The following is a 144,179-nucleotide window of genomic DNA, read 5'->3' on the forward strand; positions in this document are numbered from 1 at the left end:
ACACAAATGTAGGATAGACTCCACACGCTTAGATACACATATCTAGGCACATTAGCTCCGATCCCATTACACATATTTTTTATAGATTTTCCACATAGTTTCTCTCTCACACACTTTATCTCTCTCACTCTAGCACACGTAATTCCCACACAATTGACACTAAAATCTTTCAGAGGCACACTGTATCTCCCCAATCTTTCAAACACCATTATGCACGGGTAAAACAGAACTAATGTGACATTGAGCGAGAATATGGAGCACGCACTGCGAGCATGAAACCCGGCCGGTGCTCTAATAGACGGCATTGACTTGAAGCACTGAGCACAGTAGGAAGCATCATGCATTCCACCAGCTGTCTGGCTGGGCGGAGCATGAGTTCCAAGGCCAGGAAGTAACTCTGGCAGCTGTGTGATAGCCAGAGCCTGGGACATGTGACCTAGCAGTGGGAGGCTCCTAAGTCTAATTGGCAATCATTGTGTGCATATAAACCCGGGACAGGGCGGCTTCCCAGTAGGTCTCTGTGTGCTGTGGCAGAAGGACCTCAGGATTGCTGGGGTTTTTTCACTTTCTTGCTGATATTGCCCCTGGTGACTTCCCCTTGATAAAGATCCCGGATTGGGATCGAAACGTCGGGACAGTTTGTAAAACTGACAGCTTCATTTGGTATGTTTAAAACTTTTTTTCTGAAAAAAAAATTTTGTTTGCAATAAATGTAAAAGTTTTTTAGACAAAAACTTTTAGGTGAGTGCTCATTTCCTTCAGTGGATACTTGGACCATAATTGGCACACTGCGGTGTGACCATTTGGGCACCCCTTAGGCTGACTACCAGTAAGTGCGAGTGCGGGTATTACTTTGTATATATATATATATATATATATATATATATATATATGGTGCTCAGAATCCTGACTACCATTTCAAAGGAGGGAATCCCAACAATGGCCAGGTAACTATGCTTATCTTCTCCCTGTCCACCTTAACCTCCCTCCCTGAAGCCTAACTCTAACCATCCCTCCCCACTAGTACATAACTCTAACCCCCGTACTGTACTACCTAACTCTAACCCCCCTACCACTGAGTAGTGTAACAATCGCTCAGCAGACCCCGCAGCTGCTTGGGGGGAGCCAGCGGGGGTCTGCAGGGCACACTGAAAATACGAAGTGCCAAACAAGGATGAGCAGAGGGTCCGGGGTCTGATGGAAATGTGAGGCAGAGTGCCCTGCATGGAGAGCTACCCCCCACACGCATCCTACCCAGAGGCACACTTCCTGCCCCACTGGCACACACACTGCCTCTACTTCTTCCTCCCTAATGGGCAGCATGAATGCAGAGGCATCAGCCGCTCCCCGCCACACACACGGGCAGGGCAGCTGCCTGCATCTCCACTCACCCCCGCCAGCAGCAGCTCCAAGCAGGCAGGAGGCAGGAAAAGGATGCTGCCTCTCCTTCTAATTTCTCTCCAGTGGACGGCGCAAAAGCAGAGACAGCAGCCGCTCCCCACTGTATGCAACAGGCAGCTGCCTGCCTCTTCTCCTACAGTCCACCCCTGCCGACAGCAGTTTCAGTCTAAAAGTTGGCAACAACGGAACACTGCCTTTGTTTCCTCCCCAGCAGGAAGCGGGTAAGCCGGGACAGCAGCCACTCTCCGCCGGCCGCAATGGCAGCTGACTCTCCTCCCACTCCAGCAGGCAGCAGCTCAGAGGGATACTGTTTCTCCTAATCCTCAGTGGGCAGCATCGCCAGCAACAGCACATCATCCCCACACGCCAACAGCATCACTACCCTGGCCAGCAGCAATGGGGCCCATTGGTAAGAAGTAGCTACCTTTAGCCACTGCCTGGGGGAAGGTGATAATGGTCTCAATGTGCCATGCTGCAGGGGTGGGATGATGTGGGTTGAGATGTACAGGATTTATGTATGGAATCGGTGTCTAAATGAAAGGAGCAGTGTATGTATGTATATGTATGTATGTATGAATGTACAGTATATCAGTTAAGTATACTTAACCTGCCCCACTCTATTCACCGCTGTTCGCAGCCTAAGCCTACCAACATCCTGACCTAACTCCTAACTCTAACCACCTTGCACCTAATTCTCTCAGCCTAACCCCCCTAATAGGTGCCTAACACTCACTCCCTCCTCCCCACAACCTAACCCCCCTTAGCCCAACCCTAAGTGCCTCAGTAGTCCCTAAACCCAACCCCACCCCCATTCCCCAGCCGCACGCTAGCACTCCCCACATTCTTACCAATTAGGATCCTGTCTGTCAGGATTCCAATTTCCGCATCCTGATCAATTTTGAGGTTCCAGAACTAGTCATGATGCCAGTGTTAGTAAAGTGAACACCAGCATTCTGACTGCCCGGATGCTGACTGCATCCCATGTGTATATGTATGAATGTATATATGCATTGTGGACCAGCATTTAAAGTTGTGGGGGACCCCTTAAAAATGTTGCTATGAGGCCCACAAAGTTCTAGTTACGCCCCTGTGTGTCCGTCTCCCTTCCACGTAGCTGCAGCTGCTGCCAGACTGAGATCTCCCGGACTAGCGCTGCCTTCTGCTGCTGCTGCTCCCGAACCGAGTGACTGCGAGAGAAGCCACTGGCTGCAGGGAGAAGGGCACAGCTGGGGGTGCCCCACCATGTCCGCTTATAGCCTTCTTTGACCGCTGGCTGGTAGCGACTTCCCGCCAATCTGCCCGGAAGCCACCAAAAATTCACTGTGCTCAAAAGAACCAAAATCTCCAAAAATTGTATGAAAAACAAAATCAAAATCCATTGAGGGTGGGAGGGCTTCCAAACAAGGCAAGAGGCTAAGGCTCACCTGACTCAACTATTTATACCCCTAGAACAGGTAGCCCCCTGCTCACCTGATTGGCCCACCAAGCCTGTCAACAGGACATCACAGAGCCTGAAACTTGCCCTAGGTTTAACCTTTGCCTGAACTTTTACTGAACCCAAAAGCTATGGCTCTTATGTGGCTTCAGGCTTAGGCAGCCCTCAGCCATTTTTAGATAGCTTTAGTAGCTGCATTTTTAGAATGTTTGCTTTTCTTATATGAAATAAAATTATTTGTATATTTTATACTTTAAGCGCTCTCTGTGTTTAATATATTGTTTTTGTATATTGTTTCTTGGCCATGCTAAAACTGATTAGTGTTCCAGTTAACAAATTGGGAGCTGCTGGATGTATATTCATTATTAAGATTGAGTATTTTTGAACTCAGCATATTTGTACATATAAAATATGTCATGAACGCTTCAGATTAGCATACTTATTAATACGTCAGTGGGAGTAGTTCAAAAACAGCTGGAGTGTCACTGCTCAATACCCTGCTGTGACTGTTCCAGAGGATGTTTTTGTGTGTGTGTGTTTTTTTTATTTATCACGTTGTTTTAATATGTATGGGTAGGGATGGGGGGGCGGCGTCAGAAACTTTTTTGCAGGGGGGGGTTAAATTTCTAGTTATGCCATTTCTCCTGCACCATAATCCTAAGTGCCTAACCCTTGCCTTCCCCCAAGATCATAGACAGTGGGAGAGAGTAAAGCTAGGGCATAATTACAGATGGAGCCAGGCTCCCTCTTGCTGGCGAATCGCCAGAACGTCACCGCTGACGATCCGCCAGCAGCCCGGCGTCTATCTGACTGAGACACGTGTGCGTCTCACGCGCACGCGCGTCTCAGTTTCTGGGCAGCGGGGCAACGGGAACCCTGTCCATCTCCGCTTCAGGGAGACGGACAGGGTTAGGGGAGGCGGTGGGGGGGAGCTGGGAGGTGCGGGGAGGCGGTGGAGACCCCGGGTGACCGCCGGCAAGCCGGCGGGGACCCGGGGGAAGCTGTCGGAAGGGGACGCGCGCGCATCTCGTGCGCTCGCGTCCCCTTACGCATATACAGATGGCGGGTGGCGGGGGATGGCGGCTGGCGTCGATATCGCCATCCCCTGCAAAGAAGAGACCCGCTCCATCTGTAGGTTCCTAGCTGTAGAAATGTAAAAAAAAGGGGTACAAATGAACAAAAAGTATACAGGATATCCTGTTTGAAGGAGGCACATGTGGGACCACTGTCTGTCGTGTATCTCTCTGGAAAAAGCCCCTCCTAACGGGAAAAAAATTTCTGTGGAGCATTTGCTTATTATTTTTATCGTTTCATCAATGTGTTTTTTTTCCAGATTTTTATCAATGAAGAACCTTTTGAAAAGGAATCGTTGAATCTAATAAAATGATTTGCATTGAACTTCCCCTGATGAAGTCGTTAAGACGAAACACGTAGGGTTATCAAGCATTCGTTTTATGGGAAAATCATATGTACTGTGTATGTTTTAATATTAATAGAAATGCTACTGGTGCTCTGCAGCGGACTCAAAGGTACTCTTCTCGCAATATATATATTAAAAAAGTGTATATGCTATAAATTTGAAATATATATATACACACCTATTCCCTTATATATATTTTACAGGGTTATTTTTGCTCAAAGACCCTCTCATCTTGTTCTGTACATTCATTATACTCATAGCTTTTTACCTGTCAGTGTAAAACAGACACTGAGAAGGTGCTGGCATTCATGCAGCTCTAAGGACCACCCAGCCCAGTATATACAGAGGGAGGAAGGGGGCCACATCTGAGAACACCCAGGCTTGAAATGACTCTACTGCAGGGACAAGTATGTCTCTGAAACAATATTTTGGCCATCAAGGGGGTTTCTGGGTACTCAAAATCCCCCCTTCATGTGCTAGTGCTCATATATTCCAAAGAGCTTTATAGACAATATGTGCCTATTCACATCAGTCTCTGCCCAAGTGGAGCTTACAAACTGTTTCCACTACCACTGGTGCAGTACACACCAACGTTCATTTTTATAAGTGGCCATTTAATGTACCAGCATATTTTTGGGGTGTGTGAGGAAACCGGAGTACATGGAGCATAGTAGAACAAACACTTGGGACAACATACAAAACTTCACACAGTTAAGGCCATGATGGCAATTAAACTCATTAAGCCTAACCAGTACACAAATAATGCACTTGATCGCTTTTACAGAAAATAACTATATACATAAAGGTTGTTGTATTATTACTATTAATATAGAGATTCCCCTTTAAATTCATTTTCACAGTTACTGCACATACTGTATGTATCTCAGTTCATAACACGCCTGACTTACCTCATATAGCACTTTCACATCTTCCTAATTACAGATTAGTTTAGAAGTTTCTCATACAGCGAATTAATCTGAAACAATTGTATATGTTGAGTGTTCCGCCAGGAATTAAATCATCCCATGTTCTTAAATTGGCTGAGGCATTTAACATAAACAATAGACAGATAAGACGGTTTTGTCACAGTTCAGTCACAAGAATTTCTGGAGGAGCAATTGTCATATTTAATCATTCTGATTTACTTACACTCAAGTGAGTTTTTTATGTTTGTATAACAATACTTTCTTATAATAATACAAAATCTTGCTTGAGTTCCTATCTTAACTACTGAAATTATCATGGCTGCCATATCTATCACGAAACGCCATTATAGTGTTAGATTAACTATCATTAATATGACATATCTATATAGTCGTTCCAGAGACCGGCACTCCCAGAAATGAAATAACCTGCACTGGTGCCCTCACAGCTTGGAAAGAGCCGTCACTCACTGATGACATCACCAGCTTTGCTGTGATTACGTGCCCCATCACCATGTCTTGTCTTGGAATGCAATCATGCAATGACAAGTCTACGTTACCGCATGATTGATTATGTTCCTAAATCTGAAAGAGGAGGGGACCTCAATCATTTGCTCCTTAAAAGATAAGCGCAGTGGATTGTTAAATTGGCTGTTATAGCGCCCAGGGGCTTAAACAAGCATTTAGTGCTCGCAGCGTTTTAGAACATTTAAGAACTGCTTTATGTATCACCGACTCTCATGCACACAATTCAGATAGTTAATATACAATTAGAGTGCAGATATAATTAAACTGTATAACTCTCTTGGTATCTCATTATGGATTTGAGATTTAATATTTGAGGTTGATATATTGTATTGAATGTGATTTCTTTTTCCATTTTTCTTATAGTTTAGTTGTTTAATGTTGTTGACATGGTGATGGGGTACTTAATCACAGCAAAGATTGTGACGTCATCAGTGAGCATCATCAGTCTACAGTACTGGCGTACTCAATCTCTACCTGAACGCCGGCAAAACTAAGGAGCTAATAGTGGACTTCAGCACAAAGCAGGAGAGGAACTACCAGTCCCTGACCATCAACGGGACCCCAGTGGAGAGAGTAGGCAGTTTCAGGTACCTAGGTGTCTACATCAAGCAGGACCTGACCTGGTCGTTTCATGTTAACTCCCTGGCGAAGAAGGCCCGGCAGCATCTTTATCACCTTAGACGACTTTAGACTATCTTCAAGAGTACTACAGAATTTATATTCCTGCACCATTGAGAGTATCCTGACAGGAAATATCATGGCCTGGTTTGGCAACAGCACCAAAAAGGACAGACAAGCTCTCCAGAGGGTTCTTTGATCAGCAGAGCGTACCATCCGTATCAAGATTCCTGACCTGGACACTATATACAGCAAGTGATGCTGGACCAAAGCCAGGAAGATAATGAAGGACCTCAGCCACCCCAACAATGGACTATTCTCTCCGTTGCGGTCAGGGAAACGCTACCGCTCATTGAAGGCAAACACAGAGCGATTGAGAAGGAGCTTCTTCCCACAGGCCATTACAGCCCTCAACCAGACCTTCTAATACCGGGACTTTCTTTCTTTCTTTCCCTACCTGACACATTCTTTCTACACTCTTCCTCAGCCGATCCACTTATCGTAATGTAGGACAGTTGTATAATAAGCATTTCACTACATATTGTACTATGTATGAATAAAATTTGATTTGATTTATTTTGAGGTGCCATTTGATTTGAGCATATGGGTGAAGTTATTTAAGGTAAGACACATTGCTTGTACTGATGATGGTGTATTTAAAAGCACCGAAACGTTGATGTAAAGACACAGAATTGTTGTGCTTCCGCAACCTATATTTATTTATTTATTTATTTATTGACAGTTTCTTATATAGCGCAGCATATTCCGTTGCACTTTACAATAGATAGATAGATAGATAGATAGATACAGATGGAGCCGGCATTGCCTTTGCAGGGGATGGCAGCAGAATCGCCAGCCGCCATCCCCCGCCAGCCGCCATCTGCTCTGCGAAAGGGGACGCTTGCGCACGAGATGCGCGCGCATCCCCTTCCGATGGCGCTTCTCCCGGGTCCCCTCCGGCTCGCCGGCGGTCACCCGGGGTCCCCAACACCTCCCAACTCCCCCCCACCGCCTCCCCTAACCCTGTCCATCTCCCTGAAACTGAGACGCGCGTGAGACGCACGCGCGTCTCAGTCAGATGGAGCGCTGAGCTGCTGGCGGATCACCAGCGGAGACAGTCTGGCGATTCGCCAGCAAGAGGGAGCCTGGCTCCATCTGTAGATAGATAGAGACAATTCCCCCTAGGGGGAAAAACAGCACTCACCGGACTTCTTGATAATATTTTTTACAATATTTTTTGACACAAAGAGCCTGGGGCTGGTTATGCATTAGGAATAGGGACCCCAAAATATATATTTTTTAAATGTAACTCTTTTTTTAACTTTAACACATAGAAACACTGTGTGGATCTCACTGATCCATGCATGCTTCTGCAAACTAGGCTGCCAAAAGGTGGTTTATTTAAGATACAAATTTTGAGCTAAATAATTGCCCGACTTTGCTGATACAAATTATAGTAAATGTCTGTGATGTCCTGGTGCCTGGGAAGCAGATCCACATGGCACTCCAGTTTCACTTTTCCTCCCTTGAAAAACAGTTGCAAAGGTCATTCAATTAATACTAGGGGTATGCATTGTGCACTTTTCATACTTTGTGTTTTAGGTCTGTATCAACAGACGTGTTTTGGGTCTGAATCTGTTAAGAAACCATTAAAAAAAACAAAAGGTTGCACCAAGGTAGCTAGATGACTACGCTAAGCGACACAAGTGGGACAGAGAAACATGGCTCATTTATGGGTGGAACTGGAGCTGCAGACAGGATGGCAGTTTAAAAACCTGTGCTAAAAAATGCTCCAAAGAGCACATAATGCAAAGAAAACAGGTGCACAATCAGTGACGTAGATACTGTAAGGCAGCCCCGCGGCTGCTTGGAGGAGCGGGTGAGGCGTGGGCACCGGGTGCCGGCACACTGAGTGAGTGTGACCGACATTCATCAGTGAGTCTGTCACACTACACTACATAAAGATGCGGCTGCCTGCTGCTGCCCATGCGCTTGCAGTGTGTATGTCAGTCAAAAAAAAACCCTTCTCCCCCACTCACGATCGTGGCTGTTGCCTGTACTTAGGCAGAGGCTGGTCCTGCTTCTCCTGTAGCTGCTGTAGCCGGAGCTAACAATAATGGGCTACAAAAGATGGCCGCCGTCCTCCAATCAGCAGTCAAAGTTTCCGTTCATAGAAACACTAGAGCCGGGTAGAGAGAGGAAAAGGGTGCGGGGCCTAACGGAGGAGTGCCATGTGCTGGCCAGAGGAGCTGAAGGATGAAGTTTTGATGAACCCCAGGAGCCTGAGGCTGGGATGAGAGACACAGAGGTCAGGGGTGAAGATACTCCAGAGAGCAGGAGACCCTGCTGCATGCCTACTCCACCTTTTCATTAATCAGGTAAGTGTCTTGGGGGAGGGGGGGCTTATCTATCTATCTATCTATCACACAATATATGTGTCAGTGTGACATATAAAAGCTTTGCGGGTGTGGGGTGTCATTCTGCTTAGAATATGTGTAGACTATGGGCGGAATTCAGGATACAGACAGATGGCCGGCAGTTGGGATGCCAGCAGTCAGAATACCAACAACAGCATCCCAAAGGAGGGAATCCTGTCCCCACAGTCTAACCCTTCCCCTAACCCCTGTACCTACCGCCTTAACCTAACCCCCCAACCCCACCCGGGCATCCTAAACCTAAGTGCCCCCTTCTTTGTGTCTAGTCCTAACCCTCCCATATTCTCTCATGTCCCATGTTACATATCATATAAGCAAAGAGGGAGAGAAAGTTATGTTGTATGTTGCAGTAGCTATGCCCCCCATGATGCTAACCCCCTATCACGGCACAGACCAAATCCCCAAAATTGTAGCTACACACCATCATGCTGGCCACACCCCCTGTGGCAGCACATAATAAGCTCTTCATACATTTTAGCTCCAGGCCCATATGGGCCTTTATCTGGCACTGCCTGCATTGAGGGAGTAGCAGAGAGAAAGTGTCCCAGTGTAGATGTGTCAGGTGCCCAGCATCTGTCACCCTTTCTCTGCCCATCATCTCTCCCCCTTTCTCTGCCCATCATCTTCCCCCCTTTCTTTGCCATTCATCTCCCCCCCCCTTTATCTGCCCAGCATATCTCCTCCTCTCCCTGCCCAGCATCTGTGCCCATCTCACTGCCCATTATCTGTCCCCCATCCCTCTCTGCCCAGGATCTGTCCCCCTTTTCCTGCCCATTATCTGTCCCCCAATCCCTCTCTGTCCAGCACCTGTCCCCACCTTCCCAACATTTGTCTCCTCCCCACCCTCTGCCCCCTCTCCCCACATCTGCACCACTCTCTCTCTCCACACATATGTACCACCCTCTCCCTGCCCAGCATCTATCCCCCTCTCCCTGTCCACCATCTGTTCCCCTATCCTTGCCCTTGATCTCTCCACCCCCCCCCCCTCCGATCATATTTCCCCAACTTCCTCTCTGTCAGGGGAGCTCAGTGCGTACAGTGCCTGCAACCCATGGCAATGAACATGGAAACCCCCAGATAAAATAAAGATGTGCAAAATTAAATTGTCAGTACCATTGGACTTTAATGACAGTACCAATAGACTTTAATGGCAGTACCCCTGGACTGGACTTATGCAACAGTATCACTGGACTGGACTGTGACTGCAGTACCACTGGACTGAATTTATGCAGCAGTATCACTGGAATGGAATTTAACGGCAGTACCACTGGACATTAACGACAGTACCAATGGACTTTAATGGCACTATCACTGTACTTAAATGGCTGTAGAATTGAACTTTAATGGCAGTACCACCAGACTGAATTTATGCAGCAGTATCACTGGACTGGAATTTAATGGCAGTACCACTGGACATTAACGACATTACCGCTGGACTTTAAAGGCAGTACTACTGGACTTTAATGGCAGTACCACTGGACATTAATGACAGTACCACAGGACTTTAATGGCACTATCACTGGACTTAAATGGCAGTACCATTGAACTTTAATGGCAGGACCACCAGACTGTATTTATGCAGCAGTATCACTGGACTGGAATTTAATGGCAGTACCACTGGACAATAATGCCATTTCCACTGGACAATAATGCCATTTCCACTGGACTTTAAAGGCAGTACCACTGGACATTAATGACAGTACCTCTGGACTTTAAAGGCAATACCGATGGACTTTAATGGCAGTACCACCAGACTGAATTTATGCAGCAGTATCACTGGACTGGAATTGAATGGCAGTACCACTGGACATTAATGACATTAATACTGGACTTAAATGGCACTATCACAGGACATTAATGACAGTACCAATGGACTTTAATGGCTCTATCACTGGACTTAAATGGCAGTACCATTGAACTTTAATGGCAGTACCACCAGACTGAATTTATGCAGTAGTATCACTGAACTGGAATATAATGGCAGTACCACTGGACTTTAATGGCAGTACCACCAGACTGAATTTATGCACTAGACCTCTGCAGCAGTATCACTGGACTGGACTTTAATTGCAGTAGTATTATTCAGCACCATTGGAGTAAAACAGGACACCAGCAGCACCAGGCAGCACAGGACACCATCAGCAGGACTAGCACTAGGCAGCACAGGACACCAGCAGCACAGGACTGGACTTATATAGCAGGTTCCCTTCACCACAAACCAACACAGATCACCACAGACCACCACAGCTCCAGAGCACGTCCTCACCCTACCCTCTCCAATGCTGGAGTGAGGATGTCTGCACCAGCGTGGTATTTACAGTATATAGAGTCTGGATCTTGCAAGATCTAACAGTGGGATGATGACATTTTGGCACGGCCTGAGCACTGAGTCTGGCGGGAATCTCCAAATAGTGTTTGGGTCTGTAATCAGATTAAGGATGTTCAGATGTGTTTGGATTCCCAACCTCTTGGAATTAGTAATACAGAGGACAGCTCTTATGATTAGAGGTGTCCTTTTGCAATGGGCGCTGGTCACTGGACCTCTGGGTTTGTGACTTAAGAGTCCATCTACACAAGATCAAAATACTTGGAGGGATCCAATCGATTACCAGTTGTATCCTTGATGTCACCTGGACTCTTACTCATCCCATCTCTCGCCCCAGAACCTCACTCTAACCTTCCACCTCTCCTCTCTCTTATTCATCTCTCTCGCTCACTCTTTAACCTGTAGTATTACAGCTAGGGGGTGGGGACCAGGCGAACTTAACCCAGGGCTGACCCCAGCAGAGCCGGCTGTGGAGTCTCCAATAATCCATGCCTCAGCAGCAGCAAGTGATTCCAGCTCAGGACACAGATTACACCTGCTGCCAATGTAAGCAACAGCATCCTCCTTCCCTTGATGCTGTCAGGCTCACATCTCCACTGCAGAGATTGGGATTATTCTGATCCATTCGGTCCTCCGCGTGCACGCATGGAGGACTGATGTTTTGGTTGTGCGCATGAGCATTTCTGCTAATATGTATGTATCGGGTGCATGCCGCCATGGCGAACAGATTGTTCTCCAAGTGCACACACCCAGGACTCCAGGCGGCGGGGCATGGGGTGGTAGGCCAGGGGATTCGCCCATGGGAATGCCTACCATTTCATGGGCATTCCCGTGAAAACACTGGGCGTTTCCATGGAAATTACCCTGTACGTGGGGATGGGCATCACCAGATGTCAGCTACCCGCCCAGTTCCTGTAAAGTGTGCACGCAAATGTAAGTGAACTGAGAGTCACTTAGATATGCGTGCACCTTTCACATCATTCGATGGTCAGCGTTCTTATGTAAGCATCCATTCGCAGCCGTGTGTTGGAATTCACACTGCAAATGGGGGGGTGGCATATGCGAATGGCGGGCAGACAAAAAATGACACGCAGCCCCCCCCCCCCTTGCACATGTGACCCCCTGCATGCCTGTGAATGGATGAGTTACATAATCATCCATTCGCAGACATGGACATATCATTTGATGGTCGCGTCCATCAAATGATTTCTCCAGCATTCACAGGTCAGAGACATCTATATGGTGTCTCTAAACTGTGGGTGCCCTGTGCGATGACAGGGCGGACAGCTGACATCCGGTGATGTCAGCTGCCCACCCCCTGCACCCGCATCACAGCCTCATAAGCATGAGAAAGCCCTGCGTTCTCATGGGAGCGCCCATGAAACACTGGGCACTCCCATATGCTAATGAGCTGCCCAGCTCCCTCTCCCTGTTCCTCCCCCTGCCGGCTGTGTTGGGTGCACGCACCCCGTGTCTGCACATTTGCAGAAATGCGTCAGTGCATGCATAAATGCACACCATCGTACTCCGTACAAATGCACAGAGGACCGAATCCATTAGAATAAGGTCCTTCATTTTCTTGCTATTTTTCAATAAATTTCTGGGTACTCTTTACCTAGAACGGCGCCCACGATGTCCATCGCGGTCATCGCATGCACTAAAAAAACGGGTGCGACGCGATGCCCGCGATGCCCACGATTTTCCCATAGGGATCAATGTTAAAAGTGTGATTGGACGCGATTTTAGTGTTAAATGCCTATAAATAGAATAGTGTGGCAAGCGCAGCGTGGCGAGCCCCGCGAGGGGACGCGGATACCTGTGAAGCCCGCGAAGGGACGCGTTTACCTGACGCGTTTTCGCTGCGCTCGCCACACTATTCTATTCTTAACTCCACGCCGACGTGGATAGTGGGGGTATGAAAAGGTCGGAGGACGCGTACCGCCGCCCCTCGCGGGCTCGCTGCGCTCGCCACGCTCGCCACGCTTCGGGTTGACGTTGATCGTGGGGTGGCGTTAACAATTGTGGGGGCCATTTCTGACTTTAGGGTGACTATTTGGGCTCTGTGGCCCATTTAACATTGTTTCCTATGGAAAAATCGCGGCCATTGAGCCATTGAACACTAAAATCGCGTCCAATCACACTTTTAACATTGATCCCTATGGGAAATCACGGCCATCGCGGGCATCGCATCGCTCCCGTTTTTTAGTGCATGCGATGGTCGCGATGGTCGCGATGGTCGCGATGGGCGCCGTTCTAGGTAAAGAGTACCAATTTCTGATGTTGCTAAGAAGTCCAAACTAAAGTTTAAAAGGTACTAAATATAAACAAAGATGATGTCTGTTATAATCACTTTTACTAATGTCATTTAATAAAAAAATAAGTATGTCAAGTGCTGATGACCTTGACACGCAGTTTATTTTAGCAGCTTAATTAGCAAAACATAAAGCAACAGGTCCCAGGTGAATTGTCTAAGCTTTCCAGTACCCACACATTTGGGAATAAGGTTTAGATTAGACTATCATGCATATTTAACCAGGTACCAACGCCTTCCAAATCTTTGTCCTCATAATGCTGCAAAATATCCTCAGCTATACTAATACTTTCACAAAAGGAAATGCATTTATAGATTATATAAAACTTAGAGCAAGATTATTTTCCTATTCAGCTCACTGTATTATATATTGATTAGCACGTGGAAACTGAAAATTAATAATGTACTAAATCTATTTTTTTTTTGTTAAATATCCTTCTGGTTATTTTAAATGATTGAATATCCCCTGGGGACCTGGTTCTGTTCTGCTCCTTGGCAGAGATCAGAAACAAAAAGCTTCTTCCTATATTATTCCTGTCTTGTGCAAAGAGGATTTGTAGAAATAAGTCTCTGGTGTAAACCGTATTGAAAACTTGTTGTAAAGGATTAAAGCTTGTCTAATGATTTGACCTAGGAAGACTGTCTCCCAACAGTCAAAACAGATGCAACTAATGCAAGTCATTTTTAATAGGACTACATTAAAACAAGATGCACTGCGAAGTGCAAATCTAAAATACTGTGTACTGGTTTTCCAATGGTCAGCATCAGCCTTGCTAAGTTGTCATAGAAATTAAACAAAGAAGAAATACAGTATATGGCGACTGATGGAATTGGAGGATAAAATACACAAAGCAAAATACTGAATTATTTAGAATCCAACATCCCAAGCTCTTCTTAATTTGTAAATACTTCACAAAAGTTCCAAGGGTGCTGCATGCCTTATTCAGTGTTGCACGCAAATGCCATCACAGCTGCCGGGGGCTATGTAGCAACTTTGTGAAAAAGAGCAAACACAGCAGTTGCCTGGATCAGTATGGAGACTCGCACCAGTAGCTTCAAAAATCCCATTGGCTGCATACAAAGAAGCAGGATCAGTCAAATCACAGTCATCCAAGTTCTGAGTAGCTCTATGTTCATGGACTGGTGTGGTATAGCTACCAAACAATGTATAGGTAGATAATCAAAGGATCGAAACTGTACCAAAATATTGACTCGCAAAAGGTTGATTTTGACAAAAGGTCGACACACGAAAAGGTCGAGTTTTTTTGTGTCAATTTGTGAATGTACCCTAGCACTTCTCTTGCCATACTTTGGGCAGGGCCGTAACTAGGGGGGGGCTGGGGGGTCACGCGCACCGGGCGCTGGAGGGGGGGGGGCGCTGTCAGGTCCGGGAGAGTGACAGCCAGCGGGGTTTCGGGGACTGATGTAGCCCGAGTCCCGCTGCTGTTAGCTAACCCGTCGCTTTTTCACTGCTGCTGCCGACGCCGTTAGTGCCCATCTGTGCCTGTCGCGCACAGCATTACTGGGAGCTTGGGAGGGGGCGTGATGACGCGGCAGCCGCCTCCTAGCCATTGGTTGGCGCAGCCGCGTCCCCTCCCACGCTCCCAGAGAAATGCTGTGCGCGGCAAACACAGACGGGCATCAACGGCGGCGGCGGCAGCAGTGAAAAAGTAAGCCTAATGCAAAGCTTATGTTATGATGTCTAGACCTCATCAATAGAGTGGCAGGGGGAGGCTGGATGTTTTACACGATGAGGGAACATTAAATCTCCCACCACCCGTCTCCACTCTGATTCTCCCTACTTGTTGCCTTTATACAGTGCAGCACAACGTCCTTTGGTAAAACATCTCCACCCATGATCCACCCACTCCACCCACTCATTAATAAGGAGCATCAAGGTGTGTGGCATATGTATAATGGGCATCATGTGTGTGACATATATGTTTAATGGAGCATCACGCTGTGGGGCATATGTATAATAGGCATCATGTGTGTGGCATAAGTTTAATGGAGCATCACGGTGTGTGTCATGTATAATGGGCATCACAGTGTGCGTCATATGTATAATGGGCATCACGGTGTGTGGCATATGTATAATGGAGCATCACGGTGTGTGTCATGTATAATGGGCATCACAGTGTGCGGCATATGTATAATGGGCATCACAGTGTGCGGCATATGTATAATGGGCATCACGGTGTGCGGCATATGTATAATGGGCATCACTGTGTGCGGCATATGTATAATGGGCATCACGGTGTGCGGCATATGTATAATGGGCATCACGGTGTGCGGCATATGTATAATGGCGCATCACGGTGTGCGGCATATGTATAATGGAGCATCACGGTGTGCGGCATGTGTATAATGGAGCATCACGGTGCAGATCATATTTATAATGGGCATCACAGTATGCGGCATAGGTATATTGGGCATCACGGACTGCACTTTTGGGGTCATGTGTATCTGGCACTGCACTATTGTGGGCATATGTGTATCACACCTCCATTTTCTATGGCCGCACCCCATGTGGCTACAGCTCTTAGAGAGCTGACCATGCCCTCATAGCGGAAAAAATGGGGGATGTAGTCTCGCAGGAGTACCACGGTAGTAGGTGAACGCTCTAATTTTAGACGCGTGCCTTCGGCTTGCGCAGATGTCTCCTCTACTCTGCCTCCTCTCCTCTGCCTCCAGTGTTGGGAGGTATGTTTGTGACATATTGGACATTGCAGTGTGTGGCACATTGTGTATCATTCAGGGACAGTGTTCTATCCAGTGGCAGCAGCAATTAACCATTGCTTATAATGTGTACTGGGGGGGCATTACGGTTTGTGGTGTAATGTGCTCTGGGCATTACGGTGTGTGCTGGAATGTGTACTGGGCATTACGGTGTGTGCTGGAATGTGTACTGGGCATAACGGTGTGTGCTGTAATGTGTACTGGGCATTACGGTGTGTGCTATAATGTGAATTGATACTACTATGTGACCACACCACTTCTCCCCCCCCCCCCAAAAAAAAAACATGCCCTAAATTTTTAGCGCGCACTGTCCCTGTTTTCAGGTTCATATAGTTTCTAGAGGGATCATTTATAAATATAGATTTCATTTCAGAATACAGTGTAAAATAAAAAAATAAAAAATTTTTTTTGGGGGGGGCACTAAATGAATGTCTTGCCCCGGGCACCAGAAACCCTAGTTTCGGCCCTGCTTTGGGCCAGGTGTCTCATTTTGCTGCAGCACACTTCCCCATTCCCATTCGGAGTCAACACAGAAATTAAAGCATTAAAAGTCCCAATAAAAATCAATTGAATTGTGAGAAACTCATATAAAGATTTTCATGTGTGGACCTTTTGTCGCTGTCTGCTATTTGTCACTGTCGACCTTTTGGCAATGTTGACCTTTTGGCTATAGACCTTTTGGTGTTGACCTTTTGACTGTCTACCTAAAAATTTTCTGTGAGTCACCCAGATCCCATACTGAAGCATGGCCTCAGGATTCATATTTACCATGCATACTGTAGTACTGTATTAAGGTTTATTCATTTAAATTTTTTCTTAAGATATTTTTGTAACAAAAGTAAAGTTTAAAAAAAAAACCTGTTTCCATCCCCCCAGAATATGTCATAGTTTGATACAGCACATTTTTGGAATCCATATACAATTAAACATTTGTGGGATTAATCTGATTCATCTGACTATACAAAAGTAACTCAATGAAAAATGTCAAGTATATTTTTTGTGATTCTATAAATACCAGCTGAATTCTTATGTTATTATTTATTATTTATTACCAGTTATTTATATAATGCAAAGATATTCCGCAGTGCTTTACAGCACTTACAATCCATATTCCCTACCACATGTAAACGCACACACATTTGCACGAGTCATTTTTGGTTGGAAGCCATTTTACCTACTACTGTGCCAGTATATTTTTGTTTGTGGGAGGAGTACTCAGCTGAAACCCATGCAAGTGCTGGAGAGTATATGAACCCCACACAGTAAGGACCACAGTGGTAATTTATCCCATGACCTCAGTGCTTTCAGGCAGTAATGCTAACAATTGCACTGCCATGCTGCCCTTGAAAAGTTTTTTTTTTTTTTTAAAGTAATGTTTTTATTAAAACACCATTCAATACATCAAACTATCGAAACACATTTTGAAATTTCAGACATCAAATATTCAAACAGTACAAGAATAAACTGAGAGAGATCCACTCTGTATTTTTTCAAACACATACTGGAGTCCATGTTTATGGGGTACTAACAGAGGCGGATTGGCCCACCGGGCCCCTGGGTACTAACCCAACTTCCAGGAAGTATTCCAGTACCTGAAAGATACCTTTATAGGAGTTATTTGAGTGTATTTTATGTGAGTACGGTACGGTACGTTCATCTGTAATAATCCGGTGGAGGGAACAACTGCTGATATCACGGAATGTGATCCATGTTAAAGATACCTTTATGCACAGGTTCTCACTTCTCTCTATGGAGGTTTTTCTGGTTGGTGCATAAATTTCCGAATTCTTTCGGAGCGGACCACACGCCACGCTGTGCGGACATCGTACGAAGAAACGCCCACCGGTCCTCTGCATTTGGACGAACTCACTCTTTAAGAAGAGGGCGTGTTTACGGATGACATCCAAACCTTGCGTGTGCGGTGGACACACACATAATCTGCACGGTCTTACAGCGTCTGTATGGTCTTACAGCGTCTGCACGGTCTTACAGCGTCAGTATGGACGGGAACCTGCCCGTACGCACCGATGCGGTGTATTAACGCAAAACTCACGACTATTATCTGAACTCATAATTCGGTCACATGACACACTTATGCAATTAGGCAACCTCATTAAAAAGTGTTTGTTTGTAAAATTCCTATTATGGTACCTTTAATTTCTGGCATGTGCCAAATAACATGCTCTTTACATTTTATGTTTTCCCTAACTATAATAAATTTTTCATTTGATCCCCAAATGTGTGCTGTTATTGGTGAATGTAAAAGTGACATGGATATTTATATTAGTGATAGCAAGTTCTGTCCATTGCTTGCAGTCTAAATGTGTGCAAAAAATGCAGCCGTGCTTTCAGCATATATTTGTGTGTTTTGTAATGGTCCATTTAAGCTGCAATGGTTCCAATTGAAGCAATGACAAGAGTGTAATTAATGAGTAATGAGTAGAGGAGTGGATTGTATTGTGTTCAGCTGACATTGGTTCAGGTGCGGCCGTACTAATTGGGCGTTCTGAATGCCTAGCGCATGACCGAGTGGTGTCCGCAAAGCAATACTTGCTTATGGAGACCGCATATTTCATGCGTGTTGGTTCGTTTGCAGTCGGTGTTCTGTCCGAATGCACGCCTACCAGAATTAGTGCACTCCCTCGTGTACGCCCACGTTTACGCCCAGTTTAGCCCACTTTGAAACTACGCCCCTGTGTACTTCCGAATGACGCCCATATTATGCCCATATTTCCCGAGTGAATGCGGTGCACTTTTCTGTACGGTATTAGTGAGAACGAGTACGGAGACCTTGCGTGGCACATGCGCATAGCGTTGCCCACGCATGCGCAGACGACTAAAAAACGCCATCCGAAAGAATTCGGAAAATTACGCATCGACCAGAATAAGGTCCTATGTGAGTAAGGGTACGCATTCTTGGGCCCTCCTTATTATTCTTTATTTTAAATTGATCTAGACGTACTAGATATTGTATTTTTCTTTTCTCCTTGACATATATATCTGGTTACGAGAGAACGAGATCTCTATCAATAAGAGAACATTGGTGTAGGAACAAGCATCATCGCCGTGTGCCTGATTTCTTGGGGGGGGGAAAAGTACAAGAATATTATATGTGAGAATAAACAGTATATGTAAATTCAATAAAGGATATTATATAAAGAATCCCATTTGTGGTTATTTATGTTCAGACAAATAGGTCTCGCAAAGTGTCCAGATTCCCAGATATCGCAGGGATCACATACAGGTTTGACGGTTCCCTTGGTCGAACCCCCACTGTTTCACAGAGTGGGGTCAGAAACCAACAAAAGGGTCCCCTCTCCCTGTAGCACGGTTATTAGACAATATCAATGGGTGGATCCCCAGCAATTATTCTCATGATGTACAATTGAGTGCGTTTAAAGGAGTTGTGTAGCTTCACTCTTATCTCGAGAGACAATATTGTAATATAGCTCTCCCATGTATTAAAGAATTTTTAATACAATATTTTTTTTTTTGCAAAAGGCACTCAATCCAGTCTATATTGATTACATGGTACAGTTTTTCTTGAAAAAGCTTCAGGGTAGGGGGTGTGGTGTTGATCCATGCCTCCAGTACAGCTTTCCATGCTACAGCACTAATAATTAATAGTAGTCTCTTGCATCCCTTAGCTATTCTCTGTCCTTCTGGCAATACTCCAAAAATGGCCCAGTGGTCTGTGAAAGGAATGTAGTTTACCAAGTGGTCAAGAGAAAATCTCCTGACCTTGAGCTAGAAAATTTTTATTAGAGGGCAGCTCCAAAAATAGTGATAGTGGCCCACTTTCTCGTCATGGCAACGTGGGCAGGATGCTGACCCCAAATCCCAGCTAGGAATTGACAGTGAGGGGGAAAATAGGCTTTATGAAAGATAATCAGAAACATCTCTTTGTATTACATGGCTGGTATTAAGTTTCTAGATGTTTGCAAGGGTTTAACCAACTGACTGCATGTTAAGGAGGGCATTACTAAGGTCCATGCTTTCATACCAGAGCATATGTGATCATAATCTAAAATTTGAAGTAAATAAATGGATAGATATAGCTTTGCTCTCTGCAATACATGTGAAGACCATGGTGTCGAGCTTCCGAGAAGACTCGAATGACCATGGCCACATAGTGTTAACCTGCATATAGGCAAAAGGAAATTTTTTAAAAGTCAGGAACATTTTTGCTGCTTGCATATATGATACTGGTTTCCTCGAGCCTATGTCAATCGGGGCATGAATCGTTATTAAGCCTTCTTTTTTGAGTTCGAGAAAAGGCTGAGAGACTGGGGCCAGTCTCCTCCCAGTCTCCTGACACGGACAGTCTGTTCCATGTACCCGCCGGGTCATCTCTCTCTTTAGTGCACCAATCCCTACTCTAGTGTCTTGGAGGCAGCAGCAGCAATATAAGCAGTGCCGTCATTGTGTGTCTGGCAGTGGCAGGGAGTGAGGTATTTCCGGGACATTCAGCGTCCGTATAAACGGCAACCAACTCAGAAAGCCGAGCCGAACATGATGCAGTGAGAGTGACGATATGTCACTTCCGGGCCGGAGTCCGGAAGTAAACGGCCGGACAGCATAGAAATAGTACCATATAAAAGGAGAGTGGACACCAGAGCAGGACATATCTTCAAAACCTTGAAAAAGACTCCAGTAGGAGTCGAAACGCGTCGGATAGGACTGGGGAAACGACCTGTCTGACTCAGGAGAGGAGTGCCGGAAAGTGAAGGACCTGAAACCTGTGATTTGCCCCGGGACAATTTCACATGTGCTGCATGTGCGATCAGTTTCAACACACCCGGTAATTTCTCTACCTTTGAGCTAATCAGTGCCCCCCCCCAACTTGGATTTTATAAGAAATCACTGTTACATTGCTGTTAAACACCTTTTATTGTATTGGGATTTTATACTGTCATTAACCTACCTGGTTGACCCATATGTGATCTACCAGATAACAACTTTTGTGTATTAAAGTATTGTTTACCAAAACTGTATTTCACTATATTTGATATTCCCTCCAACATGGTACCATCGACCTACTAATGGGGAGAAGCACTACACGTATCTTGAACACATCAGCGCCTGGTCAAGTTATGTATACTTTTTTTCTGCACTAAATTCCATGAAGGGTTAAAAAGGAAAAACCCTCCATACATAACTAGATAGGCTGTTGTGCGCACGGTTGGGGAGCACCAAAATGTACTGTTTACTTGCCAGATTAATAACAGCAATGCACTGTAGAGAATATACCATAGTCTTGAGCAGTATAAAGTAACATGTATAATCTATCATTCAGTAGGTAGGTGGGACCCCTAGGCAGATGGGCCCACTGCCTGCCTGGTACAACCCTGTGTACTGTATGCTCCTGCAAATCGGTCACATGGCTAGTCACAATCACGATGCGTGCAACCCTATTGCTGTGTACACATGGTAAGATTTGACATGAGATTTTCACTATATAGTCAAAATCGCATGCAGATCGCACAGCTTTTTTACCTTGCGATCCCAAAGCGCACTCCCGTGACAGCACAAATCGAAACCCAGATAGACAGGGCAGCAATGACTATATAGTGCAAATCTAATGCTGATTGTATGAATTGTATGTAAAAAGAACACATAGAAAAAATTGTATAGCACTCGAATCTTAAGAATAGCAAGGGAATCTCCCCGTGTGTACACACCATATCACCGGTGAGCTGAGATATTTGTACAGTTGTTTATATATTATTTACTTTCCTTGCTTATACTGTAATTAAGATGGTAGGTTGGCTGAAACAAACCGCTGTTGTGTAGAATCCCAGTGAATCCATGCAAGCACTTATAGCTGTGCTTTTATTTTCTATAAGAATAAAGGCAGTTGGATGAATCTTAATATAAAAGTGTAAATGAGACCAAAAAAAATCTATTATGTTTGACTTATTATCATAACACAGTTGTACCTACTGTATACAGCTGTCAATGTGACTATTCCCTTATAGGAAACCTTCAGGTAATGTATATTTGCTAGTACATCAAGGAAAATGTTTGTTATACTATCACTCACAAAGTCATTTACTTGAAACTGTCTGTACAGAAATACGTTTTGACAGAAAAATAACAGTTTTTATTGCACTGAAATACCTCTATGTAATTTATCCCTCTACATTGAATTGTGTCTACAACCCAGTAATTTCTTAACCTACAATTTTTACCTGTGCATAAAAAGACAGTTAAAGTTAAGTACATACGCAAATAAAAACAGTAACAAATTAATTGTACAGATGAATACTATACTGCAACTGAGATGAATAGCGATCATAACAAATAATTCTGCTTTTATTTTGCTTTTTGCCTTCTAATATGCAGTTAGCAAGGATATAGGTATTTCAAAGAAAGTAAATAAGACAAAAGCAAAATGTACAGTAGAGAGTTGGGCTGGGATAGTGATATATAAAAACGATTGGAGAGGGAACAAAAGTATTGCTTACAGTGAAATTAATGACACAACTTTTCGCATTAGTGTAAATAGCAAACACCAGTTACAGACATTTATTTTATGGCTGAATCTACTTTAAAAACAAAGCAGGTCTACGGTAATGGAGATGTTTCTGATGGCAACCATTTATTTTCTAGGTATTATTTCTGGAAGATGCTAGTTAAAAAAAAATAATTTGATTGGTTACTATGGGCAATATCTCCACTTCAATAAATCTGCACTAGTATATACAATATACAGTACCCCTGGGTTTGGGTAAAATTATACTTGTCTACTTTTCTAAATGTAATACCCTCACAGTTATGGTTAGGCATTGCATATATGTGCAAATAAATAAATGTAGAGTAATGTGTTATTGTAAGCATGATATGCTACATACAGTATGGGGGAAATTTACTAAAGGGAATTTGTAAAAAAATAGGTGTATTTGTATCCAGAAATACACTTATTTTTGACATTTACTATCCCGAAAATACGGCAATTCGTAGTCGTATTTATGTGCTATCAATACGACTACGAATTGCCGTATTTTTGGGATAGTAAATGTCAAAAATAAGTGTATTTCTGGATACAAATACACCTATTTTTTACAAATTTCCTTTAGTAAATTTCCCCCTATGTATTACCTTTCATACAAATGCAGTCTTTTCAGAATTATAAGGTTAAAAACCCCTCATGGAGGGTGAATGCACAAACATGGGCAAAAAAAAAACCCTCTACGGGATAGGTTGCACTCTTCCCTGAAACTTGGAGCTATGCACTGATATGGCCAGACTGTACCATTTACCCTGCATTTAGGGAGAAGGAGCTTGTGCTGTTAAAAATTACATATGATAAAATTAAAAGGCTCGTGATAGTGGCATGAAAAGGGGGTACCCCAATTGCAGGTTACCACATGCTTTCCCGCTGAAAATTTGCCTGTCCTCAGGCAACATGTTGGAGGCAACAAAAGTCCTGGCACAGTCTCTCATTTAGAAACAAAGCATTCAAGGCAACATTACTGGTAAACAATTTTTACATTCAAGCAAAACAGTTTCAAATTGCCATTTACAATCATACATTAAAGCATTTCCATTTTGTACCTCAAGGGTGGTTACCTGGGCCCGGTACAGGCCTGTCAAATACTGGTCCTGGTCCTGTAAGGGTATGCCCCCCAGGGTTCCCTACCCCTCCACCACAGGCAAGCCTTCTCTCCTGTTCTTCAAATATGTTCTTCGACTGCACCTTAGATCACAGCTCTAAACACCTCTCCTTAGGAAGCCAGGAGAGGTAAAGCAGTTGGGTCTTCTGGGGCAGAGCCAAGTAGGCAGATCATTAGGCCCCATGATCATTTTAACCCTGCCCCCTCCACAAGGAACTGCCATTATTCAGCCGGCTTCCACTTTTCTGGGAGTTGCAGGGTACTACACCAAAAACTATGAGTCTCCTGCAACTTCTGGGTGGGTTGGTAAGTATGGCTGTAATACTGTAATAAAAAGTAACAATGGGGGGAGTTCTATTGCACATGGGAGCTTGCTATGGGCAACCAATCAGAATTTACTTCTTATTTATTTAGCAACATCCCATGTGAAATGGAACTCCCATCTTAGTAAATTTCGCCCAGTATCTGGAACAACCCATGTCATAATGCAAGTGGTGCAAATACCTTTAATATTTAGTTGTTTATTTTAGCATACAGTGTAAATATTTTTTCATATAGCCCTTATATTAATTCTGCATCAAAAAAACAGAATGATCTCATCAGGATTTTCACATAGAGTTGCATGTTTGAAGAGCTACACATCAAATGTTATTGGACACACTCCGATAAAATTTGTCACGGGCTTGTAGAATTGACACTTTAGGTGAGATATGCTCTATTTTTTATTCGATTTTGCTAATAGAAGCAAAATTGAATAGAAATCAAATAAAAATTGAAGGCACATCAAATGCTTTTATTAGCAGATTGAATAAAAATGAGCGCTCCCATATAGTGAAAATCTAATACTAGACAGTGCAAATCCAAAGTGTTCACTGCTGCATTCGATTCAATCCAGATCTGATGTCAATATCCTGCCTGAAGGATCAGGAACACTGTGAGATAGTATGGAAGTCAAATAGCAAATCGAATGCACATCAAATAGTAAATCGAATGGAAAATAAAGGAAATCAAAAAGCCAAATCAAATCTAAACTGTGTGTACCCATTATTAGTGATGCATGCCAATTTGCAGAGCAAAATAAATATTAGAAATTTGGAATAACCTAAAGGTGAAAATGAGTTTTGCTTCCACTTCCTGGATGGTCAAAGGTGTCACTGTTCAGTGTCAGTATTTTCGGGAAGGTACAGATGGAGCCGGCTCCATACATTGCCGGCGTTCGCCAGATCCCCATCTCTGGCAAGCGCTGGCGATAGTGACTTGGACGTGCTTACGTCCCAGTAGCACTGCGGTTGAGCAGCGTCTGCCTGCCCGTCTCCGTTTCAGGGAGACGCTGCCCAGTTCGGGGGGGGGGGTCGGGGCGGCGAGGGGGACCAGTGGCGATGGCAGGGGAGGCGGTGGGGACCCGCGGCAGGCTCCCTTGCCACAGGGTACGCGAGCGCCTCGGGCAATAGAATAGCCAGCCCCTGCAAAGATGTAGCCGGTTACATCTGTATAACTCTGGTTAAAGGACAATTTAAGACAATTTAAGACTTGTTTCAATTTAGTGCCTTTTGAGGAAAAGATGTCTGAGAAAATAACAAGTTTTATTGTTAAATCTATTAAAATATACCTAGGATTTCAATTAATTGCAGCTGTCTTGAAGCTACATTTACTTAGCACAGCAATATGGGTTGCTTTTTCCCTAATACACTTTTTATTGGTACACTGGAGGGGAATTACATATATTTCAGTGAAACAGTGGATGGAATGGGTGTTTTGGGGTCCATCGGGGCACAGATTCACTGTAAGTAGCCCGGGCACTAATCACATTAACGAGTTTAAATGTCCACTTGGAGCAGAGTGAGAGGTGTCTGCTATAATTTATGATATTACTGAAAAGTTAGCTAAGTGCTTTGTATCAGGTGTTACTACTTATCATTGCCATGCTAAACCACATGAGAGTAGCATCAGAGATGAATTACTAGGGCTCATTGCAGCCAGGCTCCAGAGTTGTGTCTTCCTCTATCTGCTCCACAGAAAGGCACCAAGCAACAGCCACCACCAGAGTCGCAGCCAGAGCCACAGGGCATTTAGTAGGAATCTTAGCTGCAGGAATCCACCTGTTTCATCAATCAGCAGGTGTACAACACAGTGGTGGTGGTACCGGGGCTACAGCTTCCTTGGAGGCTATTGATGCAGCTGCTATTTTCTGAGATCCCACCACTTCACCCACCCATTACATAGCTTTCAATTGGCTTATTTGCCTACCCAATACCAGAAGCTAAAATTATACAAAACCCCACCCCCTCTCTGTAGATCTGTGAATGGGTTTCACCCGTGTTTTAAAGGTCTATACAGTACTGTATATATGTTTTACTTTCATGTTTGACTGCTGAGATGAAAGAAAAGGCTAAACTTCCCAAAGAAAAGGCTAAAGAATCATAACTTGGACAAACACGATTCTTAGTAAATATTGCCCATAGCCTTCCTTCCCTTCCTTCCTTTACTTCTTTTCCTTCTTTTCCTTCCTCTCTATCTTCTTGCTTTTCTCTTTTGATAGCTCCATCTTTTCTGCAACTATGTCAGGGTAAGCACAGCCTATTGTAGTCGCGTCTGATGCAACCGTGCCAGACAAAAGCTACTAAACGCAAAGCTTTTGATATTCTATCATAAGATATAATGCTTTTATACATATTGATATACTGTGTTCTCACTACTTAGGCAACAGTCTACTATGTGCAGCCTACTTTGGAGTAACATGGGCATAAACACGTTTAGAAGTTTATTTTATTTTAAATTTTAAAGATGTCACTCAAAGAATATTTACCTACAATAAGCCATACTGGATGTGTACCTCTGCTGCTCATTGATATACTGTAGCTACATGGTTAATGTTGCTGAAAATACACATGGAAGCAGACTTTACCCTGCCCACTAGTTAAAATATCCAACGCAATCCCCCAAATGCCCCCTCACCCAGCCTATTGATCTATTGTTAAACATTTTATCTAAACATCATACCTTTACCCCATTGTCTGCTGTAATCTTTACCGAAAAACTAGAAAATATTGTAAAATCAGGGTTGCAATATCTCTTGCAATCGTGTCTTAAAATAACCAATATTATTTAGCTTTTTAAGAAAACAAAACCTTAACATTTACAAAATACTGTTTTGTTCCTTGTTCATAGTATATTGTATCTGTACAAAACTGGTACCCATCTTCTTTATCTTTTTCCTATAACAGAACCTCAGAATATGAGCTCAGCGTGACACTTTAAACTTCTTCGCCTCTTCAGGAAGCATAGTACTTTCACGGATATTTCTAAGCAATTGCATGCCAGCAAAAGTCATCATTTGCTTGAGATTTGCTCTGTGTTTCTTTGTGAAGTTGTCACTTATAGAAATTCTGGCAACAGGCATTTTTTGTCTTGTAAAACTTGGGTACTAAAATGTATTTTAAACACAGTGAACTGGAATTTATTTATAGAGAAAAAAAATGTTAGTTAGAAAGTGTATCTATCTCTGGGAGTTCCCCATTTGTGGTTTTAGTCTCAATATTAATGTAAAAAGAGTGTTGTTTTAAAAAAAAAAAATCTTTTTATTTATAGTAATAAACCATTAATCAAAATCAATAAATGTATAAAATATACAGAAGAATACAAATTTTACAAGAAGCATCTTGGAAATATTAAACACATTAAAGACTCATTTTTTGGGATAGTCCCCCACAACCACGCTAGAGTAAACAGTTCTCCTGCATCCTGCCCACTTCACTAGGAAGGATTGGGTGATAATCCCCGGTAATCACAGGTTCCGTGGTAAGGGGCATAATGACTGGATTATGCTATTTAGTTCATGCCTTGCACAACAGACACGCAAATTGTGGGTGATTTCCTGTATTTGGGGCAGGGCCTAAGGACGAGACAGTTCAACCCCACCCCCTGAAATGACTTGTAGTATTTCCTCTCTGGGCTTTGTGGAGATTTAAAAAATAGGTAAGTATGATTAAAGCATGCGTTTGATTTTCGTTTGTGGCAATCAAAAGCTTTTTGTATTATAGATATGACATAATAGGAATGAGGATTGGATACACTGTGCAATAGACACAATTCTGAAGAAGGAGCAATTAGCTGAGAGCAGCAATCATTTACACCGCAATACCAGTTTGATTTTGCATTGTAAATGATTGGCGCTTTAAAAAAAACCCTGGAGATTTCTTACCAGATCTCTCACTTTCTGATTCTCTCAACCTATTACATGGGTGTAGTTTACTGATTAAATCGTCATGGATCCTTGCATCAGCCCAATGTAAATTAGGATATATTGGTAAATCAGACTTCAGTGGATTCACATCTTGACAGCCACTTTCCTTCTGTTCCATTAATCAGTTCCATAATTAGGTATGTGCAACTCAAACTTAGAGATGTGTGATTCCGTTTCCTTGAAAATGATTTCCGCCTGAATGCCACCAGGAGAGGGTATTGGGAAGGCGGCAGTGTAATTAGGGGATTATTGTGACTTTGATTAAGGACTACAGTGTCTGTGAATAAAAGCTGTGGGGTACAGTGTTGCAAATAAGTGCTTGGGGCAAATAACATCTTTTTATTTTTAGAAGCTTTGGTAAATTTACGCACAATGTTGCTGAAGAGTTAAGCTGGGTACACACTATACAATGTGAAAATAATACAATGTCGTCAATGATTTCACTTGAATGCCTGGACAAATGATATAGGGCCAGCGGTGTAGCTAGGTGCCATGCTGCCCGGAGCAAGGGCATATTTCACGCCCCCCCCCCGGTAATGAATTGGGGGCGTGGCTAACAGAATCTGCTGCGCTATATAAGAACCTGTAATGAAATCTGCTGCGCTATATAAGACACTAATGGAATCTGCTGCGCTGTATAAGACACTGTGTCGGAATCTGCTGCGCTATAAAAGACACTGTAACGGAACCTGCTGTGCTATATAAGACGCTGTAACGGAATCTGCTGCACTACATAAGACACTGTAACATAATCTGCTGCACTATATAAGACGCTGTAACGGAATCTTCTGCGCTATATAAGACACTGTAACAGAATCTGCTGCGCTATATAAGACACTGTAACGGAATCTGCTGCGCCATATAAGACACTGTAACGGAATCTGCTGCGCTATATAAGACGCTGTGACGGAATCTGCTGCGCTATATAAGACGCTGTAACGGAATCTGCTGCGCTATATAAGACACTGTAACGGAATCTGCTGCGCTATATAAGAGGCTGTAACGGAATCTGCTGCGCTATATAAGACACTAACGGAATCTGCTGCTATATAAGACACTGTAACGGAATCTGCTGCGCTATATAAGACACTGTAACGGAATCTGCTGCGCTATATAAGACACTGTAACGGAATCTGCTGCGCTATATAAGACACTGTGACGGAATCTGCTGCGCTATATAAGACACTGTAACGGAATCTGCTGCGCTATATATTATACACTGTAACGGAAGCTGCTGCGCTATATAAGACACTGTAACGGAATCTGCTGCGCTATATAAGACACTGTAACGGAATCTGCTGCGCTATATAAGACACTGTGACGGAATCTGCTGCGCTATATAAGACACTGTGACGGAATCTGATGCGCCATATAACATGCTGTAATGGAATTTGCTGCGCTATATAACAACCTATAAGACACTGAGGCACAAGCATCATTATAGTTACCCTGAGGACCCCCAGACTGCTTACCTATTCCTGCACACCTCTAGGACTGAAGCACTGTGTCCAAGATTTCATGGGACCCCCAGAATGAAGCCCCCAGGCCAGGCAGCTGTTGTGACTTCAATAACCTTCCTCATGTTGTCTGACTGCTGCAAACGCCTGTCACATGTGGGAGGAGCATATGAACTCTGATCAGGCAGACAGCTGAGCACAGGCTGCTGATAAGAGGAGCAGACGAGAGAGACCTCCTTAACCCCAGTGACAGCTGGACCAGGCCATGGTGTGTGCACCGGGCACCTCCTCCCTTGCAGCAGCAGCAGCAGCTCCTGAGCCTCCGGAGTCTGTACTTTCGGATCTTCAATCCGCCGCTGAAGACCCCGTCGGCGCTGGGCAGGGCAGACGCCGGAACTGCGCACGCTGCCCGTTAGTATAGTACAATGATTCACAGTACTATACTAATGGGCAGCGTGCGCATCGCCGGCGGCTGCCATGATGCTTGAACTTTTGCAGACCGCAGGGGGGGCGGGCCGGCGGCACCATGAGCTCCGGTGGCTCCGCCCTCCCTACGCCTCTGGTATGGAGTGTTGCTGCGCTGCGCTGCTCGGAAGCCGGACCGAGCAGCAGCAGGGCAGGAGGCAGGCAACGGGAAGGGCAGCCGCTGGCACACGCTGCCCCCCGTTAGTGTATGGTGATCAGGCAGGGATCATTTGCGGAGGGGGGGCGGGCCGGCGGCGCCATTCCACCAATCGGCGCCCGGAGCAGGAGCTCCGGTGGCTCCGCCCTCCCTACGCCTCTGTATAGGGCATCAGAGAATGTGAGTAGGTTTGAGGCTTCTACTAATCTGTGACTGAGATTATCTGTGACAGTGGTCACCACTCACGCTCCAGACCCTCCTCAAAAACACCTGGGTGCGTCTGCGTTATTTTCAAACACAGAGAATGGCAGGTTTCTACCCCAATTGCCAGCTTCCTGTCAGTCAAACTGAGGCTTCATTGCATTTATGATCCATACGCATTTTCATTTTATGAATCTCTTCACATGCACAGTCATTTGATAATTGCTTGTTTTGCAAATTCTTTAATTAGTGATGCTGAATTAGGCCCATTGTCAGTACAAACTGTGCAGTCTTGCAAAAGTCCCCTGCACCTCTAAAAGAGAAGAGTAGGCTGTTCTTCCTCTACCTACTGAAGTAGACTGGAAGGGGAGCTATCTCTGATCTGAGAGAGAAGGAGGCAACATTGATTCTATTGTAATCACATTTTGCCAACTTCCTAACCTTGATGCGTAGATGTGCCCCTGAAATTTGGCGGTGTGACCTTGTGCCAAAGGGGTCATTCCCCCATTTTCTCTGTTAGCTTCTCACTATTCCCCCCAGCCCATCTGTCTCTGATAATAGACACTGACCAGTGTCTACCCACTGCTGTTCTGTTTAGCAGAGCAGCACAGGACAGGGGGGACTCCCAACTGCCCCCACCTCACCATGGGGGCCCCGGACCATCCCAAAAAAGTGACCATCCCGCAAAAATTGGGACAGTTTGGAGGTATAGAGCTGGTTCCACACCACAAAGTTATCAGCAGCATCTCCTCTGCAGGCTTCCTTTTGAAGAGAGGATTAGTAGGCAAGTTTGCAGTAACCATCTCCCATTAACTGAAAATTTCAGAGAGATTAGGTTAAATTATTGTAACAAAAACAAATATTAATTTCACTTATGATGAAACAGAGCTAAGTAGGAAATTAAATATCTTTTTCAATGTATTGGATTATTATCATCCTTGCATGCAACAATTGTGGGCAACATTGGAATCCTAAAATTAAACAGCTGATGTCGCAAAATAAGATCAAGAGTGCTGCAGTATAAAAGGTGACTATAACACTTCACATAGGGCCTTATTCTAGTTCAAAATTCTTCTTAAGCCCCGTACACAAGGGGGGAGATATATTGCACCGCAATATATTGCTAGCAATACATTGCTGAGCAATATATTGCTCAGTGTCTCCTTTTCATCAGCGACCAGAGATGGTCACTGATGAAAAGGAACCTCTGCCGGGGAAGCCGCAGAGGTAATCAGCAATCAGCAATCTCCTGCAACCAGCGATTAGAATGGGGCTGAAAACGGGAGCGCGCACCCGGCGATTTATCGCCGGGGCACACTCCCATCACTGGCAATATGGTCGCCAGCGACCATATTTCCAGCGATTTCAGCCCCTATCGCCCCCGTGTGTACACAGCTTTAGATGGACAAAACCATGTGCACTCCAGGTGAGGCAGATGTAACATGTGCAGAGAGAATTAGATTTGGGTGGGGTTTTACTTCAAAGTGAGATCTATATTGCAGTGTAAAAATAAAGCAGACAGTATTTACCCTGCACAGAAACAAAATAACTCACCCAAATCTAATTCTCTCTGTACATTTTAACATCTGCCCCCCCCCTCCCCCCCCTGCAGTGCACATGGTTTAGTCCATCTAAGAAGGATATTGTCAGAAAGAGTGAACTGAAATAAGGCCCATACTGAGATTGCCTTTAACAACAGTATGAATACAGTTCATCATCAAAGCATGCATGGTTTATTGACTAAAAGCCAAGGGACACATGATAAATGATAAAAGCTTTTCTTACATAGCTAATGAACAGTAAATGGCCTCAGAATAATTAAGAGGTTGCATTCACCACCTACCCTACCATACATCACACCAGTAAGATTCTAGTTTTGATCACTACATTTTGTCAGTTAAGAAACTCACAAAGCATGTTAAGACATTTACAGATGACATTAGTCTTGTCCCAAAAGGAAATCACTATTTTGCAGAAGAAAACAACATTATTGATTTGCACCAGCAGATGTACAAAGAACAGTGGACACCACTAAACAGAATTACAGTAGCATTTGAACTTAATTCGTATATATAGGACATAGTGATCCCCAAGCAATAAGAAAACTAGATAAAGAGCAGCTCTCTAACAGCATCAAGATTGATCTGACAGCCAGGTGATGAAATTCACTAGCTGTTGGAAAGAGAAATTCCACAACCAGTAAGCATTGAGCCTAGGAAAGAAGAAAGACTTTCTCCTATTCACCGATGTTCAAGGTAGTCTAATAGAAAACTCAAACCATATTATGATCAGAACAAAATGTTTGGAATAATTCAAGGATATAGGTAGTTTTATAAAGAATGGAATTATGTTCCAGATCACAATAAAATAGAAATCTCTTTTTCCAGTATCATTGAATGGTCTCCGATATGTTGAATGCAGGTGGTATATTTACTAAAGTATGAGTTTTGAGAAGTGGAGATGTTTCCCATAACAATCAATCCAATTTTAGAACTCTTCTAGAATGTGCTAGAAAAATAAGTAGAATCTGTACTTGTTTCCTAGCAGAGCGCCCACTAAGCAAATTGCTTAGTGGACGCTTCTGCGTAGGAAAAATCGCATCGCATCGCATGGGCCATTTTAGTGCTGTGCGATGCGATTTTTACATGTAATTTATTCACTGCTGTGTTAGCCCCGGGGGATCGCATCGCACCTACCGCAAAATCGCATGCTATTTTATAGGGTGCGATGCCATGCCATTAGCTGTACACTTGTATGAGATACAATGAGTTTTTTTAGGGAACTCCCTCACTATCCACGCTACCCTGAAGCATGGTGAACGGCGGCGGAATGTGTCCTCCCATTTCATACCCCCACTATCCACGTCGGCATGGAGTTGATTTTATATAGTGTGGCGAGCACAGCGAGCCACCGAGCCCGAAGCATTTCGAGCACAGTGAGCCCCGCGAGAGGATGCAGATGACTTTACATGTATTCCGTGTCTGCTCGCAGCACTTAGGGCTCAGTGGCTCGCTGCACTTGCCTTACTATATAAAATAAACTCCACACCGACGTGGATAGTGGGGGTATCCTCCACTGCGCTCGCCACGCTTCGGGGTGGCGTGGCTAGTGGGGGGTCAGTAAAACCTCATTGTATGTAATACAACTGTATACATAATGGCATGGCAATGCATCCTATAAAATCACATGCAATTGCATGCGATTTTGCGGGAGGTGTGATGCAATGCGATCCCCCGGGGCCAACACAGCAGGGAATAAATTACATTAAAGCATCACATCGCAAGGCACTAAAATGGCCCATGCAATGCGATGCGATTTCATTACGCTAGCGTAGGTAGGAAATCTGGGCGACCTGCTAGGAAACCGTAGAATCTGATTCAGGTGCCTAACTAGAACTTTGTGGGCCCCATAGAAAAAGCTTGAAAGCCCCAGCCCCAGATAAAGCCCCCTTATACACATTACACCAGGTAGAGCCTCTTATATACATTATGCCAGGTAGAACCCCCATTACATATTATGCCAGTGTCAGGGAACTCCTGCACTATATCAAGTGAGCCCTTAGAGCCAACCTAATGGAGGGCTTTTACCAATAACAACCACTCTTGTTCCCTTAGTGCAGATGGCACAATGGTACTTGAGATGTTGCATGGACTTAGCCTCCTGACAGTAAGGGCTTACAGGATAGGCAGGGTGGGTCAAGGGGGACATGTGTGAAGGCCATGGCATTCGCTGCCAGTCCTCCTTGTCACCCTATTTAACGTCGCAGGGGCTCACTGCCCCTGACGGCAATTTTTAACCACTGCGGCGAACACCACAGTGAGCCGGGGGACGGCGGCATGCAGGGAGCTGGAAGTCTCCCTGCCTGTGCAGGAATGTATGTGGGGTGGGAGGAGGGCTCCCGGGGACACAGGTAGCAGAAGCTGCCCCCCCTGGGAGAGCTGGCAGGGGCACTGTACTGCCTCTGATTAAAAACCCTCCCATGAATAGGCTGCTGCTGTTCTCCATGGGCCTGAGAAGAATGTAATGAGCTCCACCAATCAGAGCTCAGCACAAACATCTCAGCCTCTGCCCTCTGGTGCAAAGTGTCATGGGACTTAGTTAACTCTCAGTAATGCACTGCACACTTGTGCAATCAGTGTGCCTTGGCTCCCGATGCTCAGAACCATTAATCATTATCACATACGCTGATAGGTGATGCTGCAGCACTATCCCACTCCCATGCATAAAATCTTTAGCTAAAAAAAAATGTTTTTAAATACATACACTAGAGGGGGGCCCAGGGGTACTGACCCCTTGTGCCCCCATTATAATCCGGCCCTGCCCCTGTTACACTAGATATAGCCCCCTTTACACTTACACCAGGTAGAGCCCTCAATATGCCAGGTAGAGCTCCCATTACACATTACGCCAGTTAAAATAGGAAAGGAGGTTAAAGGGAGAGACAGGGGGAGTAGACAGTGAGAGAAAGAGAGGGGCACTTCCAGGCATTAGGCCACGTACCCTAAATACCCGAGAATTGTGGCACTCAGAGCCTGACCCCTATATCCTCCATGCAGCTGCAGCCTTGGAGGAATGAAGGGAGGGTAAAAAAAGAAGGTTCAGGCTACCAGTGGCAGCAGCATTCTTTGCGAAGTGAGGGAAGATGCGGGCCTTGGAGGCTGCCGGCGACTGGGTGCAGGCGGAGCTGAATTCCCTGCACCCTAGGTAGTTTCTAGAAACCTGCATATTAGTAAATAATCCCTCTAGACTATGTTACCAATGCTACTGAGTGCCTAATATCTAAGGTCAACCAAATATTGGTTAAGCTTTAAGCACAAATGTGGCTGCTTCAGGCAAAGACCAGCTCTACTGGTTCAGCCCTAGAATTTGTCATCTATTGACAGTTAACAGACATCATGTAGCCCAACTAAAAGTAAATAGCAAAGACTGAGAAGGTCAGTGCAACTATATACAGACACTAATACTAATAAGAGCTAGAGGAATGTGATTTGGAGTTTGAGATTTTGTTTGACAGTATAACATGAGTTGTCAATAGCTAATACTTCAACAAAGTCTTGAAGAACAGGCATTGCTAAGTTATTAACCAATTCCAAAAATATACAGACAATGGGAAATTAGAAACAATGATATGTATTCCTGCAATATTGTAAACAGTGCCCCTAGCTGTTTACTTTCCTTGAATTATATTCTGCTACCATATATAATAAATACATTTAGAAATGAGTCTGCTTTCTTCAAACACTTAAATTATAAGCATGATGCCATAGAACAAATATCCAAAATAGTAGGTTGTCACAATGTACATTATATTCACCTCTCATTTATGAGAGCTAACACTATTAAGCTTATAAAGTACACTACTGAAATACAGGAATACAGCAAGCACAAATTGATCCTGGTGCCAAACAGCATAGACTTTAAGGGGTCAATTCAATTGTTTTTTGAGCCACCTGCAATTCAGTTTGTTTTTCTGTTCAGCCATTAGTATTAATTTACTCAAAAGCACTGGGTTTAGTTCTACAAAGTTGCTAAACCAGTCTAAAGCAGTGGTTAGGGCACCAAAACTACCATTTGGGCACCCAAACTATGGACTTTGCTTACATTTCTTCGTGTACCTCTGAAGACACTTTCTGAAACTTTCAGAAAGAAATGTGCCTCCCATAGCTAATGTGCTTCCAAACAGAGCAACAATTGAATTGCTACTGTATGTTGGGCATTCAATAGTTTGATGCCCAGTAGGGGCTGGAGCAAACAATTGAATAGTCACCCAAAAAGAATTAACAGCTGCCAACCTGCAAAGAGGAATGCCAAAACCCTCACAATAAATATGCAGAAAAAATTAGGGACACTATAAACACAAAGTCCTAGGAAAAATACTGTACAATAGCTATGAATTAGAAACATTTATTGTAAAATAATGATACCAAAAATAATGACTTCCTGGAGTGGGGAAGGATAAAAACACTGATGTGCTAAAATAATTGTGATAAATATAGCGGTACTGCTTTCCTAGCACGGCTCCCGTCTCATTGATTGTATGCCTTAAGTTTAAGGTACTTAAGGCATACAATCAACACAATGGACCCGATTTTTAAATCTCATGGATCTTATGCATCCATAAGATGCATGAGATCCATGAGATCCATGAGATAAAAATCTTGAGCCCCCAATAACCATTGTTAACGCCACCAGCACTATCAACGCCAACCCGAAGCGTGGCGAGCGCAGCGAGCCCGGGAGGGGCGGCGGTACGCATCCTCCGACCTTTTCATACCCCCACTATCCACGTTGGCGTGGAGTTGATTTTATATAGTGTGGCGAGCGTAGCGAGCCACCGAGCCCGAAGCGTGGCGAGTGGACGCGGACTACAATTACATGTATTCCGCATCCCCTCGCCACGCTTCGGGCTCGGTGGCTCGCTGCGCTCGCCATGCTATATAAAATCAACTCCACGCCGACGTGGATAGTGGGGGTATGAAAAGGTCGGAGGACGCGTACCGCCGCCCCTCGCGGGCTCACTGCGCTCGCCATGCTTCAGGATGATGTCAATAGTGGGGTGGCGTTAACAATGGGGGGGCCATTTCACCCATGAGGGGGGGTTAGCAAATAAAATTGGGGATTTGGGGCCTTTTTACATTGATTCCAATGTAAAAATCTCGTCGATTGCGTCGATTGCATCATCTCATGCATCTTATGCCGCACAAACACATAAGATGCATGAGATGCTTGCAATGTAAAAATCTCGTCAATCTCGTCGATTACGTCGATTGCATCATCTCATGCATCTTATGCTGCACAAACACATAAGATGCATGAGATGCTTGAGATATCAGCCCCACACATACAATCTAGATCGTGGGCGCCGTGCTAGGAAAGCAGTACCAATATAGCAGTGCTATATATTAACCCTTTGAGTGCCAAGTGAAGTTGTCAAAATAGGTGTGAAAATTGGCAAGAAAACATTTTGTTCATATTGACCTTTAATGTTTAACTTATAAGGGAAATATAATCTTTTTTTTTAATCAGCATTTTTTATTTGAATTTATATTACCGATGTGAGCGATGCTGGCATTTTTAGTGGATATTTTTCATATCTTTCTCAGAGATGTTGGCACTCAAAGGGTTAAGAATTTTCTCAAAACACATATAGCATAGGCTGTTGGGTAACTTTTTGAAATGACCAATTAAAAACTGGATTTTGTGTTTCCTAAGATTGTCTTTGTCTTCGTCTTATATTCATGAAACAAATATATACAAATATATATTTAAATTCTAAAACTTTGGCAATCACTACTCTCTGTTGCTTTACAGGGTTAGTATAAAAAGTAATGATACCTATTTTTTTCTGACACGACTGTACATCGCAGCGTGAATGCTCCAGGTGGGGTCGATGGAAGGGGGAGCCAGCTTCAACACGCTGTGTTAGTGTTGAGTGTTAGTCATCTACGAGCTTCCGTGCAGTTTGTATCGTGGTTTTAGTGGACACCTGTCCCTAGACTTGGTTGAAGCATAAAAATGCAACATTCTATTAAACAGCGATACGCCATTAAATTCTGTGTGGGATTCGGAAAATCAGCTATGGAGACATTAGCCATGATCCAAAAAGTGTTCGGCAGTGAAAGCCTATCAAAAGCTGCTGTTTCATGACAACGCACCAAGCCACACCAGCTTTGTAGTCAACGACCATGTGTGTCGACGCACAAGGGTCTTATTTTGAAGATTTTTAATTGTTTGTAGCGATATCTTCAATAAAAAATGTTTTTCGAATTTGGCCTCATTACTTTTTATACAAACCCCGTTGCATGAGTGGTACCTACATTTGCCTATATACAATATAATACAGAACTCTAGACAGCATACATGCACATGGATAAAGGAAAAAACATAACCATTTATCATCTCTGTGGCATGAGCTATGAAAAATACGCAAAGCAGTATTTTTTTTTTTCAACTAAATTCTCTGATAATTACTGAAATGATTATTATGACAGCAGGTCAGCAGACTTGCCTAAGTGAACACTTGCCTAGTTTAAAAGCAAGGGGGTAGTCAGCTGAATGTATCATTGAATTACTAATACAGCTATTATTGCCAATGCTGTTAGACTGAATTGCATCTACAGATTTCTAAACACCAGTGACAGACTTACTGTTATTTAGTATCAGATCCAATTATCATTAGAATGAAATGAGGGTCAGTCTTGAGGTGACTTCCAAAATGTCTTGTCTGCTTAACTCACTGACTACCAAACAGCTAAGGCTTCCTCTTTACCAACCTATGCGTCTCTGGCAATGAAGTGACGGATTACTGAGGTACACATAACAAATAATCACTTCAGGTAATAAAACTCCCACCTCACATTCCTGCAGTAGGTCTGCAAAATCAAATTGACTTCTGATTGAAAAACTACATCAGAGCAGGCACTTGAATAGGTCATTATGACAGAAATCTAGATTTTAATCGCATGCATTTATTTAGAATGTCAGATGATAAAAATCAGCTGCCATTCAGCTCCAACAGTATCTACACCTCCCTTCCAGAAAACTCAGGCAGCTGTTTGCAAGATATGAGGAGATATATATTGGGTGATTCAGGTTGGTTTGCAAAAGCAAACTCCTTCTTTAATGGACAAAACCATGTGCCCTGCAGGTGGGACTGATGTAGCATGTGCAGAGAGAGTTACATTTGGGTGTGTTTCAGTATTTTGTTTCTGTGCAGAGTAAATACTGGCTGTTTTATTTTTACACTGCAATTTAGATTTTAGTTTAAACACACCCCACCAAATGTAACTCTCTCTGCACGTTATATCTTCCTCAACTGCAGTGCACATGGATTTGCCCATTAGAGAGATTCTTTCTTTTGCGAACCAACCTGAATTACGCCCATCGTTTTTGTGTGATTTATGCTTAATTGTATAAATAACAAAATAAGTTGCTATTTTTTTTTATTTCTATTTTAAGACCACTTTTGTCATATGCAATTAACCCTTAAATGACCTTTGAGAAAATTGTTTGCATCCATATTGAAAAGTCCTCTTTATATCATTGCTTCCTGTCACCACTAGAGGGTAGTCTGTTGACTAGTGAGCACAGGCCATTGTACAGTATATAACAGCAGCAAGCAAAGTCCAGTGACATTTTGGAAAGTATAGCTCAGATACCCCTTTTAATGAATGACATATGGCATGACATTAAATAGGAGGTGATTTATAGTAAGTTTCTGGGTACTTATGTAGTATCTGGGCTGCCGATTTTTTGATTGTATGCCTTAAGTTAAGGCATACAATCAGATGCGATGCGATGCGATATCGCATCGCATCGCATGCGACCATCGGATGCGATGACCCGATTTTTCCATAGGAATCAATGTTAAAATGGACTGAGTCCATTTTAACATGGAATTCAATGGGAAAAAGGGGTCCTTTTCATACCCCTACTATCCAAGTGGGCATGGAGTTGGATATAAACCTGTGGCGAGCGCAGCGAGCCACCGAGCCCGAAGCGTGGCGAGCGAAGCGAGCCCCGCGAGGGGACGGTATTCTGTGTCCCCTCGCGGGGCTCGCTACGCTCGCCACGCTTCGGGCTCGGTGGCTCGCTACGCTCGCCACAGGTTTATATCCAACTCCATGCCCACTTGGATAGTAGGGGTATGAAAAGGACCCCTTTTTCCCATTGAATTCCATGTTAAAATGGACTCAGTCCATTTTAACATTGATTCCTATGGAAAAATCGGGTCATCGCATCGCATCGCATCGCATCGCATCCGATGGTCGCATGCGATGCGATGCGATGTACCCGATTTAGAAATCGGCAGCCCAGATACTACATAAGTACCAGTTTCTGAAATCGCACATAAACGCTAATGTGATGGAATGCGAATTGAAATATGAAAAATGTGATGTAATGCAATAAAATGCGGATTTTAGTCACGATTTAATGCACGTGTGCGATTTGTTAGAGATCGTAATGTTCGGTTTTTGAAAGAAAAACAAATGGCATAGGGTCCCCCCTCCTGAGCATAACCAACCCTGGGCTCAAAGAACTAGTCCTGGTTTTGGAAATTCAGGGGGCAAAAAACATAGGGGAACCCCAGGATCTCTAAAACCAGCACCAGGCTCAAGGGTCCTGGTTCCCAAAATACTGGGGACAAAATGAGTAGGGGTCCCCCGTATTTTGGCAACCAGCACTGGGCCCAAACAGCCAACAGGGTAATGCAAATTCCCCTGGCCAAAGCATTCATGCCTGTGGCTGGTCAGCCCGGGCAGGGAATCTGGAGGAGTGGCTGAGCACATGGCTGTGGGCACCGGGCTGATTATTGTGTAAAAATAGGCATAAGTATTTTACATTGTTTGGAAATACAAGTCCCATCAAGCATGCACTACATGCAGGGACTTGGAGAGCCAGAAGTCTCAGCAACTGGGGCATTAAAGGGCCCATTGGGTCTTGTAGTTCTACACCAATGCAAATAGTAAAAAATAAAAAGTTTTAGTACATGCTACAATCACACACACAATACGTACCTATAGGGTCCACCACCGGTCCGACCTCTTCTCCAGTAGTATCCATGGGTACCAGTTGAAAGAAAAATATACTCCATCTGGTGACGAAGGCTCCACTTCGGCTGCGTGTACCTCCAGGTGCACAAGCTGAGATTGTTTGTTTACAATCTCTGCCCCTCCCACATTCAGGGGATTAGGCCCACCCACCAGCCAATCAGGAGTGGGTATTGGCTTGTGGGCGGGCATAAACCCCAGTATGTGGGAGGAGCCGAGATTGTAAACAAAAAGACAAAAAAAGGGGGGGTGGGCAGCGCTGATTGGATTGCTAATTATGTGCAATACTTGGCAAAAAATAAAATGGGAGATTGGTTAGATCTATCACAGGTTTTAATACATTTTCTAAAAACTACAAGCCAGAGAATACGGGCTAAAAACAAATGACAATGATAAACATATATGATAAAATTGTAAACAATCTCAGCTTGTGCAACCTTGGGTACATGCAGCCAGAGGAGCGGAGCATTACTCACCGGAATAAGTATATTTTCCTTCAACAGGTACCCATGGATACTTACTAGGCCCTTGAACCTGGTGCTGATTTTAGAAATCCTGGGGATCCCCTATGGTTTTTGACCCCTGAATTTCTAAAACCAGGATCGGTTCTTTGAGCCCGGGGCTGGTTATGCTCAGGATGGGGGACCCCACACCATTTTTTGTTCTAATTTTTACTATTACACATTTTCTGGGGCAGAACCATGCAATGTTCTGTGTATGGTTCTGTCAAACTAGCCATGTTGAACTTGGTCTATTTTATTTTTTATTTTTAATAAAGCTTTCCATAATAGCATCCTATTAAATTTGTGAGTTGTATACTTTATAATGGGAAAACACCTGGATGCGAATTGAAGTGAATTCAGCTGTTTTTTGACTAAAAATTGCAAAAGTCGAAATATCTCATCCTATTAAATGTCACCCATGATATCATTTCTAATCTACACAATTGTGTAATTTCATATCCCTGGACTGTTCTGGCTGGAACTATACTGTTTAATGAGTGTGTAATTGAAGGGCAACATAATTGTGTAGACGGAGCAGGGCTCAACTGCAATTTACAAACATTGTCAATGATATAGTTATTATTGAAATTTTCTAAGGGTCGCTCTTCCATACTAAGGATACTGAACCTTTTTGCTGTTTCTGTTTAGAGACAAGTGCAGTGACGTATCTAGAGGGTGAAGGGTATGCAGTTTTTATGGGGCCCAGCAGAGGTGGAGGGGGGGAGGCAGGCAAATGCAATCCCACAGCACCCTTTCAAATTATTTTTATATTTACATTGAGTGATTTTTAATAATTTTCGGAAACACAGAATAACAGAGCAAACATAAACAACTTTATCAACTGAAAACTGAAATAAAATAATAAAATTAAATTAAAGGAAAGGGAAAAATCATATCATTACAATAATAATATCTAAATTACAATAGCAGTAATATTTTTTCAGTTTTTTAAGTACTCTCTTTCTTAGTTCATATCTATTAATATCAGAGGATATATAACATATAATGAATCCATGGGATGCAGTCAATTTGCCGGCGGTCGGGATCCCGGCGGTCGGAATCCCGACACTGGAATCCCGACTGCCGAAATCCCGAAACTTTCTCCCTCCGTGGGTGTCCACGACACCCATAGAGGGAGAATAAAATAGCGTGCCAAGCGTAGCGAGGCACCGGGCCCGCTGCGTGGCGAGCGCAGCGAGCCCGCAAGGGGGGCGCTCCACGTCCCCCCCATGTCTGGATTTGGGCGGTCGGGATTCCAGTGTCGGGATTCCGACCGCTGGGATTCCGACCGCCGGCATTACATATCGGATCCAAATCCATCACATCCTCCCTAAAACACAACGCACATCAGTTCACACTGGGTCACTATTTTTAGGATATTTTATCGATCAAACATATGGCATTATTAAATTACCAGGGGGAAAAAAATGTATAATCTACAAGTATCTCTCCATGAAAGTAAAAATTGTACCTTTACCAACTGTATAATGTTGTAAAGATGAATATTTTGGGCAGTATTCAATGAGAAAAGTTCTCCGTGTTTTATGGAGAATTTGTGCTTTGTTCGCCTTGGACGGAGCATTTTGCTCTCCAAAAGCAAGCAACCCTATATCAATGTGAAATATTCTCCGTCTTTCTAAGTGATTTTCTCCGTCTCTCTCCGTCTCTCTCCGTGTAGCAATTCTCCATCTTTTGATGGAGATCTGGAATGTGAACTTTTAAACTAAAAGTTTTTTTTTTTTTATTTTGGTGTCAAAAAATCAGTTTTTTTCTGTGAAGGGGCATGTTATTTTTATTCATGTGCTTATAGCACATGAATATATATTTAATTAAAAAAATATATTTTTTTTTATTTTTTTTTTATTTTATTTTTTTACACAGTGCAGCCAGCAGGGGGCCGGAGCGCTCGAGCCACTCATTAGATATTCATATATTCACTGCACCCGATCGTTAATATGCACGATCGGGTGCAGGGAATACTGGTTCCCCCGCTGGCTATAGGGGGGGGCAGCCTACCCTCCACATTCCTCTGGAGCAGCCAGGGAGACTTTAATCTCTCTGGCTGCTTCCGTCCCCCGACTCCCTGAAAGCTCCCTGCCGCGGACGCTCGTCCGCTGCAGGGGTTAAGACTTGCCGCGAGTGGCGGCGAGCATCAGCCACATTGAATAGTGGGAGCAGGAGGCTCCGGAACACGGAGAATCTCCGCTAAAACACGGAGAGTGCATGGAGAACTTTCACATTGAATACTGCCCTTTGAGGAAAGCCACCGAGACCAAATGCGGTAAAACTTAAATTCAGCCTTACGAGTAATATATACAGGGCCGGCGCCACCACTAGGCAAATCTAGGCATTTGCCTAGGGTGCCGGCCACTGGAGGGCGGTATTTCGCCCCCCCTTGCCGCCCGGGTACCTGTCCTGCGGCGTATATGTGCGTAAAAGCTGGCGACTTCTGCATACTTACTGAAAAGAAGGTGGAAGGCAGAAACACCCTCAATGTGTAGCTGTTTGTGGAAACTGGTAGCATAACTGCACTCAGATTGGCTGACAGCCATGTATTGATAAGTCAAAGTCTCACTGACAGTGAGAACCCCTCTGCCTTATGTCTCATATTGTGCTTTGTCTATGTCCCCTGTCCATCTGCCCATCCATACCCAACCCCTGTCCCTCTATCCATCTATGCCCCCATATGGCCATTTGTCTGTCGGTCTATGACCCTACCATTCATTGTTTTTTCTGTATATGACTCTACCCATCCATCTGTACATCCATCCTTCTAGGACCCCTCCCGTCCACCCTTCTCTCTATCTATGCCCCCTCCCTTCCACCCATCTTTCCATGTATGCCCCCATATTGTGCTCTGTCTATTCATCTGTCCATCATTGCTGCCAATGTTGACATGGTGATCTGTTTGTCCATTTTTCCATCTTTGCACCCATGTGGTGCTCTATCTATCCATCTATCTGTCTGTCCATCTGGCCTCCTTTGCCCCATACAGTATGTTGCTCTGTCCATCTGTCTGTCTGCCTGCCTGGCTATGGACCCATATGGTGCTCTGTCTATATGCCCATCCTTCTGTTTTCCTGCCCATCTATGCCCCCATATGGTGCTGTGTCAACCTGTCTGGCCATGCCACCCCCTCCCTGCCCCATCCTGTGCTGTTATCAGGTAGTGTCTCTCCTGCTTGCTACTCCTCTCTCTCGCCACCTCTCTCTCAATAACACTCTCTCTTGCTCCTTTCCTTCTCTTCCTTACTCTCTTTTTGACACTGTTTTTCTCTCTGACACACTTTCTCCCTCTCCCTGACACTGTGTCTCTCTCACTGACACCCTTTATTTCTCTTTCTCTCCCTTACACTCTGTTGCTGATACTGTCTCTCACTTCCAATTTCATCCTTCCCTGTCTCTCTCTCTTTCTCCACCCCACTGCCACTGGCATTCTCTCTCTTTCTCCTAGATGCCCTCTTTTTTCCTCACCCTCATCTCTCTTTCTCTCATTCCCTCTTTTTCCATTAACCCCTCCCCCTATCTCTCCAAGCTGCTCCTCTCTCTCACTCTCTCCACCTGATACCCTCTTTCTCTTTTCTCACCCCCTCAGTGGCATTGCAGTGAGTCAGAGAGTATTGTCTCAATTCAACCAGCCAAGTTTGTATCACAAATCTAAAAAATCTAATCTTGTGTTATTTGGATTGCATCAGTGGTCGAAGTGGATATTTTGAAGTGGGGATAAGGAAAGACAGTAACGCTCCCCTGCGCCGAAGGCACGCGCGCTCCAGAAAAGGGGGCATGATCCCATTAAAAAGGGGGTGTGTCCATTACACATAAGTGGAGAGCACAAGAGGTGGGAACCAGAGAGGAAAAAATCTCTTACATACATACTCGCACTCGTTCCTATACATATATGCATACACCGCCGCTCTCACCCATACATGTGTACGTACATACTGTATGTACGTACATACATACATACATAGATACACTGCCGCACTCATACACATATACATAGCCTCTCTTATGTACATACATAGCCTCTAACATACATACACTGCCCTTCTTTTATATACTGCCTCCTTAATACTATACATGCATAGTTGCATACATACATTCATACACTGCCTGTAATATAATCAGTGGTTCCCAAACTTTTTGGATTTAAGGCACCATTTGGGTCTCCATGATTTCATCATGGCACCCATAAGCCAAAATAACAACCGAATTGTCTGTTTTTTAAGTATTTGGGTCAATATGTTTTTTAGTATTTAGATCAGCTAAAAAAATACTTCTTTGTAAAAATAATAAACAAAAATCCAATAAAAAATAATATATTGTATATAGTTCCTGACTTCTACAGCGGCACTCCATCCCCGTAGGCTGAATTCCATCACCATTCTTTAGTATGGTGAGTCCAATTCATGAAGGCACAGTAAGTTCTGCTCTCAGATTTCTCCAGGGCGTTCAGATTCACCACTGATGCACTCCCTCTCCCTGCGGCCTGCCCTTTATCACACAGACGCACTCCCACACCCTGCGGCCTATGCTCTATCACACTGACGCAATCCCTCTCCCTGCGGCCTGCCCTTTATCACACTGATGCACTCCCTCACCCTGCGGCCTGTGCTCTATCACACTGATGCACTCCCTCTCCCTGCGGCCTGCCCTTTATCACACTGACGCACTCCCTCACCCTGAGGCCTGTGCTCTATCACACTGATACACTCCCTCTCCCTGCGGCCTGCGCTTTATCACACTGATGCACTCCCTCACCCTGTGTCCTACGCTCTATCACACTGATGCAATCCCTCTCCCTGCGGCCTGCCCTTTATCACACTGACGCACTCCCTCACCCTGCGGCCTGTGCTCTATCACACTGATGCACTCCCTCTCCCTGCGGCCTGCCCTTTAACACACTGACGCACTTCCTCACCCTGCGGCCTATGCTCTTTCACACTGACGCAATCCATCTCCCTGTGGCCTGCGCTCTATCACACTGACGCACTCCCTCACCCTGCGGCCTAAGCTCTATCACACTGACACAATCACTCACCTGGTGGAGTGCGCTCTATGACACTGATGCAATCCCTCTCCCTGTGGCCTGCGCTCTATCACACTGACGCAATCCCTCAACCGGTGGCCTGTGCTCTATCACACGGACGCAATCCCTCAACCGGTGGCCTGCACTCTATCACACTGACACAATCCCTCACCTGGTGGAGTGCGCTCTATCACACTGAGGGATTGAGGGATTGCGTCAGTGCGATAGAACACAGGCCACCGGTTGAGGGATTGCGTCAGTGTGATAGAGCGCAGGCCACCGGTTGAGGGATTGCATCAGTGTGATAGAGCGCAGGCTGCAGGGAGAGGGATTGAGTCAGTGGCCTGCAGTCTGCGCTCTATCACACTGACGCAATCCCTCAAACAGTAGCCAGCACTCTATCACACTGACGCAGTCCCTCTCCCTGCAGCTTGTGCTCTATCACACTGACGCAATATCTCAACCGGTGGCCTGCACTCTATTACACTGACGCAATCCCTCAACCGGTGGCCTGTGCTCTATCACACTGACGCATTCCTTAACCAGGTGGCATGTGCTCTATCACATTGACGCAGTCCCTCCCCCGGTGGTGAGGGCACAATCCGATGTATATTGGAATACTGTGCTGGGGCAGCTGTATTATAACCACTTGATGGACACACGCTGATCCAGAAGTAAGGAATCATATCATCTACTAATTATTTTTTGCCAGGTATCATGGGTTCTGTGAGAGCTAATCCAGGTGGACTTTTTATTCCATACCTATTTAACAACTAATTTGATTCTGATACAATGCTACCTTCTTTTAACATTGAATGCTTTCATTAATACCCCTTTCACACCAGAAAATGGAGGTACCCACCCGGGTATATGGCCCAGGGATCATGCCGAGCCATTCCCAGGTTGGCCTCTTTCATACCAGAAAAGTCCCTGAATTTTCTGGTGTGTGAAGGGGGTAGGAAGGAGGTGGGAGGAGGCTGTCAGGAGACGGGCTGGAGGCAGTCAGGAGGCAGTGAGGAGATGGGCAGGTGGCTTGATGGCGGCGGGATGGCAGCTGAGTACTCACCCCGGTTGCTAGTCCTTGGTGCAGGCTGGGGATCCACACAGGCAGCAGGCGCAGATGACAGGACAGATGGCAGGTGCAGATGACGCAGCTCTCCAGTGGCAGTGAGGGTGCTGGAGAGCTGTGTCATCTTCATCTGCTGCTGTCCTGTCTATCTTTGTTCAAAATACACTTTTTGTAAAATATAGAAGCAATAACTAAATTAAATTAAACTCTGATCATAAATCCCATCATAACTTCTTGATTACTCACAGAATTGAGAAAAAAAATATTTTTATCTTTTCTTATCATCAAATGCAATTAATTTCTATTCCAACTGTCATTGATAACCCAGTGTATTTCTATACAGTACAGTATACACAGTGCATTATACTTTCACCACAAGAGGCAATTTCTATTAATCTTACAAAGGCTTCCATTCTTAAATTCATTGGCATTTTCAAAAAACTTACTGGGAAGTCGAGGGTAGTGAGATCAAAATCTCATATTCTCCATAATATCTAAGTACCTTGTTTTCATGGTCCCCATTTCCAGACAGAGAAAAGTGCTAACTATCAGACAGCCCTGTACAGTAAGGACAGATTTGTACATGTTCACCCTGAAGCCAATACACTATCTGGAAGTGGTGTGTAGAGTTCTCTGGACCTGTGACTGGAGTAGTGCTGTGCTGAAAGATAGAGGGTTTTATGCAGTTTCTTCTTATAAGACATATGAATAGTCCTGGATTTGAGGAGGAATAAAAGGGTCTAGATCCAGGACAGGGGGACGGAGTCTTCCCCCACTGGTGATCTTCTCCAGTGAATCCTGCAAGGGGATTTCGATTTCTCTGCATGTGGCAGGCAGTTCCCAGACCCATGACTGGGTCACCTGGGCTAATGCTAGAGACTAAGGCCCTTATTCTGGTTGGTGCGGCCGGAGCCGCACACGGTGCTCCGGCCGCACAAACCAATCCCCGCCCACGAGACAGATCGCCACGGCCGTCCGTACACGGACGGCTGGCGATCCGCATAAAAATGGTGGGGCGTACGCCTCCACCATGGTGGGAGCTGCCCCCTGCATTCGATGGTCGTCGACCATCGAAGGCAGGGCCGCACGCCACAGCAGCTCCCGCAAGCTGAGACCACACGGACAATCGTCCGTGTGATAGCTTGTATGGGGGCTGAGAGCTGACATCCGGCGACGTCAGCTTTCCGCCCCCATCAGTGGCGTCATACCCTGATTAGCATGCATACGCCCCGCGTTTGCATGGGAACGCCCATGAAACGCGGGGCGTATACATAGGGAAATGAGGGTATGAAGCCCCTCACGCCCCTATACGCCCCCTTTGCGGCGGACGAAATACGTCTGCGGCGAATGGGGCTGCACATGCGCAGATTGACCTCTGCGCATGTGCAGACTAAAAACATCGGCGGTACGGCCGCACGCGGGCCGTACCGTCCGATTCAGAATAAGGGCCTAAGACTGATGGTATGTAAGGAATAGGACGGGAACTATCGATTACAGAAATAAAGGCTGGAGCCAATGGTGTCTGCAATATCAGACTGGAACCGATGGTCTCTGCAATATCATGCTGGAACAGATGGTATTTGCAATATTGGACTGAAACCAATAATGACTGCAATATTGGACTGGGATTGTGACACTGGACTGCTGACCGGGCTGAATATGGAATGATGGCAATGGATTGCTGACTGAGCTAGATCCAAAATTATGGCACTGGACGATCCCCCCAAAAAGACAGATGGCACTGAGAATTTGCAGTGAAGCTTCAAAACTCACACACAGAGCTGTGTGACTTGTTGCATAGGCAACCTGATGCTTGGAGAGCTGGGTGACACAGGATTGGCTGGATTGAGCTGACACTCAGGCTTCATGGAATGAGTCAGAGACTGATCATCTGACAATAAGCTAGATGGTGAAGTCCATGCTCTGGGCCAGCAGGAGCATTTTACACAGAGTACAAAGCTCCAACCAATGCAATTACTGTGGCTACGTAAACCAGGACCAGCGCAGGTGCAGTATCGGACACAGTTCTGTGCAGACCCCAGGATCTATGGGCTGCAGCCAAGAGCATGCCGGGCTCTCACAAGTGGTCTGACATGTAGGAAACTCTACATCCCCTGGGGCTGTGAAACACACTCAATGTAATAAAATCTACATGCCCAGTCAATCTGTCCTTGATGAATCTTCAAATCTTGTCTGTATTACAGAGACTTGGCTTGGTGAAAACTCATTACTTCTTTTGCAATCTGTAGTTCCAAAAAATTAGTTTGTCATTCACAACCTACCACAGAGCTTCAGATCTTCAGCGAGTGATGTAGAACGCCAGAGATGTAAGATATGAAACATGGGTACAGTGTGTGCAGTGTTAGCACCAATGCTTTCTACACACTGCACCTATTATTGATACACCAATGATCTAAGGCAGTGGTTCTCAACCTTGGTCCTCAAGTACCCGCAACAGTTCAAATTTTTCAGGTCTCCTCACAGAATCATAGGTGAAATAATTAGCTTAACCTGTGATCTTTTCAAATGTGTCAGTGAATAATGAGTGCACATGTGCACCTGCCGGGTGACCTGGAAAACGTGTACTTTTGGGGGTACTTGAGGCCCAAGGTTGAGAACCACTGATCTAAGGGAAAGATTTTCTATTGAGTTTTTGAAAGAGGACTTTACACGGCTTTGACTTTATTCATTCAAATAGATCCAGACAACTCTGAGTAAATGTGTACATATGTCCCAAAACTATTTTGCAAATAATGATATAATAATTATCATTATACTAACAAAAGATTGTTAGTATAACCTGTCGGATCCCACAAAATATGCAAACTTAAAAAATGGAGATTACAAGTAGATTATGTGCCAGATTCTCTAAGCTTCAAAAATGATAAAATGGAGAGTGATAAACAGCCAGCCAATCAGCTCCTACCTGCCATGTCACAAACTGTGTTTGAAAAATGTCAGGCAGGAGCTGATTGGCTGGCTATCACTCTCCATTTTATCACTTTTGTAACTTAGAGAATCTGGCCCTTAATATCTTGTGTGCAGCTGGTTACAGTTTTTATTGTATATCTTTTAAACAGTCCATCTTGACATACATATCTTACTTTTTATTTTATTTTTTGTACTTCAAAAGTCTGTTCTAATTGAATGTCTTGACTTAATCATAATAATCTCCCTTAGCATTTGCCTTGGCATTCTATCTGGGGCCATTGATTTACTGCTATTGATCTGTGCAGCTGTTTCTGACCACTAATACTTCTTTGCAAAGTGACAGTGAGGCCATTATGTACATTATATAAGACTATTCTAGCAATCAACTGTTGTTAGCGACCCTTCATCTGTGACGAAATATATCAAAGACCCATTGAACATTCTTCAATTTAAATCATTTCTTGTTTTTTTTGTCCTTTTGTTTCCCTTTAAATGACAAGACATTTTCTTTTGCTTCTATCTAAACGGTTTTCCATGTTACAGCTATGACTATATCAAATACTGTATGAATTTTTTGCCTTTATGCTTTTCTGTGAAGGAAATGACCCTATTCTATTAGTTATCCTAATTCACTCTCACTACAATGCAAAATTGCCCACACAGAAATATTCTACTTATTGAGAAAATAAAAAAGATGTTCACTGAAGGATTTGACATTAAAGTTACAGTATGTACAGTATTAAAATTAGAGTGTTAATTCTAATCGCCTTAGCAATTCTGATTTAGCAGCTCATATGGGGCCTTATTCTAGTTCACTCTTAGAGGCAAATTCCTTCTTATCTGGACAAAACCATGCGCACTGCAGGTGGGGCAGATGTAACATGTGCAGAGAGAATTAGATTTGGGTGGGGTTTTTCTACAAAGTGAGATCTATATTGCAGTGTAAAAAATAAAGCAGCCAGTATTTTCCCTGCACAAAAACAAAATAACTCACCCAAAGCTAAATCTCTCTGCACCTGTTACATCTGCCCCCCTGCAGTGCACATGGTTTTGTCCAGCTAAGAAGAAATTTGCCTCTAGAATAAGGCCCACGGTCACATGATACAATAGCAGTGGTGGCTCCTACCTCCAAGCCATGATGCCAGTCTGTCCCCTCCGACTCCACTGCCGCCGCTGTGATCTCGGGACATGTGCAGTTTTGTCAATGGTACTGCAAATGTGCTGGCCCCCAGCAGTCCATAAAAGCTAAATCACTGTCCTGGCTGCACTGTACACTGCAGATGACAGGCACCAGGACCAGCGCATGTGCAGTATCGGACATAGTTCTGTGCAGACCCCAGAATCTATGTGCTGCAGCCAAAGAAGCCCATAGAGCAGTGGTTCCCAACCCTGGTCTTCAAGTACCCCCAACAGTGCATGTGTTCCAGGTCACCCGGCAAGTGCACTCATTATTCAGGCACATTTGAAAAGATCCACAGGTGGAGCTAATTATAGCACTTGTGATTCTGTGTGGAGACCTGCAAAACATGCACTGTTGGGGGTACTTGGGGACCAGGGTTGGGAACCACTGCCATAGAGGCATCCTGGAATTCCCAGTGGAACTGCCTTTGGTGAGTGGCAGGTCGGTCTAACACTGCCAGTCACAGTGAAGCTAGTGCAGTCTCACAGACTGCATTTGGTTTCGTTTGTCAGTGCACAGTGGCGGATTTTACCTGGGGGGATAGATAGATAGATAGATAGATAGATAGATAGATAGATAGATAGATTTTCTCAGGACAGGGCAGCGCCCCTTCATTTTACAGCACACAGGACAGCAAACCTGTATTATTATTTCTACGGTGCACACAGGACAGTGCCCATTTATTTACTCAACACACAGGGCAATGCCCCTTTAATTTTACAGCACACAGGACAGAGCCCCTATATTTTCACAGCACACAGGGCAGCAACCCTGTATTATTATTTCTATGGCGCACACAGAACATTGTTTTATTTTTATAGCACCCATGGCAGTGTCCCTTTACAGCAACAGCACACAGGATAGCAACCCTATACTATTATTTTTACGGTGCACACAGAACAGCGCCCCTTTATTTCTACAGCACACAGGACAACACCCCTTTATTTTTACAGCACACAGCGCAGTGGCCCTTTATTTTTACAGTGCACAGAACAGCAACATGGAAACACCACAGGACAGCGCAGCAGGACAGCAGCACCCTGTACAGCATAGGACAGCACCCCAATACAGCACTTCAATATAGCTCCCACCCTATGCCACATGCAGACAGATAGCTACAGGTCTGTCCTCTACACTCTCCAATCCTGGAGTGAAGATGGCACCAGCTGGCGGGGTGACGACGCTTTGCATTGATCTGGGATCCAAATCAGGAAACCATGAGCTGGACCCATGTTGGATCAGGAAGTTCTGGGGGCTCAGAACTCAGAGATCCAAACCTGCTCATTCCTACTTAAAATGTCCAGCAGGTAAGTTTCATTGGTGCTGTTGCGTTGCTTTTGCTTCAGCAATAAACAACCAATAATATGTATTCTGTTTTGAGTACTACAAGAAATCTTGTAACATTTTTGTATTTTCAGCCCCTAATTACTTTTGTCTGTTGCAAATTGACCTTACTTTACTGAACTACTGATTACAGTACTGGACAGAAGAACATAATGATTTGCTGGTATGTGTACCGTTAATTAACAGTCACTACAGTCTCTCCTCCGCAGTTTGTGAAGGCTTCTCGCCAGAAGAGTACAATAGGCAAAATCTCAGAAGCACCAGTTATTACAAATGTAAATCTATTTCTATTCATATAGCTCGTGTTTTACCCAAATGTGTCAATTAGGTTTTAAGTTGTTTATGCAAAATTCCAACTGTTAAACATTTTTCAAACATTGTACTATACTGTATTAGGACACAATGTTTTAGTAACTCGTGAATGAACTTCAATGCAATAGAAATATTTGATTCTCTTCTGAACGATGTATAAATTATTTTCTATATTCGGGCTTCCTTCCTTTATAAGCCAAACAGCATGCATGTCATTATCCCAGCACTGATTGCAAGAATCCCATTGACCACAAGCAGCCTGTTCGCCTGTCTTGATGCTGTGATTAGTATATAATCAATCTTTAATCCAATCAGGGAACTCACTGGCTGCTACTGATAAAGGTCTCAGCAGGGAACTGATGAGGCCATGACCTGGAAGTCTCAAGGGAGTACCTGCAGAAAATAAGGTGCAGTTAGCCAAAAGACAGATAGAACAGAAAGCAATTAAGCGTTTTTGAATAGAATTCTGATAAAAACAAGACTTCTGAAGACACAAAATACCTGATTTGTACACAAACTTTATGATTTTGCTTGACGGAAGCTTGGACAACAGTTGTGCACGTGTATTTTTTCTTAATATTTAAAACAATTACAACATGAGCATGAAGCTAGTTAGAGAACTGCTTTAATTAGTGTAGTGCATTTTGGGGTGATTCAGATCTGGTCGGCAAGGTCTGCATTTACTCCCCCAGCCATGGGTGGATATGTGCATGTGCAGGCCTTCTGTGCGAATGCCTTAAAACGCCATTTCACTTCCCTCCTTTTACAAAGCGAATGCCTCGGTGAGTGTGATGTTCGCCAAAATGTTCGCTTTGTGAAGGGAGGGAAGGGGAATAAATTGCGTTTTATGGGCATCTCCAGAAAAATGCTTGATATGAGTGCCCACTCCAAATTTAGCCATATTCCGTTGAAAATAAAAGTCACTCTAGACCGGCTTAACATTTATTGTGGGGAAAAAAATCATTAGTTGGCCGGCAACCATTGAATTACAGTATTTTTCACTCATGCGGCCGCATGCGAGGAGATGTGTGAGCATACACATCCCCTTGCATGCAAATGCGGGGAATCACGCAGTGGGGGTGGGCAGGTGGCCTTTACCTGTGTGCTAGGCTGGGAACATACGCAGCCTAGCGAATAGGTCTGAATCAGGCCCTTTGTGTGTTTTCACACTTATATGCCCAGAAAGAGAATGCACACAAATGCATCTCTCTCAACATGACTGTGGAGGGACAGAGGGGGTTATTCTAGTTCACTCTTTCTGACAAAATCCTTCATAGATGGACAAAACCATGTGCACTGCAGGTGAGGCAGATGTAAATTGTGCAGAGAGCATTAGATTTGTGTGAGTTATTTTGTTTCTGTGCAGGGTAAATACTGGTTGCTTTATTTTTAAACTGCAATACAGATCTCACTTTGAAGTAAAACCCCACTCAAATCTAACTCTCTCTGCACATGTTACATCTGCCCCACCTGCAGTGCACATGGTTTTGTACACCTAAGAAGGATTTTGTCAGAAAGAGTGAACTAGAATAAGGCCCAGAATTTATTTATTTATTTATTTATTAACAGTTTCTTATATAGCGCATACATATTACGCAGCGCTTTACAGAGAATATTTGAACATTCACATCAGTCCCTGCCCCAGTGGAGCTTACAATCTATATGCCCTACCACATGTACACACAGACATTCTAGGGTTAATTTTTGTTGGAAGCTAATTTACCTATCTTTATATTTTTGGATTATGGGAGAAAACCGGAGTACCCGGAGTAAACCAACGCAAGCACGGGGAGAATATACAAACTCCGCACAGTTAGGGCCATGGTGGGAATTGAACCCATGACCTCAGCGCTGTGAGGCAGTAATGCTAACCATTACACCATCCGTGCTGCCCAGAATGCTCTATTCCTGGACTTCCCTCATAATTTATGAGACCATCACCTGTGTTGAAACACTTTAGGACTATGGAACTAATAGTGCGGAAGTAATTAGAGTCTTGAGGGATTGCGGAATAGGAAAGTGGACGGACAGGATATAAAAGGACTACATTTGCAGAACATCTTTACACCTTGAAAAAGTCTCCTTATTGGGAAGAAACACGTTGGTGAGCTTTTTTGCATTTGACAGAGACAGGAGACAGTGAAGTGGGGTCAGAAAACCAGGGGGTCCAGCTGATTGCGTTGGTACTTGTTTCCTAGCACGGCCACAATCGCGAGCATCGCGGGTCATTTCTAATGGTATGCGATGCGACCGACGCGATGCCCGCGATTTGCCATTGAAATGCATTAAAAAGGTCAAAATCGCGTCGGTCGCATCGCATGCGGCCAAAAAAAAAAAAAAGCATGCGATGCTACCGACGCGATGACCGAGATTTTACATAGGGAACAATGTAAAATGCCTCAATTGACCCAATTAAACATAGGGAACAATGTTAAATGGCCCACAGACCCCAAAAATCCCCCCTGAAGTGTGAAATGGCCCCCCAAAAAAATGTTAACGCCAACCCACGATCAACGTCAACCCGAAGCGTGGCGAGCGCAGCGAGCCCGCAAGGGGCGGCGGTACGCGTCCTCCGACCTTTTCATACCCCTACTATCCACGTCGGCGTGGAGTTGAGAATAGAAAGTGTGGCGAGCGCAGCGAGCCACCGAGCCCGAAGCGTGGCGGATGCGGATGCCTGTGAAGCCCGCGAGGGGACGCGGATACCTGTGAAGGTATCCGCGTCCCCTCGTGGGGCTTGCTACGCTCGCCACACTTCGGGCTCGGTGGCTCGCTGCGCTCGCCACACTTTCTATTCTCAACTCCACGCCGACGTGGATAGTGGGGGTATGAAAAGGTCGACAGGACGCGTACCGCCGCCCCTCGCGGGCTCGCTGCGCTCGCCACGCTTCGTGTTGAAATTGATCGTGGGGTGGCGTTAACAATTTTTTGGGGGGGCCATTTCACACTTCAGGGGGGATTTTTGGGGTTTGTGGGCCATTTAACATTGTTCCCTATGTTTAATTGGGTCAATTGAGGCATTTTACATTGTTCCCTATGTAAAATCGCGGGCATCGCGTCGGTCGCATCGCATGTGATTTTTTGCCCGCATGCGATGCGACCGACGCGTTTTTTTTTACCTGCGATGCCCGAGATCCAAATCGTTGTGGCCGTGCTAGGAAACAAGTACCATTGCGTTTTATGCCTTTTCAGAACTACTTAAACACAGTTCTAAAAAACCTGGTTATTACCCATCTCTGCTTCTTATACCTTGAGAAAATTTGCTACTTGCACTTGGTGCACAGTGTTTTTTATCATTATGTTTGTGTGTTATTAAAAAGTGTGAACACACTTCACCATTACATGCTATTTCTCTTTCATGCAATACTCTTGTGGAAGGATCTGATTATACTCAATTTGCGCTGCTCATCGGTTCTTTACCATTGTTTAACAGGAAGCCACTCCCTGCTTGATTGTCAGTAGCTGGCTTCTATGGGCTGCAGCCAGTGCAGTCTATATACTCTAATCCAGGGGTTTGTGCATAAGCAGTCAAGCCACTGTTAGTGCACAAAGTCAAGCCGCTGTTAGTGCACATGTGCCATCTTCACTTTTCAGGTATTGGGTAACCAGCAAGCAAATGGGCTCTACTCATCCAGACTAAACAGCATGGTCACTTACAGCTCCCCTCCTCCAACACTAAAAAAATATATGTAATAGTTTTGTTTTGAGCACACCATACCTACACACTCACATATACTCACCTAAATTCCATCTTGACCCTTTCAGTCCTCCTGTCCAGTAGAATTAAATAGAAGAGAAGTGATCCAGGTGCCCATGGCACCCAATCAGTTTCTAATTCTGATTTTATAGAATATATTTGATAAATGTTATCTTAAAGATTATTTCCATAGGAAACTTCTCCATTTCCTCCATTCTCCAATATTATCACTGCTTCATAATAAGAGCCCCCTGCGCCTCTTTGGAATCAAATATCCTGTCTTGGTACGAGACTTTGGTGCAGATTCGCAATTATATTTCAACAAAACAATTGGAAAACTACAGTATGTACTGCACATATCATTATTACCTCACCAATCCATGAAATGAAAAATATACAAGGGATAAATGACAAGTGTGGCAGGTAAAACCTGGAAAAAATGACCACGTGAATGGATACCAACATGTGTGCTGATAAGGAGCTACTGAGTCCGCCATACTGGACACAATATTCTTCTCTTTGTCTCTTTTTAAAGCAGTCTGAAATATTTTTCTTCATACAGTACTGTTCAGAGGTGGAACTACCATTGGTGCAGCCGGTGCATTGCATCGGGGCCCTTAAGGACCAAGGGGCCTATTGCTGCCCAGAGAAGCAGCAATATGAAGAATTACACAATCTTCAGATCCTTTGTGTTTCTGTTGCTGTTTAAAAGGAGATTTGTTTTAAATTCCCTTTTGAGAGCTTTAAATGTATCACTTTACAATACTTATGGGGACATGCACTGATATTTAATACCTTTGTTCAAGTGTATATAAAGATTTTCTTAGTAATAGTATATTTTTAAAATTGGGGGGTATATGCAAAAAACATTTTCATGGCATATTATACTTGTTTGTGTTCAATATGTTTACATAATTATGTGTGTAGGCTATGGGGTAAATTTAGCAAAGGTAGTTTTTATTTTAGGTGGGTTTGAAATCACTTCAATTTCACTTCAATTCAAATTGTGTTTATTGGAAAGAGTCATACTCCATTTGATTTACAGCTGCTTTCTAGAGATCAAATCCTCAGTAGAGCCCAGTGAGATATCTTCTACGAATATTCTTTCACTTGGTAAGACTAAGTGATGGAAGAACAGTATGTACTAAGGCTTGAGGAAAAGTAATTCCATACTGAATTAAGAAGAGGGTTCTTCACCATTAGAGCAGTACAATTCTGGAACTCATTGCCAGTGGGGGGTGATTGCAGCAACTACTGTTAATTAATTTAAATCAAAACTGGGTACAATATTTGGCCACTTAGGGAATCCTATAGATATGACTTACTTACGTTAGTAGTTACAAGTCAGATAGGTTGAACTCGATGGACTAACGTCTTTTTTCAGTCTTAGGGGCAGATTTATTAAGCTTGGAGAAGAGATAAAGCGGAGAAAAGGTAAAAGGAGATAAAGCACAGCCAATCAGCTGTGTTTGAAAAAGACAGTTGGGAGTTGATTGGCTGGTGCTTTATCTCCTTTTACCTTTTCTCCGCTTTATCTCCAGTTTATCTCTTCTCCAAGCTTAATAAATCTGCCCCTGTATTACTATGTTACTATGTTACTATCTAAGTGTTACGGCCACTACTCATAATAGGGAGTCACCAAAATTGCAGCATTCATCTGATGTATGTTTTAGAATAATCACAATTAATTAGAGTTGGATAGGGGCATAAAGGGCCCACCTGGAGAATAGTTGTACTGTAGGTGCACATACTTAGGGGCGTGGCCAGCCACCCCAGAAGTTTGGTTAACCATTAGAGAGTTCATGGTCTCGGTCCCTTGATAAATATCTATAGTAAATAATGTTAGTGAATACATCATAATGTACCAGGTTAACAGAAATGCACTGTATAAATGCACCATAGTCCTGTGCACAGTCTGGAACCTGATTAATAAAGAAGCATGTGGTATGGGCAGTAGGGCCTACCAGGGGTGTCCCCTGTACCCCAGTGAGCCTGCCCAGCCCTGATGAAATATATCTAGTAATAAATATGACATTTTCTAGAAAATCAGGATATAAGCAATATTGTTGCTTGCAATAAAGTTGTTTGATTTTCTTTTCAGCGAATTAAACTGCATGAGAATACCACTATGAAGCATTGCAGACCAGGACTAGACGAAATGTACCTCTTCAGCCATTTTACCGGTGCAACAGGCCAGCAGGGCATAAGTGGGGCTTGTAGTATCACAGCAGCTTGAGAGACGCACATTACCTTTGTCTGTTATATACAATTATTAGGCACAAGGAATCTGAAACAACGGGAAAAAAAAGATTAACCTGTCTTTATTGGATAATAAAAACTGCTGTCTTTAATGGAAATGGCATGTCTTATTGCGTCCTTCTGACAAATCCATTCACTCACATTACCAATTGGTTCATTGGTCATTTTGCAGCAGATTACAGTTCTTCTAAACTCTCACGACAACCTAGACTTCATTTTATACAAAATCAATGAGATCTGTAAATGTGCATTGTTTCTCGGAGTAGGCTCCTACTGGAAGCAAGCCAGTAAATAGGTTTCATTATACGCAGCAGAGCAGGGCAATCATTATTTGATTTTCTGCAAATTGTGTCTGTGGATTTCCTGTTTTTGTTCAGACACCAATAGATGCATTGTAAAACGTTGTTGTTACTTAAACTTCAGAAAGTAAATTGCGTTAGCTGTTTTCTTCACTTTGCACAAGACACCTAATGTTGATGTATTACAGTTAAAGTAAGAGAAGTTAATTAGACTTATTAATCTGAATAATCACCGTAAAGTGGTTCTATCTTTAATGTCTCTTTAATTTTCAATTGTGTTTAGTGATTTACTGTTACATGGTGTAATCCACTGCTACCAGTATATATATGTTAGTGCAGGCGTCTGCCTCTCCATATAGCACATTACTTACATTAACCCTTACAAGCGGCTGTCTGGATCTGTATACACTGTTATATTGTATATTTACACAATGAACCACATGTGCACTGCAACTCATTCTTTCTGGTTGATAAACCAATTCTGGCTGAGTTGGTCATCATGTGGATTGACCTCCATTACACACTGCCATAGACTATATCAACAACTACTATGGTTTCTGCAAATCAGTGATACCATGGTATCTACTAATGTTAGCTGACTTAACCGTTTGAGTGCTAAATTAATTTGTCAAAATAGGTCTGAAACTTTCCGAGCAAACATTTTTATTCATCGTAATGACCTGTAATGTTTACTTTATAGAGGACATATAATATCACATTCTTTTATTCGAAATTATATAACAAATGTGAGCGACGCTGGCATTTCTCTCACAGAGATGTTGGCCCTCAATAGGTGAAATCAAATGACTGATTAAAAACTATGCTAAGATGTTTTCAATAATAGAAAAACACCTGCAAGTTAACAACACAATTTTGGCTTCAAGTTCAAATTTGCCACAAGCTGTAGCAATTTAAAATTGGGTTTAAAGACTAGCTTTTGAGCACACACAAAAAAAAGTTTGAGCTATATTATTATTGCTACATTATTATAATTATTATTATTATTACTTCGGTATTTGTGTATTAGCAGGGCGCCCAGCTATGCTACGCTGACAACGTACCTTAGGCTACGTTGTCAGCGTAGCCTTGCCGTGCGCCCTGCTAATATGAGCCTTTATACTTATGGCGGGCTAAAGGGTGGGCGGGTGGCGGACTGAATGGCGGGTGGACGGCGGGCTGAAGGGCGAGCGGCGGAGCTTGAGCGGCAGCCAGGCGGAGGGGGAATATACATGAGAGAATTAGATTTGGGTGAGTTATTTTGTTTCTGTGCAGGGAAAGTACTGACTGCTTTATTTCTACACTGCAATATAGATCTCACTTTGAAGAAAACCCCCACCCAAATCTAATTCTATCTGCACATGTTATATCTGCCCCACTTGCAGGGCATATGGTCTTGTCCATTTGAGAAGGAATTTGTCTCTGAGAGTGAACCAGAATAAGGCCCAATACTGTATGTAAGTAGAAGTATTTTATATTGAATACAGTAAAATACAGACAACCAATGGCAGAGCAGATCAGCAGATTATTTTTGTTGGAAACAGCAGGACTGGGAAATTAACTAAATGTGGTTGAAAGAGAGTAAGGAGTCAAGGTAAACCCCAAGACAGAGCACTGGAGGAGAGATGGTTGTGCTATCTATTTAGAATGAAACTGTGGGAGGTGATGTTATATGGGAGGAAAGATGAATAGCTCACCCTCAATATGTTAACTTTAAAAAAGTGCTGGGACATCCAAGAAGTGATACCAGAGATACAGATGGAGCTATCCTCATCTAGCCCTTTAATAGGATTTACGGGCTCATTTATCAAACCATATTTGCGGCTAAATCCCCGAAAACACACGTTTTCGGGGTTTAGCCGCAAATATTGAGCATCTCCTAAATGTATCAAAGGGGGACCGCAGCAGGGGATCCTCCCTGCAGCGCCGGCGGCCGCATCCCCCATAGGTTTCTATGGGGGCGAAGCTGCCCGATGTATCAACATCGGGCAGCCTGGCATCTTACCCCTGGGCTATCGCCATATCAGAATGGCGATAGCCCATTGTAGCCTATGGCTACACATTGCACTGCCCAAGCAGGGCAGTGCGGTAAGAGGGGTCGGCAGGGGTCAGCACATAACCGTGCATGCGCAGACCCCCCGGCTTCCGGGTCAGGGCTTCGCAGGGACGGGCTCCTTTTAGAGTCCTGTCCCTGCACCCTCAACTTTCATACATTCCACCGGTATGATCGCATTTTACAATGCGATCCTGGGCGGTAATATTCCGTCCAGATCGCATTGTAAATGCGATCTTGATAAATGCGCCCCTAAGTGAGTAATTGGAGTTAATCCCAAAACTCCTACTAATACCCTACTGTATTGTTAAAGTGAGGGGGAACGGGGTGGAACTGAGTTCCGCCACCTCTAATGGTGAGGGTAAACCTTTTTACCACCACATTTGCCTTGCACTGTCATTCTCACAGAAAGCATTCTAGTTTGCAGGATGATTCCAAAAAACCTACCATTGACCCTGTCTCTGCCTAATGGGGGGAGGAGATGTGGGGTAATTGGGTGGCATAGAGAAATTAGTTCCCCCACCTCTGCATAAACCACTTTAAGCCCTGATGTACATTATTGTATTGCAGCTGAGAACAATAGGCCTAGGATAGCCATGGCACACCATGGCTATCGAGAGATGGCTAGATGAGGATGGCTCCATCTGTACAGGGTGGGATGTAAAACAGCAAAGGTCCAGCAGCCATGCTAAATTTGGATTTTTTCTTAAAGGGACAGTCATTTACAAGGCATGTTTTTGTGACTCCCCAATTAGTACACCAATAATCAGACTCAATATTCTCTCTGCGGGATATGGTCATTTGGTCTACAGCAAGTTGGTCGACAATCGTAGGTCGATACCAGTAGGTCAACATGGGGCTAGGTCGACATGATTCTAGGTTGACATGGATCAAGGCCAACAGGGTTCTAGGTCGATATGGGTTTAGGTCGACAGGGCATTAGGTCGACACAAGCATTAGGTCAACATGGTCTAGGTCAACAGGTCAACATAGGGTTTTTGACTGATTGTTGAACTGATATGTGCCGACAGGCAGTACTTCATGTCCTACCATCCACTAGGGCAGGCATTCCCAACCACGGTCCTCAAGGCACACCAACAGTGCAGGTTTTAGTGATATCCAGGCTTCAGCACAGATGGTTTCATCAGAATCACTCAGGTACTAATTAAGTCACCTGTGCTCAAGCCTGGATATCTACCTGCACTGTTGGTGTGCCTTGAGGACCATGGTTGGGAATGCCTGCACTAGGTCATGGTGGGAGAATAAAATAGTGTGGTGAGTGTAGAGAGTGTGCAACATTTTGGTGTCCATGTCAACACGAAATGTGCCAACAGACGGTATTTCATGCCCTACCATCCATTAGGGCGTGGAGGGAGTGTAAAATAGGGTGCTGAGCATAGTGAGAAACTGTGCCCGAAGCATGGTGAGATCAGTGGCTGACCATTAATTTGTATATATATATTTTTAAATGTGTCCACTGTCCAGCTCCCCCCCACCTGCATCTCAGCATCCCCCAGACTGCTCCCAGTGTCCCCACACCTGCCTCCAGGCTTTACATAAGATTTATCTCATGCGCAACCCATCCAACCTCTGACTCTGATCGGATGAGCATGAGACCACGGATCGGATGTCATACACATGCGATTTGGGCTGATTTCATGGCCCAATCCATCGGAATCGTCTAAATTCGGGCCCAAATAGCATAGTGAATGGGGCCTTTACTCTATTTACATTTTTAGCAAAAATAACAAATTTCTAGTTTTTTATATTAATTTTACCCAGTGATTTTTAAACTCTGTGGAATCATTTTGTTTCTTTACTATTTAATTTACATAATTATCTTACTTAAAGGAAATCATAAAGATCCAGAAATGTAATTACTTATTCAAGGCACGAGCACTTGCCCTAAAAATATTGATTTGTTTTTCAATTAGTGTACAGAGCTTCCATTTTTCTAATGTGCGGTGCTTGTAGTTAATGTAAAATATTAAACTGTTATAAAACATGTTTATTTAAACAAGTTATTTAGTTAAATAATTCACAAATGGAAGCTTGGAATGGAATAAAAGTATTACTTTTTTAAATAAAGTATTGGGAAAAAAAAGTTGAAAGAACTCGATAAAGTAGTTTTCGACTTTTTATTCTACGCTTTTATAAGTAATTGTACACCCCATCATATTATCTTTGTTTTATTACTTCAATTTCTTTTACAAAGAGACGTGAATTTCTCTCTCCCTGAATTTCTCTGATAAGGGAATATATGAAAATGAATACAATGAGCCCATTGTCGCAAATTACTGTGCCGATAATGTTGTATGACATTAAGTTCAATGGTGTTATTTCCAAGAAAGAAGTTAGTTAAATTTAAATAAAAGATTGTTCATATAAGAGGGACCTTAAGTTACTGCAGAATGAAAAAGGTTGAATTTATAAATATGTTAACAGAACCTCCTTTCATAATAAATTAGTTTGTCTTGCCTTGGAATAAGTAGAAAATATGTACATGTAATTATAGTTGAGGTAACTCTATTAAAAAAATCTGAAAAGTCATGCAGTCATTAAATATTGAATTATGAAAATATGAAACAAGCAATGTGATATATATCTATAGATATAATAAAAGCTGTACAAACTGAACATGTCTGTGTGTATATATAGATATTATTTAGAAAAGTAATAGGAGTAATAACAATGAAAAAACATAAAAATAGGTGAGACACCAGTTAAGACATTGAGTATACAGAATAAAAAGTACCGTACTTTCAATAAGAAGCAATGTCATTGCCTGTTCCCGTCTTAATAAATGAACAGTATTATGTTTATTTTTGCACAGATTTCTTTTAGTGAAAAACATTCTTACTCTTTATAGTTTTTGTTGCATTATGCGCTTACGACTCTTTACACTAAGGCTGAGTACTGAGTACTATATGGCATATCAATCATGCACACAACCAAAAAGAAACATCTGACTTACAGTATGCACTAATTGGCATGTGTTTGACCCGTTAGTGCAAAATACACACTGATGATGACTATAGGCATTTGTCACTGATTGGCTGGGTGGACAGACTATGGACCAGATGCATTAAGCTTCAAAGTGATAAACTGGAGAGTGAAAAACAACCAATCAGCTCCTAACTTCCATGTCACATACTGTGTTTGAAAATGGAAAAAGACAAAAAAGTGGATTTTTTTTAATTATTGGGAAAGTTATATAGCTACACTGTCAAGTCCAATAAAATAACAAAACCATGAGTCTTTCAGTAACTTCATATGGTATATGACCAGACCTTTAGGTAATGGCCCTCCTATTCAATTTTAAATTGTAAGTTAACTCAAATTTATGCATATTGGGGGAGATGAGTTCAATGATTGCATTGTTGCTATCAATTTTCTAAGACATGTATTGTATGTTCATGAGTTTATTTACTCACATATGTAATAGAATCGTAAATGTATTTAATTTTGTTTCCTGTACTATTTACTTTGTATCCTGAGCAAACTTTTAAAAATGTATATTTAATGTCTTTATGATGCATTGCTTCAATAAAAATATATATATAAAAAAAAGAAAAAGATAAATGTCAGACAGGAGCTGATTGGTTGGTTGTTTATGACTCTCCATTTTATCACTCTTGAAGCTTAGTGCATCTGGCCCTATTACTGTTATTAATATGGCTGTCCTTTCAATATGCTGTGTGTATCATTTCATCATGTCAGAATATTTCTCACACAAACAATACTGTACTATATTTATAAATCCCCCAGACCAATAGCAAAGTCTCCTAGAAAGTGCTAGAATATAGTAGTACAAAATGCTCAGGACCAGAAAAATTTTGGATAATGGATTATTCCGTATTTCAGAATATTTTTATATTTCAATGATGTATCTTGCGGTATTTTGTATTTACTGTATGTTAACACACCAAACACATGAAATACAAAGAAATAAATTTTATTTTATTTGTGCATAAAACAAGGTTTCAAAACATGAAACAAAGTTTGTTTACTATCTCAGATACTCTGATCTGAAGAAGCCGCTGACACCGTTTAGGAGGCGGGGAAACGCGTCATCATCATTTATACCTGACTGAAATATAAGGAGGCACTGCCAGGAACCTGCACCAAAGGCAATTTAAACATGCCCCCAGCATCATCACCAATATACAGGGGACGCCACACTGCAGCATCCGGAAAGGGACATTTTCTCTGTCTGGCCAGATAGGATACAATAAGAGATTATTATTATTATTATTATTATTATTATTTTTTTTTTCATCAGTACATATTATTTTTACAAAAGGACAAATTGAGATGGCTTTTTAAAACTCAATCCAAGGCACCTTAACAAAGGCTATTGCTAATCAGCTGTCCATTAAAAGTCCATCAGTCTGTAGTAGTGCTGTTACAGGTGTACCCAGTAGTGCCGGTAACAAATCCTGTCCCCAGTAGTGCCAGTTACCTATCATGTCCTCAGTAGTGCTGTTACAGATGTCCCCAGTAGTGCTTTTAGCAACAACAACAACAAAAATAATTTTCTGGAATGTATGGTTTTCCGAATAATTTGGATAATGGATATTTGGATAAGAGATACTCGACCTGTAGTAGCAGCTTGGGTGTAGTCTTGCAGGGTTTACTATAGTTTGACATCATAGCCTGTAATATCAGTAATAATTGGTAAAAAAAATGCTAGTATAAATTAAAATGTCCTTGACTTTAATAGTTTGATATTTGGAAATTCTAGTGGATATCTCAGGTGAATTCCAAATGAATGCACAGTTTTATTGTTTTTATTCTAAAATCCCAGCAGCATTATTTTTTTTAAATTCACAAACAGTAAATAGAGATTCAGAGGACTTAACTAAGCAATTAATTAATTTACCAATGTGTAATTATAGTGAATATTGAAAGCATTCACTAAAATTACTGTATAATAGTAAGTTAGTAGTAAGCTATCGACATTGAGCATAATCAAGCTATTAGATAACTTATTAGCTACAGTACTTGATTAAAGTTTTCCAAATTTCTATTTTTTGGGAGAAAATAATAATTACTACTGTTTGAGAATTTTGGAACATAGAAAAAGCAGGGTTATATGCCATTAACCTAAAATGTTTAATAGGGCTTCCTTCTAAACTGTAAGGCTTACATGAATATAGGCCCTTATTCTGATCGGTGCGGATATTCCCGCATTCTTACGGTGCGGTCCGCACGCCACGGTGTTTTGCCGCGTGCGGCCATCGTCCGTAGAAACGCCCACGTGTCCTCCGCATTCGGACGGACTCACTCTTTAAGAACAGGGCGTGTTTACGGACGACATACAAACCATGCGTGTGCGGGAGAAACACTCCGATTCGGCACGGTATTACAGAGTATTACAGAGTATGCTCGGGAATACCGCATCCGAACGGGAGCCAAGCGGTGCTACCGCACGTAAGCGGAGGATTTCCGCCAAACAACCCACTATGAAGTATCTTCTGCAATACATCACATGACCCACTTATTCAATTACCTACCCTCATAAAAAACAGCTTATTTGTAATTGGAATCAATTAGATTCCAATATATCCTTACAAGCATGCCTAACACATGCATAGCACACATTAACCCTTACAGCAATGTAAGTGCAATGGTTTCTATTACACCCTGTGTCAAACATTATAAACATTCTACACATATACTATTTAAAGTGCTAATAAAACCAACAACTGTGAACTTGCATAAAGAATTTATTAAAATATCTATTTAACATAATGAAAAAAAAAAAAAAGGAAACATTAAATGAGCAGGTCTTTTAGGTCCTGCAAGTCGGCTTGAAGCAGCCGGAGATGGTGCTCTGCTCGCAGGAGGGCCCCACGCACCCCCTCATCTGCCGGTGTGGTGTCATCTGTGGGCATGTCAAAGGGGCAAAAATTAGTCATGTTATTCATGCATACATTTCACATACTACGACATAAATTGCACAAATGCTAGGTGACATGTGTGTATATATATATATATAGAGATATATATCTATCTATGTAGAGAGATAGAGACACACATAGATAAATATATATGACACATACATATATACATACATGCAAACTTATTTACTACATACTGTCTATTTTGCCCTCGACCCTTAACTCTGCAGAAGACATAACAGTCATATTGTTTCTTCTCAGTCACAACCCACCCATGACTAACCAATGTCAAGCAGGTCATGGCCTACGTCAATAACAACTTGTCACAATCTGCTCAGTCTAAGTTCAGTGATGGTTGGTGGCATGGGAGTTATGCAAATGTCAGGAATGCACAATACACATCCTCTAAATCATAATTCTGTCTAAACCAACCTACAATTCTGTGAGTGACAAAAATAAATCAGAACTACAGGGGGGGTTTAGGTAGAGGAGGCTCCGGGGACACTGCCAACTTGTGACGCCATTCCAAGGTAGGCCGGCCCATACTCCATTTCGAGCATACATCCTACAGTTTATAAATAACATTCACCAACAATATCGATGCCACTATTTGATGGGTCATAATCTACGCTTGCAGCAGGTGATTTTAATCCACAAATGATCCACTCATCCCTTTACTCCTGGATCCTGTTTAACTACAACGGTTATGTGGCAGTCCAAATGGACCTCCAACCCATCCCACAAACCTGTGTAATTGAGAGGTGTCCTGGATGAAAGGGATGCCTTGGACTCCCCATCTAACCCGTACCTGTATCTGTAGCTACCCACTTTGGGGTCTATATGATTAGTATGTGCCCAAAATTTTTAATCACCAGTGCTACATAACATATACCAGTACAACTACTTCATGAATGATGCATTATGTAAACATACCGATCTGCGGCGAGTCCGGTGCCTGGCACGCCTCCTCCCCCTCGGAACTTGATGTGTCCGGGGCAACCGTGGCCTCCTCAGCCCCCTCCTCCGCCATCTCCTCGACCACAACAACCTCCTCCTCCAACTCCTCCTCCACCTCCTCCTCCAACTCCTCCACCTCCTCCTCCAACTCCTCCTCCACCTCCTCCTCCAACTCCTCCACCTCCTCCTCCAACTCCTCCTCCACCTCCTCCTCCAACTCCTCCTCCACCTCCTCCTCCACCACCACCAGCACCTCCTCCTCCACCTCCTCCTCCGCCACCAACACCTCCTCCTCCGCCACAAACTCCTCTTCCACCTCCTCCTCCTCCACCTCCTCACGCACCACCTCCTCCTCCACCATTTGCTCCTCCTCCACTTCCTCCTCTTCCACCCTTGCCGCCACCTCCTCCTGGGGGTCTTGGGCCTCGTCCTGGGCCAGGCCTGCCTCCGCCTGTTCACGGGCCTGTCGGGCTCGGGCTCGTGCTGTGTGGTAGAAAAAAACATCATGGTCAATGTCGGCTCATTGGGGCACATTTATTCATCCATAACAAGACATACATGGAAGGGTGATAATGATGGCAAACGATGCAGGAAAGTAGCTCCTTACTGTTAATGGACTCCAAATTGTGACATTTAAATTATTATGTGATTGTTAGTCATTTGTTCACACATTACAACCCAGGCATTTATCAATGTGTAACACATATTAGATTGGGCACATTGTATGCATCAGAATCCTCAATGCTATGGCATGACATATAAAAGGCACATGACTGCATGTTAACCAGGAAGAAGCACACATAAGAGTCTATGGACTTTTAAACCCATGGACACCCACTTATCATGAGACACATTTTATTGCTTATATATGCTATGTTGTAAGTGCGAAATTTCATAGCTAAAATACTCACATTCAGCAATTTCGCCCCTTATTTGTGTGAGCAGCTGGGGCTGGCGCCTGCGGAGGTCCGACCACCGCCTCTCCAGCTGCCCGAGGGACCTCCGCACCCGAGTGCGGGCGTAAATTCGGCGCCCTGCCGCTGTGTACGCCCTCCGCTTATGGCGGTTTGTTATGAAGGGCCCCGCACGGCCCAGCCTTGTCTCCATGACGGAGACAAGAACCCTGAGCTCCTCATGCGTGAAGGGTTCTGCCCTTCGTGTCTCCGCCATGTTGACAATGGCATCTATCAACCAATCAGGTGGTGGCATTGGTTGATCACAGTTATTTGTGATAATAACTTTATTGTTCATTTTTACATTAACAGCGTCTCTGCGCCAACACAAATGGTGAAAAATTCGCATGCCTTCAAAACCGTAGTGTTGATGTATGCCAATGAACAAATCTGATATATATAAAACACAGTGTGTATGCCCTTAGCAAATCCAATAAGGCCGCGCTCCGCCAAGCAACGCGTGCTATAGCTTAGCAAGGCATAGCTGTAGTTAGCATTACTTACTCTATGCATATATGTGTATGCGTACATTTATGTGTAAAAGACACATACACACACTTGCAGGTATCCTGAAACCAGCATTATACACCAGCCCTGCCTGCCTGCCTGCCTGCCTGCCTGCCTGCATGCTCCTTGAAATGTTGAAACATGTGAATAAATTCCAACATCATATATAGATATATATCTATATATGCAAACAAATCATACATCAACACAGGAAATAATCCCCAACACATGATAGAATAAATCAATGTACTCACCAGTCATCAGGGATAGTATCAACTACAATAATGAAGATATAACAAACACATAAGATCCCTTGTCCAAGGTATAATAATTAGCACCTATATTGAACTTCCCCCAAAACTAAACACATATGCTAAATATCTCCTATTTCTTTGCCATTAGGAGGGCAGGCTGGCTAATGTTCGTTTTGTAACACTGACAACTAACACACTGGACTTATTTGAAGGGGTGATTGTGACTAAAATGGGTGTGTTATGTCAACTCAATAACATGTACCTGAAGTATCTTTGCGCCACAGAGTCCCGCAGCTGGTATCCCCTCCGGCATTCAGGGGCGCGGGATGGGCGCATGGGCGGATCTTGCGGCTCAGATGGTACCTCCCACTCATCAAAGGGTATCTCACGCCGCACAGCAATGTTGTGGAAAAATATACACAGGCCCACGATCCTCGACACCATTTCAGGCGCATATTGTAAGTCACCACCAGTGCGGTGGAGCACTCTAAATCGACCTTTTAAAAGGCCAATTGAGCGCTCCACCACTTGCCTGGTGGCAACATGCGCCCGATTGAATGCCTCCTGTGGGCCCGGTGCTGGGTAGCTGTACGGCGTAAGTAGCCAGGGCGTACATGGGTAACCGGAGTCACCCAGAACCCACGCATCACGGCCTTCCAGCTCTTGGAGTCTATGCCATATCCCGGTTTGTCGGATGACATGAGAGTCATGGGCACTTCCGGGAAACTTCGAGTTGAAGGCGAGAATCTCCATGGATGGGCCACATACCACCATCACGTTCAGTGAGTGGAACAATTTGCGGTTCCTATATATCTTCTCACTTCGAGATGGAGGCACAAATGGTACATGGGTGCCATCCACAGCCCCTATCACATTAGGGAAGCCAGCAATTTGATGGAAGGCCTGCTGGCTTCTGCGCAGGGTCTCGGTGGCAAATGTCATGGCCATGAAGTGCCCCTTGCGCCTGAACATGGCCGACGTCACACGCCTCAGGATTCGGCAGAAGGCCGGCTGAGATATTCCAGCAAGTACTGCCACTACTTGTTGGAATGATCCTGAGGCGCAGAAATGCAACACCGCCAGCAGCTGTGTGTGAGGCGGAATTGCTGTCGTGATCCCGTGTAGAGGTTCCAGATCGCTCTGAATTAAGGTGAGCAGATCCAGAATGACATGTGGCGGTAACCGGTACCTAGTAAGTACCTCATCATCGGGCATAGCAAACAGAGTCACCCGTGTGCGATAGATTCTAGCACGTCCTGGCCTCCTTGGCCGACGAGTGGGGAGAGCCGCAAGTGCCCTTAGCCTCCTCTCCATGTAGCGCATAATAGCTTCTGCAACCTATAAAGAAATGAACATAAATACTGATGCACCTATGCACATAATGGCCATATCCCACTACAAATAGATTTGTAGCCTTCAATACGTACAATAGATGGGCGCCCCATGAAATCCCGCAGATCCATTTGACTCTCTAATGATGACACAATAATATGAACTCAATACACACCGTCCAAAACACACAGATAAAGGTGTCAGCATTTTTTGCCGACATCATGTACTATGACACATTTCATCTATTGCTGGGACATGTTGTCCTGCAATAGATGAACCCACACAGGTTTAAGCCCTGTGAGTGAAATAGTGAACATGTGACATGTTGCAATAATAATACACCACTTTGCTGGCCCAACAATCTGTAGTCAGTGAGGCAATAGTGCATACATTCATACACTTACATTGTTAATGGATATCATATCTACAAGGAGCATGGAAGAGCTTACCTTAGACCCTGACAAGTCCAGATCTGAAGACAAATGATTCTAGCAGGAAGACATTATTTATAGGGCTCTCACATGTGTGGTCTATAACAGTAGAGATGAGTATTGCATGACTTGTGGCCTGGATTCTCTAAGGGAATGGGCTACTTTTAGCTTGCACTAAAACGCCACAATACCACAGTAGTCATGAATGAAATGTCATGTCATGCTAGCAAATAGCATGTGTATTGAGCAATAGTCACAGGTGTATCAGAAGATTCTATGCAATGTTAGCATTGGTGACCAGTATTTCATGTCGAACTTTCGCCAGGTTTTACACAATGGAATTTCCGCCACCGTATGCGGCGCGAAAAACCAGCGACGTACGCTCACGCACGGAACGCAGCTGCCGCTGATGTCCGCCAAACAGATTACACAAACAGTATATAAAGGTGTATTAGAAGGTGACAATGTTGTTGCTAACATGTCTGGATCCCAACCAGAGGTGGACCCAGTGCTGCAGCAACTATTTGACCAGATGGACTCCAGCACCACCTATGTGCCACTGCACATGCGGGCAGTGGGTAATGAGGAGGCTGCTGGCCCTTCTCCAGCAGGGGAACCTGCACCTGACCATTCTACAGCAGGGCAACCTACACCTGGCCCTTCTGCAGCAGGCCAACCTGCAGCTGGCTCATATCCACCATCAGCAGAATTGTTTGGAACACAACAGGGGACTTCACAAGGTAGTACCATGGCCAGCACTTCAAGTGCAGCGACTGGTGCCAGGGGGCGTGGCCAGGGACGTGGCAAGGGGCGAGCCAGTGCAACAGCGGAACCACCCAAAAAAAATAAGGCATATGAAGCACAGGAGCTGGCCATCCTGGTTCCCCGAGCACGTGATTGGATAGAGTGTCCATCCGAGAGGCTGACACACACACGCAGATGGAAGATTTGGGAACAGATAACGGCAGAGATTAATGAAGTAGCGCCACAAGTTCGTGAGACGGACCATGTGAAGAAGAGGCAAGTTGTTTTGTGATACATGTGGCCAGTAATAGCCAAGTAATGATTGAATTGATGCTTAGATGCATTTAGCAAATGGCCCGTGAGGTTGTTACGATACACATACATTATTGCCATGTAATTTCATTGTGAGTTAGAGTAGGGTGATTGTGAATGTGTATTGTAACGGTTGATATCATAGTTGCATGTAATATTATATATGGGACAATAATCACATGTTGAAATATGTAGCACAGAGCAATGGCTGCAACAGCTAACATTGGGAGTGACATGTATTAATATGTCAACTTACATTGCAGGTGGCAGGACTTCAAAACCAACCTGAAGAGGAAGCTGACCAAGCGGTGGGACCACAGCCAGACATCTGGGGCCGGCCCCATGCCATCAGGGCTAGAGCTCACCCCCCTGGAGGTGATGGCCGAGAGCTGCATATCAGTTGAGGAGATCCGGGGGGTGAGCACTATGGATAGCGAGGCCCCAGCTGAAGTGTTTGCGTCTTTTCTGGAAGGTAAATATTGGTCATGCCATAAACTTGGGCAAGTAATTATCGTAGAATGTCTCCTAATTGTGTTTATCTTTGCCCACAGACACCCCACCGCTTGGTGACGACTCTGTTCAGGAGGTGGAGGAGTCCGTGCCACCTGGCCCCAGAGGTAGGCCTGTGCAGCAGCAGGCATCGGGCCAAGCCGATTTGGCCGCCTTGGCCGAGGTGCTTGGGGACATCAACCAGCAGGGAGACTTGGCATCAGAACGGGTGCGTAGGACCGAGGAGATCCTGGCGAGCTTGGTCAGCACCCAGCAGTCCATGGCTGCGAGCATGCAGGCCATGGCTGCAAGTGCTCAGGTGCTGGCCGAGCAAGCCACCCGCCAAAATGATCTCCTCCTCCACCATAATGAGCTTATGGTGGAGCTGGTTACCAGCAACAGGGTCCTAATGGCATCCGTTTCTGGTGCATTACCAGCGGCAACACTCCCTGCTGGCAGGAGGGGTAGACCAGCCAACCCCTCCACATCATCTGCTCCACCTGCCCCAGCATCTGGCCGTCCCCGAAGAGCTGCTGCACAGGCCAAGGAGCCTACCAAGGCCAAACGTGGTCGGAAATGAACTTGTGGCTGCATTAATCTCTGCCGTTATGTGTTCCCAAATCTTCCATTGTGCTGTGTGTGTCAGCTTCTTGTGTCCAATCACGTGCTGAGGGGAACCAGCTGAGGCCTTGCTTCATATGTCCTTTGTGGTTCCCCTGTTGCCCTCTTTTGCCTGGCATTACTGTCAGCTGTACTTGAAGTGATGGCCATGGTACTATCTTGTGAAGTCCCCGGTTGTGTTCCAAATGATTCTGCTGATGGTGCATATGAGCCAGCTGCAGGTTGGCCTGCTGCAGAAGGGCCAGGTGTAGGGTGCCCTGCTGTTGAATGGTCAGGTGCAGCTTGCCCTGCTGTAGAAGGGCCAGCAGCCTCATCATTTCCCACTGGCTGCATGTGCAGTGGCACATAGGAGGTGCTGGAGTCCATCTGTGTGCAATTATATTTGTTTTGTATTATTATTTATTTTGCGGCATTCCTGCCATGTTGTTTATTGTTTGTATGTATTATTTTATGGTCATTGCATCACACTGCCATTGACTGTGACATGAATATAAATAAATGTGTTTACTTTACCCAAAATGTGTGGTTTCATGAGTACATGTCAAATACACATGGGTATTGCTAGTATTAATATTCTGTCATGTCCATTGTTAGCAGTTTGAAAGTGTCTGACAAGTACAGCATATGTGGGTGTTTAGTACGGGTTCCTTGAAGCAGCAATGGTTTCAATTAAAGCACTGACAAGCGTCCTATTAGTGAGTAATGAGTAAAGGAGTAGATTCTATTGGGTTCAGGTGTTAATGGTTGTAGTCATTAGGCGTACGTTCGCCTACCGCATGAACGAGTGGTGTACGCAAAGCAATAGTACACTTGTGGACACCGCACATTTCTGCCCTTTTTGATCGCGTGCATTCGGAGTGGTTTCCGAATGTACGCCCCCCAACATAAGTGTACTCCCCCGTGTCCGCCCATGTTTCCGCCCCGTTTTGCCCACTTTGAAACTACGCCCATGTGCCATTCCGCATGACGCCCATAATACGCCCATATTTCCCGACTGATTGCGGCCAACAGTTTTGGACGGGATTTTGCCGAACTGGTACGGAGTCTAGGCGTGGCACATGCGCGTTGCGTTCTCCACGCATGCGCAGACGGCGAAAAGACGCGATCCGTAAGAATGCGGTAAAGTCCGCGTCAATCAGAATAAGGGCCATAGTTCTCTGTACCAACAGTCTTATATATGCATCTTCCATGCATCTAGCCATTTGCACCCATGGCTCGTAATCACCACGCTGTGATATTGCTGCTCAATGCATTTTTATGAGCTGCAGGAGTGAATTAGATGCACGTGCATGGAGAGGGGATTGTGCCAATCACCATGAGAGTTGCGCATTGCGATTGGCATGGGATAGATGAGCGCAGCTATATCTGCACTTGTTTATGTCTGATTTTTATCTTGTCCAATTTATTCTGTTTGCAGAGATTGGTAACTCCTTAAGGATAAAAGAGGAGCAGGTGATTTAGGACGATGATAGTAATGGCCTACCAATTTTTTCATAAAGAAAATACAAAATATTAATAACAATAATTATAATAATAATAATAATAGTAGTAATAATACACCAATTTCAACAAGCTCAGAAAATTCAACAAGGTAATTATGGAATTTTTGGGTAATAACATGAAAATAAATAGGCAAATCTCACTAATTTGAATTCATCTTTAGTGTTTGGAACCCTTGAAAACATTTTGGAGATTCATTTCAAGTTGAATTTTCATTTTACCTGTTATATCTGATGATTTAGGGGAAAAATATAAAAGGCAGAATGTGCTGGTAAATAAGTAACCTTGACTGCAAGCACGAAATTGATTATTTCATTAACAGCATACTGAACGTAATGTATATAAAATGCATTCATAAACAAATAGTATATACACAGTATAATACTAGCCTCTTACACACAACTGCATGAAAATATAAATAATAGTAAAAATAAAATAGTAAAAAATTATAGAAAAAAATAAAATAGTAAAAATAATAGTAACAATATAAATATATTGCAACAGCAGCAATAAAGTTTGTAAGATTGTTTTAAAAAAAATAGCATTCAAATTGACACACAGTGCAGTTTGTTACATTGTATCAAAAGAACTAGTTGAATTGGGAATAAAATTCTTAGTGTGGGCACAGAGTACTCTAAATGTAGCAACCAATTTTAATAAGTCAATGTCAAGCAGGCTTAACAATAATACTAGCTACAATAATGTCTTAAAACACAGGTAAATGGGTCTGGAACATGCTCTTAGATGAATGCAATAAGAACTTGATCTGAAACAGCAGGCACAGTGGTAAAAGTGCCAGGTGTCTGGTGGCTCACCGGCAATTGATTCAGTAACAATAATATGCTGACTAGCTCCAGGTCGAGAAAGGCCTTTTTGTGGACTTTATCAAGTCAAAAGAGGATTATTTGTATTTCAATTAAATTATATAGAAGGGTTTCCATGTAAAGTGTAAGTACTCATATCCATAAGTCTCTTTACCTTCAGTCTCCTATTTGCACCTCTTTTGTCAACTTCATACAGTATGTGATTTGTGACAATGTCAGAAAATGATGATGAAGATAGTAATGCCCTAACATTTTATAATAACAATAATAATAACAATCACAGTAATGATAGTTAAATTAATATTAATTTCAATGTGTTCATAAATGTTAATTAAGTTTATGAGGGAACCTGTACAAACAACATGCAAATAAATAAATTTGTATGCCCATCTTACTAAATTGAATTAATCTTGAGTTTTGGAACCATTGAAACATTTTTGGTGATTTTGTTTCAATACACAAACCAGATTTTTCATAGTTTTAACTGTTCTTTAATTTGCCAATTTTGGGGAGATATAGAAAATTGTTATGTATAAGTTGATTTTCTTTTATATTACTATTACTATTACTATATTGGTTATTACAACAATGAGTAGATTACTAAATAGTGATTATAACTTTTTCTTTAAATTATTATTTTTTTGCAGTTCTCTCCATAATATGGTGAAATCCTTGATTATTACATCAATGCAGAATAATTTCTTACAATTAGCTTAATGCAGAGTTGTATTTCCTCAAATAATAACCACCAACACTGCAAAAGCTTTAGACACTTTGGAGCTAAGTTATGAGCAAACACAAAAAGCAAGCACACAAAACTATGGTGAGACACATTTAAAGGGAGCTGATTCTGAGTCGGACCTAAGTGGTTGTGTTTGCGTGAAGCTGCGGAATACAGATTTACCACTTATGCTAATGCAATTTTCTATAGGGCTAATGTATTCATTTATGTGGCATCAAGAGGGAAGCAACTCTTTTGCCACCTACATCAGCCCCATCCTTTGCAAAAGATCAGTCTGACACAGACTTCCCTTTATATATGTATAACTCAGAATCATAGAGAACTCAAGCTACATGTCCATGACACTCCCACAAGACAACACAGTTCTGTGCAATCATATTTGTGCCACACAGTTCCTGCCAAGATTAGTCCCACTATAACTCGGACTGAGATACATAAAAACATTTTAAATGTATTTACACCCCTAACATTTTACATAATTTGTCCATGTGTAAAATTAATTGTTCCTGGATCCATGTGTTTTTATAATTGCAGCCCTTAAAAAAGGCACTTATCAGGGATTTTGTTTCACCTGCCTCACCTGCCAGAATGGTGAAAAAAATCCTAATAGTGCTAGCTACTGATGACAATTCAATACCCCTAGGGGATAAATTGACCATGGTAATTTAGCACTGTGAATTGAATTCCCCCCAATGTTTCCCCTATTTTATGAAACTATAAACCCCTAATTCATCTACATTAATATACAAAATTATTCGCCATATTGATAGAAAATATTTTTTTTCCTCACTGACATGTAAATTGTATTGTTGATAAAACAGAAAATTATATTTTTGGAAAGATGTCCATAATAGGATATACTGTACAGTAAAACATAACTTATAAATCAATTTTTTCACTTTTGTCCTTTTTTGCTGAATCAATTAACAGTTTTAATTGTAACAAGTTTTGATATATTGAAAATGGCCACAACACTTTTGGTATAAATATATATTTAACTCATGATCTAAATGAGGCCTGTCTATGCTATACAGTAGTGCCTTATGCTTGAATACTTTAGGTTCTATGTACTAAGCCGGAGATAGAGATAAAAATAGTTGGTATAAAGTACCAATCTAAAGCCCCTAACTGTCATTTTACAGTCTATGTTTAGCATGTTGTGGCAGTTAATGGCAGTTAGCAGTAATTTGGGTGCTATTTTAGCTCCCTCTCTAAGGCTTAGTACATAGACATCTAATGGGCTGATTTAAAGATGTACACTAATGCCTCTGCAGCTGCAAATGAGTATCCAGCAACTATGTGAAAATATGCAAAAACCACAGACATCTGGTTTTGTATTAAGGCGCACAATAATAGCAGGAATAGTCCCAGTAACTGCATATAACGAAGCAGCATCTGTCCATTGCAGATTAGTCAGTCATCAAACTTATAAGTAGCCATATGGTCGCTCAGAAAGGCTGCAAGAAGCCAGACACAAAAGCCACTGTTACTGTGTACAGGACCACAGATGCAGGCCGAGACGCTCATTAAAAATAGTTGGGCAATTCCAAATTTTTGAGACCACTCCCCATTGCCTCCTCAAAATGATCCCTCACTGTCCCTCTCAGGGAGCACCACTGCAAGACTCATGCACTGTTGGACAATAATATACATACAGCCCTATCATTAGCTTACAGTAGGTGAGCAAGACAGGCTGTCTTAAGTAAAGGTGTCACCTAGACTTCCCAAGTTTACTATTGAACATGAGTTGATAGTTGACAACTTAATTTTCACTCCAAATGTCTGGAATTTCAGATACACTTGTTTTACTGAAAAATAGGTTCTCTTTTAACCTGCCAGTTTTAGTTGAACCTGAAGCATTGGAAAATGTGATTTATAGCTAGAGTAATATAATAACAGACAAAAATATTTTAATTTATTAATGAAGTCTACTCTTCTAGAAAAAAAGATTGAATAGTCAATTGAACAACAGTTCACTAAAATACATTAACATCAGGTCAACTACTTTGCATTTCAAACAATATGTGCACATTTCCATGGAGGGTAATCTAAAACGGTATTTTTTCAGAGCAGCCAGTGCATCTTTATCTTAAAATTCCAAATGGTTCAACAATGGAAAATTGTTAAGAACTAGACAATTATTTTTCAGCATCAATTGATTAATGACTTAGTCATGACACAGAGAAAGTATAGAACAAAGGAATCCATTATAATAATGCATAGGCATAAACCATCTTCATTAATTGGGTCTTTTAGCATTAGTTTCCCATAAAAGAAAATATGCTATGAAGAAGACGGGCCGATATTAACTTTAACTGCGTCTTAAGATTTGTATAATGAAAGTGAAGGATAAATATAGTGTCTGCACTCAATTAAAAACAATTTTTGCATGCATGGGTCGTAGTGCCAGTTCTTAGGGAAGCTGACAAATAAAGTGTCAACTTTACTTAGAAATATGGCTTATTTTATGTAGTAATTAAAAGACAGGGATAATTCAGCTATAACCCCACAAAGCTAAGGTTCTTCATTCTTCTTTGGATTAACATATATTTATAGAGCAACTGAAAAATATATCTGCTTTCAAAATTAGCCTGAAATATTAGATATTTGTTCTGTGTGTTAATCTCGAGTTAATCAGGCAATTTATGAAGTTTTCACTTCATTTAGTTGTTACATTTTATTGCTGTAGGTGAGTGGAAACATTGCTGGTGCCAGTGATTAAGAAATAGAGATCTTCCAAGGTTGAAAGATAAAATTACTGCTGCAAAATCGATTCATCACCCAAACTATGAAAACTGCTGAGTACAACCCCACTGTTTTTTCACATCTATTTGAATTGACAATGCAGGCCCGAGCAGAAATCCATCTGAAGTTTGGTCCCCACAGAAATGAATGGGAAAGCACAGCCAATTGCATGCAATGTTTACATGCTAGCTGCTTGGGTTTGAATGAGGGTTCTGGTATCAACGGTGTCTAGATTTACAATCACGTGGTCAACCACTCTTGGTCAAACACGTCTACTTAGATGCCTAAAGATAGTCAACAGCTTCTAGATCTACAGTAACCAAAGTTTGACATACAGTAGGTCAACATGGACACCAAATAGGTGTACCATGTCCCCACACTTCTGGCCACTCGCTTTGGGCATGGAGCCTTACTACGCTCGGCACAGCATTTTAATCTAATCCTATGACCATTTGGATGGTAAAGTATGAACCAAGTCGGTCAAAAGCAAAAAAATAAGAAAAAACTTGTTTCAACCTTGTTAATGTCCATCACGTTCCTGCAGATCTAATGCTTGCATCAAACTTTTGTTAATGTCGATCTAGATGCTGTCGACTATCTTTAAATGTCTCACTAGACGCTTTTGACCAAGAGTGGTCGACTACGTGATTGTTGATTTAGACGCCGTTAATCCGTAGATCAGATACATTGAACGAGCAGGTACTGACAACAATGAAAAACAGGAAGAGTTAAAACTGCGCTAAGAAAGTATCAGTCATGTGGAAATTTCAATAAAAAATTGATACATTTAATACAATGAGATAAATATAACAATATACAAGGTATATACTGTATATAGTAAAAATATGGTACTTATGTAGTATCTGGGCGTCGGATTTTGTGATTGTATGCCTTACCTTAAGGCATACAATCAGATGCGATGCGATGCGATTTTGCATAGGATTCAATGTTAAGAAGGTCCTGTTCATTTCCCCACTATCCAAGTGGGCATAGAGTTGATTTTATATAGCGTGGCGAGCGCAGCGAGCCACCGAGCCCGAAGCGTGGCGAGCGAAGCGAGCCCCGTGAGGGGACGCATATTTCTTAAAAAGTATTCTGTGTCCCCACGCGGGGCTCGCTACGCTCGCCACAGGTTTATATCCAACTCCATGCCCACTTGGATAGTGGGGAAAGGAAAAGGACCCATTTTTCCCATTGAATTCTATGTTAAAATGGACTCAGACCATTTTAACATTGAATCCTATGGAAAAATCTTGACCATCGCATCGCATACGATTTGGTCGCATGCGATGCGATGCGATCCGATCCGATTTCTAAATCGGACGCCCAGATACTATAAAGTACCGAAAATATTTAGGCATTGGTAATAGATATGAATAAAATTATCTATTACCAGTGCACACCTACAACCCAGTTGTTTTTACTATTAAAAAAATATATATATATATATATACTTGTGATGGATAAGTAAATGAAGAGGGTTTAGGCGGAGTTGTGTGCATTGTCCCACAAGAAGTCAAAAATACCTCCACAGTGACTGTGTGCCAAGCAAGTCTCCCGAATAGAATGTCAGTGGCATGTGGTGGGGTTAGGCAGGTGATGCACAGCCTTTCCTGTCTTACTAACGTACTGTATATGCTGGCGTTTTGAATTTATAAAGTATCGTAAGTCAAAAATACAAAGAATATATTTAAAAAATCTTATTTTTATTATTCTAATCATTTTTATAGTCAAAACTCAGGAGTAAAAAGCCTATTACAGGTGAGGCTACCCTTTCTGCACATCTCTTATCAAAAGCCATCGAACCATCGAGCAGTATATACTGCTGCACTTGTGTATTATGCTGGTATGTACCCCATGGCTCATATATTGTGTGCAAATCTGACTCTGGTACCTGCCAGGGACTCCTCAGCCATTTATCTCAATGCACATCCCTGGAGAATGTGTGCTAAGAAATTTGACAACATAAATGGTTTACATCTCTTCATTTATATGAAATAGAAAATAACTTGTCTGTCTGTGGGTCCCTTGTTTCTCTGTGTCTGTGGGCTCTCACTCATACTAGTGTCTGTGCCTACAGGGTCCTGTTCATACTGCAGCATCTCGGGAAGCTTTGTGTCTCCTGGATCCCACTCATATTGCAGGGTCTGTGTGGCGACTAGGATTGCCACCTCTCCCGGATATCCGGGATTCTCACGTTTTGAGTGCCAACTCTACCGGAGGCTTTTCCAGTCTCCCAGATTCCGGGATTCTCACGGAATTCGGGTGTCTATAAAAGCCTCCAGGCTCCCAACCCGCCTCTCCCTCTCTCCCCCCTGAATGCGTGCCGCCCGCCCACGGCGTGCGTGTGTGTGTGTCGGGTGTCAGTAAGCAGCACATACATCCGGATGCAGCGACGTGTCACTCTGCCTCTTCAGACAGCAGTCCTCCTGCCGCCACTGCCACTGCCTGCCAGCTGCCCTGCACTGGCCCTGGCCCTGCACAGCCGCACAGCCAGCCTACCCCTGGCCACCAATGTTATATTAGGTAAACTGACCAAATGTTGGTGATGGATATATGTATGTATCATCATACATATGATCATCATGGTCACCAGCTGGCTTCTCCAGCAGGGAGTGCACCGACGTCATCATGCGTCATCACCAGGCATCGCTCAACGTATCTGCGGTGGATGGGCAGGCGCAGCACGCACTGGCCTCAGGTCAAAGTGCATGCCTGCCCTGTATCACTAGCAACCAGTACAAGCTGCCGTCCAGGGTGTGCGTCACCCTGGACTGCGGCTAGTACATATGAGCACCTCCAGCAGCCGGAGGTGCTCATATGTACTTTTACTCCAGATATTGGCTACTATTGGGTTATCCACCCCGTCTCCTTTTTAAACTCCAAGGGACCAAGTGTCTCCATTTTGGGATCGAATTCTAAAGTGTCTACTGTCTTGAAAACGATTCGACATATTGCTCTAATTTTATTGTCATACCCGACCACTAATTAAATTATGAGACATCACACCTCATTGTAGATCATGGGATCTTGTGGATTTAATTTGTTTTAAGGATCATGTTGCATCATTTATATGTTTCGATTCTTATGTGTCTGAACCCCTGAGGAAGTATTTTTTAAAGACAAAACGCGTTGGGTTTTGAACCTTCATTGTGTAAATAAAAATCAGATGTGAATCACGGAATTTTATTAAAATGTTAAATTTTTATTATTACCGGTTGGACACTTACAGTCTCAACTATTGGTGATAAATCTATTAGGTGGTGGAAAACATTAGTGCTCTCTATATACTCCATATATATATATATATACATATATATATATACACATATATATATATATATATATATATACGTACTGTAGCTCTGGCACTCAGTCGACACAAATGGTTACTGTTTCTGTTGCCTTCCTCCGTTACGAGACTCCATGAATTATGGCTCCCCCACACAACCAACTGATGGACGGCGGCACTCAGAAATGACGACACGTACACATGCCAATAACTGCCAACGTTTCAATGTCGGAACATTTTCGTCAGGGCCCTGACGAAAATGTTCCGACATTGAAACGTTGGCAGTTATTGGCATGTGTACGTGTCGTCATTTCTGAGTGCCGCCGTCCATCAGTTGGTTATATATATATATATATATATATATGTACATACATGTGTGTGTGTGTATATATATATATATATATATATAAACAGCTGTCTGGGCTCCGGCACTCCAGCGGTCCGCCCCCCATGGGGGTATCGTGCTCCTGTGCCCTCCTAAAGGACCGCGGTCCACACATGTAGTCAGAAGAAATGAGGCGGCACTTGGAGACTTAGATGAACAATAAACCAGTGTATTCAAACAAAAGAATGCATCTACGTTTCGGGGAACGCACTCCCCTTCATCAGGATACAATAATGTGTAATAGTGCTGCTTATATAGTGATTTGTGTGGTAAGAATCACTATATAAGCAGCACTATTACACATTATTGTATCCTGATGAAGGGGAGTGCGTTCCCCGAAACGTAGATGCATTCTTTTCATGTGTGTGTGTGTGTATATATATATATTTTTTTTTAAATTATATATATAATGTAACAATAGGCCACACCCTCTTTTCTGAATAGGCCATGCCCACTTCACAAGGCCACACCCATTTCCCTCGGGAGAGCGTGCACCTTCGGCGCATGCATTACAGTTAGGGGGGGGGAAATCTCCAGGAATCAGTGATGAGAGAGGTGGCAACCCTAGTGGCGACTCTGTGATTCTCCACTGGCTTTGCCCAGTGACAGTATTTGTTGCAGATGGAATTTTTAGTCTTGATCACGCTTAGCTTGGCACGGAAAGTGTACATACAACTAGGATGCAAGTGTGCATGTAAGTACACATGCCAATAGGAGTACATAAGCAGCATACTTTGGCCCTCATTCTGGTTTGCAAACTCACCCGTACATTTGCAATTCCATGTTGAAGCTCTGGGCATGCGCATATTCGCTTATGTGCATGAGTGAAAGGCTTCTATGCGGGTACCTTTAGGGATTTGCATAGTCTCCGAGGTGCTCACAAAGGGGAGGGGGGGTATGAGGCAGGCAGGGGGCATTCGCATGCAAATGCCCTGCGTTTTTCGGGTGTACCCAGGAAAACGCTGCCGCAGATCTAAGTCAGCGGAGACTAACTTAGATTTGCGAGCACTACAGAAATCATTTAATGGTCTGGGAATGACTTGGGGCCCACACGCTAGTCTGCGAATGGATGTTTATGCGAAATATCCATTGCATAATGGACATTCACCATGCAGCAGGGGGGGGGGGGCATTCGCACACCTGGCGAGCAGTGTTATAAGGCTCGCAAAGCAGCAAACTACTACTGCTTTGCGAGCCAACCAGTAGGACCTCCCATGTCACAGACCAGGAACTGTGTTGCAGTGGCATTACTAGCTGGGTACTGGGGGTAGAGATTGCATCAGGGAGTCACCCTCAATAGAGGTGAAACCAAAGTGCCAGCTCCCGTGCAGTGGCAGAAGCTTGGTGCATTAGTGTGATACTTTCTGGGTGCAGCACTTGCTTGCTGTCACAGATACCGAGCCAGAGCTGCAGACAGTCCCACCTCCTGGGGACAGACAGCATCTCCATGGATGCTGAGCACATCCCTTAGGTGAGAACAACCCCTTTCAATTTGGCCATTCTATTCCCTATTGGGTGGTTGCTCTTTTGGCATGGTGGAGGTGTTAATGCAGAGTGCACCGGGTGTCACCACACCCTCTGACGCATCTACTGTGTTGTACCCACGCCTCGGCCAGGCTGCAGGATGGATGAGTGTAGCTACTGTAAGTCTGTAAATGGAGCAAGTTCTTATAGTCCCACCTAAATTGTACCTGCCTATGTGGACCAGGCGTTGCTCCTAAAGACACGTCAATGATAGACACAGATTAAACGAAATATTTTCAGCTTCCAAAATGCAGTAACTGGTATTTTTCCTCTGTGAACAAGAGTCACTTTTCTATTATTTGTAGTTGTTAGCACTTCCCTAAAACCTCATGTGTAAGTAAAATTGTGGTCAGTTAATCACTAATGATTTCGGCTTACTGCATAAAATAGAGGTTGACAAGTAGGACTTTTGGGAATGCTTTCAATTAAAGGTGACGATTGAAAGGAAAACCTTTGCTTATATCTTGTGGTCATTTAAAGGACGAGCCTCCAGTCAGCGTTCTGATTGAAAAAAAAATGATGACTTCTTTTAAAAGTATTCAATGATGGAATACACCTCTGTCACATGAGGAAAAGCAAAACTGAATAGGAAGGTCACCATTACAACTATATGGAAAATAGCTGGGGTTACCAAATCTTTACTACTTGTCTGTTATTCAAAGAAAAAATCCAGTTACAGACAGAAATGAAAAAAATATATTTTGTGGATTCAATTAACCTCTATTAATTACATAGGGCTAATTAATCTGCTGGGGATATTCAATTACAGATCAGCCAGTGGGCTGCAACTAATGTGGATTTCTTTTTGAGCCTGTAGTGTACAGATCAATGTCCATGTTCTGATTTTAAACAAAATAGTTAAGGGATAACACTATGTTGTACGATAATATCCATCTGATATAGAGTTTTAAAAGCACAGCTAGGATATGCTCATCAATACATTGGGGGTGGGAACAACAGTGCATAACCTATTGTAATCAAGCCACGCCCCCATAACAGCAAATGCCATGATTCATGGGTCTAAGAGGAGGGGTGTGGCTAAAATGATGTTAACTGGTTTGATTTTAGCCCTGTCCCCTCCCAAGAGCTGTAATTGCTGAGGAGGGGGAGGGCATAAGGGAGGCCGGGAGCCTCTAGGCCGATCTGGGTTGGGGGGGGGGGGGATGGTATGCAAGTATAATTAAAATCTAAATAAAATCTAAATGAGATACTGCAAGTCCTTAGAATGTTGTACTTTCCAGGAGAACATAACAACATGTTTCTAAAAAGATACAGACAGTCCCCAAATTAGACAACACACCATGCCATACGAAGAGCAGATAAAGGGCCTGATTCAGACCAGTTCACTAGGCTACGTATACTTTCAGCCTAGCAAACAGGTAAGCACCTCCTGCCGCACCTGCCAAACATATGCCCATGATCATCTCATTGTGCCCATTGTTATTAAATAAATTCCTCTCTTTGCCATCTCATTATCATTATAAATCCCCCTTCATGGGCGATTTTATTATTTCAACAGAGTGTTTCAGCAGATGCAGATTGCTGTTCTGATGAAAAATTGGACAAGTGTGTACTGAGGATTATAGGTAGAATCTGCACACAGGCCTGCAGTAGGTTGTAGTAACAGTCTGATCTGAAGTATGACCTGTAGAGATTGGACAAGTGTTTACCCAGCAGAATTTATTACCTCAGTTGTGGTTACTATAGCAATATGGGAGTGCAAGCCACACCCACAAATCCCCTCACTGGTCATTCTCCTCTTTTAAACCACACCTTGTCTTGCACTACACATCCTTGATAAAGGCCAGGGTTGTTGAAATATATTGGGGGAAAGTACACATGACTGGTGCCATTACAGCCTCTATCACTGTTGCAAGCAGAGAGGGGACAAACCTCTCCAAAGCACAAGAAACTTTTCAAAGTGGCATACTGTAAGATCGCCCTGGACTCTCGGGAACCACAAGTAAAGTCTCTAGACTCCAATCCAACCAGTAAATACCATCACTAAGTGCAGAGAAAAGAAACTCAAGAATATGGAGGACCCAGGGGTGCAGGGGGTTCCCAAATGCCACAGACACCAGTAAGTACATTAGTGCAGTATGCCAACAGCATTTAACCCACATTTCCACCTTGATAACCATTGTTCAGGTGATGTAATGGTGGGAGGGGGGGTTGCGGGGGTCCCGTGAATCGAGGGAGTGGGGGGGGGTCGCGGGGTCCCGCAAATTGCGGGAGGGGGCGCGGGGGGCCTGCGAATCGCGGAGGGGTCGCGGGGATCCCGCAAATCGCTAGAGGGGGGGGTCGTGGGGGTCCCGCGAACCACAGGAGGGGGGGTCGCGGGGGTCCCGCAAATCCCAGGAGGGGGGTTGCGGGGGTCCCGCAAATCACGGGAGGGGGGGTCGCGGGGGTCCCGCGAATCACAGGAGGGGCAGTCGCGGGGGTCCCGTGAATCACGGGAGGGGGGTTGCGGGGGTCCAGGGTGGGGTGCTGGCAGAGGGGGGTTGCAGGAGTAATGGTGGATGGTGGCTGTGGAGTAATGGTGGATGGTGGGTGTGTACTATAGCCCTGGCTGGGCGGGGGGAGGTGATGTCAAGGGAGTGGAATGTTATACACATAAAACACTGGTCTTTTCCCTAGGGGGGCGGGTTTGTGTATGCCGCTGGGCGGGAACGTTAGCTACACTGGGGATGAGTGACAGATCTGGCTAAATATATAAGAGATATTATAGAGATGTGCAGGCTCTGATTTACTCTGATTTCAAAGCAGGATCTTATTGGCTATCAACTGTCAACAACTGTCATGTGATTTGGAATAGCCAATAAGACCCTGCTTTGTAATCAGAGTAAATCAGAGTAACCAGAACCTGCACATCTTATATATATATATATATATATATATATATATATATATATATATATATATATAAATGCATTAGAGAGCCAGCAACATCCAATAAAAATATTTATTTAATAATAGGCATATACGTGCAAATCGGAGCAAAAAAAGGGGTTAAAAATGCAGCCCATGGGCCCATGACTAAGGTGCTGAGTAGCACCGAAACAGCCTGTCGGGTGTGATGACTGGTTGTTGGAGGATGAACGCAGTGATTATGGCTTTCTACTAACATGCTAAGTAGACGTTTCCTCCTGCATTTTTAACCCCTTTTTTTGCTCCGATTTGCACTTATATGCCTATTATTAAATAAATATTTTTATTGGATGTTGCTGGCTCTCTAATGCATTTTTGTATTATGACCAATTTGTGAGCTCCAGCACTCTCTGCATTGCTTTGTGTGTGCAGCCTCGACTCATGGTCTTGCTATATATATATATATATATATATATATATATATATATATATATATATATATATAGTGTGCCATAGGGCAACATAAACACTTGGTGAGTACAGAAAGGTCTTAAATGATTTATAAACAGTTAGAAACAAGTTTGCAACATTATACTATTCTGAACACAGATGGGTATTGGCAACGGAACCCTCAGGGAAGAATCCCGGTGGGCCAGCAAACCAATATGACTGAACGTGGCCAGGAGAGAGTAAAGAATAAAAGACTGGTGGTGTGGGTGGCAGCATGGTGATATGGGAGTTTAAAGGGGTCACTTTTTTAATTTAAATTCCAGTGTCAGTTTAAATTCCCAATCCACATATGACACCAAGGAAGAGAATTGCAATGGAATTGCAGTTGTCGCATACACAACTGCAGAAGAAGACACAAGGATGGCTGCAACTATGTCCAACTCAGAAACTGGCCCTATTAGGAGGGATCCTGCCCCTTGAATAGACCCCACCCCCTCCATAGACCCCACTTCCATGAGGGCTGCTTGCAGAAATTTCCAGGGCTGGTTCCCCATCCCAATCTGCCCCTGACTGTACATATACTGTTTTAGGTTAGAAACTTTTTTATAAATACAATGGGTGGATCTTTCATTTGACTTAGCAGACATTTATACTTTTATACTTTAGTGTGACTTTTCTGATTTTTCTGCCTCCCAAAGACACACTTGACGTGGTGCAGAGAACAGGCTGGTATCTTGAAGTTATATAGGTGTCTAGATGCACCAGTGCCACGGAATTTAATTTCATAAATGATCTCTCCTGAGAACTGGAGCTGAAAACTCTAGGGTCAGCTATTTCAATGTCATAAAATCAAAGAGAAAAGTGGACACAATTTTTTTTTTTTAGAAAATATTTTTCTGAATGTTCTGTTCTTGTTTTAATGAACTGCAGTTTCAACAATGCTCCTGACAAGCCCCTTTCATGGATAATAAATGGTGTCAAGAAGAAAATGCAGAGTATGACATTAAAGCAAATTATACTTTATTGATTTCATGTAAGATTGATGGTAGAATATGTGTCTAATACAGTATGTACCTAATGAAAACACTTCATCCCTTCTTTTATTTTTTTATTTCAAAATAGTCATTTGAAAGTGAAAAGTAAAAGAACATTTAAAGGGTGCATGTTGATAATTATACATTAGTTTGCATCGGCTTTAAAACAATATTATTTTTTAATTCCTGTAATACAAGGGTACAGTGAGAAATATTAGAACAGATGGATAAAGTTGTGGTGCGGCGACGACGACATACAGTACTGTAGCTTTCCAGGCAAAAAAACAGTACTGTTGGTTTTGGAGGGATACGGTCATTATGACTACAACAACTAGGTCGACAAGCATTGGGTCGACACCACTAGGTCGACATGGATCTAGGTCGACATGGGTCTAGGTCGACACAAGCATTAGGTCGTCATGGGCTAGGTCTACCGTCAAAATGTGGGGCATCGTGAACGAAGCAGTGCACTTCAAACTGTGTCCATGTCGATTGTGTTGACATTCGGGTAAACATACAGTGAAAAACCCCATGTTGACCTTTTGACTGTCGACCTAGCCCATGTCGACCTAATGCGTGTGTTGACCTAATGTCATGTTGACCTAGACCCATGTCGACCTTGATCCATGTCGACATTGACCTATTTCTACCTTAACCCATGTCGACCTTGCTGCATGTCGACCTAGTGGTGTCGACCCAATGCTTGTCGACCTAGTTGTTGTAGACCCAACGATCCCAACCCTTTTTGGATTGGTGGTAAAAATAAAGGTACATACACAGGGTTTTTAAGTGAATCCCATTCCCTTTGTCAAAAACACAAAGTAAGTACAACAAAATACTCTCTTTTTAAAGCCATTCTTCAAGACTGACGGAGACTGCCAAGGGCTCAGGTACAGCACAGGGAGCACTGAAAGTTTCACAGGTGGACTCCTCAGCAGTACTGCAAAAAGTGACAATGTCCACTGTAGCATCTGACCTGGGCCCACTCCGGATCTCTCCAACAAACCCGTCCAAGGTAATTAGTATGTGCTTCCCCCCGCCCCCCATCGGCACCTTTGCCCTTCTTGTAACTCTTTATATATTGAATCTGATGCCTGGTTGAACCATACTTGCCTACCCTCCCGGAACTTACTGGAGGTTTACAAAAATAGTGTGGCCTTCCCAGCTCCTTGGAAAGGTAGCCAAGCCTCCCTCATTCTCCCCAGAGCCCCCACTTGCCCATTAGCCGCAGACTCAAAAGCTAAAATTCACAGCTGTTCATGGGGGTGGGGCTAAAATGATGCAAATCGATAAATTTTGGGTCATTTAACCCTGCCCCCTCCCTGAAGTCCCACAAATAATGGCGTTTGTATGGCTTGTGGGCAGGGCTCGGTAGCATAACTGTATCGCTGCACCTCTGACATACTTCCAGGGGCTGGCTGGCAACTTTTAGCCTGGGTGGCAAGTCCAGAGCACCGGCCCATAAGTAACAGCGTATCGTTAAATGGAGATTTTTCGTATATGTATTAATAAAAATAAAACAACAACAATATTAGGACACCACAGGCTGCTCCCCTGTATAATATCACGAGCCCGACAGTATGCTTCCCCTGGCTAGTTATGCTAGAACCAGTGGCATAACTAGCCACTTTGGTACCCTGTGCCAGAAAGAAAATTGGTGCGTGCCCCACCACCACACTAAAAATAGGATAGTGCGCACCGAAGGCGCGCGGCAAAATGTAATAGCGATACTTCATGGGGAAGAGGCGTGGCCATATAAAAGTACTAATAACATCATAATGCCCATAACACATTATACCACACACAGTAATGCCCATTATGTATTATACCACACAGCGTAATGCCCCTTACACAATATGCCGCACACCATAATGCCCATACAGTATGATATTACGACCCACATTATGCTCCACGCAATGCCCCGAGTACACCTGCATATGACTACATAATGGCCCAGCGTTACCGACAGTAGTAGCGCTGCATATATATATATATATATATATATATATATATAAAATGCAGTTACCGACAGTAGCAGCGCAACTTATACTGTACATACCGTCCACATTAGTTGCCGACAGTAGTAGTATCACAACTTATACATAATGCCCACACCAGTTGCTGACAGTAGTTGCTGACAGTAGTAACGCTGCTTATACGTAACACCCACACCAGTTGCCGACAATAGTAGAGTTGCCTATATATAACACCCGCACCAGTTTTTGACAGTAGTAGTGCTGCTTATACGTAACGCCCACACCGACACCAGACGCAACAGCAGTAGTGCTGCCTATACATATGCCCTTACCAGTTGCCGACACTAGTAACGCTGCCTGTACATATGTCCACACCAGTTGCCGACACTAGTAATGCTGCCTGTACATATGTCCACACCAGCTGCCGACACTAGTAGCACTGATTATACATATGCCCACACCAGTTGCCGACACTAGTAAAGCTGCCTGTACATATGCCCACACCAGTTGATGACACTAGTAGCGCTGATTATACATATGCCCACACCAGTTGCCGACACTAGTAGCGCTGCCTGTACATATGCCCACACCAGTTGACGACGCTAGTAGCGCTGCCTGTACATATGCCCACACCAGTTGCCGACACTAGTAGCACTGCTTGTACACATGCCCACACCTGTTGCCGACGCTAGTAGCGCTGCCTGTACATTTTCCCACACCAGTTGACGATGCTAGTAGCGCTGCTTGTACATATGTCCACACCAGTTGCCGACACTAGTAATGCTGCCTGTACACATGCCCACACCAGTTGCCAACACTAGTAGCGCTGCATGTACATATGCCCACACCAGTTGCCGACACTAGTAGCGCTGATTATACATATGCCCACACCAGTTGCAGACACTAGTAATGCTGCCTGTACATATGTCCACACCAGTTGCCGACACTAGTAGCGCTTATTATACATATGCCCACACCAGTTGCCGACGCTAGTAGCGCTGCATGTACATATGCCCACACCAGTTGCCGACACTAGTACCGCTGCTTGTACATATGCCAACACCAGTTGCCGACACTAGTAGCGCTGCTTGTACACATGCTGACACCAGTTAAAGTACACTGACATTTTACTTAACTGGTTCAGGGCACTTCAGGCTGGCAGCTCATCCTCTCCTTCTTTTGCCAATAGAAAGCAGTGTAGACCCGCCCCCTCCGGACGTTAGCCCCGCCCCTTTTCGGTCCCTGCAGCGACGCTGACCAGGAGCAGGGAGGGATCCTCTGTGCTGTCTGTGCTGCTGCTTGTAATGCAGTGTGACACAGGTGCAGCAGCTGCTGACAGCCACAGAGGACTGAGCGAGTCCACAGCCCCACTCTCTGTAGCGGCCTCCTGCACTAGACGTCCTCAGTGCAGGAGGCCGGCGGCCATGTTTCTGAAGACCAGTCGGAGACTGGTCAGCCATGGCTGCAGCAGCAGCCTCAGAAACAAACAGGCGGCCTGCACACAAATAGATTGAGCGGCCTGGGGGTCACATGGCACCCTGCCCCCCGGCCCAGCCCGCCCCTGCTTCCTCTGCATCTTCTCTCCATGCTTCTCCTGGAGAGGCGATAGCAGTGTAGGCCCAATAGGCACCGTATAGTGCCATTTTCTGTCACCGACTGGATCACACGTGACACTGCCTCCTGGCTCCCAGGCCCCACTGACCACATGAAGGTGCTGCTCCAGGGACATCATAAGTGCAGAACAGCACAGAGGTACTTTTCACCAATATGGTGAGATGTACTAAGCCCAGGGTTGCCAACCCTCCCGGAATGGCCGGGAGGATCCCAAAAATCGTGTCCCCCTCCCGGCCCCCCTGAAAGGGGGGCAACCCTCCCGGATTCCGGCTGTCCCCTTCCCCCCTCATGTACCTAGTCAGGGCCGGACTGGGACCAGAAATCGGCCCTGGCATTTAGAGCCCACCCGCAGTAGGCGGGACCTTAAGGCGGCAAAAAGGGGGCGTGGTCTCATGGAAAGGAGGCGTGGCATCAGAAAAAGGAGGTATTAGATGTTATGGAACATACCCTAAAGCCCATGACAGAATATGACACAATCTGGACCCCACAGGCTGTTCCCCCTGTATAATTACAGGACACAACAGGTTGCTCCCCCTGTATAATAATAATAATTATCACAGGACACCACAGGCTGGTTGGTTTGGTTAGAGTAAATGCTGTAGTAGGTGGGGAATGGGGAGTTGATAGAGTCAGGCTGTGATGGGGGTGTAGTGGCTACTAACCTGGCACTCTGACTGCAGATACCTCCAGTGCGTTCCTACAGTTCCCGGGATCCCTCTTATGCAGCCTGTGCTGGTGGTCCTAGAAGATGCTGGGGACCCGCACTTACTGGTGACAAGGTGCACATGCTATTCCTACACTGAGTCTCCACTCACACTGCTGCCCGGCCTGCAGAAGAGATCGGAGGATGTAAGCTGTCACTCACACGCCCCATAAATGTCTAGGGAGGAAGCTGCAGCAGCCGCTGGCGGATGTAATCATTATGCGGTCTGGATACCCGCAGGAGGTGCGGACATGGTGTCACCCCCATTGAAAGCCGCACCCCCCGCTAGTGACGCCACTGCATCTGGCCCACAATGCCTCCTGTAGCGTCCTCCTGCACTACAAATGTCCTCAGTGCAGGAGGCCGGCAGCCATGTTTTTGCAGACCAGCCGGAGACTGGCGGCCATTTGCAGAGCACACATTCAGCCCACCAGGCCATCGGCCCTTCTGGCATTTGCCAGAAGTGCCAGATGGCCAGTCCGGCCCTGTACCTAGTGGTGGCGGAAGCGTTAAATTGACGCGACCTGCGGAAATGTTTTGGAAGGGGAGGGGCTAAATATGAAAATTGTGCATAATTAGCCCCGCCCCCTCATCGGAGACCCGCGTATTGCGGTATTTGCATTACTGGGGGCAGGGGCTGATGATGTCTCCATCAGGCCCCGCCCCCAGAAGTGATGTTGACAGTCTCCTCTCCGGGGTTCTCCCGGAGAGAAGATTGTAAAAGTCGGCAACCCTGACTAAGCCTTAAAAAGTGATAAAATGGAGAGTGATAAACAACCAACTAGAGATGTGCGGGCTCGGATTTCAGAGATCCGAGCCCCCACGGACGTCATCATTCCGAGCCCGATTCCGAGCAGCGCTCGGAGATTCCCGCCTGACTCGGTCCGTCCGCGTGATTAGAACGTCATCTCCCGGTGTCGGATTTCGCGAGGCTTTATAAGCAGCTGCCGCGCCCGCCATCTTCACTCCAGTCAAGTAGTGGGTTGGGAGAGGGTGTGTTGGTGCTGCTGCTGGGGCTTAAACTTGAGCTTGACCTTGAGCTTTTGCAATCGCTGGTGCTGTCTCTCAGTGCTGCTGTGTAGTAGTCTAACTGTGTACTACTGTCTCCTCTGTGCGGTCTACCTCTGGTGTGCTGTGCTGCCTGTAATTGATTATTTTATTTGCTGGGGCTGTCTCCCTCAGTGCTGCTGTGTACTCTGTTCTCAGCTTAGGACAACAGTCTAACTGTGTACTTGTAGTACTACTGTCTCCTCTGTGCGGTCTACCTCTGGTGAGCTGTGCTGTAATTAATTATTTTATTTGCTAGGGCTGTCTCCCTCAGTGCTGCTGTGTACTATGTTCTCCTCTGCTTAGGAGAATAGTCTAACTGTGTGTACCTGCCTGTAGTACTACTGTCTCCTCTGTGCTGGGGCATACCTCTGGTGCTGTGCTGTGCCATTTATTATATATATAATTATTAATTAATTATATTAAATATAAATACATATAGTCCACTGGTGCTGCACTGCTGCCTGCACTGAATCTGCCAGTCTGGCGGTCTGTGGTCTGGGGCTCACTGGCTAATAAATAATTAAATACTGCCTGCCTAATAAATAATTAAATACTGCCGTATATCTCTACCTTTGTGGTCTGGGGCTCACTGGCTATACTGCCGTATGTACCGTCTGGTCTGGGGCTCACTGGCTAATAAATAATTAAATACTGCCGTATATCTCTACCTTTGTGGTCTGGGGCTCACTGGCTATACTGCCGTATGTACCGTCTGGTCTGGGGCTCACTGGCTAATAAATAATTAAATACTGCCTGCCTAATAAATAATTAAATACTGCCGTATATCTCTACCTTTGTGGTCTGGGGCTCACTGGCTATACTGCCGTATGTACCGTCTGGTCTGGGGCTCACTGGCTAATAAATAATTAAATACTGCCATATATCTCTACCTTTGTGGTCTGGGGCTCACTGGCTATACTGCCGTATGTACCGTCTGGTCTGGGGCTCACTGGCTAATAAATAATTAAATACTGCCATATATCTCTACCTTTGTGGTCTGGGGCTCACTGGCTATACTGCCGTATGTACCGTCTGGTCTGGGGCTCACTGGCTAATAAATAATTAAATACTGCCGTATATCTCTACCTTTGTGGTCTGGGGCTCACTGGCTATACTGCCGTATGTACCGTCTGGTCTGGGGCTCACTGGCTAATAAATAATTAAATACTGCCTGCCTAATAAATAATTAAATACTGCCGTATATCTCTACCTTTGTGGTCTGGGGCTCACTGGCTATACTGCCGTATGTACCGTCTGGTCTGGGGCTCACTGGCTAATAAATAATTAAATACTGCCATATATCTCTACCTTTGTGGTCTGGGGCTCACTGGCTATACTGCCGTATGTACCGTCTGGTCTGGGGCTCACTGGCTAATAAATAATTAAATACTGCCATATATCTCTACCTTTGTGGTCTGGGGCTCACTGGCTATACTGCCGTATGTACCGTCTGGTCTGGGGCTCACTGGCTAATAAATAATTAAATACTGCCGTATATCTCTACCTTTGTGGTCTGGGGCTCACTGGCTATACTGCCGTATATACCGTCTGGTCTGGGGCTCTCTGCCTAATACTGCCGTACCTGTGTGGTCTGTGGCTCACTGCCCAATACTGCCGTATCTACCCTCTGGTCTGGGGCTCACTGCCTAAATACTGCCGTATATCATTATCTACCTGTCTGGTCTGGGGCTCTCTGCCTAATACTGCCGTACCTGTCTGGTGTGTGGCTCACTGCCCAATACTGCCGTATCTACCCTCTGGTCTGGGGCTCACTGCCTAAATACTGCCGTATATCATTATCTACCTGTCTGGTCTGGAGCTCTCTGCCTAATACTGCCGTACCTGTCTGGTGTGTGGCTCACTGCCCAATACTGCCGTATCTACCCTCTGGTCTGGGGCTCACTGCCTAAATACTGCCGTATATCATTATCTACCTTTCTGGTCTGGGGCTCTCTGCCTAATACTGCCGTACCTGTCTGGTGTGTGGCTCACTGCCCAATACTGCCGTATCTACCCTCTGGTCTGGGGCTCACTGCCTAAATACTGCCGTATATCATTATCTACCTGTCTGGTCTGGGGCTCTCTGCCTAATACTGCCGTACCTGTCTGGTGTGTGGCTCACTGCCCAATACTGCCGTATCTACCCTCTGGTCTGGGGCTCACTGCCTAAATACTGCCGTATATCATTATCTACCTGTCTGGTCTGGGGCTCTCTGCCTAATACTGCTGTACCTGTCTGGTGTGTGGCTCACTGCCCAATACTGCCGTATCTACCCTCTGGTCTGGGGCTCACTGCCTAAATACTGCCGTATATCATTATCTACCTGTCTGGTCTGGGGCTCTCTGCCTAATACTGCCGTACCTGTCTGGTGTGTGGCTCACTGCCCAATAATGCCGTATCTACCCTCTGGTCTGGGGCTCACTGCCTAAATACTGCCGTATATCATTATCTACCTTTCTGGTCTGGGGCTCTCTGCCTAATACTGCCGTACCTGTCTGGTGTGTGGCTCACTGCCCAATACTGCCGTATCTACCCTCTGGTCTGGGGCTCACTGCCTAAATACTGCCGTATATCATTATCTACCTGTCTGGTCTGGGGCTCTCTGCCTAATACTGCCGTACCTGTCTGGTGTGTGGCTCACTGCCCAATACTGCCGTATCTACCCTCTGGTCTGGGGCTCACTGCCTAAATACTGCCGTATATCATTATCTACCTGTCTGGTCTGGAGCTCTCTGCCTAATACTGCCGTACCTGTCTGGTGTGTGGCTCACTGCCCAATACTGCCGTATCTACCCTCTGGTCTGGGGCTCACTGCCTAAATACTGCCGTATATCATTATCTACCTTTCTGGTCTGGGGCTCTCTGCCTAATACTGCCGTACCTGTCTGGTGTGTGGCTCACTGCCCAATACTGCCGTATCTACCCTCTGGTCTGGGGCTCACTGCCTAAATACTGCCGTATATCATTATCTACCTGTCTGGTCTGGGGCTCTCTGCCTAATACTGCCGTACCTGTCTGGTGTGTGGCTCACTGCCCAATACTGCCGTATCTACCCTCTGGTCTGGGGCTCACTGCTTAAATACTGCCGTATATCATTATCTACCTGTCTGGTCTGGGGCTCTCTGCCTAATACTGCTGTACCTGTCTGGTGTGTGGCTCACTGCCCAATACTGCCGTATCTACCCTCTGGTCTGGGGCTCACTGCCTAAATACTGCTGTATATCATTATCTACCTGTCTGATCTGGGGCTCTCTGCCTAATACTGCCGTACCTGTCTGGTGTGTGTCTCACTGCCCAATACTGCCGTATCTACCCTCTGGTCTGGGGCTCACTGCCTAAATACTGCCGTATATCATTATCTACCTGTCTGGTCTGGGGCTCTCTGCCTAATACTGCCGTACCTGTCTGGTGTGTGGCTCACTGCCCAATACTGCCATATCTACCCTCTGGTCTGGGGCTCACTGCCTAAATACTGCCGTATATCATTATCTACCTGTCTGGTCTGGGGCTCTCTGCCTAATACTGCCATACCTGTCTGGTGTGTGGCTCACTGCCCAATACTGCCGTATCTACCCTCTGGTCTGGGGCTCACTGCCTAAATACTGCCGTATATCATTATCTACTTGTCTGGTCTGGGGCTCTCTGCCTAATACTGCCGTACCTGTCTGGTGTGTGGCTCACTGCCCAATACTGCCGTATCTACCCTCTGGTCTGGGGCTCACTGCCTAAATACTGCCGTATATCATTATCTACCTTTCTGGTCTGGGGCTCTCTGCCTAATACTGCCGTACCTGTCTGGTGTGTGGCTCACTGCCCAATACTGCCGTATCTACCCTCTGGTCTGGGGCTCACTGCCTAAATACTGCCGTATATCATTATCTACCTGTCTGGTCTGGGGCTCTCTGCCTAATACTGCCGTACCTGTCTGGTGTGTGGCTCACTGCCCAATACTGCCGTATCTACCCTCTGGTCTGGGGCTCACTGCCTAAATACTGCTGTATATCATTATCTACCTGTCTGGTCTGGGGCTCTCTGCCTAATACTGCCGTACCTGTCTGGTGTGTGGCTCACTGCCCAATACTGCCGTATCTACCCTCTGGTCTGGGGCTCACTGCCTAAATACTGCCGTATATCATTATCTACCTGTCTGGTCTGGGGCTCTCTGCCTAATACTGCCGTACCTGTCTGGTGTGTGTCTCACTGCCCAATACTGCCGTATCTACCCTCTGGTCTGGGGCTCACTGCCTAAATACTGCCGTATATCATTATCTACCTGTCTGGTCTGGGGCTCTCTGCCTAATACTGCCGTACCTGTCTGGTGTGTGGCTCACTGCCCAATACTGCCGTATCTACCCTCTGGTCTGGGGCTCACTGCCTAAATACTGCCGTATATCATTATCTACCTGTCTGGTCTGGGGCTCTCTGCCTAATACTGCCGTACCTGTCTGGTGTGTGGCTCACTGCCTAATACTGCTGTATCTGTATAACTGCCTGCTGGTGCATACTCACTGACATATATAATTGCACTCCAGTGGCGCTGTTCTGTGACATAACTCCACAAAAATAATGGAGATCCAAAATATGGAGGTTAACAAACAAAGGAAAGATGAAGATGCACTTCCTCATAGTCCTGAAGCTGCTGCCACTAGTCATGACATAGACGATGAAATGCCAACAACGTCGTCTGCCACGGCCGATGCCCAGTGTGAAAGCAGAGGGCATGTACAATTGAAACCAAACTTTCGTAAAAGGAATAAAATTATGAAATGTAAATCGTTGGAAGAGAAACTTAAACTTGGCAATATGCCATTTACGACACGGAGTGGCAAGGAACGGCTAAGGCCATGGCCTAACTTCATGACTAGTGGTGCAGCTTCAGATGACGAGGAAAGTCCTCCTCCTCCTCTCTCCCCGCCCAATAGGAAATCAAAGAGAGTTAGGCTGACACCGACTCAAAAAAGTCTGACAAAATTTCAGAAAAAAAAACAGAAAAAAATTCAGAAAATAAATCTGGAAAAAACTCATCCTTCTAAAGACATATCCCAAATCCCCACGGAGAGTCCGAGGGTGGCGGTGGTTGTGATGCCGGACCTTCCCATCACTGTACGTGAAGAGGTGGCTCCTTCCACCATTTGCAGTACGCCCTCTGCATATGCTGGAAGGATCACCCACAGTCTAGTTCCAGATTTTATTAGTGAAGGTGATGTTGTACACCAGGAGGAGGATATTGATGTAGCTGGCACTGAGGAGGAAGTTGTCGAGGAGGATGGAGACTTGGTTTGCTTAAATGACGCACCAGGGGGGAATGAGGCACCTGTGGGGGAAAAAGTTGTTGTCCATGTGATGAAAAAGGCCATCGTCATGCCTGGACAAAGGACCAATAAATCCACCTCTGCGGTCTGGAATTTTTTTTATCCGCATCCGGACAACAAAAGTATTGCCATTTGTAGCTTATGTAAAACTCCAATAAGCAGGGGTAAGGATCTTGCCCACCTAGGGACAACCTCCCTTCAACGTCACCTAAAGACGCGTCATGGTTCAGTGTTTAGTCCAGAAAGTGCGGCTAGCAGTCCAGCTACACCTAAATCACTTGGTCCTCCTTTTGGAGCCAAATGCCTGAAAAGCACACCACCAACTCCCTCCTCGACAAATTCCTCCTCGATCCGGATAGGGGGGAGTCCTGCAGTCCATCTCACCTGCATGAATGACTCCATAGATTCCTCCGGAGGATCCTGCAGCACTACGCCTACTACTACTACTACTGCCGCTGCTGCTGCTGCTCCTGGAAGTCAGTCATCATCCCAGAGGGGAAGTCAGTCATCATCCCAGAGGGGAAGTCGTAAGACCGCTACGTCTTTCACTAAGCAATTGACCGTCCAACAGTCATTTTCCATGAGGATGAAATACGACAGCAGTCATCCTATGGCAAAGCGGATAACTGCGGCCTTGACAGCTATGTTGGTGTTAGACGTGCATCCGGTGTCCGCCATCAATGGAGTGGGATTTAAACGGTTGATGCAGATATTGTGTCCCCGGTACCAAATCCCGTCTAGATTCCACTTCACTAGGCAGGCGATACCCGCGATGTACAGGGAGGTCAGAAAAAGTGTCCTCAGTGCCCTGAAAAATGCGTCTGTACCCACTGTACACTTAACTACAGACATGTGGACAAGTGGATCAGGGCAAACTAAGGACTATATGACTGTGACAGCCCACTGGGTAGATGCATCACCTTCCGCAGCAGCAGCATCTCCTGCATGCCAGCTCCTTCTTAGGCAGGCTACGCTGTGTATCACCGGTTTCAAGAAGAGGCACAACACTGACAACCTCTTAGAGAAACTGAGGGAAATCATCTCCCTGTGGCTTACCCCCCTTAGACTCTCCTGGGGATTTGTGGTGTCGGACAACGCCAGTAACATTGTGCGGGCATTAAACATGGGCAATTTCCAGCACGTGCCATGTTTTGCCCACACAATAAATTTGGTGGTGCAGCATTTCATAAAAAATGACAGGAGTGTGCAGGAGATGCTTGCGGTGGCACGCAAAATTTGCGGACACTTTCGGCATTCTGCCACAGCCTGCCGAAGGGTGGGGCGGGAGCAAAAACTCCGCAACCTGCCCTGCCATCAGCTGAAACAAGAGGTGGTGACGCGCTGGAACTCCACCCTCTATATGCTGCAGAGGATGGAGGAGCAGCAAAAGGCCATTCAAGCCTACACAGCCACCTACGACATAGGCAGAGGAGCGGGGCTGCAGCTGACTCAAGCGCAGTGGAGGCTGATTTCCATGTTGTGCAAGGTTCTCCAGCCGTTTGAAGTAGCCACACGTGAAGTCAGTTCCGACACTGCATGCATTAGTCAGGTGAGTCCCCTGATCAGGCTGTTACAAAAGCAGCTGGAGAAAGTGAGGGAGGAGCTAAAGCGGAGCGATTCCGCAAAGCATGTCGCTATTGTGGATGAAGCCCTCCATACGCTTTGCCAGGATACGAGGGTGGTCAGTCTGTTAAAGTCAGAGGAATACATTTTGGCCACAGTGCTCGATCCTCGGTTTAAAGCGTATGTTGTGTCTCTGTTTCCGGCGGACACAAGTCTACAAAGGTGCAAAGACCTGCTGGTCAGGAGATTGTCATCTGAAGGGGACCGTGACACGGCCCCAGCTCCTCCTTCATTTTCTCCCCCACCTGTGCCTGTGAGGAAACAGCTGCGATTTCCCACACAACCCGCTGGCGGGGATGCAGGACAGGCAGGAGGGAGTTTGGACATCTGGTCCGGACTCATGGACCTGCCAACGATTGCTGACATGTCTACTGTCGGTGCATTGGATGCTGTCAACATTGAAAAATTGGTGGATGATTACTTTGGTGACAGCATCCAAGTAGACATGTCAGACAGTCCTTTCCTGTACTGGCAGGAAAAAAAGGCAGTTTGGAAACCCCTGTACAAACTGGCTCTATTTTACCTGAGTTGTCCCCCCTCCAGTGTGTACTCCGAAAGAGTATTCAGTGCAGCGGGGAACCTGGTCAGTGAGCGGCGAAGGAGGTTGCTCCCGAAAAATGTTGAGAAAATGATGTTTATAAAAATGAATTATCACTTATTCAATGAAGACCAGGAATTGCCTCCAGAGATTATAACTGAACCTGTGATTGTGGAGTCCAGCGGGGACGAATTGATAATCTCTGAGAATGAGGAAGTACACACTGAAGGGGGCGAGGAATCAGAGGAGGAGGAGGAGGAGGATGATGATGATGATGAGTGACGATGACATCTTGTTACTGTAGAGCCAGTTTATACAGGGAGATATTATGAATTGGTTTATTTTTTGTGGGGGCCCAAACAAACCAATCATTTCAGCCACAGTTTTGTAGGCCCTGTCGCTGAAATGTTTGGTTTGTTAAAGTGTGCATGTCCTATTTTCGCAACATAAGGGTGGGTGGGAGGGCGCAAGGACAATTCCATCTTGCATCACCATTCATTATTCCTACTGCTGAGAGTCATTCATATGTGGGACTTGTCTTTTCAATGCATACAACTGTTTGCATTCCACCTCATTGCTGCACCTTCATGGGTGAGAATGTGATCTCCCTGACCTGGAGGAGTCAGGGCTGTTGCCGGAAGGCTCAATTACACTTCTTTTTGGGCGGCTACACTTTTTTTTACCTGTCTGGTCTGGTGCCCACTGCTGAGAGTCATTTTTAATGCACATCAGGGTCAGGATCAGGCACATCATAATTAATAATCAATCAATCTATCATAATCAATCAATCATAATCAGAATCAAGCCTGGGCGGCTGCAATTAAAGTTCTTTGTGGGCGGCTAAAGTTTTTTTTAGTTTTCCAGTTACTGCAGTTTTATACATAGCTTGGTTTTTGTAAGTTGAAGACTTGTCAGTGCAATTTTCTTTTACAATATCCTTTATCTTTGCATGGACTTTGTGTATTTGGTTAGCATTCTGAGGTGTACACTGACTGCCTTCACCTTGAGCACGATCAGTTTCTGAAGCGGCAAAAATCCTTTTGTTTTGAAGATAGTCACTTTCTTTGCCATTAGTTGTACAGGCTGACCTACTAACAGACACAGTTGCTTCGGAACAAGTTGTTGGAAATTTTTTAGCAGATAAAGCTGTACAAACCTTCTGGCCCCCCTTTTCAATTTTTAATTGATTTGCAAACATTTTGTAGTATTTGTCATATGTGCATAGCCTTTTAGAGAGAACTGCTTTTTCCTCATCAGATAACCTTTGTAATGATTTGACCTTCGCATCTCTCTCCTTTTTATTTAATGACAAGAACGATGAATACTTCTTTAATTTCTTCATCAACTGTTCTTTATTCATGAAATGGTCCGATAAAGCCTATCCTCAAAACTTAAGTAAAGTTATGTTTCCTTGATAATACTTTCACAGCTCACAAAATTCTCATCACTGGCTTCCTTTTCTTTGCCACTTGATACCTTGTTTTCACAATAAAGATTGGTTTCTTTTTGATGACCAGTTGGGTACAATTAGTGAAACATCTTTTTGGGCGGCTAAACTTTTTTGGGGAGGCTGCATTTAAACTTCTTTGGGGGCGGCTGCAATTAAACTTCTTTGGGCCACAGGGGCACAGGGGGTATCCTGTAGTGGACTGCCACACATTTTTTTAAATATGGATCTTTCAGCACAGAGACCAACTGCACATCAGGGTCAGGATCAGCCAGGTTGTTAAACGGGGTTTCGACCATGAATCAATCACATCATAAAATTAATTAATAATCAATCAATCAATCATAACCAGAATCAAGCCAGATAGGGGTCTTGTTAAATATTAAACTGACCAAAACAGATACACACACAACTAGTACTGCCTCATCTACCTGTCTGGTCTGGTGCCCACTGCTGAGAGTCATTCGTATGAGGGACTTGTCTTTTAAATGCATACAACTGTTTGCATTCCACTTGATTGCTGCACCAATCGCCCACTGCTGGTTGCAGCTCTCACCCTGCATTAATTTGGGAGTCTGCCACTGCAGTCTTTATTTTTGGAGCCTTGAAACTTTTCGGGATGCTGTACTAGCCGACACCTTTAGGTGGACTCTGGTCTGTCTTGTATCCAGCACAGTGGTCTCGTGTGCAAGAGATTGTTCTCTGTCCTCTTTTGGATTTGTGTCACCATCACCATCTTCATGGGTGAGAATGTGATCTCCCTGACCTGGGGAGTCAGGGCTGGGACAGGAAGGCTGCAATTACACTTCTTTTTGGGCGGCTGCAATTACACTTCTTTTTGGGCGGCTGCGATTAAACTTCTTTGGGGGCGCCTGCAATTACACTTCTTTTTGGGCGGCTGCAATTACACTTCTTTTTGGGAGGCTACATTTTTTTTATCCTCCTTTTTTAATCCTCTTATCTGCACAGCCGGGTCCATCAGTTACTGCCACTGCTGCAACCAATGCTAGTGATGGTTACGCATGCCCTATGGCATCACCACGGGCAGCAAAGTTTTCCAGTGCTGCATGGAGCAACAGTTCGCTGGCTTTCCATTTGACATCATCGCTGTCAGCATCCTCCTTATCTGCACAGCCGGGTCCATCAGTTACTGCTAGAGATGTGCGGGCTCGGATTTCAGAGATCCGAGCCCCCACGGACGTCATCATTCCGAGCCCGATTCCGGGTCCGTCCGCGTGATTAGAACGTCATCTCCTGGTGCCGGATTTCGCGAGGCTTTATAAGCGGCTGACGCGCCCGCCATCTTCACTCCAGTCAAGTAGTGGGTTGGGAGAGGGTGTGTTGGTGCTGCTGCTGAGGCTTAAACTTGAGCTTGACCTTGAGCGCAATATTTTGCAATTATTTACCGTCATTTTCGTTCCTTCTAGGGGGCTGAAAACAGACTCTGTTGGAGGTGGTACGGCTGGTAGGGCCTCCTTTGTAACAAGAGTACGTGACATATTGGTCAGCGTTTTAGTCCGTAGTAAAGGTACTGTTGGGGCAGGCGGTGTAGCACTGGGAGCAGTGTACGTATCATTCTGTACAACTTTAGTGAAAGGTAATGTTTGGCCAAGTGAAAATTGGTTGCCCAATGTTCCTGGTCTTTTCTGTAAAGTATTTGCAGCTGTGAATTTCATCTGTTTGGAAGGGATGGGAGCAAGTTCCATCTCATCATCCTCATCATCATAGTCATCATCCTGAGATGAGACCTGCTGCTGGTGGTTGACCACATTTATTCGCATTCCCTTGACAGAGTTATTCAGACCTGAAATGGTCTTGTGTTGTGGAATCTGGATGTTTTTGTGAGGTTTATTGCCGATGAACCTTGTGCCATAGGTGATTTAGCAGCTACTGTTGGAGCACTCCTCTTAAAGTAATCTTTTCACGAGCGTCCATCACTTTGATAGGCTTGTCTCCTGCCATGATCTGTTGCTTTCTCGAATTCAGCATTTCACGGGCGTCCTGCACTTTACCCCTTATGCGGAAGCGAGCATCTTTGACCACCAACTTTTCACGGGCATCTTTTATCCCTAGTTTTTGGCGTGCATCAGTCACACCAATTTTCTGACGAGCATCAAATGTTCTCTGAAAACTGGTGGCAAGTGGACGATTGTTCACAGATGGTTGGAGTCTGGATCTCACGTTTCCTATACCTCCCCTGTTACTGACCCTGCGGTACATCCCGGTGTCCACGGACATTCCCCGTTTCCTGATCAGTTCATCCAGCGACACGTCGGCCATATTCCTCCAACCACACAGCTGCTATATCTAATTTAATAAAAACAAAAATAATACTTGTGCTGTGTGGGACTGTAAAAAAGAATTCCATGCTGCTTGTGCACTGACGTCTGCCACTGAGTGCCACGGCCAAGCAGTAGCTAATAATAAAATTAATTATTATAAATTCTGCTGGTGCACAATACTAGTATTGCTGACGTATCTACCTGTCTTGTGCCTAGTACTACTGTCTTATCTACCTGTCTGGTGCCTAGTACTTCCTAGTACTGCCTTATCTACCGGTCTTGTGCCTAGTACTGCAGTATCTACCGTGTGGTGTCTAGTACTGCTTCATCTACCTGTCTGGTCTGGTGCCCACTGCTGAGAGTCATTCGTAAATGCATACAACTGATTGCATTCCACTAATGAGAGTAATTGATTGCTGCACCAATCGCCCACTGCTCCTCAGCTGCACTGTGTAAACAGTGCACAATAAAGCCAGATAGGGGTCTTGGTACTTGTTTTGAGGTTGTAGCAGGGGAGTGCAGCTACTCGTAACACCTTGAGCAAAGATCAGTACTTCTCTACCGGAAAAGGACATCCTCCTTGACAAAGCGCACAGCTTCACGAGGGACGCATGTGAAGCAGTGAGCAAAGGGAACACCCGCCTAGCGAGCCAGATCACCTGAATCCACCCTAGCGATCAATAGAGTTACAGAAGTCGCAGCCAGATAGAACTCTTCCAGCTGCCACCTAGTCATTGATTAGCCCCCTCCCCTCCACCCATTAGGCAATGATTGACGAGACGAATGGTAATAATAAATAATAAATGAATAATATTACTAATCACGAATTAAAAATCAGATGAAATTAATTATAAATAATCATAATCACAATCAAGACAGATAGGGGTCTTATGAAATATTAAACTGACCAAAACAGATACACACTCTGCACCATCGAGTAGGTGATCACTGACATGCCAGGCGCAACGGTCTTTAGCACCCTGAATGCCAAGTGTGGGTTTTGGCAGATCCCTCTGGACAGAGCCTCTTCCATGCTTACTGCCTTCATGACCCCTATTGGGTGCTACGTCTTCCTACGCATGCCCTATGGCATCACCACGGGCAGCGAAGTTTTCCAGCACTGCATGGAGCAACAGTTCACTGGCTCTCCCTTTGACATCATCGCTGTCTGCATCCTCCTTATCTGCACAGCCGGGTCCATCAGTTACTGCCACTGCTGCAACCAATGCTAGTGATGGTTTACATTACATTACATCTTCCATCTGCCATCTTAAAATTGATTAGCCCACTCCCCTACACCCATTAGGCAATGATTTCAGAGACGACTGGTAATACTAAATGAATAATAATCACAAAATTAAACAATCAGATTACATTATCACACAATCAAGCCAGATAGGGGTCTTGTTGGATGTTAAAGTGATCAAAACAGTTACACACTTGCAGACAAACTCTGTGCTGCACAAAATGCCCACCGCTCCTTGGCTGCACATGGTAAACAGTGCATGATCAAGCTAGATAGGTATATTTTATGGGCCTATTTTTTAAAACTGCCATCATGTCTGCCGCTGCAGTGCCACTCTTACATGAGCCACGTGTTTGTGCCGCACACTTGTGTGGCTTAGCATAGTTATCCAGCTACCTCAGTGCAAACTTTGGCAATAAAAACAATATTGTGAGGTGTCAGGTGTTCAGAATACACTGGAAATGAGTGTAAATGAATGTTATTGAGGTCAATATAGCGTAGGAGCAAAAAAAACCCACCAAATTCTGCGATTTTAGCTGTTTTTATGCATTTTTAACAAAAAAATCAGAACCCAAAACCCAAAAAAATCCAAACACAAAACACTTAGGAGGTGTTTTGCCAAAACCCATTAGAACCCAAAACCTCAAGGTAATCAGAACCCAAAACCCGAAAAGTGGCCGGTGCACATCTCTACAACCAACCAATCAGCTAGTACTTATCACTTTTCAAACACAGCCTGTAACATGGCAGGTAGGAGCTGATTGGCTGGCTGTTTATCACTCTCCATTTTATCACTTTTTACGCTTAGAACATCTGGCCCATGGTGAGTAGGCTGCTGCTGTCACCATGCTGCCTGACATATCAGCTGGATCCTGTGTGATGAGGAAGCAATGTTCTACTGCTGCTTGACCTCGGGGACTATTTCACCCACACATCAGCTACCCACACTGTGCCATGGATCTGCATACATACATACACACACAGTAACCCTACCAGGCTAAATTTATCTACTTGGAAGGTAAAATGGAAGCGCTTTTATATATCCTCCATAAAAGCGCTTCCATTTTACCTTCCAAATACCCATAAATTATATTGAAGCTGCTGAAAACCCAAAATAGCGCGGTAACATAAAACCTATCAACTAAATTTATCTACTGTAGATGCACTTGAACAAAGCACTATTTCCCCTTCCTCCTCAGTCACCCACTAGCTCCCTGTACCCTTGGGGTTAATGTGCAGCCATGCCACTTCCTTCCAATAGCACAGTGGTTCCCAACCCTGGTCCTCAAGTACCAACAACAGTGCACGTTTTCCAGGTCACCAGCAGGTGCACTCATTATTCAGGCACATTTGAAAAGATCCACAGGTGGAGCTAATTATGTCACTTGTAATTCTGGGGGACATTTACCAAAATGGATTCTTAGAAAAAAAGGTGCATTCGTAGGCAGAAATACATCTTTTTTTTACGAATTTGTATTTTCGGGATTTACAATCCCGAAAATACAACAATTCGTATTCCTAAAGATGGAACATCCATATTTGTATTTACAAATACGAATGTCTACACCATCGATAGGATACGACAGAAATCACCATTCAAAAGAATGGTGGTTCCTGATGTACTTAGCAGCCGTACTGATAATACGGCTGCTAAGTGGTGTAAAACACCCACGCAAATACGACAGGAAAATACACCTTGCTTTCCCTGTCGTATTTGCTTTAAGCCTGCACGGATCAGTCAGATCCGTGCAGGCTTTAGTGTAAAAAAATAGAAAAAAAAATAAAAAAACGGCGTGGGGTCCCCCCCCACAGCTGTAACCAGCACCAGGCTGACGGGGCCGGTAATTAAAAATCAGGGAACCCGACAAATAGGGGTTCCCTGATTTTTAACAACCAGCCCCAGGCTCCAGGTCCGGGGCTGGTTCCCAAAATACGGGGGACAAAATGACTAGGGGTCCCCCGTATTTTAAGAACCAGCCCCAGGTCAAACCAGCCAACAGGGTAATGTCACAGCCGGGGGACACTTATTATATAAGGTCCCGCGGCCAAAACATTAACCCCCTGACCGGTCAGCCTGGCCAGGGTCCCTGGGGGAGTGGGGACCCCCCCAATGAAGGGGTCCTCCCCCCTCCAGGACTTACCTGACCAGGCTGAAGCCTGGTGCTGTCCTCGATGCCCCTGGGCGGTGGGCATCGAGCTGATAGCGGTGTAAAAAAAAGATTAAACTATTTTCTAATACTGGGGCACTATGAGTCCCAGCAAGCCTCCCCCGCAAGCTGGGACTTGGAGAACCACAAGGGTCTTGTAGTGCCACAGTATTAAAAATAGTACAATAAAACACACTGACACACACTTAAAATAAAACTTTAATACATACAAAGCCCACACATACTAATACTTACCTATCTTCTTTCCGTAGGTAGCCCTGGTCCTGTGTCGTCTTCTGGTCCTGTGTCGGCGGTCTTCTGGATCCATGTCGACGTCCTTCTTCAAGTCGACGTCGCTTTTGGCGATGGCGTCCGGATCCGACGAAATCCATGTGGAAGCTGTGGAAGGAAACCATACTCACCTGTCCCGGGGCGACGTAGTCCAGGTAAGGGTCTTGGCAAAAAAACAAACCGACACCCGAAACCAGCCGGACAGTAGGAGCCGCACGGTGTTTGTGTACATCGTGCGGCTCCGCCTCCCGAATGCCACTATTGGCCGCCTTGCGGCCTAGCGGCTCCTGATTGGCCCTATTTGTCGGGTTCCCTGATTTTTAATTACCGGCCCTGGCTCCGTCAGCCTGGTGCTGGTTACAGCTGTGGGGGGGGACCCCACGCAGTTTTGTTTTTTTTATTTAATTTTTCTATTTTTTTACACACTGCAGCCTGCACGGATCTGACTGATCCCTGCAGACTGCCTGTACGAATTCGTATTAGCGGCTGTATATATGTGCCGCTAATACGAATGGTTACACCATCGGAGGGTTACAAAGCAGTCGTATCTGACTGCTTTGTAATTTCCCCTCCGGAACACGACTTTGCATACGACTAAAACAGTCGTATGCAGCCGTAGGGGAAATACCAATACGAAAAACTAGGTTTTTCATATTGGTAAATTTCCCCCTCTGTGTGGAGACCTGCAAAACATGCACTGTTGGGGGTACTTGAGGACCAGGGTTGGGAACCACTGCTATAGCACGTAGTGTCCCTTTAAGATTTTGATCCCATCAAGGAGGGGCAAAATCCAAATTTTTTTACCATAAAATGAAGCTCCAGCTGTCCCTGGGTCGAACTGAGCTGTAACATCAGTATTCATGCAGACTATGCACAGTTTTACATTCATGTATTTTCTCCTTTTTTCAGATGATGTTGTGCTCCAAATATAGGGCTTATGCATGTGCACATTGATGATAATTACAATAAAACTAACAATATTGAGAGATTTTGTGTTTCTGCAGAGATGAACACAGTTCCAGAGACATAAGTTCCTAACTGTCATCCCCCCTGACCATGGAGGTAACTTGGAGTTTTGTGACCCTCCTCACTTTAACAAAAGGTAAAGCAAATATGGTGTACATATACTGTACATGTACAGTATATAACAGGGACTGGAGCCCACATTAAACTGGCAGTGATTAGAAACAGTGTTTTCCGGAGAGTCTGACCTCAAAGTCTGAGGCTGAGCGGTACCAAGTGGGGACCACCCAATCCAGGTTTGCTGGTGTTAGCAGGGATTCTGGGATAGAGCCAATAAATTATGCAGCAGGAGCTGGTGCGCCGCAAAGCTCTGTCGGAAGCGCTGTGGTCACATTTCAAACAGTGGCGTAGCTACGTTTTGGGCGCCCCCCCGCCGTTAGGGGGGGGGCGCCCCCCCCCCGTCGCCGCCCCGCCAAGCACCCCTACCCCGCCGCCCATGCAAACCCCCCCTCAACCCCCCACAGCCTTACCTATCGCGCTGGTCCCGGCGGCTCCGTTCTTCTGCTGAGGACCACCAGAAAATGGCCGCCCCCATACAGAAGACAGTTTCAGAGAACTGTGTGCTATATGGGGGTGGCCATTTTGTGGTGGTCCTCAGCAGAAGAACGGAGCCGCCGGGACCAGCGCGATAGGTAAGTCTGCGGGGGATTGAGGGGGGGTTTAACTATAGCACCGCAGCCCCCGGCGCCCCCACATGCACAGCGCCCCCCCGCGGTGGCGGGGGCTGCGGTGCTATAGTTACGCCGTTGATTTCAAGCCTGCAGTGAAACTAACCGGTGCTTCTGTATGTAATAATGTGCCCCGGTGCTGGGACAGCTCCCTGCTCCCAGCACCGGAGCAGCAACAGTAGCAGGTGGGGGAAAGGGACAGCGCTGGAATCAAGGCACTGGTGGGATCTCCCAACACCAGGTAGGTAGCCCCAGGGCCACCTACCCTAGACCACCGGGTGATCGGGCACAAGGCCCGTGGGCACAGTCAGGATCTTGGCCTGCGGGCATTATAGTCTGGCCCCCTTGGCCCATGGGCATTGAATTGTTGGGCCCTCCTGGCCTGTGTTGTAGTCGGGCCCTCCAGGCCCGTGTTGTAGTAGGGCCCTCTAGGCCCGTGGCTGCTATTAGTCAGGCATTAGGCCCCATGGGTGTTTTAAGTGGGCCCTCCAGGCCCAAGGTTTCCCCTTAATTAACCGGGCGCTAGGCCCATGGCACAATATCCATTAGATTAGATACCTGCAGCTTTAATGTAACGTTGTTAAGGGAACGTACAGATGGAGCCGGCCTCTTTCTTGCAGACGCTCGCGTGCGCCCCGTGGCTACGGAGCTTTCTCCGCTGCCTGCCGCCTCCCCCGCCGCCTCCCCCAGTGCCCCTCGCCGTCCCGACCCCCTGAGCCCTGCCCTTCTCCCTGGAGCAGAGACGGGCAGGGACCTGCAGCACTGCCGTCAAGATACTGGGACGCACGTGCGTGTGAGATGAATGTGCGTCCCAGTTCAGTGTCCGCCGGCGCTCTCCAGAGGGGAGGGTCTGGCGAGCCATGGCCAAGGATGGCAGGGGCTACATCTGTAGGTCAGTTATAGGATAGGGAGGTTGTGTTTCTGATACAGGTGCTGGAGAGCGCCCATCAAGGGGACAAGAGCCTGGGAGTGAGTAGTCTTCACATTTGTCTGTCTCCCCTTCCCTTACGTACCGGCTTGGGGACTGCACATGGACGTGTGAATCCCTTAACTAAACACCCACGTTATCCGGGTCTGGTGATTCCTCAAATTATCCTGATTGGTCTAGTGGGGAAAGAGTAGGTTCTTCCAAAGGGTAGCTCTACGGGCTCATCTTCGCCTGGTTCTGTCAGGCATAAGAGGTCAGCTAAATCTCGAAAGAGACGATGCAGACATAAAGCATCCGACTGATGCTTGGTGTCAATGTCATCTGAAGATTTTTTGTCTTCCGATGGTGGCGTCCAAAGCATAAGAGGCGCAGATCTTACCATTCTCCCAGCTCTGGCTCCTCGAACGTGTCAGTTGAATCTGACACAGTTCTTTGTGCCAATACTGCTGGTGAAGCAGGGCCTACAGCTAAGGGCCAGATAGGATTAGAAAAGGCCATTACATAGACATATTTGTGCTGACACGTAAAGATTGGCGGCTTCTACTGGCCGCCAGGAAGAAGCATGGGTAAGGGGCATGCTTATGTTTGCGGCCTGTTACCTGGAGACTCACCCCGATGCGTATATGAACCTGGTTCATTAACAATTTCTTATACACAAGCTGTATACCTCATATATGGGCTATGCTTGGTGTTGCTATGATGAAGAGTTTCAGAGGAAACAACACAGGCGTGAAGTCTATGATTTTGGAAAAAGGGATGTAGAGCTTTATGTCAAAGTTACTGAGTCTGCAATGCCCATAAAGGAGAACGGTGGCAAGAGTTGGTATAAGCAATTTGGCAATCATTATTCTGGTAACTTTTAACAAACTGGTACATGGTAAGTGCTTCTCATTCAATAATGAGTTGTGTACATTAGGCAACTGGTGCCGTTTTTTGGCACTCATGCCTCAGGTGCAGTGATAGTCACCCCTTTAAGGAATGTAACAAGCCGCCAGCAGGAAGAGGAGCTGGGGGTTCATCCATGACTCAGCAAAGTAGCGGTCCAGCTGCACCTGTCCTTGGATAGGGCCCATACTCCAGATCTTTCAGATAGGATGTTACCATGGCTTGCTCGCTACCCAGATAGGACAGCAGCGTAATTCTTGCGCTTTGGGTTCTCTGAAGGTTTTCCTTTACTTGTTTCAGGTTTGGTTGGTCAGCGAACAATTTATGTTCAGCCATGGAATTTCCTGAAGTGATTAGGGACAAAGTGGGGGCCGAAGTAAGGTTAGGGCGGATGGTGGGACCATTTATAATGCCGCCAGTCTCTGACTTAATTTTGTCCCCCATTGGTGTCGTTCCCAAAAAAGTGTAGAGTAAATTTAGGCTTAGTCGGCACCTTTCTTGTCCAAGGGGAGCTTCCGTGAATGATGCTATTGTGGAGGAATTGTGCAGCGTAAATAATTTGTAGATGCACTGACAATTGTTCAGAGCTACAGATGGAGCGCCTCTCATTTTTGCTGGCGATGCGCCAGCGCCAGAATCTGGCAGAGAGGCGCCCCATCTGACTGAGACGCGCGTGCGTCACGCACGCGCGTCTCAGTTTCCCGTCGGCGGGGGGACGGGAACCCTGTCCGTCTCCGCTTCAGGGAGACGGACAGGGTTAGGGGGGATGCGGCGAGGCGGCCGGGTCCCGGGGCGGCCGTCGGGGACCCGGGGGGGAGCCCTGTTGTAATGCGAAACGCACGCATCTCGTGCGCACGCGTTCTCTTATGGCGGCTGGCGGGGGATGGCGGATGGCGAATCTTCCGCCATCCCCTGCAAGAGCGAGACCCGCTCTATCTGTATGGTGCGGTGCCCTCATGTGCAAGTTAGATGTGGTGACTGCTGCCCCTTAATCTGTCATCTTTTAAGTTCATGGGGTTCAAACTGAAGGAAAGTTTTTATATCGATAAGTGTCTGCCCATGGGTTGTTCCATTTCCTACTTCAAGCATTTCAATACCTTCCTTCAATGATGTTTGCAGGAGGTTACTGGGGCATCGGGATTCATTCATTACCTGGACAACTTCTTGTTTATGTGTCCACCAGATTCTGAGTTATGCGGTAATTTGATAGAATCAGCGATATCTCTCTTTAAGGATTTAGGTGTCCTTGTGGCGGAGGACAAGATGGAAGTACCAACTTGGCGTTTGGTACACCTGGGGACTGAGATAGATACGCAGTCTGGTTTATGTAGGCTCCTGAGCAGGGCTGGGCAATTGCGGCCCTCCTGATGTTGAGGAACTACACATCCCAGCATGCCTTGCATCAGTTTCAGCATGGCCATATAGCAAAACTAATGCAAAGCATCCTGGGATGTGTGGTTCCTCAACATCTGGAGGGCCGCAATTGCCCAGCCCTGCTCCTGAGTGATAAAGTGCATCGTCTACATGACAAAATCCTTTATTCTCTGGCGGCAGCTAAACTTACCCTTAGGCAAGCCCAATCTTTATTGGGCCTGTTTAATTTGCTTGCCGTGTAATACGCATGGGCAAAATTTTTTGTAGGAAATTAGAAAGGGCTACTGTAGGGATTCGTAGGCTGCACCATTTCCTGCCCTTGTTGGCGTAAATAAAACATGATTTAGTTATTTAGTTATAAGGGAGCCTTGGAACTATGGTCCGGATATTTACACGACAAGGAGGTTGTCTTGTGGTGTGACAACTTAGGCATGGTTTATGCCCTAAATAGGCAAAGATCCACTTCTTTACCTGTGTTGCGTGTTTTAGCGGGGATTGTGCTGCTTTGCTTGGCAAATAACATTATGTTGCAAACCAAGCATGTGCCTGGCATTCATAACTCAGTTGCTGATGCCCTGTCACATTTTGAGTGGGATAATTTGAGGTGGCTTGCGCCTTCTGCCCACATGACAGGTGAGCTGTGTACATCTTTTTTGTGGCAGGTGCCAGAGGAGGTATGGAAGACTTAGCTCTCCTTTCTTTATCACCTTCGACCTTCCGAGCTTACTTGGGAGAGATGGAACAGGTTTGTTCTTGAACATGGCGTAGGAGGTAAGAATTTGAATAAGCTGATTCTTGCCTTCGTTTGGAAACTGCACTCTGACGGGAAGTCACGCAGCTATGTCGGGCGTATTTTGGCCAGCATTTCATTCTTCTTGCATCTTGAGGGTAGGAGAGATATTACAAAGTCATTCTTTCTTTCAAGGATGCAGAAAGATTGGGCTATGCCGTATAGGAGACAGCTTACTGATGCCAATTTGCTGCGCCGGATCTCTAGGTCCTTGAGGGTGATTTGATCCTCAGACCACGAGGTCTGTCTATTTAGGCTTGCCTTTGATATGGCTTACCATGGCGCATTTAGAGTGGGTGAGCTGGTGTCTGCAACCAGAGCAGCATAATCGCCCATGCTATTGCGTCACATTGAAATATGCCACGACTGTCATTCTTGCACATATGTTGGCGCTTTGAATTGAAAGTATGTCAAAAATACAAATAATTTATTAAAAAAAATCTTATTTTTATTATTCTAATCATTTTTATAGTCAAAACGATGGAGTAAAAAGTCTATGGCAGGTGAGCTGGCTACCTTTTCTGCACAACTCTAATCAAAACTCAGTGAATTTTCAGCAATACACACTGCTGCACATGTGTATAATGCTGGTATGTACCCCATGGCTCATATATTGTGTGCATATCTGGCTCTGGTACTTGCCAGGGACTCTTGAGCAATTTATCTCACCGCACGTCCATGCTGGTTGATACACCTCAATGGGTCACCAATTGCTAAATATCAGTTCCGGTCTGTGTTGAGGTGCTGAATATTGCACTTGGGTCTGTCACCAGACGATTTTGTGACCCATTCTTTCAGCATCAGCGCTGCTTCGGCTGCTGCTGCATCGGGTTGCTCACAAGTCGACATCCGGGCACTTGGGAGATGGAGATCTAGGGCGAAATGTAATAGGGTGCAATTTTTGGTAAAAAAATGGCCGAAATCGCACATTTTCCAAAAATTTAATAGGGTGCGATTCGCAGTAAAAAAAATCACACTTTTTGCCACGAATTCTCACATTTTGAATGGTGCTTTTTAGTCACACTTCAATTCGCATCCAGAGGTTTTCCTGTTATAAAGTATACAACTCGCAAATGTAATAGGGTGCGATTTTTGGTAAACATTACCAAAAATCGCCAAAAAAAATAGACTAGGTTCTGACATGCGAATTTTGTTTTATTTTTTATTTTTTTTTAATTTATTTTTTCCTTTTCTTCTTCGGAGGGGGGGGGGGGTGGGTTAGAGGATTAGGTATGCCTAGGGGTAAATGGTATACAGGGAGGAGGGAGGGATGTATGTGGGGGGGTTCTATGTATGTTATTGTGTAGGTACATGCTCATTTTCAGAGGGAAACGTGTGGGGATACATGTATGTGGGGGTTTATGGAGGTCAAGATGTTGGCACATGCCCACCTTTAAAAGAAAATAAGTGCTCTCAGGATGAGGGGAGTGAGGGAAAGGCAATGAGAAAATGGCCCCTGGGGTGATAAAGGCACTCGCGTGGAATACACAAGGGTTAAATGATAAAATAAAACGATCCCTAGTGATAAATCAACTGCGGCAATATGGGGCAGATATAATGTGCCTGACCGAAACGCATTTAGTGGGAGGGAAGTTAATGGCCCTTAAAAAATCATGGATTGGTCATATATATCATGCCCCCTTCACGTCCTCATCCAGGGGAGTCTCAGTCCTAGTAAGGAAAACCCTATCCTTAACTTGCAACAGGGTCGTCATTGATCCCGGTGGATGTTATATCTTCCTTGACTGCGAGATTAATACAATGCAAATGTTAATACTGTCAATTTATATTCCGCCGCCGTTTTCATATAAGGTCTTGATAAAGGCATCAGAGTTTGTGGCCCTCTCCCCGCTCTTGCCAGTACTATGCATGGGCGATTTCAATAATGTGTTGAACCCCCAGCTAGACAGATGGAGGAGCGTCACATCGGGAGCGGATAGAGGAAATATGGGCTTCTCTAATTTCATTAATGACATAGGATGGGCAGACCCTTGGAGAGAGCAGAATCCAAGCACTCAACAGTATTCCTGTTTTTCAGCCACATATGTTTCATTTTCTAGGATCGATATGATGTTGGTTTCTAGGAATTTCATGCCATTGATTCATAAGATCGAGTATAAACCGAGGGGAATATCAGATCACTCTCCAGTGTATATGGAATTTGCTGAGCCCAATGAAAGGGGGTGTAATTTTTGGAAACTCAATCCTATGTGGCTGCGAAGTATCAATCAAAATACAGATCTGTCGAATCAATGGCGGGAGTTCTGGGAAAGCAATCTAGGAACCGCTAGTATGCCTATTATGTGGGACGCCTTTAAGGCATTTATGAGGGGAACGTATAGAAAACAAATTGCTGAGTTCAAAAGGAGGAGTAGAGAACATATAAGGGCAAAGGAGATGGAATGTCTAGACAAGGAAATAGAATACCGTATGAAAAAATCCAATATATCATACTTAGCGTGGCAGGAAGCCCAGTCAATTTGGCTTGAGGCCGTTAAAAAGGTTAACCTTAATAAAATGTCCCATAGTGCCGCACTAAGGTATCAAAACTCTAACCGCTCGGGTAAATATTTAGCCTACCTAGCACAGGTAGAGAATCCCCCAAATCTCATATCAATGATTAAAAATCAGGCAGGGGTAACGGTGAATACACCGGCACAGATAGGGGCGCCTTTGAGGCATATTTTACCCAACTTTATGCCAGTAGGCTAGAATATAATGAGAAGGAAATAAAGAGCTACCTGGGAAATATCCAATTGCCAAAACTAAGTGGGGAAGAATCTTTGGAGATCGATGCCCCCTGGAAATTGAAGAGGTGAGGAAAGCCATAAAAATACTACCCAGTGGGAAAGCCCCAGGTTTGGATGGCATCCCAGCTGAGGTATACAAAAATCATATGGAGATACTCGCACCTATAATGTATGACACACTTAGGGGTAGCTTCGAGGCGGGGTCCGTTCCAAAATCTATGACGGAGGCCAAAATAATTGTACTGTTAAAACCAGGCAAAAACCCATTAGAAATGGATGCATATAGGCCCATATCTCTTATTTCTTTTGAGTCGAAGATATTGGCAAAGATCCTGGCAGAGAGGCTGAGTAAGCATATTTTTAAACTGGTCCATACTGACCAAACCGGCTTCATGCCAGATAAAGCCACCAGTATAAATATACGCAGGCTGTATTCACATCTTCAGATAATGAAACATAGAAACATAGAATTTGACGGCAGATAAGAACCACTTGGCCCATCTAGTCTGCCCCTTTATGGGGTCAGGAGAGAGGGAGGCGGCCATGTCTCAATAGATGCCATAAAGGCGTTTGACGCCGTAGAATGGCCATACCTATGGGCTGTCCTTCAAGCGTATGGATTGGGCCCGAATTTCATAAAATGGATTCAGCTATTATATGCAGATCCAACCGCTAGGGTATCCGTCAATGGATGGACGTCTCCCTCCTTTCGGCTCGCCAGGGGAACAAGGCAGGGGTGTCCGCTTTCCCCTGTCTTGTTCGCCCTGGCGATCGAACCCCTAGCCTGCTTGATTAGGCAGTACCCGGGTGATATAGGCTTTGGGGGGGTAGGCCAGTTGGAGAGGATTTCACTATACACGGACGATCTACTAATATTCCTAAAGCAGTATATAATATCTCTCCATTTAATATTGCAGTGGATCGAGGAATTTGGTGATTTCACCGGTTTTAGGATTAATAAAACTAAAACAATTATCTTCCCAGTAGGAGATCCAGGGAATTATCCTCTATCTTCTCCCTCACCGCTACAGTGGGTTACAAAATTTAAGTATCTCGGAGTCTATGTGTCCCGGGATCCTAAAGAGTTCACTTCATTGAATATTCAACCATTGCTTGAGTGGCTGGGGAAAAAAATAAAATCCTGGAGTAAGCTGCCATTGATCGCGGCAGGAAGGGTCAACTTGGTGAAGATGACAGTTCTTCCAAAATTTTTGTATATTATACAACAATGACCAATACACCTCCCGAAATTATTATTTAGAAAACTTAACAGCATTTTATCGTCATTCATTTGGAACGGAACCCGTCCGAAGATCCAACTTAACAATCTAATGAGGACAAGGTCGGATGGGGGTCTGGAGCTCCCCGATTTTAGGAGGTATTATATTGCCTCACAGGCAGCACAATTAAGATCTTGGCTAATGCTGGGTACACACCAGGACGACTAGGGCCCGATCCACACAATCTAGATCCAATTCCGATCAATTGGATGTAGATTGTGTGCTGATTGGGCCCTTTTCTGACCTGGTGTGGACCGATACCGATCCGATGCGCGGTCCCGCGGGTCGGTCGGTCGTTATTGAGATCCTACCTGCTGCAGGTAGGATCTCAATGATGACCATACAGCCGGGTGCGGGTCGCCATCGGATCGGACCCGCTCACGGTGCAAATCGAGAGCGGGTCGTGCCCCCCCGCGTCATCGTGAGCGGGTCGGACGAGACACTGACGACCCGCTCACGATGTGCATCGTGAGCGGGTCGTCCTGGTGTGTACCCCGCATTAGAGAGGAGGAATATGGCAGTTACATGGCCAGAGCATTAATAGCAGTTTCTACACCAGATATAAGCCCTCTATATAGGATCATTCAAGGAAATAAATACCCTGGGGACTTACCCTTAGTCACACAGGCAATGAAAATATGGCAGGAAGCTAACAAAAATATGGGAACAAAATGTTTAGATAAGGAATATTGAATAGTAGATCTGCTCACACACAGGGAAGTTAAATCCCTACAGATTAGAGAAGTCTGGGCTCCCTTTTCAGTGACCACCCTTATCCAGGTTTATGATATAGGGGACCTTAAATTTTTTCTTTAGTTAAAAGAGGAGTACAACCTACCAAGGACATACTTCTTTCGCTACCTTCAATTAAGGAGCACTTTAGAAGCATATTTTCCTAAATCCCCCCCCCCACACCCCCCCCCCGAGTTCGGAGAATCCCCTATTAAAAAAATTATTAAATCAATAGATAAAAAAAAATAGTGTCAAGGATCTATGGAACTTTGGGGAAAATGAAGCATATAGAAGGTTTAAGATTATTAAGGGGAAAATGGTAGGAGGACCTGGGGGAATTAAGCGATGAGGAATGGACAGTAGCAAAAGCGGGAGTAGCAAAAGCCACAAACTCGCTCCGCATTCAACAGACCCAACTCCTCATTCTCCACAGATCTATTATGTCAGCCACGAAACTTGCCAAATTTGCGGGGAGAGCATCGTCTTACTGTCCTAAATGTGGAATGCTTCCAGGGACGTTCATACATTTAATATGGGAGTGTAGACTGGTTGCCGAGTTTTGGGATAAAGTGATTCAAGCTATAGTGACCACTGGGATTTCAGTGGCGATTCTCTCCCCGAGGTGTTGTTTGTTAGGAGTAGTGGCAGGTAGATGCGGGCCAAACGAGAGAACGTATGTCAATGACCTGTAGCGCGATAGCGAAGGTAATGGTAGGGAGAGCATGGATGTCCAATGCTGCTCCAGATTACGAAGCCTGGAAGTCACGAGTGAACTATGTTATTGAACAGGAGAAACACTTAGCACATGCTCGAAACACGTTAAGTAAATACTATAAAATTTGGAATCACTGGATACAATCACCCTTGTATAAGGAAATTAATTTACACTAATTTGCATCATTATAAAAAAATATATATATATACATATATATAATATACATATATATTCAATCTTGTAAAAGGAAACTAATTAACACTAAGTACACTAATAACAAATAAAAAAAAAAATCAAAATAAATTATTTGGTAAGATAAAGATAATAAATAGTTTATCGGCACTAAAATGACCGCATGTTTGTTGACATTTAGGAACACTAGCACAACTGAGGAAAAAAAATATAAATAGAATAAACACGATAACAGGAAAACGAAGGGACGACCAGGCACAGCGATAGAACCAGGAAGAACTATAACAGTATACTCCTATCATAACCCTTAAAAAAAAAAAAAAGCATATATGTTGTTAAGGGCAGAAAGGACAGGGCGAGGAGAGACGGGGTAAATGTATTGGAACTCCCCCATAACTCTATAGGGTTAGAAGATTAAAACATAAAAACTGTTGTAGTATGCAAACTGAGAAGTCTAAGGGGAAACTACCCACGCGAATATCCCCGAGAGAAATAAGGGTATGAACTAAGGTATTGTGCTGTTGATACTAAATCGTGCAAGGGTAAATCTCCCTTAGTGAATCCCTTAGAAATTAATGTGTATGAGTGTATGTACCTACGTATTGTGTTGTTATTAAGTGTATGTTTTACTATGTAAATGTTCCCTTTTGTAAAATTAAATAAAGATTTGAAATACAAAAAAAAAAATCACACTTTTTGCCACGAATTCTCACATTTTGAATGGTGCTTTTTAGTCACACTTCAATTCGCATCCAGAGGTTTTCCTGTTATAAAGTATACAACTCGCAAATGTAATAGGGTGCGATTTTTGGTAAACATTACCAAAAATCGCCAAAAAAAATAGACTAGGTTCTGACATGCGAATTTGACAGAACCATGCACAGATCATTGAGATATGTGCATGGTTCTGTCTTTAAAAATGTGTAAAAGTAAAAATAAAAAAAAATGGGGTCCCCCCTCCTGAACATAACCAGCCTGGGTTCCAAATATACCTGGTTCCAAATATATGGGGGACAAAAAGCGAAGGGGTCCCCCGTATTTCTGAAACCAGCCCGGACTCTTGTACCGGTCCAGGTTCCAAAAATACGGGGACAAAAAATCTGGGGTCCCCCGTATTTTAAAACCAGGCTCCAACAGCCCACGTATCATGCCTTGGACGGGGCACCTGGGGGAGTGGAGACCCCCCAGGCTTCACCCATCCAGGACTGAAGCCTGGGGCTGTCACCGGCGCTGTCATTTTTGGAACCAGGTCTGGCTTAATGAGTCTGGGGCTGGTCAGGAGGGGGGACCCCACACCATTTTTTTTTTCATATTTTTTTTTTACACAAAATCGCACATTTTATCAAATTCGCACATTTTTATGTCTAAAAATCACACATTTTCATGACTTTCATGACTTTTGCACATGCGATTTGATGTGATTTTTAAAGATGACCCTATTACATTTCACCCCTGGTGCGTTTTGACGTTACATCAGGCCTTCATCTGCCGGTGCGCCCCTTTGAGGAGTAGCCGCTCGCTCAAATGTGCCCTCACGTTTGGGGGGCCTTGAGGATTTTTTTGTGTTACTGCCAGTTTTAATCTCGGCTGCTGCCGGCTGGCGTAATTTTTGTGGTTTTTGCCTCAAATCAAATTGGGTGACCCACACTTCCCCCCCTCCCAACCCCTGATTTCACTTGGTTGCGTTTAGTTGCGTATTATACTAGGTTTACTAGTTCCCACATTCACATATTCCCTAAATAGTCCTCAAATTTAATATAGTCTCTCAGAGGGGGTTATTCTGTATGGTACGGTGAAACGTACTTACGGTCCGTCACACCGTACGTTTCCCGTACGCTCACGGTGAGCGTAAGTCTGCCCACAGAACAGCCGCACACAGACGGTCACAGACACCGACATTGGGGAGTGGCGTACACTTAAGCGTACGCCACCGTGTACGGACAGATCTCCCTCTTAGCCACCGATACCTGGCGTACATCAGAGAGTACGCCACAGTGCATGGACGGATCTCATCCATTTTCCCACCGACACCTTCCGTATATCTGAGCGTACGCCACATGCAAACATGTTCTAATATTGTTCAAAATAAGACTTTAGAGTGTGATAGACAGATGTTGGGATCCTTTGTTAGAGATATGTGATTGCAATAATGTGCTTGGTGGCATCTTACATACAGAGTGTGCTACATAAAATTCATAGCAGATATAAAAGTGCATAATGTATGTTGTTGGGCAAAAATATACAGATTGTGTGCAAAATAGTGGCCATGGCCTTAGGACATTGCTCCAACATTGCAAGTAGAAATTGAGTCCAAAAACATCCTTGTTGCTCTTAGACGTGGTTTATGTGTCTTTTTCATAATAAAAAACTGGTATGTTTGTGTTACAGTGAAAAAGTTGACACATGTCGACTGTGAATTGAGTCCTGCTTTTTAAAGTATACAAAAACACTTTCTGAATGGGTGTAGATGGTTATAAAATAACTACCTTGACATATATAACCAGGTCATAGAATGATTATTACCTAAAATTAAACCAACCTTTACATGTTCCGAAGTGTAGAAAGATAAGCTTCCAATGTGTTTGAGGGCTGTGTGTGGCTTGCAGGTAGTTAAATAATAATGGTTTTCACTTAATACCCTGCAGCATTGCTCATTACATTCAGGTGTACTGTATGTGTGTGACTAGTAATCAGCATTAATTAGCAGACCCAGGAGTCCGCTCTCATATGATATCTCTAGGGGTGGTCTGGAGCTAACTTTGGCGTCCGTCTGTTTTTGGGCCAAAATGCACGGTGCGTTCACCGATCTAGGCGGTTGTGGCACCGTGCACTTTGTGTGCACACCCCCGTGTACGCCCATGTTTACGCCCAGTTTTCCTCATTATTCCGGCCGCTCCCATAAAAACGCCCACATGCCGCCCACAATGACCGTACTCTTGCGGATAGGTTTTTTCGCACGGAGAGACCCGTCCGTGAGCGGTGTGAGGTCGCCGCACATGCGCATTGCGAAAGCTACGCATGTGCAGATGAAAAAAAACCCGATCCGCCCGTATACGGTCCCACCGTACCAAACAGAATAACCCCCAAAGTCACTAATAAGTTCATTCACCCTAGGGTATTTTTTCTTCTTTTTATATAGTCTCAGTTTATATCTTATTAATAGTTTTTCACTGTTTTGATTTGCAGGTCTACATCTTGATGGCAATATGATTTGACTGGATGGCCATTCGTATATTTATTGGTTGGCTTTGTCCTCAGTCACTGTGGATATCGAGCGCTTCCCAGATGTGCAAGTCATCTGATGGTTTGGTCGGAGGGAGATGAGGTGGTCCGCACTGCAGACCCTGTTAGTGTCTTCAGCTAGGCAAATCGGTTACCCCCTGTTCGTAGTGATACATTTGGGGGACAATGACCCATACTTCAGGTTTGAATATTAGGTTTGAGATTAAAAACCAGTTGTTATTATTATTATTATTATTATTATTATCGTTTGTTTATATGGTGCCACAAGGGTTCCGCAGCACCTGACAATACATACATGAGCAAAGAACAATACAAGAAAGCTTGTGATTAACAGTACAAATGCAAATTAAGACAAGTACATGGTAAATAATTAAGACAGTTGCAACAGTGGACACTGATGCAATTATAACAGTGGCAGAGATATCTTCTAAGAAAAGCACACGAGGAGAGCAGGGCCGTTTTAACCGAAGAGTGGGCCCCTGGGCAAAGCAATGCACTGGGGCCCTTACCCATTCTCCCCTCCTAGGGGTGGGGGGGTGCTATCAGCAGCAGCTTTGATGTCCCACGGGTGGCAGGGGGTGCTCTATCTTCCACTCAACATGTAGGACCTGGAGCAGTAACTTCTGCTAATTACTCCTTTACTGCACAGGTGATAAGAGGGTGAATACTAACGTGTGGAATGGGGCACTGAGCTGAATGAAGGGTCCCTTAAATGACTTCCAGGGGTAGGGGGTGTTTTATATGCAGGGGAGGGTTGGATAATGGATTAAAACCTAGAGTCCCAACTTTCAGGAGGTGCTGGGAACTTGGGGATCAGAGTTCAGGAGCCAGAGTAATCCATTGACAAAAATATAAAACGGTACACCAGACGTTTGGAGCTGGAGCAGGGACCGGCTGCTGGAAGGCTGATATCTCCTGGTTCTGGGCATGATAGAGACAAGCCGCTAGTGTCGTCAGAAAGGGGAGAGTCCCAGCTTTTGGAATATACTCAGAAAACCTCTACGTCAGAGAGAACCTGAGAAATATGACTGGGAATTGCAATTAACAGGTCGGATGTGGACTACTGCTTTGAAGTTGGATATCTCCAGTTCCCCAGGGCCGATTTTCACAATTCTGGTATTCCTGGAAAAAGGGGATCCTCAGCTATCAGCATAGGACCCTTATACACCTAGGGCCCCTGGGCAAGTGCCCATTAATCCCATATGAAAAGACGGCCCTGGAGGAGAGAGGGTCCTGCTCGTTAGAGATTACACAGTTATTGCAGCTTATGAAGGAATTGAGCTTTTGCACTTTATTTTGGTCCAACATAATCCCAAGGAGAGTTTGGAGGGACGCTGATAGTCCTGGGGCTATCAATTTGGTTAGAAAATGGATAAACTCTGTGGTCGGTAGAGCAGTAGTTTAGGAAGGGGGGATAGTCATCTCGCACAAGGCCATTTCCTTCCAGAATTAAACCCTATATCGGTCAGATGGAGTTCATCTTTCTTTAGTAGGGATGGACCTTTTCTTTCAGGACATTATTTATTTTTTGAGAGGAGTTAGATGTTAGAGTAATTTTTGGTGGCGGGACAGTTTGCAGGTCAAACTGTTCTGCCGGACAGAACGGTTGGATTAGTTTACTAGGCGTCTTGCCTGTAGTTGTCTTTGGTGTTGAGATGTGGGCATCACCGGTCCAGGTGGGCCCACATTTGGACCTTCACAGTTTTACTTTGTCTTATTTCATTATTCTGATAGTTAATATGTCAGGGCAGGTAGCCCAATGTTTTCTTCCTAGGGCAGAGTGATTAGCTTTGCCCTGGTGTTTGGTATGAGAGATCAGGGGTAGAGGCAGATGGTCAACCCCTGACCTTAGGTGCAGATGGCCCCTTTTGTAATGTGTAAATTCAGTTGCCAAGAACGCTGGCAGTTGGCCGGTCCTTGGCAAAAAGGCAATAGGCCCTTGGATTTGAGTTTGTTATTTTTATTATTAAATGTATTTATTTATTTATTTAATTTATTTAACCGTTCTTTACCCGCCACCTTAGCTAAAGCCGGGAATTAAAGTTTAGTTAGTTTAAATAGGCCGCCCTGCTCAAAATAAATAAGCCATCCCCTTTCAGCTCAATTCAGTTGTCAGCGTCTTTATTTTTAGATAAGTGGTGTGAGTTCAGATGAATGCGTATGCCTGTGTGAAGTTTAAAGAATGTAATTCCATGCACATACACAGGAGAAATTGGGAAAGCGAGCCACCGTCCCCGAAGCGTGGCGAGCTGATGCGGATTTCTTTACATGTGTTCCGTGTCCCCTCGCTGCACTCGCCACACTTCGGGCTCGGTGGCTTGCTGCGCTCGCCAGACTTTACAGAATCAACTCCACGCTGACATGGATAGTGGGGGTATGAACAGGTTGGGAGGACGCGTAACGCGTGCTCTCACCATGCTTCGGGCTGGCATGGATAGAGGGGTTTGAAATGGAGGCATTTGCCTGATTAATCCCAAACCAATGGACAATAGGTGAATTTCGCAGTTTAGGTACTGTGTCCGTAAAGCGGTATCCTTTATCAGTTCTAAGTACATTAAACACACTTAAATACACAAGGTATAATTAGTACACAAGACTTGGTATAAATTTGCACGTCGCAGGGAGCCGGGGGACAGTGGCAGGCAGGGAGATGGAAGCCTCCCTGCCTGCGACGGAGTCTGTGGGGAGGGGGTAGGAGGACTCCTGGGGACACAGGCAGCACAAGCTGCCCCATCCCCGGGAGAGCTGGCACTGTCCCCTATGCAGGGCTGCCGCGGAGTCACTATGCTGACTACGCTAGGCAACCATTGGGCTACGCTGACAACGTAGCTTAGCCTACGCTGAAAAAGAACCAAAATTACAATAAAAATCACTATCACAAAAAACTCAGAGGTAATGTAGGACAGAAGTTCTAATATGCAAGCAACCAATGCCATAATTGTACATATAATATATTGTACAGTACTGTATGTACTATTTTCTATACACTGTGGAGTAGTTCTCTCAGATGCATACTTGGTTTTTAGAGTTACATTTTAATGCAACAGTATTAACTTTGAGGCTCTTGCTCTGCTTCAGTACAGCCGAACAAGGCTTAAAATATCGTTCTGTTACAGCACAACAATTTCATTGCTATGACCCCCGGAGTCTTACAAAATACAGTGGAACCGTAATTGTCAATTCTTTCTATGCAATGTGTTACACCTGACAGAGGTCAGTATTAGCTACATGACCTTTGGCTGGTGCTCAAAGAGGTAATATTTCTTTTCTAGTTCAGTGGATAAAATGTTAAATGAAATCAATGCTACGCATACAATGGTGAACATACAAACAAAAAAAAAACTTAGTCCTATTGCGTTATATTTTAAATTAAAAATAAGTTAGTGAAATGTTTACTAGGTTCACATTTTGTAGCTCTGACAAATGCTTAAACATGTCTCCTCCTTATAAACACCCATTTAGCATTTAGACAAGTTACTGTGGCTCCCTCTATACTGCCTGTTTTCTTGGAACTGTAGAGCGGGGAGTGAAGCCACGATGATGCAGTTGTGCCCCCATGCCCCTCAAACAGCCCAATTGTGTGCCCATCCCTGTACACCAACCTGCATGCAAAAATGTAAATGTATTTGAACCTCTTGCATTGCAATATGAATTGCCCAGGTGTTACTGTACATTTACTTCAGGGTTGCCTACTTTTAAAGTCTTCTTTCCAAGAGAAGCCCAGAGAGAAGTCTGTCAGCAGCACTTCGGGAGGCTGGGCCTGATGTAGATGTTATCAAGCAAATACTGCAAAACCTGCAATTCGAGTAGGGGGGGGGCTAAATGGCCCAATTTGCATCTTTAGCCCAACCCCAACAAAAAAATCCGCAAATTGTGGAAAATTAATGGTGCCGTGTGGGAGATTCGGGGGGTGGCAGTTCGCCGGTATCCAGGAGCATTGCCCACCTTTCCGGAGGGCTGGGAGGGGGACCTGATTTTCCCAAGCCTCCCGGTCATTCCGGGAGGATAGGCCACCCCTAATTTACTTCTTTTTTTTGCTGTAATCCCTGCTCAGAATCAAGCCAAAAATGTATGTGTTAATCCAAAAGCAATAAATAATAACCAAGCCAATGGAAATTTTTTTTAATTACAAGGAATAATAACATGTAAAAACTTCAGTATGAAATATTATCTTGTGATAAACTTAATGCCTATAGTCTAGTGTTGATACAGCATTTCATAAAATTCCCATGACACAAAATTTCATATATTTTCAATATTAACACCATGGTAACCCAGGTGACATCTGTAATGCTGAGCAGCATTTTTGTGAGACCTCTTTAAAAATATTCTATGGCCTTATTTATTTCTGTTAGCAGTGTTAGTTATAAATACAGTTGACATCAGACACATACAGTATGACATATTCACAAGATGAATGTTTTAGGTTAAGGTATTTTTAAAATGAACACATGTTAAATCGCATATATGTACTGTATATGCACACGCACACAGTATACAGTGGATGTGTATATATAGCTGTGGTGTCACAGTGGTATTGTGGGATCACCATATAGTCTCCGTTATAAGAGATACTGAAGATCATGTACTTCATAATAGAATGGATGAGAAGAGACATGCAAAGAAACATGCATGCACGGTATGTGACTATTGAACATGAGAATCTATTAAAGGATAAGACCAATATAGACCAAGTGAACAAGAGCTATGGCATTTTTGATTGGGGTTTACTTAAGGTTTTATTTCCCAACACAAGAGTTTTGAAAAGTAATTCAAATATTCAAACATTATAAGGAATATCCTTCCAGATAAACCTAAATGTGTATATTTGTTATAGTTGTATATATACTAATTGTTAAAGGCTCCAAATTTGAGTAACCATCTTGATAGGAGTTCCATCATCTTGTTGGATTTGACTTTTTGGTCGGGATTCTGCTTGGCTCGCAAAGAAGCAGCAGTATTTTGCTGCTTTTTGAGCCATGTAATGCTGCCCGCCAGGCATGCGAATGCTGCCCCCTCTGCACGCCAAATATCCTCGCCGCACTGTAAATGGATGTTTGCATAAACCAGTGCCAGATTAAGGTCTAAATGGGCCTGGAGCTGAATATTATCAAGGGCCTATTATGTGCAATAATGGAGGTTGTGGCCAGCACCTTGGGTGGTCTGCTCATGGGTGTGTCTCTATTTGTTTAAATACTTTCAACTAATTATATATGCCCGGAAAAGGCAGAGGGCTGGCATAGGGTATAGGAAAAGGGTGGAAAATGGCAAAGAGGTGGGCATATGCAAGGGCCTGGCACAGAAAAAAAGTAAAATTGAAGCTGCAGATATACTTACCTTCCAGCGACGGCTGCGGACTTTGGGCTGCAGTGCCGACCATGTATCGCCAGCACTGAGAGCATCGGATGATATATATGCACACTCCCTCCAGCCAAAGAGTGCAATGGCATACATAAGTCTCCAAATTATCCTGATGAAGATGTTAAATACATAGAAAACGATTGATCACTAAACTTCTGCGTGATTCTGCTTATTCGGACTCTAAGTGCCACTGAATCAGTACTATATTGTGGAATCTGTAGGTTATCTTGTATAGCCAAGGTAGAGGACTTGGACTAACATAACAGGTCAAATGAAAGAGATGACTACTCCATCTGAGAACGTTTCAGTTTATTAACTGTTTCCATCTGAGAACGTTTCAGTTTATTAACTGTTTCCAAGTCACATATATATAATTACAATAAAGCCACAATGGGTAGATTGTTCAGCAATAAATTGGGATGTTTTAGGTGTCAATGTGCTACATGCAAATTTCTAATTGCCGGTGATCAATTCAATCACCCACATTCAGGTAAAATTTATAAAATCAGACATCGCTTGGATTGTAACAGTACCCACACTGTATATCAGATTTTGTGCCCATGTGGCCTCTCTTATATTGGGAAAACCCAATGTAAGTTTAAGGAACGCATGGGGGCACATCGTTCAGCAATTAAATCTGCAATAGAGAGCGGGTCTAGTGAACAACCCGTTGCACGGCACTTTGCTGCATTTAGACACCCTCTAAACAGTCTGAAATATCGCATGATTGACTGTATCCCACCCCTTAAACGTGGGGGTGATCGGAATCTTGCTTTACTTAAAAGGGAAAGCTTTTGGATAATGCAACTTGATACAATTAGTCCACGGGGATTAAATGAGAATCTATCATTAGCTTGCTTTTTATAAACTGTCCTCCTTTTAAATCATCTTGTAGAATGTCCGGTTACAGGTGGTTTGATAATACTATATATATTGTACTATATTGGATTTGATATAGCGGAGCTAAGATATTTAATTGCCCTCTAAGGAAATTAGGTGAGACTATTATTTTAGCGGCGCATAACAATGTAATGAAATAAATAAATAACAAATTTAATGTAATCTAATTTTGAATATATAGTTAGCTATTTTTGGTGTGTATATTTATATCTTTTGGTGTATTTTGTGCAGGTATTGTGTGTATTTTTATGTAGTTTTATGTAACTTTTTGTATATTTGCTTGTTATAAATTCTCTGATTGCACGCATTGACGCAAGTAATATCATTCAATATGTTTTAGGGCGCTCTTTTGCGCCAAAGGTGGTGATGTTGATCTATAGCAACTACTACCTGTGAACATTTTTGATACATCAGACTATCCGTACTTAGCACACTCCCCTGCAATTTGCGGCAGCTGGGAGCAGCGTCATTACGTGCACTCAGTCACTGGGTGTACTGGTATTTAAGGAAGGTATTGTGTATGCTTTACTGTATCCTGAGGAAGGTTCGAATAAAAAGGACCGAAACGTTGATCAAGACAGTTGTCATTTGTCTTATTTTGTGAAGACACGTGAGTGCCGCATCAAGTGATTACATATATATATATATATATATATATATATATATATATATATATATATATATATATATATATATGGGGAACAGACTCTTGTTTCGCGCCACTCATTTAGTGATAACTGTGTTTGGGCTGCCGGACTTACAAGGACCCCTGTTGGATGGGGACAAGGAGAATGTGGATAGCAATTGTAAGTTGGCGCCCCTTATTTAGACCTTTAGTGATTGGGTCTATATAGCCTTTTGACAAATTTCAGAACAATGGCAAACTTCAAACAAAAACTCACAGGAAGGCCACCGATTCTAATTCATACATACAGGTGAATAGCGAACATCATTATCGGTGGCTTGAAAGTATTCCAGTTGGGCAGTATATGCGCCTCAAAAGAAACTGCTCCAGAGAAGAAGTTCTAAAAGAACAGTTTCAAGAAATAGACCAGCGTTTTGCACAAAAAGGGTACAAAGAAAAAACACTAAATGAGTCGAAATTGAGAGTCGACAAAATGACTAGAGTCGATCTGTTGAAACCTAAGAATAAGACAGACAATAAAAACTGTAATATAGCTGATTGGGCTTTTTTTGCACAATATGGATCATACCACAAAAAAGTGGAAAATATCATTAAAAAGAATTGGAGATTATTACTGGATGACCCCATATTGGGGACAGTGATGCCAAAAACTCCTAGATTCATATACAGAAAAGCACCTTATCTTAAAGATCTATTAGTGAAAAGTGCCCTGACTGAAAAAACTGGAGGCAGTGAGAGAAACAAAGGTTTTCATAGATGTGGTTCCTGCCTAATGTGCATCACCACAAATAAAAAACCATATGAGAAAAAAGCCACTTCCTTTGTGGTGAATGGCACGAAACATAAAATTAACCAGTTTATCACGTGCCACTCAAGAAACGTTATTTATTTGTTGGAATGCGAATGTTATATGATTTACATAGGGAAAACTACTCGTAACCTAAAACTTAGAGCAGCTGAACATGTATACAACATTCGCAAAGGCCTCATGACCCATCCCCTTTCAGAACATTTTTTAAAGAAACATCTAAAATGTGAAGGACATATTAAGAGGTTCTTAGGGATCCAACAAATAACCTCAAATTGGAAAAGTCGGGATTTGGAGACCAGATTGGCAAAGAGCGAAATTAAGTGGATTAGTTGTTTCATTTTTACCCTCCATAGCCTTCTGCCTAATGGTCTAAACTCCGACTTTGAGTTGAAATGGTTTTTAGATGATTGATTTTTAATATTTCTCGCATTTTAAAACTTTTTATCATGTCTTTTAAATATGTCTTTTTATGGTACTGAAGTACATTGTAATTAATTTCTCCTTTTTTTATCATTCTTCTCCGCATGTATAATTATCAAGTGAAAACCTATGTGTCACTGGGGATGGCACTCCCGGTAAACAGGGATGGACTCTGCCGGAATATAAAGTACGGCATAGAAGGGTATTTGAGGAGGAGCCATCCCTATACACAATCGAAAAATCAACTATAAAGATTGGGAGAAAGGAAAAATATTCTTTGCCCATGAATCTGCCCATAACAAAAATGGCGGATCTGAAATCCCGTTTTCAAAATAAAAAGGATAAAGATTTCGTACAGGATTTGCGGAGAAAAATTGATGTTATTTGGTCAGCAATCTACCAAGGTAAAAAAGAGGAAAAAAAAGAATTGAGATATTGTACCACTCAGAATTCGCAAAATCGCGGCAAAAACCGGAAGCGGAAGTGACGCGACGGCCGGTGGAACGCAACCGGAAGTGGCGTGTGGAACGCACGGCACTTCCGTTGCGCGAAAATCGTAGTTGTTTCATTGGCCTAAAGCCCCCAGGAGGGGGATAAAAGGGAGAGCCGGGACCATACCAAATTACACCCAGCTTGAAAAAGGAGACAGGAAGATCTCCGAAACGCGTTGCACATTTCATCATGCCATCTGCACTTTTGGAAAACTGAGCACCTTGGCACTTGCACTTTATTTGGACGCACAGGACACTTTATGGATGCACCTGCACTTTCTTTGACTGGGAACCCATCGTTTAAGCTTACTGCGGTGGTGCCGCAGATTTGACACCAAACATAGCCCACCGCAGTCCACATCGATGGTGAGATACCATATATTCTTTTATTCCCCAGAAGTGAACTGCATCCTGATATAGGTCCAGAGTCCAGTCTGTATATTTCTATGTACCATATTTGTTTATAATTTTCTATGTTTTTATTTTTGATGTCTTGTTCCCAAAATAAATTTTGCCAAAGGCTTAAAAACCTTTCTTTGAACATTTTTTGAAGGAGTTGCGCCATTATCACACAAAATCTGTATCTATTGTGTTGTGCCTTTGGGGATCGGTGTAACCCCATTCCATTGTGTGATAGGCTGCACTTCTCCAATTTATTGCGCTTCCCCATCCACTTACCTCTGTTTGTAAAATTTCAGAACAATAAAAGTAAAGTCCAAAGTTCATACAAATTTATTAAAATGTCTCTTGTTCCACATAACAGTGGTGATTGTTTCAGACCATAAAAAGTTCAGTGGTACAATTCACAACAGCAAATAGCAAATGTGAAATGTAAATGTTGTATCTGTATCCCTCTTGAGAAAGGGGTAGTGACCCCGAAACGAGCCGTTGAGTCTGATGATACAATAAAGAAGTGAACCCTGTTTACCACAGGGCCGTGTCGACTCCTGGTTTCTGGGACTCCTGCATGCTGTTTATCATACAAAGGCACATGGACTGTTTTGTATTTTTATGGTGAGTGCCGAACCGACACAAATATATATATATATATATATATTTATTTATATAGAAAGCAGGTGATTGGCACTCTGAATATTGCAGAAATGAAGAAATGCCGTGGTGCCTTCCACATAAATTAGATAGTGCGATACTTTCCCACACATAGACCAATGCTGGCTTCTGTTTTGGAAAAGAAATAGGCGGCACTCCACGGGCTTGTCAAAGAATTTCAAAATATATTTAAATCATAAGACAGGTAGGACAACGTTTCAAAACCCGAAGGTTTTTTCCTCAGGTCCACTTAAATCATAAAGCATATAAAGCAGGTTGTCATCATTTGGAAGACTTCTGAATAAATCTTTATACAAATACCTTTTGGACCTCTATAATGTAGATCAACAGATTTGTTGTATATGTAAATGAATTGGCGCACTCTGAAACTCCCTTTCCTCTATCTCTAAAACCTTTGGGTCCTGTCTAATCAGAGGTGCTGCCTTCCCTTTGTGAGGCGCGGTTGGGTTCCAGTGTCTCATATATATATATATATATATATATATAGGATACAGTCAGTCCGGCACTCACTCTCCAAACGTTGCTGCGCCCGGTGCCCTCACGAATAGGGGAATAATAACATACACGATGTGCGGCACTCGTAGCAAAAAATCACACGGAGTCAGAAATCAGTAATGACGTTTCATTCCTAGTGGAATTTCCTCAGATTACAATTTACAAATGCAATAATCTTACCTTATATCCCCACCCTGTGCACATAGCGCCGCCTTGGCGTCCATCCACGCTGCACGGCATCCCGATGACGTCACTGTGTCAGCGCCCTGCACCCGCGCTGGCGCACATCAGTGACCCAATCACATCGAGATCCTCATAGCGTCTGGTTGCCAAGGTGACGGGGTCTGTGAAATTTAAAAAGCATACAAAGGACAACATGAATAATAAACATATTAATACTATAATGTACTTAATCAGTTCAAGAGATACATAGTTATATATCTAATCGTACACTGTGCAAACATCGCTAAAAAGTGCATGTTAAGTCAAAATAGTCGACATAAGCGACATGTTAATGAATGTGAAAAACTAATCAGTAAAACTGCGGGAGAACAAAAGTGGGCATAATCTAATATAGCAATCTAAGTCCCAACTTAATACTGATATCGAATTATCTAGCAAGTAGACATGATAATGGCATCATGTCATTTAGGCCTCGGGGCATAATGGTATCCAACTTGTGGATCCAGAATGCTTCTCTACGGAGCAACAGAGCATTCCTGTCCCCCCCTCGTTTGAGCGGGGGCACATGGTCGATCATGCGATACTTTAGACAGGTTAAGTTGTGGCCAGCTAGCAAGAAATGTCTTGCTACCGGCTGATCACTGGTTTTAGAAGCAAGAGCAATTTTAATTGAGGAACGATGGGTCCCCATACGTTCCTTGAATTTGCGGCTAGTTTTGCCGACATACGCAAGTCCACACGGGCAACCAATAAGGTATACCACGTGTGTACTCTCGCACGTCAGATGATGTCTGATGTTAAATTTAGTCCCTAATCTAGGGTGAAAAAATACATCTCCTGTCACTAAAAATTTACAAGTGGTACAGGGGCATTTAAAACAGCCAGGTTTCTTATTTTGCAAAAAATGTTTGGGTGCTTCAATACCTCTACCAGTAATATCAGATTTGACTAAGATACTACGAAGGTTTCTGGAATTTGAGTAGCAGGGCATAAGCCTCGTATCACTCAACCCAAGTGACTCATCCGTCTGTACAATATTCCAGTGCTTTTTGGATACCCCTGTGATCCCCCCAGATGAAGAATTAAATTGCATAACCCACGGTATGGTTTCACCTGCAACTTTTTGGGATTTAGGTTCCAACAACAGCAGTCTATCCAACTGAAGTACTCGGTTCTTAGTGGCCAGAAGAGAATCTAACTTATAGCCTCTGATGGTGAACTTATGTATGAGTTCATCCATTTGCCTGGCAGCCGAGTGAATGTCGCTATTAATCCGATGGATTCTCAACATTTGTGAGTAAGGCAAGCCTTGTTTGAGCTTAGTCGGATGACAACTGCGCCAGTGCAGAAATGTGTTGCGGTCTGTATCTTTAACGAATACTGATGTAACTAATTTTGAATCTTTAACTGCAATCGCAACATCGAGAAATTCAATTTGGGACTGGCTCATCTTATAGGTAAACTTCACCGGGCTGTCAGAACAATTGTTTCTCTCAAAGAGTGCTATGAGGTCATCAGTGGCTCCCCTCCAAAAAAATAGGAGGTCATCTATATAGCGGGTAAAAAATAAAATCCTGGATGAAATAAATGGGTCAGAAAAAAAGAGATCATCCTCTATATCAAACATATAGATGTTCGCATATGTCGGAGCCACCGAAGACCCCATAGCACACCCCTTAGATTGCAAGAAATATTGACCATCAAATAAAAAGAAATTTTTTGTTAGAATAACTTCAAGTAAATTAATCCAAAAGTCTACAAGGCCATGGTCTCTATTGGGTTGTTTAAGTAACAGGCGTTTGACCGCCTGTAGGCCTGCTTCATGCGGGATTACAGTGTAAAGGCTTGTCACATCGGCCGTGACAAGCCATACGTCAGGAGTAATCATACCCAAATTGCTCAATTTTTTGAGCAAGGTGGATGTATCCAACAAAAAATGGTCATGTTTTTGAATAAGGGGCTGCAAGATGGAATCCAAATACACTGCACTGGGTTGCAGGAGTGATCCCCGTGCCGAAATAATCGGTCTACCGGGTGGGGGATCTAATCCTTTATGGATTTTGGGGAGGGTGTACAACAGGGGAGTTATAGGGTATTTCGGTAATAATACATCATGTAAATCTTCTTTAATCAAATCTGAATTCAACGCATTGCTCACAATGCCCTTAAGGGTGACAGAAAAAATATCAGTGGGGTCTCGAGGCAATTTGCAATATACCCCCGGTTCGGCCAGTTGGCGATAAATTTCTGCGCGATATTTATCGATATCTTGAAGGACTATCGCGCCCCCTTTATCCGCCGGGCGGATTATTATCCGCTCATTGGCAGATAAACTCTTCAGGGCTTCTTGCTCCTGTGGGTTAAGATTATTCAAGGATCTGTCAGTGTTCTTAATAATAGGGCTAGTGTCCCGATCAATTAATCTCATAAATGTCTTAATGCTAGGACAGTTCGAGAGAGGATCAAACGTGGACTTTGGTTTGAATTGCTGTAATTTATTAGGGAGTTCGTCCAAAGTAGTAGGTGTTGAAGGAGGTCTGGATGAAAAAAATTCTTTTAACTTGAGCTTACGGTGGAGTTGGTGTTTCTCAGCCAACCAATTTAGCTCGTTAAGATGGTTCGTAGGTATGAACGATAAGCCTTTAGACAGGACTGATTTCTCAGCTTCTGTCAATTCATGGGTAGATAAATTAAAAATCAGTTCCCTTTCTTGGCTGCTTTCCTTCCTCCACGTCCCTTGGCGCTGGTTTTGCTTGCCCCTTCTGGTGCGTCTCCTGTGGTAACGATTTGGCGGCGGGTAGTTACCCCTAAAGGGATCCCTCGACCGCGACCTCTGGAAGTAGTAGGTTCTGTGTCACTGGCAGTGCTATTTGCTTCAGCTGACGTGTCAGTATCCAGGTTACTCCTGAAATTTTTAGATCGCCTGAAAAAAGTTTTTTTCTTGTTATTTTGTTGTTGAGGGCCAAATAGCCAGCCATATACTTGGTGAGTCTCATAGTCTCTTTCAACCTTTGTAAATTTTTCTTTTTTAAAGTTGATTAATTCCTTTCTATAAATGGCCAATTGGTTATTGAGTTTACCAATCCAATCAATTTCCTCATCAGAGGATAATATCGGGAGGTTGATTTTTTCAAAGTCCTCGATTTTTTGTTTATAAGCAGCCGTTTCTTTATTGGATTGGTCAATAACCAGCAATATATGATCCATAGCACATTTATTAGATATAGAGATCCACTTGGCACAAAATTCAGAGTCAAACCTGCCAATCGTAGGGCTATTCTTAACCCTAAATCCCCTCGGAATTTTTTTTCCGGCGGAAATAATCGCTCAAAGACATCGAATGATAAGTAAAATCTATTTCATTTTGTTTAAGTCTGAGCAAATCCCTATATACAATATCGGCAGATTGGACCTCAGGCAGATTAAAAATGGGTTGCGGATGTAATATATTGTCAGCCTCAGATTCAGAGTAGCTGTGGAAGTTTTGTAAAGGGACATTCAAAGGGTTGAATGCATCATTAGCAGGAATGGTTGCCATAATTGAAAAATAACTTCAGCTCACTTCAGATGAATCAATCAGCATGTGCAGCGCACAAAACACTCCCCAACGTGGGCTTCCAAGGTGAACAACCACAGATGATATCCAAGGGGTATCAGTTGTTAAATACCATTACAGTCAATGTCCTAGGCTGTATCACCGCAGCAGTACCGATAGGGGAAGGTATTATATCACCAACACACTTAACCCCTAATTGGCAGAATGTCCTTAAGGACGCCGTAGTAATGTAATACTCACGGCTCCACAGATAAAATGGTAATGTGTCCAGGAGAGGAAAATCTATCAATTGAGCGTTGCCTTGACCTTGGTTCAATCTCCAGCGAGAGTGTTCCACAATGTAGGATACAGTCAGTCCGGCACTCACTCTCCAAACGTTGCTGCGCCCGGTGCCCTCACGAATAGGGGAATAATAACATACACGATGTGCGGCACTCGTAGCAAAAAATCACACAGAGTCAGAAATCAGTAATGACGTTTCATTCCTAGTGGAATTTCCTCAGATTACAATTTACAAATGCAATAATCTTACCTTATATCCCCACCCTGTGCACATAGCGCCGCCTTGGCGTCCATCCACGCTGCACGGCATCCCGATGACATCACTGTGTCAGCGCCCTGCACCCGCGCTGGCGCACATCAGTGACCCAATCACGTCGAGATCCTCATAGCGTCTGGTTGCCAAGGTGACGGGGTCTGTGAAATTTAAAAAGCATACAAAGGACAACATGAATAATAAACATATTAATACTATAATGTACTTAATCAGTTCAAGAGATACATAGTTATATATCTAATCGTACACTGTGCAAACATCGCTAAAAAGTGCATGTTAAGTCAAAATAGTCGACATAAGCGACATGTTAATGAATGTGAAAAACTAATCAGTAAAACTGCGGGAGAACAAAAGTGGGCATAATCTAATATAGCAATCTAAGTCCCAACTTAATACTGATATCGAATTATCTAGCAAGTAGACATGATAATGGCATCATGTCATTTAGGCCTCGGGGCATAATGGTGAGCAATGCGTTGAATTCAGATTTGATTAAAGAAGATTTACATGATGTATTATTACCGAAATACCCTATAACTCCCCTGTTGTACACCCTCCCCAAAATCCATAAAGGATTAGATCCCCCACCCGGTAGACCGATTATTTCGGCACGGGGATCACTCCTGCAACCCAGTGCAGTGTATTTGGATTCCATCTTGCAGCCCCTTATTCAAAAACATGACCATTTTTTGTTGGATACATCCACCTTGCTCAAAAAATTGAGCAATTTGGGTATGATTACTCCTGACGTATGGCTTGTCACGGCCGATGTGACAAGCCTTTACACTGTAATCCCGCATGAAGCAGGCCTACAGGCGGTCAAACGCCTGTTACTTAAACAACCCAATAGAGACCATGGCCTTGTAGACTTTTGGATTAATTTACTTGAAGTTATTCTAACAAAAAATTTCTTTTTATTTGATGGTTAATATTTCTTGCAATCTAAGGGGTGTGCTATGGGGTCTTCGGTGGCTCCGACATATGCGAACATCTATATGTTTGATATAGAGGATGATCTCTTTTTTTCTGACCCATTTATTTCATCCAGGATTTTATTTTTTACCCGCTATATAGATGACCTCCTATTTTTTTGGAGGGGAGCCACTGATGACCTCATAGCACTCTTTGAGAGAAACAATTGTTCTGACAGCCCGGTGAAGTTTACCTATAAGATGAGCCAGTCCCAAATTGAATTTCTCGATGTTGCGATTGCAGTTAAAGATTCAAAATTAGTTACATCAGTATTCGTTAAAGATACAGACCGCAACACATTTCTGCACTGGCGCAGTTGTCATCCGACTAAGCTCAAACAAGGCTTGCCTTACTCACAAATGTTGAGAATCCATCGGATTAATAGCGACATTCACTCGGCTGCCAGGCAAATGGATGAACTCATACATAAGTTCACCATCAGAAGCTATAAGTTAGATTCTCTTCTGGCCACTAAGAACCGAGTACTTCAGTTGGATAGACTGCTGTTGTTGGAACCTAAATCCCAAAAAGTTGCAGGTGAAACCATACCGTGGGTTATGCAATTTAATTCTTCATCTGGGGGGATCACAGGGGTATCCAAAAAGCACTGGAATATTGTACAGACGGATGAGTCACTTGGGTTGAGTGATACGAGGCTTATGCCCTGCTACTCAAATTCCAGAAACCTTCGTAATATCTTAGTCAAATCTGATATTACTGGTAGAGGTATTGAAGCACCCAAACATTTTTTGCAAAATAAGAAACCTGGCTGTTTTAAATGCCCCTGTACCACTTGTAATTTTTTAGTGACAGGAGATGTATTTTTTCACCCTAGATTAGGGACTAAATTTAACATCAGACATCATCTGACGTGCGAGAGTACACACGTGGTATACCTTATTGGTTGCCCGTGTGGACTTGCGTATGTCGGCAAAACTAGCCGCAAATTCAAGGAACGTATGGGGACCCATCGTTCCTCAATTAAAATTGCTCTTGCTTCTAAAACCAGTGATCAGCCGGTAGCAAGACATTTCTTGCTAGCTGGCCACAACTTAACCTGTCTAAAGTATCGCATGATCGACCATGTGCCCCCGCTCAAACGAGGGGGGGACAGGAATGCTCTGTTGCTCCGTAGAGAAGCATTCTGGATCCACAAGTTGGATACCATTATGCCCCGAGGCCTAAATGACATGATGCCATTATCATGTCTACTTGCTAGATAATTCGATATCAGTATTAAGTTGGGACTTAGATTGCTATATTAGATTATGCCCACTTTTGTTCTCCCGCAGTTTTACTGATTAGTTTTTCACATTCATTAACATGTCGCTTATGTCGACTATTTTGACTTAACATGCACTTTTTAGCGATGTTTGCACAGTGTACGATTAGATATATAACTATGTATCTCTTGAACTGATTAAGTACATTATAGTATTAATATGTTTATTATTCATGTTGTCCTTTGTATGCTTTTTAAATTTCACAGACCCCGTCACCTTGGCAACCAGACGCTATGAGGATCTCGACGTGATTGGGTCACTGATGTGCGCCAGCGCGGGTGCAGGGCGCTGACACAGTGACGTCATCGGGATGCCGTGCAGCGTGGATGGACGCCAAGGCGGCGCTATGTGCACAGGGTGGGGATATAAGGTAAGATTATTGCATTTGTAAATTGTAATCTGAGGAAATTCCACTAGGAATGAAACGTCATTACTGATTTCTGACTCCGTGTGATTTTTTGCTACGAGTGCCGCACATCGTGTATGTTATATATATATATATATATATATATATATATATATATATATATATATGTGTGTGTGTGTGTGTAGTGGAGTCTTTGCATCCTGCACTCAGGATAAATAACAGCTTGCCATATGAGAATAGATAGATCGGTGGGACACTGTCGGTGACCAGGCCGGCACTCTGGAGACTTACAGCAGAAATAAAGACACTACACCCCAGTCGGTGTGGTCAACGTTTCTGAGGTTTTTTATTACCTCTTATGTCAAGACATGTATGTCCTGACGAAAGAGGTAATAAAAAACCTCAGAAACGTTGACCACACCGACTGGGGTGTAGTGTCTTTATTTCTGCTGTAAGTCTCCGGAGTGCCGGCCTGGTCACCGTCAGTGTCCCACCGATCTATATATATATATATATATATATATATATATATATATATATATATATATATATATAATGCAATGTCCGGCGGCACTCGGAGTAATAAGACAAAACTACAGCCACAGGCAATGTACTGCCTGTGGCTGTAGTTTTGTCTTATTACTCCGAGTGCCGCCGGACATTGCATTGTATGGGACCTGCCTAGGTTCCTAATCGCGGATGGCAACGGGACAAGTATTTTTGCTATAGAGAGTGCCAGAGCCCATCGACGTATATATATATATATATATATATATATATATGCAGTCAATGGGTCATAGCAGATGACCAGGCCGGCACTCAGGAGGTTAACAACCAGTAAATAACGACACTACACCATTGCAGATGTGGTCAACGTTTCTGAGGCGATTTATTGCAATAAATCGCAGAAACGTTGACCACATCTGCAATGGTGTAGTGTCGTTATTTACTGGTTGTTAACCTCCTGAGTGCCGGCCTGGTCATCTGCTATGACCCATTGACTGCATGTATTTACCTGAGGCAAGGACACCGGGAGTCGCTGTCTACTAATCTAGAGTGCCGGACACACAGCACAAATATATATATATATATATATATATATATATATATATATATATATATATATATATATAGAAGAGGAGCGCTCCATGGTGCATGTAAATGATATTTAATGGGGATATCACACAAATGTAAAATCAGGTAAAGGCAAGTGTTCGTACCGATAATGTAAACACTGGGGCACACCGCTCCGATGTACTATCCACAGGCTCCGGATCGAAGAAGACCATAAACGTACAAATTGAGAGAAAGGGAAGGAAAACATCCCTTTCTCTCAATTTGTACGTTTGCGGAGGAATTGCTCCGACATTCAGTCTTTTGATTCCCAATCTTCCACATATACCAATAGGTTTTTAGAGAGGGGATATCCTCCTAATATTGTGACCTGTGCTTGTAGAAGGGCCAGAGCACTTGAACGTGACAATCTATTGGAGTATAAACAGCCTTCTCCTACAACTGTTGCTCAAAGAAAGAATGATTGCCCCTTCATCACACAATTTAATAATAGAGAAAATGAGATCAAGTCCATATTGGAAAAAAACTGGCATTTATTAAAACTTGATCCAGTATTGCGTGATTCACTCCCCCCTAGACCAATCACTGTGTTTAAAAGGGCTTGCACATTAAAGAATATGGTTTCCAAGAGCCAGTTGCAGGAGATTGTGTCTAAACCTCCATCTTCTACCTTTTTAGACATTAAAGGTTGTTTTTCTTGCAATAGCTGCAAAGTGTGTAAGCATATCACTAAAGGTGCTGAATTACTGAACCCCAAACTTTCTAAAGTTAAAATGCACCAGTTTCTTAATTGTAATTCTACATACGTGGTATACGTGCTTTCATGCACATGTGATCTACACTATGTAGGTAAAACTAAGCGGGCATTAAAGATTAGAGCCCTTGAACATCTGCGGAATATTAAAAATGGCCTTACTAATCATAGTGTCCCGAGGCATTTTAAGAATTTTCACAATAAAGACCCTAGTGGAGTATTAATAAGAGCAATTGAACATGTACACCCCCCCCCCCCCCCCCCCCCCCCAAAAGAGGAGGAGATAGGGACAAACTCCTGTTGCGGCGAGAAACCCATTGGATTCTTACATTAAATACTATAGCGCCGCTAGGATTGAACGAAGGTTATGAGATAACCCCTTTTATTAATTAATGAAATTGTTGTGACTAGGGTTTATCTCTACCTGTATTTCTTATTTTAATCCCCCTTTTTTTATTCTTCCATGGTGGATGGTTGTATCGCTATAGTTATATATATTTTTATATCTATTTTTATATATATATATATATATGTATTTTTTATGTATTTATATGCGTATATATGTGTTTTTATATTTATTTGTTATATATATATATACGGATATATTTAATTTATGAGCATATTTTTTATGCACATCGTTTAAGTCTGTACGTCATTTTATTTATATTATGTGCTCGTACTGTGTATATTATGTATATTGATTGCACAAAGCAGAATTTTTAAAGATTCTACAATGTCTGTTAGTAATAAGACGCTATGTGTACTGTTCGCAGACACACATATCCTTGTGTATCAAGAGAGGTCCGGTGTCATCACCCGCCCCCTTGCCTCCTTATTGGTTGACACTTCCTTTATAGTTGTATTGGGTAATCACAGAGCCACGCCCTCTGACGAAGTCTCTGACGAAATGCGTGATACCCGTGCCTCTGCTACCTGGCGTCCTGCCCGACGTGTGTCCGTTCAGCTCGTGGATCCAGAGTTCAGACAGCGCAATCCAGCGTTTATGGTCTTCTTCGATCCGGAGCCTGTGGATAGTACATCAGAACGGTGTGACCCTGGTATTTG

General features: G+C 44.0%; 1 pseudogene; it reads right to left on the reverse strand.

Moving 5' to 3' along the window:
* Positions 1 to 2,476: 2,476 nt before the first annotated feature.
* Positions 2,477 to 105,908, reverse strand: LOC146005793 (polymerase delta-interacting protein 3 pseudogene; annotated as a pseudogene).
* Positions 105,909 to 144,179: the final 38,271 nt, after the last annotated feature.

This window comes from Crinia signifera, chromosome 5, assembly GCF_055691185.1.
Source record: "Crinia signifera chromosome 5, ASM5569118v1, whole genome shotgun sequence".
In the NCBI taxonomy this organism is placed as follows: domain Eukaryota; kingdom Metazoa; phylum Chordata; class Amphibia; order Anura; family Myobatrachidae; genus Crinia; species Crinia signifera.